The sequence below is a fragment of the Castor canadensis genome, chromosome 11, assembly GCF_047511655.1.
Source record: "Castor canadensis chromosome 11, mCasCan1.hap1v2, whole genome shotgun sequence".
Classification (NCBI taxonomy): domain Eukaryota; kingdom Metazoa; phylum Chordata; class Mammalia; order Rodentia; family Castoridae; genus Castor; species Castor canadensis.
Window position 1 is genome coordinate 59,608,891 of NC_133396.1, and position 118,953 is coordinate 59,727,843.

Below are 118,953 nucleotides of genomic sequence, written 5' to 3' on the forward strand. Positions count from 1 at the left end.
GGGCAAATAGTTCTCGGAAACTCTATCTGGAAAAAACCTGTCACAAAAAAAGGCTGGTGGCTCAAGGTGTAAGCCCTGAGTTCAAACCCCAGTACTTCGTGGGGGAGAAGGAATGGAGAGAGGGTAGAAGATGAGTCCAGAGGTGCAGCTGGTAGGAGGAATAACTTCTAAAGTTCCATAGCATAGTAGGATAATTATGTTGTAGTTTAAGTTTTTCAATTTTATTTTTCATTAGCATATTTTAATTCTATAAAGTAATGGATTTCATTATGACATTTCCAGACATGTATAACACATATGTCAATCACATTCGCCCCTGTATTGATCTATCTACACCCCACCCCTCCTTGCTAGTTCCCTTTTGCTTTCACCTTCCCACTCCCATCAATTCCATGTATGAAAGAAAACAGGCAATACTTATCTTTCTGAGGCTGGCTTATTTCACTTAACAAGCTCACCTCCAGTTCCATCTCCGCTCTCCCCTGGCCTCCTTTTTGTGATACCGGGGATTGAATCAGGGCCTTACATGTGAGGTTACCTTTACCCCAGGCTAGCCTTAAACTCATGATCCTCCTAACACCACACCTGGCCTCAGGTCCATCTTCTTTTTTAACTTTTTTTTTTCTTTTCTTTTCTTCTTTTTTTTTTTTTTTTTGCAAATGATAATTTCATTCTCCTCTGCAGCTGAATAAAACTTCATTGTGTGCATATACCATATTTTCTTCTTTTCTTTCTTTCTTTCTTTTTTTTTTTTTTTGTGGTACTGGAGTTTGAATGCCCCCTTACTCTAACTCTTGTGCCACTCTGCCAGCCCTACCACGTTTTCTTTATCTACACGAAGGCTGGTTCCTTAGCTATTTGTGAGTAGTGCTGTAATAAACATGGGTGTGCAGGTATCTGTTTTTCTGGGGTTTTTGTTTTGTTTTCTCAGTACTGTTGTTTTTTTTTAAGTGACAGCTCAATGCTGACAGAGGGAAGAAACCCTGTGGAGAGGGTTCCCAACAAGAGAGTTGGAGCCCCAGTACTAGGGTTTTGAACTTGGCTTCATGCCTGCTAGGTACCCCTTGAGCCATGCCTCCAACCTTATTTTTCTTTGACACAGGGTCTTCTGTGTAGCCCAGGCTGTTCTGGAACTCATAATCCTCCTGCATTAGCTTCTTGAGGGCTGGGATTACAGGACTATACCACCACAGCTGGCTTGGTATGCATGTGACTCTCCAGGTAGCTGACTTCGATTCTTTTGAGTATACACCCAAAAGTGGTATTGTTGAATCATATAGGAGTTCTATTTTAAATGTCCCCAAAGGCCCTGTGGCACTATTGGGAGGTGGAAGAACCTTTAGGAAATGGGGCCTAGTAGAAGAGGGTTAGGACATTGAAGGGGCTATTCAGACACTAACTTCTCTTCTTTCTTTGCCTCCAGTGGCCTTGAGGTAAGCAGTTTCCCCTGCCAGGAGGTGCTCTGCTATCAAAGGCCCAAGTGAAGGTGAACTGAAACCTTGAAATCATGAGCTTCAATAAACCTCCTTTTAGATTGATCATCTCAGATATTTTGTCACAGCAACAGAAAGCTGATTAACACAGTGGTTGACAACAAGGAATTGACTATTTCAAAGTTCTACTGGAGGACTGGTAGATTAGCTCAAGTGGAGTGCCTACCTACCAAGCATGAAGCCCTGAGTTCAAACTCCAGTACCTCCAAAAAAAAAGCTATAGGCATGTATGAAAATATCATGCTGTACACCATAAATATGTATAATTACTATGTGTAAATTAAAAATAAAAGGATAGGGTTGGAGGTATGGCTCAAATGGTATAGTGCCTGCTGGGTGCTTGTTTGAAGCTAGCTGGGGCAAATAGTTTGAAAATACCTAACACAAAAAAAAAGGCTGGTGGAGTGGCTCAAGGTGTAGGCCTTCAGTTCTAAGCCCTGATACCGAAAAAACAAAAAACATCAGGCCCTGAGTTCAAATCCCAGTACTACTAAAAAGTAAAATAAAACATTTTTTTAAAAGGAAGGAAATTCTGACACACCTTACAATATTGCTAAACCTTGAGCACATTATTTATGCTAAGTAAAACAAGCCAGTCATGAAAAGACAAACACTTCACACCTAATTAGCACAGAGATTAAACAGCCCTGGAGAAAATGGATACACCCTTCGACTATGTCACTTCTGAGGCACCCTCTTTTGGGATCCCACCCCCAACTCTGGGGGCTCAATTCTCCCACTTCACACTTTTCTATCTTAATAAACTCTCCTACTTTACTTGAAAAAAAAAAACAGAAAAGAAAAAGAAAAGACAAATACTGTCTATTTCTACTTATCTGAGGTACCTAGAGTAATCAGATTCATAGAGACAGACAGTAGAATGGGAGCTACCAGGAGCCAGGGTTCCGGGAAATAGGAGCTGTTGTTCAACGCACGGGGTTTCAATTTTGCCAGAGTTCTGGAGACTGCCCAAGGGTGTGGCTCTGCTTACCAGTACTGAGCTGCACACTTGAGTGTAGTTAAGGGAGTAAGTTTCATATTAGGTATTCTTACCACAATTGTAAAAATAAAGACCATTTAACAATAAAAAAATCAGTGGAGAAAAGAAGGAAGGATTAAGTCAATGAAAGTTATTAGACCAACAGAATAACCCATCTGGGGAAAAATATGGATCAATACCTTGTACCAATATTATCTATAGAGCAAAGACTGCAGTGTAAAAAATAAAAGTGTGAAAGTACACAGAAACCTTGGTTTTTTTGTTTTTGTTTTTTTTTCAATGGTACTGGGGTTTGAATTTAGGGCTTTCTCCTTCCTAGACAGATGCTCTACCACTTGAGCCACACCTCTTTCATGCTGAATAATGCAAAAGTAGTGCAAAGTTCCCATGGTATAACCCCTCCACTCAATGTCCCCAAATGGTAACATTTTGCATAGCCACGATATAATGATGGAAACCAGGAAATTGGCATTGATTCCATACTGTTAATGAACCTACAGATTTCATTTGGGCTTTGCCAATATAAAATGTATTTTGGTGGCTGGCACTGGGGTTTGAACTCAGGGCCTCATGCTTGCTAGGCTGGCACTCTTACTACTTGAGTCACTCCACCAGCCCTAAAAGTAAATTTTGACTGAAGAAGATAATTTGTAAGTATGATAACAAAACACAGAAGCCATGAAAAGAAAATACTGATTCATTTAAAGGTATATTATAAATGTAGGAAAGGTGGTATAGCTCAGTGATAGAGCTCATACTTAGTATGCACAAAGCCTGTGTTTGATCCCCAACATACAAAAAAGAAAAAAATTAAAACCGTGCAAACTATGCCTAGTAGGTGGGTATGATGGCACAGACCTGTTATCACAGCACTCAGGAGACTGAAGTGGAAGGATTTTGAGTTTGAGGCCAGCCTGGGCTACATAGTAAGACTCTGTCTTTAAAAAAAAAATCATGAGTAAAAGTTGAAAAATGGTAATCTAGAGAAAATATTTGAATTCATTTTGCAGCAAAAGGGCTAATTTGACACAAAAATCTCCTATTAGGGCTGAACTCATAGCTCAGAGGTAGAGCATTTGCCTGGCATGCCCAAGACCCAGGTTTCAATCCCAGAACCACAAAAGTAAATAAATAAGCTGGGTGCAGGTGGCTCATGCTTGCAATTCTGAGATTAAAGGATTACAGGAGGCTGAGATCTGAAAGATCACAGATCCAAGCTCTCCAACATGACCAGAGCCAAATGGACTGGAGGTGTGGCTCAAGCAGTTGAGGGCCTGCTTTGCAAGCAGGAAACACTGAGTTCCAACCCCAATCCCACAAAGAAATTAAATAAATAAGTAAAAATAAAATAAAGACAAACTTGGCTAACACAGTGAGACCCCTGTCTCAAAAAATTTTTTCTATAAATCTGTAAGAAAAATACCAAAAAGACTGGGCATAGTGGTGTGTGCCAGTATTCCCACGTACACAGGACGTGTAAATAGGAAGGTTGCAGTCCTGGCCCTAGGCCCCATCCAATAAATAGCTAAAGAAAAAGGGCTGGGGGAAAAAGAAAGAGAGAATTAAAAAAAGGGCTGGGGGCATGGCTCAAATGGCAGAGTTCCTGCTTATGAAGGGCAAGTCCCTGAGTTCAAACTCCAGTACCCGCCCCTGCCAAAAAAAAGTTAAGAAAAACATACAAAAAATTTACACAAACAACTATCAAACATGAAAAGATTTGTAGCCTCACTCACTATATGAGAAACACAAATCAAGCTTTGTGTGAGTAACACAAAATTACAACTTAGCATAGTTGTAATTTTATAATGCTGGAGAAGGTGTGAGTAAATAGACCTCCTCCTCTGTTTGTCTATGGTAGTAAAAATTGATAACACAACAGTTTGGTAATTTAACCTTTTTTTTTTTTTTTAACTAGGTTTGAACTCAGGGCCTACACCTTGAGCCTCCACCCTAAAAATAAAGACCTATTACTTTTTTTCTGATGGGTTTTTTGAGATAGGGCCTTATGAACTATTTGCCCAGCAGGCTGGCTTTGAACCATGATCCCCCTGATCTCTGCCTCCTGAGTAGCTAGGATTACAGGCATGAGCCACTGGCACCTGGCTTTTTTTTTTCTTTTTTTATGGTACTGGGGTTTGAACTCAAGCCTTCACGATTAAATGGGCAGGCACCTCTTGAACCATTCCACCAGCCTCAATTTGGTAATTTAGGAACCCCCATCAAAATTACAAGCACCCCTTGACTTAGGATTTTCATGTCTAGGAATTAATCCTATGTTTTTGCACACAGGAGAAATGGGGATGTATAAATTATTCTTTACAGCTTTCTTTGTGTTGGGAAAAGGTCAGAAACAAACCAAATGACCATCTACCTTTGATTTGTCAAATTATGATATATCCATACAACAGAATACTATGCAACCAGAAAAAAAGTGGATTTTCTCACTATATACAATGGAACAATCTCCAAAATATGTTAAATGAGATAAGGAAGATGCAAAACACTGCATGTTGTTTGCTTACAATAGGAAAAAAAAAGTGGCTCATGCCTGGAATCCTGTCTACTCAGGAGGCAGAGATCAAGAGGATTGTGGTTCAAAGCCAGCCTGGGCAAATAGTTCTTGAGACCCTATCTCAAAAAAACCCATAGCCAACAAAAGGGCTGGTGGTGTGGCTCAAGGTGTAGGCCCTGAGTTCAAATCCCAGTTCTGCCAAAAAAAAAAAAAGTGAACAATTTTCAGAATATCTCTGAAAGGAGGCACAGGCAACTGGGAGTTGTGAGGAAAAAGATGGGGTGGCTGGGATAAAGGTAGTTCTCCTTTGAACTACATGTTCTCTTATTAGGCAAGCACTCTACCACTTGAGCCACTTTGCCAGCGAACTTTGGAATTTTGAGCATAAATATTCCTTTTTTTTTTTTTTTTTTGGTGTTGGAGATCAAACTCAGAGTCTTGTGCATGCTATGAAAGCACTCTACCACTGAGCACACTACCAACTCTAAATTAAAAAGAAATACAAGTTAGAACATTTTAATCAAATGTGAGCCTTCAGCTGTTTATGTTACCTGTCTTGGAATGAAGCTAATTCCGAGGCGAGAGGAGCTGAGGATCCTGGCTCAGGGATATCATTTGAGTGCCTGCATCCTGCTGTTTCTAGCTATGTTCCAGTAATGTGAGGCATCAGATTCTCTTTATGGGTTTGTCTGTCTGGCACGTGTTTTGATCATTAAGTCCATCAGAGAAAGGATCATGCTGTGTTTTAATAATGTCTTTTCCTGTGTATTTATTGTAGTTTCTGATGCTAGCACAATGCCTGCCATTGTAGAATGAAAAAGTCTTCATTTGCCAGTTAATCCCAGCACTCTGGAGGCAGAGGCAGGAATATTTCAAGGCCATCTTGGGCTACATAGGGAGATCATGTTTTTTTTTTTAAAAAAAGCCTCATTTAATAAATGAGAAAAATGAGACCCAAGGAGAAAGCGCCAGGACACTACACAGAGTGGGAGATGTGGCACTAGACCCAAGACTCCTGGTTTCCAGGCCAAATCATTTGACTCAACTCACCTAATGCTTGTTGTCCACTTAAAACCTGTGGTTCCGAGCATGACACATAATATGGACTCCCCCCCCCCACATTCACCCAAATAAGAGGAGTGTGTTAAACTCTGTGAATCCCTAATGAATGGATGACTGCAGAATGAGGTTTGGGATCAGGAGGCCTCCCAGGCTTTCAACCCTGGAAGATAATACATACCTCATTGGGTTGATTGACACAGGGAGATAAGGGCACCGTTTGTACAGCAAATTTGGAAACAACCTAAAAGTGTGTCCTTCAGAAAACAATGAAATAAATTGTGGTGACACTTCTGGGTAAACATGGAAAGTCCCAGAGAAAGTCTGTCACCTTGTGACATTTGGGGCTCTCCCATGAAAAGGCTTCCACTGTACCACAGCAAAGTCAATAGTTAAGCAGTGCCTCTCTTCTTTACTCTCTCTGTCTCTCTCCTTCTCCTCTCCTCCCCTCTTTTCTCTTCTCTCTCTCCCTTTCCTCTCTCTCTCTCTCTCCCCCCTTTCTCTCTCTTTCACACACACACACACACACACACACACACACACACACACACAAACACACACTCTCGTACCTTCATACAATGGGCCTCTTGGTGGCTCCCTACTAAATATGAACAGAGACCCCAGGATTAGTGGATGTTTGAAGAAAGCCTCCAAAATGAAAGACAAAGAAAGAAAGAAAGAAAGAAAGAAAAAGGCAGTGGGAGGAATCTACATGAATCAGAGATCTAGGAAGCACAGAAAAGGAAGGAAAAAGAATATAATTGGAACTGGCAGAGTTACTCCAGTGGTAGAGCCCCTGTCTAGCAAGCATGAAGGCCCTGAGTTCAAACCTCAGTACCACCAAAAAATAATATAATGGGAAAATGAAAAATGTAAGGTGTAAATCAATTAATATCATCTGTTAGCATTTGTATTTATAAACAGAAAAAAAAAGAAGTGGGGTGTGGTAGGGTGCATTTGTAACCCAAGAGGCCAGTCTCAATAAATTGTGAGACTCTGTCTCAAAATAAAACACAAACAAACAAACAAAACCAGAGAGAGCTGGGTGCTGGTGGCTCACGCCTATAATCTTAGCTATTCAGGAGGCAGAGATCAGGAGAATCTTGGTTTGAAGTCAGCCAGGGCAAAATAGTTCACAAAACCTTATCTCGAAAAAAACCCATCACCAAAAAGTGCTGGTGGAGTGCTCAAGGTGTAGGCCCTGAGTTCAAACCCCAGGGCAGGGAGGGAGGAGGACAGTAGAGGAGGGAGTCCTATATATATGCTGTGTCTGCATCAACTACCCCGTCAGGATCAGGGAGCTGGAATGGCTTAAACAAGGTTCCCTACCTTTTAGTAACTTTTGAATTTTTCAATATGATTGTGTTACCTATTATTTATTTATTTGCGGTACTTAAGTTTGAACTCAGGACCTCACGCTTGCTAGGCAGGTGCTCTACCATTTGAGTCACTCAGCCAGTCCTGTGTTACATATTTTACATATTTTGGTAGTAGTGGGGCTTCAACTTTGGGGCTTGAACTCAGGTCTCAAGCTTGGGCCTACCTGTTTTTAAATCTAATATTGAATTTTAAAAATAAAATTATCTGAGCTGTTTGCTGGTGGCTCATGGGGTGGTGGTGTGAGACTATCATCTCAACCAATAGCTGTATCTGGTGGCACGTGTCTGACATCCAGCTAAGGTGGTAAATGTAAATAGGATCACAGTCCAGGCCAGCCTGGGCAAAAAGTAAGACACTATCTCCAAAATAACCAGAAATAAAAAAAAAAAAGGGCAGGGGGATAGAGGTCTGGATGGAACAGTGGAGTGCCTGCCTAGCAAGCACGAAGCTGAGTTCAAAACAAATTTGACTGGTCTTGGTGGAATGGCTCAAGTGGTAGAGCACCTGCCTAGCAAGTGTGAGGCCTGAATTCAAACCCCAGTGCTCTCAAAAAACAAAACAAACAAAAACCAAATTTGACTGAACATGTGGCTCAGTTGTAGAGCACATGCAAGTACAAAGCCCTGAGTTGGATCCCCAGCACTGCAGAAACAAAATAAAACAAAATAGAAGAACAAATAAAATATTAGAGATAAGAGAGTTAATGCATTTTGGGGCTGGGGGAATGTCTCAAGTAGTAGTGTGCCTGCCTAGCAAGCCTGAGGCCCCAAGTTCAAACCCCAATTCACCCCCTACCTGCACACCCCCCAAAAAGAGAGAGAAGATAATGCATTCTGGATTGAATCAAATAGTTAAGCGTAACAACAGCAGCAACAACAACAACAAAATAAATCCTTTTTTTCTTTCAAAAAAGAAGAATACATACCATTTCCCAGAAAGTAAAATAAAACAACTTCTGGGGTGGCCAAGGAGACTTCATCTTTTTTTAATGTTTTAATATTTTGTGAGGAGAAGGCAAATTTTGATTAAAAAACAAATTGAGCACTAGTGGCAATCTAGTCAAAAATGTCTGGCACACTGGAGGTCTTTGGTGCTTCTGTTCCTTCCAGGAGACCCTAGGAGCCTTCTTGTCCTCTGCTCTCAGGATTGGAACAGCTGATTGTGATGGTGGCAGGGCTCCAGTCCTAGGCATAATTTGTCTCTCCTAATTAGAGGGCCTTTTCTTTACAAGCTGCATTGAGGAACACACAAGGTCCCTGAAATTAATTACTGGTTCCATCAGGTTTGACTCATGAGGATGGAGCAAGTTAATGAGTCAGTGTGGGAATGGCCCAGCTAGCTTCCATCTAAACTTCTAAAGCAGGAGCTGTTTGAAGAGGAAAAAACAACAGAAGAAAGCCTTTATTAAAGTGTGGTCCTAGTGCCTACCTCAAAACCCAGGAGGTACTTGTCAGAAATGAACCTTAGACCCTTCCCATGTCTTCTATAACAGCTTCAGGGGTGGCACCTAGAAATTCTGCCACCACCACCCCCGAGCAGGTAAATGTGGAAGCCAGCATCTCAGTTATACAAATATTTTATTTTTCTATAGTTCAATTCCCTCTATTTTGGGTCTTCAGTCTACCTGCTTGCAGAAAATTTTCTCTTACTCATTTCCAGGTGAACTCAGTCATCCTACCTTAACTGTCTGTGTGCCTGCCTCCACCATTGATCTAAAATTGGAATTTCTCAGCATCACAGCCTAGGTGGGATGAGGTATGTGTGTACAGGGAGAGTCCTCTCTCTGAGATTAATCCAACTGTATTTCTCATCTCCATGGTTCTCATGTGCCCTCATTTCTGCTCTGCTGTTGCTATCCTCAGGACCCACTGGCAAAAGCCAATGTGCCAGCTTTCCAAGCCACACCCCATGATCTAGGCTCCCTAAATGTATCTGGAGCTCTGTCTCTTCCACATCCCCTGCATTTGACCAGGGAAAATGGGGATCACCCTTAAGCCAATGTCAAATAGCTTCCCTGGTTCTGCAACTAGGTTCCCCCCAGCCAGGAAAGGGTTGGGCCATGTGAGGGCTCTCTACCTGTTTGCATCTGTCTTCTTCCAACCCTCTCTGTTTTATATCCAGATACTGAGGCTTTTGAACTTAAAAGTATGGAATGTGATATCTTTGTTCTCTGACTAGAAAGTGGAGTGGACTCAGGGCCAAAAATCAATTGCCAGCTTCTCATAACATGATCTGAGACCCCCCATGGAAGGGGCTTTTTTCTTCTTTTTCACAAAGGTTGAGCCAGCCCAGACATCCTGTGTCAGTGCACAGGAACCAGGAATGTGGCTGCTCCTGGGAGGAGGAGGGAGCCAAGAGCATCTTAGATTGGGTTGATTCCCCTCACCCAGTTACTCGCTCACCTCCCCCAGACAGCTGGGAAATGACACCTCTGGTGACAGAGCCAGTCTCTAGGCTTCTGCTAGGAGGGGGTAGGGCACTGCAGTAGAGGAGGATCTCACACCCCCAGGCCCTGACGAGCCTGGTTGGGGGGAGGAAGATGGCAGCTCCTGTTTGTCTCAGAGATTAAGGCCACTAGCTTCCCTCCTCCCTTGTAGAGATGTCAGGAGCACTCCCCACCCCTCACTCCAGGACCACTGGGCCTCCCTTAAAATTCCTCCTTCATCCCTGAGGCTCTCTTTGAACACCCCATTAGATAGACAGGTCATTGATCCCACCTCTGGGCTCCTGGATCTGTTTAGAGAACCTAAATGGAGACCAGTCCAGGATGAATCACACCTGGAATAATCTCCTACCATGTTATCCAGATCAAACCATTTAACAAATATATCTATTTAGTGCCTACACATGTAATATATTTGGGGTTTAGAGAGAAGATGGAAAGTGGCAAAGTCATGCCTATGAAGCTAATCCCTATGTAAAGTAGTGCCTACAACGTGAATACTGCAGGTGTGGCTTTTGCCTACTGTCCTCTTTTGGCCCAGGTTATATGCCTGGAGATTGAACCCTCTCCTGCAGGAGTAGCTACCCCAGTCGGGGGCAAGCTAGATTTTGACCAGCCTGCAGCCACCGCGTGAAGCAACCCCACGGGGTAGTCTGTGCCTTCCTCCCTAGAGTCTTTAGCTTGCTTGACCTCAGTCAGGTCTGCTTGAACTTGACCTGCCAAGTACCCCCGGTCTGAATTTCACCTGTGAGGAGGGGTGTCTTTTGTAGCCTGCAGCCTCCCTCTACCCATTTGATTTGTTGATACCCTCGACTCAGCCGCCAGAGACTCCTTCAGACATCCACTTGCCAGGTGATGGGGTGAGGCCAGTTCTCATCACTCCAATCCACCCCAGCAGCAGGGTCCTGGTATTGCCCGGGCACCTGAACTGGTGGCCCCTTCTCATTTTCCACCCCAGCCCATTCCAGGTGCTAAAGGCGGGTCACTAGATGTTGGGACAGTGTGCAGGGTGAGACCTTGGGCTGTGTGGTGTGTGGACTGGTTTATCGGTTTTACCGACGAGGGGGGATGTGGTTTGGGGGCAGGTGCGGGCCCCGGCTGCGGTATGCGGAAAGAGGAAGGTGGCAGAAGTCTTGGGTATGGCTGTGGTCAGACAGGGTGTAGAGGCGGTGGGTTTAGGGGATCCGCAGTAGTCGATGGTAGGGCAGAGCCAATCCCGCGCACCCGCTTGCAAGACCCCAACCCCGCCGCGCCCCGCCCCGCCCCCGCGGGCCTCTCCTGACAAGTCGCCTGCCGCGCCCCGCCCCCGCCTGCAGTGCCCGGATGCGGGTGACGTGCGGCCGCCATCTTCCAGTCCCGGGCAGCCAGCGCCAGTCGGAGCCAGTGCGAGCTGCCGCAGCCGCTGTCACTGCCGCCGCCATCACTGCTACTGCCAAGTCCTCCGCCCGCTGCCCCCGCCATGTGAGTTGGCCGTCAGTCGCCCGCACCGCGCTGTCCCGCGCTGGCCGCCGCCCTGGGAACGGGCCCTGCAATGCTTAGGTCCCGCCCGTGCCCCCAGCGCCCGGGGCAGGCTGGCGCCCGTGACTGCGCGCGGGTGGCAGGGAACCCGCGTCCTGGGCTGGCCCGCACGGGCGATGGCCACGGGAGGGAGCGGATCCAGCATCCGCCCTCCCCGCCCCGCCCCTGTCACCGCGGTCGTCAGTCATTCCAGGTTGAGCCCGGACCGCGTCTGGGAGGTCGCCTTCATTTGACGTGCGGGGAAACTGAGGCCTGGAGTGGGGAAGAGGGCCTCCCTCAAGGTCACGCAGCTCATCTGCGGTGGGGCCGGAGGGAGTCCGGTGCACCCATCGGGTGGCCGTCCTCCCAAAAAGGAGAATCGGAGGGACGATGGATGGACAGGTGGATGGGCGGAGCCCTGGCCGCAGGGCCGGAGGCTCCAAGCCCTGGGTTTTAATCCGTTCCTGCTTCTCAGGTCTGCTACCGCTGCCACCGCCCCCCCTGCCGGCCCGGCCGGGGAGGGTGGCCCCCCTGCACCGCCTCCAAACCTCACCAGTAACAGGAGACTGCAGCAGACCCAGGCCCAGGTGGATGAGGTGAGTGTATGTGTGTGTTGGGGGGAGGGGAGATATCAAAGGTGAAGACAGTAAGCAGAACCTGGGGTTGGCAAACAGGTGTGGGGGCCCATTTGGGTTAGGGATGATGACAGTTAACACCTGTGGGTTTGGTGGTAGAGACATGCCATGCCCCATCTGTTTCCCTGTCAGCACGCACTTGGAAGGGCACTGGGGGGGTTAATCAGTCGTGCCATCTTGGGGTGTGCCAGCCAGCCCTGGGAAGGTGTGCTCTAGTGATGGAGGCTGCCTGCCTGAGGTCTCGCAGATAGAGGGTGTTGTTATGACATCTGAGATGTCTGGCTACCAGCAAACCTCTCACGTGTGCTTCTTGCCTGTCCCATTCTGTCCGTGTCCACCCTCCCATCCCCTCTCCCCACCCCATGCTAGGCATGTTCTGTGTGTGTCCTTGTCATATTAGCCTGGTAGTATCAGGTGCATTTTCCATGTATGGCACAATGGGCACATGTTCAAGGAGTGCTCTCCTTGAGGTGGGCCTTGGCACACTCCCTGACTCCTGGGCCCCTCCCTCAGGTGGTGGATATCATGAGGGTGAATGTGGACAAGGTCCTGGAGCGGGACCAGAAGCTATCGGAGCTGGATGACCGTGCAGATGCACTCCAGGCGGGGGCCTCCCAGTTTGAAACAAGTGCAGCCAAGCTCAAGCGCAAATACTGGTGGAAAAACCTCAAGGTTAGGGGCAGGGAAATGGGAGTGGGTAGGACAGCTGGTGGGTGAATGGGGGTGTTATGTTTGCCTTACTGACCCTCCTTTTCACCCCCAGATGATGATAATCTTGGGAGTGATTTGCGCTATCATCCTCATCATCATCATCGGTGAGTGGGGTAGGAGTGGCCTAGGGCCCTTTTTCTGGAGAGGTTTCCCAAGTAGATTCTGGGTTTTGAAGGTCATTAACCTAGTTTTTATGCTTCAGCACACATTTCAGTGCTAATAACAAATCTGATTCATCTAGAGCCAAAAACCTTCATGTTGTGTAGCCTGGTTCTGGCCAGTTCCTGTTAAGATTTTGGAAACAGGAAAACTGGGTGGATCCTCAGTGCTCCATTGGGCCTAAGAAACCCAGTTTGGGAGCCCTGGAATTGGGGAGTAGAAGACAAGAAAGACCCAGGGGCTTGGTACATGACCAGGAAGTCAACTGTGCGGCTTTTTGAGAGTTTGTGGTCTCACAGGCCCAGAAGATTAGGGGTCTTTGTCCTCATGGGCATATTGTGGAGCTGAAGGGACCTTGGAACCCACAGGTCCAGCACCTTTGTTTTACAGATGGAGAAACAGAGGCCAAGAGGGGAAGGGACACCAGCCAGCTGGGGAGCGGGGAGGCTTGGAACAGGGCCAGGCCTGACACACTGCTTTCTTTCTCTTTCTCTTTCTCTCTCTTCCCTCTCCCTCATCTTTCTTCTCTTACTCTCTCTCCACAGTTTACTTCAGCACTTAAATTCCCGAGGAGTCTGCCCGCCTAGAGAAGGGCCTCTCCCCTCCCCCCAGCCGTTCCTCCACCTCTCAGCCATATCTCTCAGACCCCCTCCCCTGGATCCGTGTGTGTGTCCCCGTGTGCGTGCCCCCTGTAAATAGCCAGCTGTTATTTATACATATATAATATTATATATATTTGGTCTGTTTGTAGTTTTATTACTAGAAGATTTTTCCGGTTGTCCTTAACACCCCTTCCTGAGGTTTCTATCACCTTCTTGCTCTCTCTTTCCCCTGCCTTCCCTTTCCCTCTCTTCCTCATTAGCCTCACGTCCCTTCATTTGCATCTGCTATGCAATAGTCCCTCTCCTCTTCTTCTTCCCTTGGATTTAACTGACCCTTCTTGCCCCTACTTCCCCCATGCAATCCCCTCCAAAACAAAAACACCCATCCAGGCCTCCCTAGGTGCATCTTTGCATCCTTTGGGAGGCTCTGAGACTGGCCCCACTTGGTCCTAAGAATCCCAAGTTCTTCTGGGGGTGTCCAGCATGTTAGCGTATCATTTGCATATAGACATCCCTTTTTGTTTCCTTTTCTGTTACATCACTTTTCTCTTCTCAACCTGTTTTTTACTGAGGAGTTGTAGTCCCCATTGGTCCTCGTGTCACACTTTCATTTGCACGACATTGGGGAGCCTGGGCTTTTGGGGAACCAGGCTGCTCTAGCCTCCAGAATTGCCCCTTCCTAGCCCCTCTAGTCCAGTTTGCCTCCCCTATCCCCATTTTCCAAACCTCTTGTATCCTTCTCTCCCTCCCCCCAGCTGGTATGTAAGTGTCTTGGAGTTTCAGTGTGTTATGATGGACCAATAATTCTGCCCTTTGGGGTCTCTCCCTACATTCCCGCTCCCCAGTTTTCATGTGGGGCACTCAACTGACATTCCCATGGGGTCTCCCTCCCTCCCATCTGCCTGATCTACCCCCTCCTCCTGCAAGGAGAGTTGGGGGTTGGCCACAATCTGATCTCTTTGGGAGGGGTGGCTACCAGTGTATGTGTGTATGGGTCATCACTGCCTTGGGGAGGAGTGGGACAAGGCAGAGAATCCCCCAATTCCTGCCTGAAATCTCTGGCCTCCCCCCTGCTAGAGGTTGGATTGAAAACCTTCCTCTCCAATTTGGGGGATGTTACCCCCATCACTGCCCAACTCCTCTGACTGCCCCCCTGTATTCAGGGTGGAGGTACTAGTCACTGCCAATGTGTGTATGGGACTTGCTGGATGATGGAGATCCTCACCCCTCTCCAGGGCTGTTGAGCCCAGAGAGAGAGCCGGCCCCTCATTGGGTGAAGTGATAGAGGAAGGGTCTGATGTCTTTTTAAATGGCACAGTTTTAGGGGTCTGAGGGTGCAGTCCCTTAACCTACCACTGGAGGGGACCCCTGAACTCTTTCTTCCCCCCACACTCCAGGTTTTTGGTGTGGAGGGGGAGCAGGGAGATTTAAACTGTCTTGTGAAATGGTAGGAGAGATGCTGGGGGTGGGGGTGCTGTGTTCTAGACCCCCCCATATTATCCCAGTGTCCCCTGCCTTCCCTCTAACCCCACCCCATGCCCCCAATTCTGTGGCACATCAGATTGTGAAAATGTACAATAAATGTGTAATGAGTAACCACGTATTGGTGTAAGGTTTTCTTTTCCCCCTGTGGTACTGGGCCTTGAACTTAGGGCCTCCTGCTTGTTAGGCAAGTGCTCTACTACTTGAGCCATACCCTAACTAGTAAGAATTTTTCTTAATCCGTGGTAAGGTATTGTATCTGCAGGTATAATGGGAGGGGTCTGGGCTTTACAGGAGACCCTAACCTTAAGTGTGATTCCCAAAGTGACTATGGCTGGGGGGCAGAGGGAGCATTAGGAGTTGCGAATGGGGAAGTAACACTAGGACCCTTATGTCAACCTGGTGAACTCCACTTCCCCTTTTCTCCCTGTAGATTTAACTTCTGCATAGTCCGCAATTGCTCTTGTGGTCATTCCTCCTAGGCCTGAAGTAGAGGCCATTTCTGTAAAGTATCTTCTTCTCTGTAGCATGTTGCCAACATCTAGAGGTCTTAATAAATAAAATACTTGTTGAAAGACTTGATGGAGTCCCAGCTGAATATGGCATGGAGCTGGCTGTAGATGGCGTAGTACTGTTGTCCTCTGTGTTGTATGACTTGTGACTCTAGACACTACCCTAAACTTGAGGTTCATTTGGTCCCTGATGTGGCACCACAGCATCCCTGTCCCTAGGCACTTCAACAATGAGCAGAGGCTCTTAGTTGACATCTGGAGGTCCAACCTGTCAAGGATGCAGCACTTAGATCCAGCTATACAGAAAACATAGGTTTTCCTAAACCTTTGGGCTCCTCAGAAAATTTATGTATTTATTTATATTTTTAGACAGGGTCTGCGTAGCTTTGGTTGGCCTAGAGTAGTCATCATCCTGCCACAGCCTCCTGAGTACTGGGATTACAGTAGTGCCCTACCATGCCTGGCCCTGGGGGTGCTTGCAGGCCCGTTCCCTGGAGATTCTGATTCAGGGGTTCTGAGGGGCTCAAGTGATCTTGTAATTTATGGAGGGCTTCCTATACGTTGAGATTTTGCGCTTCATCTCCTGAATCCTTTCTAGGTTTAGGGTTTCCATAGGCTTTAGGACACTCCTTAAGGTGTCAGAACCAGACACCTTATTGACTATGGTGTTAGTTCGGATAGGTTATGTAATCTCTCTGAATCTCAGTCCCATTTGTGAGGGGGTGGATAGTATGTGAGCCGGCCTCTTTAGAGAGTTTGCAAAAAACTCCTGACCTGGCCTACAGAAGACAATCAGGAGGCGCATTCCTCCTAACCATCATCGTCAGGATACGGCTCTTGAGATACAATAACTGCTTCACCCTAACGCTCCTTCCAGCTCTGAGTATCATCAGAGACTCAGGGCTGGAGCGCCAGCACCAGGAGCATTCTTGTCACGTCTGGGTCTCCCGCACAGTGTCTCCACCTACGCCATCGCCTCACATTTGCGCCTGCGCTCAGGTCACGCTCGATGCGCCTGCGCAGACTCCGCAGTCTTGGGTAAGTGTCGTCAAGGAAAATCCCCAGCTTCTGGGTAAACAAGTTGCCGCGTGAGAGCGCCTGCACGTGTCCCCTACTTCTCCGGACTTCTCAGCCTATGAAAATGCTGGGGGGGGCAGGATTGGCATTTGTGTCAAGACTCTAGGCAGGTCGGGGTTGTCTCTACAGCCAATAAGAACTTCGGGAGTGGGTAGGGGCGCGGCTTCCGGTCAGACTTCCAATCAACGCACCAGGGCGGCCCCACACTCACGTGGATCTCTCACTACCGGTTGTCATCCTGACCAATGGGAAGATGATGACGGCCGGAGTTGCCAATGGATGCTTTACCGGGGCCGGGCGACTGCACGAGGCGCGGGGCATGGGATGGCATCTCTAAGCCAATAAGCTTGGGGGGCGTGATAGCCCAGGCGGTGGGCGGGCCTGGCTGAGCCTGTGAAGTAAGCTTCTGTACGCCCCAGTTGTGAAGAAATTTGGATTCTGCTTGCACTCCGAGCGGTGAGTGCAGAGGGTGGAGAAATGAGGGGTAGTCAACGCGGTTTTGTTCGGGGTGATGTGTTCAGCCAGAAGGGGTGTTAATGGCATGGGGGGTGGGGAGGGATCATGCAAATGTGTGATCGCCGCCGTGGGGCGCTCTTTTGATAGTTGTAGACAATAAATGTCTCAAACAGCTCTAGAGCACTAGGATGGGAGTTACTGACATCAGATCCCTCATCGTCCTAGAGTGCCGGGACCCAATTGCCGGACGGGGTGTGTGTGTGTGTGACCAGAATCTCTCGGCGATCTGAGGGAGCTGAAGCACCTATTCCCAGGGAGGTATGCAGATGGGACCCCTGAGCGCTGGCGGGGGATGTTTCAGTTTGTAGCTGAGGTTTGAGTAGGTGCCTTAAGAACCTGGAATAGGCAAGAGAAACTCAGGTAGGGCAGGTGGAGGGCACCAAAGGATTGCCATAGTGACTTGAACAGGGGTGCTACCCTTTGCAGCTATGGGTGTCTTTCTCATGTGTAAAGGGTGGAATTGGGCCTCAGCTGTCCTTGAATAGAGAAGGGTTAGCAGTTTTTGGGTTCTATGGAGGAGGATATAGTAAGGGCTTGTGCAGATTGGTGGTGCACGCATCTTCTAGAGCCGAATAATCAGGCCTGTGGTAAAGTGGCCTGGGGATAAGGTGGAAAAGTGAAAAAGTAAGGTTCCTAGGAAATCACTGGGACTGGGGACTGGAGTTTGTGACTATGGGAAAAATAGGCTATGCTCATAAGTGTGTGTGGAGTACAGTGTCTTCAGAACAGGCCCAAGGCGGGAAGGAGGTGGGGGAGTGGAAGGGGGTTGGATGAAGCCTGTGTTCCAGGCATCAAACTTGAACTCAGTTGAATATTTGAGAGGTCCAGGTTTGCCAGTGCTGGAATGCAGCTCAGAGGTTGGGTAACACCGCACAGGTTTCTAAAGGGTAAGAAGCAGAATGAGAAGCCATTATTACAGCTCAGATTTGAACCCTGAGCTCCATTTTTTTAAGAGGCTGAGAACAGTGTTATGAGGCAGATAACTAAGGCAAGTTTAGTAATTTCTGAGACTTAGCTGGCTTCCATGAAATGGGATTAATAGTATCAAAGGTTGTTCTGGGGATTAAATAAGATTGATATATGTAAAGTGATTAGGCCAATGCCTGGCTGCTTCTTTATTTTCTTTTTGGCCCTACTGGCTCAAAGCCTTGTGTTTCCTAGGCTAGTGTTCTATCACTTGAACCATGCCCCCATCCTCATTTTTAAAATATAGCTTAAAAATAGCTATAGGGTAACAAAACAATAGTGACAGAGTGATTTATGTGAATGTTGTGACTGGGAACTAGTTTCACATTCGTATGTTTTTCTGCAAGTTTTGATGACTCCCCATTTCCTTCTTCCTGATTTTTCTGGTCTTCAGGCACCAGTCCAAATTCCTCCCCTCTATCCTTCTTCCAGGATCCAGGCCCCAGACTGGGCTACTTGCTGTGTCCCAGTTTGATTTCTTCATCCTAGGCCCATTCTCCTCCCTGTCCCTCCTCCCTCCCTCACTCTGCTGTCATAGAAACAAGAGATTCAGGCTCTGAAGGGGGCCTCTGGGAAGGAGCAAAGGTGCGTGTTCTCTGGCAGAACTTGGGCCTCCAACATACCCGCCCTGACTCTTTGGTTCTGAGCCAGCAGCTGTGTACAGTTTGGGAAAGGGGAAAAGCCAGTGGCAGGAGAAGTAGGAACAAGCAGAAGGACAGGCAGATGCATGCAAGTCCAGAAAAGAAATCCAGGCGTTGGGACGGAGGGAGTGGGTCCCCTTGCTCCTAACCCTCTCTCCAGGAATCACTGGCTTTGGGACAGGACGGCTGTCGTTGGGCTGGGGGAGGCGCCCAGGCTGAGTGCATGTCCTGGGCCATCAGCCAAGAGAACACGATGTTCCCAAGTGCGCTGGCCGCCGCCCTCAGGGGCTGGCCGGCTCCCAAACCGCGGTCTCTCCAGCCTCCCTGCCCCACATTCCCTGGCAGCCTCGCCCCGCCCCCTTCCTCCGCTTTGACGTCACCGCTGTCTCCCGCCCCCTCTCCTCCATTGACGGCAGCAGAACCTGGTTACTGTGGGGACTGAGACAAGACAACCGGGCCTTGGGAACAGGTGGGGGCTGCTGGAGCGTTAAAGCCTTTTGTCTATCCAAAAGACAGATGTGGAGGTGGAAGTGGGCAAGCAAGGACTGCCTGGGTCAGAGGAGATCACACCTAAGTCCCTGAGGAGATCTGGGGAGGGAGAAAAACTGTTTCCAGAGCAGAGGATCTGAAAAAAAAAAAAAATGAGATTAGGACAGGGCCATAACATGGGGGCGGGGAGGAAGCAGGAATATTTTCAAGGAGAGGAGGATGAGAATACAGTCTCCTGTGTCTTTTTTATGTTTTCCTGCTTCGGTTTTTCTGGGTTATTTTATAACACCTCCGTGTTCCAGCTTTTCCACAGAACCCCCTCCTTCCCCCTTCCCCCTCCTTAGGAAATACCATTGTTAAGGAAGACTTAGGCCACGTGACAGTGAGGGGCGTGCACCCACAGTTGATTATGTCAGCAGCTGTGTGGGGGCCTGTTCACTTGTTACCCACGTTTCCAGGGAGCCCCGAGAGGAGCTACTCATCACAGTCCTGGTTGGAGAGGCTGTGTCACTGCTGCTCTCTTGCACTCAGTCCGGCACTTTATTCTCCAAATCAAGCCCTGTTCTCTTTTTAGGACTCAGTGTTCTTTTAACTTCTTTAAAAAATAATTTGTAACCTCGTCTCCACCTCTGAGGCCTCCTCTCCATACCTATCCTTGTTAAAAACAAATATGTTTATTGATCACCTACCATTGTCAGTCAGGTCCTGTCCTGGGCGCTGGAGAGAAAGTAAATGAGACAGATAAGGTCTCTGTAGGGTCCCTGAATCTTGGCTTTTTCTTTTCCAAGCATGGAGGATATGAAGTCCTTGCCACCCCACCTCTGTCAAGGGCCTCAAGCTGGCTTTTTCTTTTTGTTGTCCCCTTCCTCCCTTTGTAGTCCTGGTTTACCATTCCCCTTTTGGGGCAGCCCTAAGATTGGGTGGTTGCATCCTCTGGAGAGAAGAAACACTAGTCACCAAGTAGGCTTTCTGGAGACCTTTGCTTCACCACCCCCATTGGCTCTGGCTGCCCTTTCCATTATCTGCACCTTCCCAACACCCAATCCCCTCCCAACCACACGTCTACCCTCAAATGCCCTCCTCCTAGGATTTGAAGTGACAGAGGAAGGGGTTGGTTTCCCTATGTATGAAGACAAGGCTGTGAAGAACCCAGGAAAGGCCAAGCCAATTTGTTTTGTTTTTCCCCCTCCGGTCAAGGAGCAGACATTTCATACAGCTTGGTCGGGCTCCCGAGGTCTGGGTTCCTTTTCCCTGGCCAGACTAAGATGTCTCGTTTTGCATGCTGGTCAGTTCACTAAGTAGACATCTCTTGAGCACCCACCGTGGCCAGGTATTTTCTCCGGAGAGGGGCTGTTACCTCTCCTCACTTTGTTTTAATTATTCACTGTGCACGGAATCCTGCGTCCATTGGCTGGGCGTTGTATGAGACCCTTCAGCTCAGCGCCAGCACCCAGGTCCACGTGCGCCCGTGTGTGTGACACAGCCCTGACCTCAGTGGGTGCCCGTAGCCAATCAGGCGCCGGGAAGAGATCCCCAGCCAATCGGGGGCGGGGCCTGCGGCTCCCCGGGCAGGAGGCCAATGAGGGGCAGTGCCTGGCATTATGCAACCCGCCTCTCCGCCTCGAAGAGCTTCTGCTCGGTTGCGGGGTGGAACGGCTGTGGGCAGGCGGCTGGAGGGCGCTCGTACGGCAAGGTAGGAATCTCCACGGCCACCCTAGGGTCGGTCTCCGTCCCCGAGCCGAGCTGCCGCCACTTTGGACTTGATTGGCCACTTTCAGTCCAGGAGCTCAGACAGCACAAAAATTTTACGGTCTTCTTCATCGCTGTCCACCCCCTCCCTGTCTCTGGGGACCTAGGTGATTCTCGCAACCCTGCACCGGGTGTCTGTACTCTCGATTCGTTCGTCTTATCTCCAGCTTTGCTGCCCAGTCCCAGCCCTCCCGGTCCTAGTCACCCCCCCCCACTCGGCCTCACAACAGACCCTCAGCGGGCATGCTCCTACTGTCTTTCTCATCACTGAGGGATCCTCGGGTTTGCCCTGGTACCAGGACCCCTTCAGGCTTTCGACGCTCCCCGCCCTTCCCCTCCAATTCCTGGCCCCGCGCCGGTCGTGATGTCAGTTCTCTTCAGGCTGGAACATCCCGTTCCCGGCGCTAGTTCCTGCTGTTGGCCACAGCCTTTTCTCCTGGCGCTCAGAAAATGCTTGGGGACTGGGGGTGTGGTTGGATAGGGAGTAGGAGAAAAACTATCTGCTGGCTGTTGTGCGTCCCTTGCTCAAAGCTTCGGATGCGGGAGGGGGGAAGAGGGTGGCTAGAAAAGTAGGGGATTGAGAAGAGAGAATTCCTGGGTCTTTGACTGTGGCAGTTACCGGCTTCAGTTCTGGTGGTCGGGAGGGGGACTTGGAGCCACAGAAAGGAAGGTTGTGTGGTATTGACCAGAATGACTGGGTCCCGGAGAGAGCCAGGAAAAGGGACGTTTGCGCGGAGGGCGGAGGCGGTTGTGTTTCGACCTGGGGAGATCAGGACTAGCCCTTGAAATCCCTACAGTCGGCCCTCTTCATTCGGCCACACGGCCGCCAGGGCCTGGGGATATGCTAGGGGTTGGCAACCCCCAGCCAGGCCCACCAGTGTGGCGGTGGGTCGTTCCCCCACTTCCGTGGTGAAATGGGGGAGGGGTCGCGCCTCCCCTCCCGCCCCAGCTCTTGTGGTCCCTCCAGCAACCGCTGAGCTCAGCGGCTGACGTCGGTTTCCCTGGCGACCGCAGCGGCGGCGGAAGCGCGTGCTGGGGGCCGCGCACGTCGGCGCGCATGTGCAGCGGGGGGTGGTGCCGCCCCCGGATAAAATTAGCCCGGAAGCCTAAATATAGGAGGCGATGGGTTCACACCCCTTGCTCCATTGCTTTGGAGTCCCAGGACAAGTGGGGGCTTCATAAGAAACTTGCGAATGGGAACCCTCCACAAGCTTTGGCCCACAGTTATAGTTCTAGTCGACTGTTCAGGCTCCATTTACCCACGCCACGCTGGCAGGGGTTGCGGAGAGAAGTCCCAGAGAGTCCCCCTTGCCATCTACCGCAACCCTACGGGGACGGGAAACAGTGTATCTTGGCTTCCTATGACAGGATCCAGGCCTAGGTCCCAGGAGCATGGGGCAAGCAGGGGAGAGTTTGGGTGAAGCCCGCAGGTGCTGTGGGGTTAACAGCCCAGATTTTACTCTAAGTCCTCTTTCCTGGTCTCCCCCTTCAGGTGTTGACTGTGACCCAACTTCTCAACTCTCAAAGACGGACCTCCCACCTTACTCCCTCATCCAGGCCTCAAGGCCCCCCTTGTGCATCCGAGGTGGCCTCTCCACCTTCCCTGTTCTCTTGTCCTCCTCCCCATGGCCCAGACATGAGCGGTCCCTTAGAAGGGGCTGATGGGGGAGGACATCCTAGGCCTGAGGAATCCTTTTGTCCTGGAGGAGTCCCATCTCCTGGGCCCCCACAGCATCGGCCTTGCCCAGGCCCCAACCTGGCTGATGACACTGATGCCAACAGCAATGGCTCAAGTGGCAATGAGTCCAATGGGCATGAATCCAGGGGGGCATCTCAGCGGAGCTCACATAGCTCCTCCTCGGGAAACGGCAAGGATTCAGCCCTGCTGGAGACCACTGAGAGCAGCAAGAGGTGTGTATGTTGTGTGATGCAGGGTCTGGAAGTGATGGTGTGAGCAAGCACAAGCTCACTTATGTTGCTGGTCACCTGTCCCTTATCTTGGGCTCTTGCTTCTTTCCTAGCACAAACTCTCAGAGCCCATCCCCACCTAGCAGTTCCATTGCCTATAGCCTCCTGAGTGCCAGCTCAGAGCAGGACAACCCTTCTACCAGTGGCTGCAGGTACATGGGGTGAGGGTTTGGGGAGAGGTCTAGGGGTCTGGACCACACTCTGGAGTTAATGTCTCTACCTTTTCCTTCCTTGTGGGCCTTGCAGCAGTGAACAGTCAGCCCGGGCAAGGACCCAGAAGGAACTCATGACGGCACTTCGGGAGCTCAAGCTTCGACTGCCGCCAGAACGTCGAGGGAAGGGCCGCTCTGGGACCCTGGCCACCCTACAGTATGCACTGGCCTGTGTCAAACAGGTGCAGGGTAAGTGGTGCTTCCTGAAAGGAGTGGCCAGGGCCTGGGGTATTGTGGGAGATCTGTCTTCTTACTAAACCTTACCTTGCAGCCAACCAGGAATACTACCAGCAGTGGAGCCTGGAGGAAGGTGAGCCTTGCGCCATGGATATGTCCACATATACCCTGGAGGAGCTGGAGCACATCACATCTGAGTACACGCTTCGCAACCAGGTTTGCTGCAGCCTGGCCCCTGCACCCCAGCACACCCTCATCCCCACTGCTGTAGCTCCTGAACCTGCTCTTGTTCTTGTCCTCTTCCTAGGATACCTTCTCCGTGGCTGTCTCCTTCCTGACAGGCCGAATTGTCTACATTTCGGAGCAGGCAGGAGTCCTGCTGCGTTGCAAGCGCGATGTGTTTCGTGGTGCTCGCTTCTCAGAGCTCCTGGCTCCCCAGGATGTGGGTGTCTTCTATGGCTCCACTGCCCCATCTCGTCTGCCCACCTGGGGCACTGGGGCTTCTGCAGGTGAAGTGCCCATGTGCTTTTGGGGAGGGAGAGCAGCCCCAGTAAATTCCTGCTGTGAGGGACAAGTTTTCCCTTGCTAGGCTCTTCTCAGCCCAGGAAGGGGCAGAGGACTGAGCTCACTGCCTCTCTCATCTGTTGCCAGGTTCAGGTGCCAAGGACTTCACACAGGAGAAGTCTGTATTCTGCCGTATCAGGTAGGTGACCAAGCAGGAATAGATCTCTCCCTTCTGTTCCCTCTTTTCTGTCTTTGCTGGGTGGGCCATGACCTTGAGGCCAGGGGTGTGGTTTCCACTGAACATCCCTAATACTCTTCTCTCCCTTGCTAGAGGAGGTCCTGACCGGGATCCAGGGCCTCGGTACCAGCCATTCCGCTTAACTCCGTATGTGACCAAGATCCGGGTCACAGATGGGGCTCCTTCACAACCATGCTGCCTGCTCATTGCAGAGCGCATCCACTCTGGTTATGAAGGTGGGTGGGCCAGGAGCTGGCCTGGGGGGTGGGGAGAGGAAGGACTTTCCTCAAGACTGGTGGTGAGGTGCAGGATGTGAGTCTGGAAGGCACCAGCCAGGTCCTTACAGTATTTGGAACAGAAGAAGGAATTATAAGGATGAGGTTTCAAACCTGTTTTGGAGTCAGGGTTGGATAAGAATCTTGAGTTGGGGTAGTGCAAAGAAGAATGCTTTGGTGATTCTCAGTGTTGTTCCTGGTATGAGGCACAGGAATGGCCTAGATCTCTTTTATGGACTATAGAGGCCAGGGCTGAACTGGGAGGAAGACTGCCAGGCAGCCTGGGCCCCAGGCGGAAAGTAGGGCTGAAGAGCTGGACTATTCTGGATGAAACCCAATAGCCCCATGTTTTGTGCTGTAGCTCCCCGGATTCCCCCTGACAAGAGGATCTTTACCACAAGGCACACACCCAGCTGCCTCTTCCAGGACGTGGATGAAAGGTGAGGTCAGGACCTGAAGGAAAGGGGATGGCTAGGATTGAGTGAGGCCATGGTCATCCTGATACCCCCTTCCTTGTCAGGGCTGCTCCACTGCTGGGCTACCTGCCCCAGGACCTCCTGGGGGCCCCAGTGCTGCTGTTTCTACATCCTGAGGATAGACCCCTCATGTTGGCCATCCATAAGAAAAGTGAGTTCCCCTCATCCCACTCTCCTTCCAGCTCTCCTTGGGGCTTCTTAGGTGCCCTATGGTGCTGTCTTTTGGTGGCTTGATGTTTGGGATCTCCATGGGTGGCCTGCCACCTTACACATCTCTCCTTCCTGCTGACCCTTGCCTCTTTTCCTGTTCTTATCAGTCCTGCAGCTGGCAGGCCAGCCCTTTGACCACTCCCCTATCCGTTTTTGTGCACGTAATGGGGAGTACGTCACTATGGACACCAGCTGGGCAGGTTTCGTGCACCCCTGGAGCCGAAAAGTGGCTTTCGTGTTGGGTCGCCACAAAGTACGCACGTAAGTCGGTTGTGCCTCTTGCTGGCATTGAGAATGGGGCAGTGTGGGAAGGGGCAAGACTGGGGATGGGGCTGGACTCACGCACTGTTCTCCACCCTGCAGTGCACCCCTAAATGAGGACGTGTTCACTCCCCCAGCCCCCAGCCCACCTCTGTCCCTGGACTCTGATATCCAGGAGCTATCAGAGCAGATCCATCGGTTGCTATTGCAGGTGAGAGTTGAGGGGGAGGGGTTTGGGAGGAGAAGAAATTGTGGAAAGCAGGCTAGAGACAGCTAACCCGTGCCTCTATCGCATGCAGCCTGTGCACAGCTCCAGTCTTACGGGAATCTGTGGAGTTGGTGCTGTGACATCCCCAGGCCCTCTTCACAGCCCTGGCTCTTCCAGTGATAGCAATGGGGGCGATGCTGAAGGGCCTGGGCCTCCTGCTCCCGTGAGTGACCCTCTCCCACTTCATCCCTCTCGTTGCCGGATCTCATCTTCTGGGAATCAGCATGGGCTACCCCAGAGCTTTGCCTTACCCCCCCCTCACCCCCCCCACTCCCCCCCCCTTCCCTTTTCTCCCTGCCTTTTCCTTCTTGTCTTCTTTTCATCCATGCTTTCAGGTCTCCTTACTGGTGTTTATTTTATTGTGCCTATATCCCCAGGCACTGGCCAGGTGCCCCAGTGCTGCCCATTGTTCTTCTGTGTCCTGCAGGTGACTTTCCAGCAGATCTGTAAGGATGTCCATCTGGTGAAGCACCAGGGGCAGCAGCTTTTCATTGAGTCCCGAGCCAGGCCTCTGCCTCGGTCCCGCCTCCCTGGTGAGTGGGTGATGTCCTGGACCTTCAGCCCCAACTCATTTAATTTTTTTTTTTTTTTTTTTTTTGTGGTACTGGGGCTTGAACTCGGGGCCTACACCTTGAGCCACTCCACCAGCCCTTTTTTGTGAATGGTTTTTTCAAGATAGGGTCTCACAAACTATTTGTCCAAGCTGGCTTCAAACTGTGATCTTCCTGATCTCTGCCTCCTGAGTAGCTAAGACTATAGATGTGAGCCACCAGTGCCTTGGCCTATTTAACTTTTTTCCTCCTTGCCCCAGCTACAGGCACGTTCAAGGCCAAGGCCCTTCCTTGCCAGTCCCCAAATTTAGAGCTGGAGGCAGCCTCTGCTCCAATCCAGGCCTCTCTAGCCTTAGCACCTGAGGAGGCCGAGAGGAAAGAAACCTCCAGCTGTTCCTACCAGCAGATCAACTGCCTGGACAGCATCCTCAGGTAAGGCCTGCCTGGTATTTTCTGCCCTGGCCCTGCCTCTGCCCCATCCTAGGCCCTGCCCTTATGCCCTCTGCTCCATTCATTTCCAGGTACCTGGAGAGCTGCAACATCCCCAGCACAACCAAGCGTAAATGTGCCTCCTCCTCCTCCTACACCACCTCCTCAGCCTCTGATGATGACAAGCAGAGGACAGGTCCAGTTCCTGTGGGGGCCAAGAAAGGTAAAGACAGCTCATGCCTGGTTCCCACTGCCCTGTCCTGGTGGCCCTGGGTCTCTATACTTCTGCCTTGGGAGCCCTCACCTTGCTCCGGCCTGCCCTCCTTCCCTGCTTCCTGATCTCCAGACTCCTCCCTATAGTCAGTCCCTCCCCCTCCTTCCTGGGATTCCCTTTCATGGCCTCCCACTGGGGTGGGGGTGGTAACGGTACCATCTCTCCGCACAGATCCATCGTCAGCAGTGCTGTCTGGGGAGGGGGCCACTCCTCGGAAGGAGCCAGTGGTGGGAGGCACCCTGAGCCCGCTCACCCTGGCCAATAAGGCAGAGAGTGTGGTGTCTGTCACCAGTCAGTGTAGCTTCAGCTCCACCATCGTCCATGTAGGAGACAAGAAGCCCCCGGAGTCGGGTATGGGCATGGAGTGAGGTGGGCAGTACCCGGGCCCCACTTGGTCCTCCAGCCAGAGCTCCCTCCTTCCTTTCTTTGCCTTCCCCTTCTAGCACCCAGTGGAGAGGAGGCCTCCCTCTTAGCTTGGGGCTCCTGCTGCTCCCTGACTCTCTACCCTGCCAGCCTCTGAAGGGACTTGCTCCCTTCGCCATTTTGCTTCTTAAATTCTTACTGTCATTTGAAACAAAGTTTGAAGTGTAGGGGGTTCAACCCCAACACCGAGGGTCAGAAGCAAGGGGATGGTAAAGACTCTTAAAAGGGTCTTTGGGTACTGGTATCAAAAAAATGTATAAAGAAAGAGCAAGGGTTGGGCTTGCCTTGCAAAGAGTCTTGTGAAGGTATCCTCCTTGGAGGTTCCTGGCAGGGTAGTGGCCACTGGAGGGGACTGAGTGTCCTCTTTCTTCTTGGACAGTTTTGCATGGAAAGGAGGGTCCAGGGCCAGCTGCTTGGCAGGGAGGTGACCTGGAGACGCATAAGGGGGCTCAAACTTGGCTGGGGGTGAGAGGCCAGGGTTGGTTAGGCTGTTGGACATGGAGGGTGTGGTGTGGATTTGTTGACCCCAGAGATGATTCTGATGACCTTTCCTCTGTTTCACCTTCCTCAGACATCATCATGATGGAGGACCTGCCTGGCCTAGCCCCAGGCCCAGCCCCCAGCCCAGCTCCTAGCCCCACAGTGGCCCCTGACCCAGTCCCAGATGCCTACCGTCCAGTGGGCCTGACCAAGGCTGTGCTGTCCCTGCACACACAGAAGGAAGAACAAGCCTTCCTCAGCCGATTTCGAGACCTTGGCAGGCTGCGTGGACTTCACAGTTCTACCGTGGCTCCCTCAACCCCTGGCGAGCGAGGTAGCCACCTGGGGCTTCCTCGAGCTGCCTTTTGCCTAGTTTAGGGCCGAATCTCAGGGAATGAGTTCTGAGGGAGATGTTCCTGTGCTGGAACCCAGGCTTGTGCTGCTTTTACCACCAAGGACATGCCTAGGGGCAGGGCTCTTGCTAGCCTCTCCCCACTAGTTCTGGGCTGCAGTCAGAAGAGGGCAGCATGGGGGGTTGGCACAGACAGGTGGGTGGAGGTGCTCTCTTCCAGGTAAGCTACTTCAGGACTAGCTTGGGGGCAGGGGCAGGAGGCATGCCCACCTAGAACTCTGAGCTTCAAGGGTGAATGGAAGGCAGCTCCTCTAAGTGCCTGAGGGAGACCCTGTGCAGACAGCTGCAGGACTCAGGACTCAGGCCTGGGCTTTCCTGCCCACCCTTTCACTTGGTTGCAAGCTAGGCAGAGCATGGCCTCGACTGGCAACAGGAATACCCAGGCTGGCAGCATCTGCAGGATTTTGGCAGAGGGACTGAAGCTACCTGCTCCTTCATCTATGGACCCACTCTGCTGCCTCCTATCTACCAGCGTGCCTCTGTCTTTTGTACATCCCCAGCTTGACCCTCATGTAACCTTTCTCTGGCTCCTTTTTCAATAAACCCCCTGTCCCTGGCTCCTGTGATTCTTCTCTGAAAGTGTTCCCACCTCCTGAGTCCCTCTGTTCTGTGCAGGCTGGGAAGCTCTCTCTGGGGCCCTTGCCTGCCCTCCCCTGTCAGAGTGTCAGGGCAGTGGGGGTGGCAGGAGCACTAACCCCCAGGCTGAGGCCCTTGCTAACCCTAGTCTCTTCCCACAGGCTGCCACCATAGCCCGGCACCCCCTGGCCGCCGACACCATTGCCGATCCAAAGCCAAGAGATCACGCCACCACCAGGCCCCCCGCGCAGAAGCTCCCTGCTATGTCTCCCACCCCTCACCTATGCCACCCTCTGTACCCTGGTCCCCACCACCATCCACTGCCCCCTTCCCGGCGGTGGTCCAACCCTACCCACTTCCAGTGTTCTCTCCTCGAGGAGGCCCCCAGCCTCTTCCCTCTGCCCCAACATCTGTGCCCCCTACTGCTTTTCCTTCCCCACTGGTGACGCCAATGGTGGCCTTGGTGCTCCCAAACTATCTATTCCCTACCCCATCTAGCTATCCCTATGGGGTACCCCAGGCCCCCGCTGAGGGACCTCCCACCCCTGCTTCCCACTCGCCTTCCCCATCCCTGCCCCCACTGCCCCCCAGTCCCCCACACCGTCCAGACTCCCCACTATTCAACTCGCGATGCAGCTCCCCACTCCAGCTCAATCTGCTGCAGCTTGAGGAGCCCCCACGCACGGAAGGGGCTGCTGCTGCAGGGGGCCCTGGGAGCAGTGCTGGGCCCCCGCTTCCCAGTGAGGAAGCCACTGAGCCAGAGGCCAGACTGGTGAGCACTGATCCCCTGTGGCCCCCTGCCAGTTCCTCAGTCCTCAGCCCCTGCCCCTCTTTCTCCCAGTGCCACTTCTCCACTGGTGTCTCCTGGGCTGGTGTCTCAGCTTCTTGGAGATGTTGTCATGGGTGGGGGACCCCAGCTGAATTTCTAAGTGAGGCAGAAATCGGCTGCCTCCTCTGTGAAGGGACCATCCTGTCTGACAGGTGTAGAGGACATCCCAGTAACTAACTTCTGAGAGTGCGTCTGCCACTTGGAAAGGGTCCGGCATCACATCCCTACTTGTCAGCTCTCTCCACTCTCAGCTTGGTCCCATGTCATAGAGTCGGGAGCAGAGACCTCTTGGGTTGGGTGTGCCTCCCCTGCCCCCCCCCAGCAGAAGCAGTTGAAGGGAAGCTGGGTGCTGACTCCTTAACCCCTACCTGTCCCCCTCCACTCCCCCTCCTCCAGGTGGAGGTAACTGAGTCCTCCAATCAGGATGCACTTTCTGGCTCCAGTGACCTGCTGGAGCTGCTGCTGCAAGAGGATTCACGCTCTGGCACAGGCTCTGCAGCCTCAGGCTCCCTGGGTTCTGGCTTGGGCTCAGGGTCTGGGTCAGGCTCCCACGAGGGGGGCAGCACCTCAGCTAGCATCACTCGTGAGTGCCCACCCTCCAGCCTCTCTCAGGGTAGGATGGATGGGAAGTTGGGAAGCCAGGTCCCATCTTGGCTTTAGTCACTAAAGGCCTGGACATAAGGCCTTTGAGAGTGGTCTGGCAGTCAGCCTGACTCCATTGGCCTGCCTCTAACTTCACAGGCAGCAGTCAGAGCAGCCACACAAGCAAGTACTTCGGCAGCATTGATTCTTCAGAGGCTGAGGCTGCGGCTGCTCAGGCCAGACCTGAACCCGGAGACCAGGTCATTAAGTATGTGCTCCAGGATCCCATCTGGCTGCTTATGGCCAATGCTGACCAGCGTGTCATGATGACCTACCAAGTGCCCTCCAGGTGAGCAATTTCAGAAGCCTCTGCCTTGCTTTCAGAGTAGTAGGAACGCCACCCTACCTTCACTACCCTAACAGGGTTAGGGCAGCTGGCTAATGGGGAGCTGGCTCTGACCTGGAGGTGCCTATCCTACCCCTGCCCCTGAGAGCCCTATCAGTAGTTTCTCCCAGGATGAGAGCAGGTGTCCTGGTCTTGGATGTCTCCAGGTTCAGGGGAGCAGAAGGCAGTGGTGAGGAAGGACCCTCACCCACAGGTCCTGTCTTTGGGGCTAAGCCTCTGCCTTCCTTACACAGGGACATGGCTTCTGTGCTGAAGCAGGACCGGGAGCGGCTCCGGGCCATGCAGAAACAGCAGCCTAGGTTCTCAGAGGACCAGCGACGGGAGCTGGGTGCCGTGCACTCCTGGGTCCGGAAGGGCCAGCTGCCTCGGGCTCTTGATGTGATGGTGAGAAGAGAGGGGGAAAATGAGTTTTAAGTTCAAGGAATAGAGGTTAAAGACTGCTCTGTGTTCTTGGATCATTCATTCTTGAAGGATGCTAATCCCACTAAGTTTACTTGGGCAGTAGTAAGCCACATGAGTTTTTGTAGAAGTTTTTTGAGCCCATCCTATGGGAACAGACATTGTGATTGTTACATAGCTGGGTCTGGATAGAGGGTATGTACATTTTCCAACCTTGTTGGACCCCGGGTGCATCTGTGTGTATTAGTTTCTTGGGAATCACCATTGGGTTTGAGGTGGGGTTTGAAGCTGGGCTAGCAGATTCCTAGTGAGGACCTTGCCTAACTCACTTACCCATTCTTCCTCCAAGGCCTGTGTGGACTGTGGTAGCAGCACCCAAGACCCTGGCCACTCTGATGACCCACTCTTCTCGGAGCTGGATGGACTGGGGCTGGAGCCCATGGAAGAGGGTGGAGGCGAGGGTGGTGGTGGTGGCAGTGGTGCCCGTGAGGGTGAGGGTAGTGAGGAAGCCCAGGCCCAAGTTGGGGCTAAGGGATCCAGTTCTCAGGACTCTGCCATGGAAGAGGAGGAACAAGGTGGGAGCTCATCCAGTCCAGCCTTACCTGCCACAGAAATGGCACCAGCTAGAGTTCATTTTAGGGCCATTTCCGACAGTTCATGAAAGGCTTCCTTCTCCCATGTTGCACTTGGTAGAACTCAGATGTGGCTGGACCAACCAATAGGAAACTGCCCCAGCTTCTCTCACTGTAGGGGGCAGGACCCCCATCACCAGCCCAGGATCCAGGGGCTACATCTAGCCTCTTAGGGAACAGAGGGTGGGGGGGAAGCTTTCAGCCCAGCCTGGAGGATTGTCATCTCCCACTCTGGTGAGGAGTACTTTCCTTCTCTGGATAAGACTGCTGAAGTGGTCTTTCTAAATCCCAGCTGAGCCTGAGTCCCAGTCTGAAGGTTGGGGCTGCACTTATTTATTGGGGGAGACAGCTTGCTCTCCTGGCCTTCTCCCCAGATGAGAGGAGGGGAGCCTGGGGCCCAAGCAGGACCCAGGGGTTTGAACCCCTAGCTGCTCCAGGTGGGGGAGGTTGGTGGACCATGGAGTCCCTGGTGCTGCCCCTCAGGTGGGACCCAGGCGTTCTCAGCTCTACCCTCTACCAGTGGCATTTGTGTTTTTGATATTGTGTCTGTTCTTTTTTAATACAAAAAGAAAAAAAAAAAACATCTGGACTTTGTGGAATGAAGCTTGGGGTCTGGGTGAAGGGGAGGAGTGTCCCATCTTCCAAGAAGATCATAGTGCAAGTGGGCAGTTCTGTGCCTGAGGAACCCCATTCCGCTCCTCTCTACGTTCTTTCCAGCCAAGGGGTCTGCCTTGCTGAGTTTCCTAAAAATTCCTTTAATTCAGACTCTACTCACACCTCTACCCTTACCTGAGCTAGGTTTATCCAAGAAAGGAGAGCAAGCTCTAGTCATGGGCAGGTGACTGGCAGGTGGAAGCCCGCTCAGCCCCGCGGCGTCCTGATGTAAGATGGTAGTTAGCTGCTTTTTAAGGTTCATAATTAAGGCACACCAAGTCCTGCACCCATTCACGGTCGAGTTAGCCCCCAGAGGTGTTGAAGAAGGGAGGAATGAAGTGTGGATTTTTTGGCTCAGTATCTGAAAGGATAAAAAGGAACTGGGGGAGGGCTGAACCGTTGAAGATCCGCCCCAGCTTTTGGGAATGGTCGTTCATTCGCAGGCACCAATTAACGGCTGATCTAGGCATAGACTCACTACTGGTCCGTCCGGCGCCGTGGCTTAGCTGGTTAAAGCGCCTGTCTAGTAAACAGGAGATCCTGGGTTCGAATCCCAGCGGTGCCTCGGGCGGTGAGAAGGCAGTCTATTATTGCTGCGAAGAGAATAAACCGCAACCATCCCGAAGGGTGTTTCTGCCACACCCCGTCAAAAATTCTTATCGAGCCTTCCCCTTTGGGCCTCTGTTTCTGTGCACTTTTAGTATGCATTTGGAAGCTAAGCTCCATTTCGCTTTCAAGATCCAGGAGGCATCTTATCTCACTGTCCCTAACCGTACGGGGGACTGGACTCGGATGTGGGCTCGTTTTGTTGGGGCTATTCTGTGGCTCCGGGAGGGGTGGGAGCACCGGAACGCTGCCACGGCAACAGGACAGGATAGCTGTTCAGGAAGGTCAGCACGTCGCCGCCGAGCCGAGAGGAACCGTGGCGCATGCGCCCAGGCATCTTTGGGACAACAAAGGCGGGGCTGCAGGAGGCAGGCGCATTGATGGGCAGCAATAGTTGCGCAGGGCCGAGGCCGCACGCGGCTGTGATGGCCGAGTGGTTAAGGCGTTGGACTCGAAATCCAATGGGGTCTCCCCGCGCAGGTTCGAATCCTGCTCACAGCGGCGGTGGTTTTGGTAACGGCTACTGCTTCCTCTGTGGGGGAAGAGCAATTTGTTTTCTAGTCCTTTCTTCCTTTGAAGAAGCCGGCGCGGGAACTCAGCCACCCGCGGCCAGCGCGCCATCGCCCTCTAGTGAGGTTCGAGCACTGCCTACCTGCAAAAAGCCTTTTTATTGCCAGTTTCAATTCATAACAACCGTATTATGTTTCCCTAAGCATTCAGCGTCTCACTATACTTCATTGCTTCTCTCACCTCAGACCACGAATCTCTCCTTCACCTCGCCTCAGCTCTACTCCCTGTATCATTGAGAAAATACAGCTTTCTGGATAGTTTCTCGCAGACATCTACAATCGTGCCTATCTACACACCCACCCGAATCTGTGACCATCGTTCTTTCCCCTCTTTACTGCAGAAGAACGTTTCCACTAAACAATGGTCAACTTTTATATCTACCGGATTTCTTATCCGCTTTGGCCTCCATAAGGACATTGATCTCTTTTCTATACCATATTTTCCTTTATGCTGGAGTATAGTCATTGGCCTACAGACATTGTGATTTCTCCATTTAGAACAAGCAAGACCACAAAAGCTACCTGCTATGGCTTGAATGTGTCCAACTGTTCATGTGTTGGAAACTTAATTCCCCAATTCATATGTTAATTGGAGATAGGGCGGTTGGGCAATAATTGATATTACATAAGATCGTAAGAGTGGGACCCCCTTGATAACGGTAGCTTTAAAAGAAGAGGAAGAGAGACCCCAACAAGTTTGATTGCTCTGTCTGGCTAATGATGTCTTGACCAGTTTGTGCAGCAAGAAGACTTGTCAGCTATACCCCCATCATGCTCGTATACTTCCCAGTTTCCAGAATCATGAGCTAAATAAATCTTATAAATTCTAAAATCGATGATCTAACCAATTGAGGAAAAGGCCAGAAAACAGACCAAGACATTTTTGTGATCCCACACTCCCTACTGTCTCTCTGTTTCTCTGCTGTCCTGTACAAGTACGTATACTCATGGCTCCATCTTTTTATCTCCCTTGAACACTCTGCAACCAGACACCCCTGCTCCCATCAAAGCTGCCCTTGTTAAGGTTAGCAAATGACCATCCACTGCAAATCCATTGACCGCTGGTTAATGCAGCCAGCTCCGTGCTTGCTCTCTTCTTTTCACTTGCCTTCTAGCCCACCACACCCTTCTAATATTCCTCCCACTTTCTTAGCAGCTCACTCACAGACTCCTGACCCCAGGATCTCTAACTGTCAGAGTCTTCCCAAGGCTCAATTTTTCAATTGCCTCTCTTGTACGTGTGCTCTCTACCTTATTGATTGCCAGTCTCAGGGCTTTAAATACCAAGCAGTACATGAAATCATCCGAAATGTTCACCTTCAGCTCTAGAATGCTTTCCCAAATTCATCTTCTTCTATCCTATTGCCCATGTATGGTCTCTACTTGGATATCTACTAGGGATCACCAACTTAAAATATGCAAATCAAACTCCTGGCCTTCCTTCTTTCCCAAAGCTGTTTTACCTATAGTCTTTCCATCTCAGTAAATGGAAATTCCATTCCTTAGTCACAAGGCTAAATACTTTAGAATTATCCCTGATTTTTCTTTTTCTCACACTGCACATTGAATCAGTCAGAAATTTTGTTTTTAAACATGTCAAGCATCTTATTGCTTGTTACTACCTTCACTACTACACCCTGGACCAATCTATCTCTCCTAGATTATTATAGTAGTCCCTAAACTACTTCCCATTCTCTTGGGATGCTGGAAATTGAAGCCAGAGCCTTGTACAGGCTGGCAAGCTATAACTTCAGACTCCTGTCTTCTCTTCCTTACAGGCTACTCTTAACACATTGGGCAGAGAGTGATCCCTTTAAAACATAAATCAGATTATGTCATTTTTCTCTTCAAAATGTGCCAATGGGGGTGTTAATATGAACTTGTGGTTTTAATGTGTATAGGTATCAAAATAAATGTATAGACACACAAAATATACATATAGTATACATATGTATACTATACAGACACATACATGTATGTCTACCTGTGACCACAGATGCTAGAAGAAATGATACACCAGTAGTGATGAGCACAGAGCCCAGACCTTGGCTATTAAATACCATTCTCTACTAAAATGAACCAAAGCTACTTGGAGAAAAAGCTGATTCCAGGACTGGCATTGGGGAGTTATCAGATTATCTTGGAACATTGTGTTGGACTAGAAAATAAGTGATCAAAGAATGTCCGGTAAATAACAAAAAGACAGCAGGGATGGGCTGCAGCCCACAGAAATTCCCATTTACTAAATTTGGGCCAGTTTTAGCACTTAAGTAGATAATGATTGAAATGGATTAAAACTCACAGGGTAACATAAGAATCCAGTTTTTAGCAATATAAATAAATAGATAGGGTCAAGGAAAGGAAAGCTCTTTGAAGGGGTGTGGTTTGAGACAGGGTCTCGCTATATATAGCCTACACTGGCTCTGAACTCCAGGTTCTCCTGCCTTGCCTACCCTTGCCTATCAAGTGCTGGATTACAGGTGCGTACCACTCTGTCTGGTTGGAAAGCTCCTTCTTATAGCAAACTGCCAACTAATTACTATACAAGCAGTGCAGGAGTTAGAAATCAGCAATGGATACCAAACTAGTGAGTGAATTTTCAATGAGCTAAAAATAATGGTTTTAAATATCTTCCCCCAAAGCACACATTAATTACTAAAGAAAAAAATGTAACATTACAGTGGAGCCACATGAATGAGGAAAATATTTGGTGCCAGAATGAACCAACCTGTGTCCTCTGATGCACTAAGAAGGACACTGTCACTTCTGTGGTAGTGTTCCTGCCGAAACTGCATAACCCGAATAACTTGACCCTAACTGTGAAGAAAGCATCAGAGAAACCAAACTAAGGGACATTCCAATCCGGGGATGGTGTTTGTGTCTATAATCCCAGCTACTTTGGGAAGTGGAAGCAGGAGGATCTTGAGTTTGAGGCTAGTCCAAGAAAAGGTATAAAGATGCTGTCTCAAAAACAAACAAACAAAAAAACAAGACAAGACAAAACAAAACAAATGGACATTCTATCAAATAATGGTTCTGAATTCTTTAAAACTGTCAAGGCAAAAGCCACAAAGATTTTTCTAGATTAAATCAGACTGAAGAGATATAAATGATTAAATATAATGTGTGATCCTGGATTGAAAAAAGTAAGGCTATCATGGAACAATTGAGGAGATATGAATGTTGATGGATTCAATGAGAGAACTGCATTGATTTTAACATCCTGGCTTTGTACCATTATGCAACATACTTTTAATGTCCTTGTTGTCAGGAAATACACACTGAGTAACTAGAGGCAAAAGGGTATAAAATTTCCATTTTTACCCTCAAATAGTTTAGAAGACAAATATTTTATATCCATATATTAGTTGGAGAGAAATGGCAAAGCAAATGGAAAAATGCAAACAACTGACAGGGGCCACTGCTTCTGTGATAGAGCTCCAAGCATGGATCCCTGAGCTCAAACCGCAGTACTGCAAAAAAACCCTCCAAAAACCAAAAAAGCCCAAATAAAACAAAACAACCAATGGTCTTGAGAAGAAGAATATATAGACATTCCTTGTACTATTTTTGCAACTTTTCTAAATGGTTGAAATTATATAAAAATTAAAATTCAGAGCAGGGCTTGGTGGTGCACATATGTAATCCCATTGACTGTTTCCTCAACAGACTGCACAACCTAAGGACAGAGAACATTGCCTATTTTTGGGGGGGCCATCTACCCAGAGATTAGAATAGATTTGGTACCACAATGCACCCTGTAAATATGTACTAAGCATGAAGGAGTGTCAGAGTCAGCCTTTTGCATCTGGCAGCTTTATAGTTTCTGAAGTGCTTTCACTGCCTCTTCTATTCTAGGATCTGTGATTCTGCCTCTATTTTCTTTTTTGAGGGGAGATGTAGCTTTGGAGGCACTGTACCACTTGAGCCACTCCACCAGCCCTGACTATTTTTTTAATTTTTGGTACCAAAGGCAACTGAAGGAGGCCAGACCCTAAAAGTTTGCTTTGTGGCCCTAGAAATTGTCCACATGGTTCTTCCCTTGGCTCACGGGCCTGATCCTCCCTCTTCCCCACTCCTAAACTCCCAGAGCCCAACCCTCCAGGAACTCTCTTTTATATATATATATTTTTTATTTAATTTAATTTTTATTTCTCCCCCCTGCCCCCACCCCCTCCCTTACCACCCACTCCACCCCCTCCCTCTCCCCCCCCCAAAACCCAGCAGAAACTAGCCAGGAACTCTCTTATCTAGCACCTAGGAAGTCCCAGGAAGTCAGCCTTCCCTTTGAACAACTGAAGAGGGAGGAGCAGAATGTTGGAACCCAGGACTGGGGAGACATCACACCTGGAGAGGGGAACTTAGGATGCTCCACCAGCTGTGCTAGACTCTGTTCCTTCCTGATACCTGACTCCATGGAGGCACCATTTCCCCTCCCCCATCTCCCAGTGTGACTCACTGTTGAGAGGGCAGCCAGGAAGAGGCTGGAGGTACAGATGCCTATATACATGCCATGAGGCCACTGTGTACAAGGACACAACCACAGCATAACACAGGCCCTTGCTGACACAGAGGCATGCAAAATGCATAGAGACCCCCACCAGCACCCTCAGACACAGGCACACTGGGGACTGCAGTAGGGCTGTCATCACAGCTCACATCTCTACCAGAGCAATTCACTGGAGAAAAATTACCCAGTCTGTCTATCCAATGAGTCTCACTCCAGGGCAACTCTAGGTTTTGAAGGCCTGAAGACTAAATAATCTTTAAGAAAAAATACAAAATTGGGTGCAAAAATAATATTCAAAGTAAAACATAGCACAACAATTTACAAATTTAAAAAGTTCACAGCCAGGTGAGGTGACACATGCTTGTAGTCCAGCTATTAGGGAGGTGGCTGTAAGGAGGATCGAGTGAGACCAGGAGTTCAAGGCCAGCCTGTGCAACATAACAAGACTCTGTCTCAAAATTAATAATGATAATTAATAAATTAATAAAAAATAAAAAGCTGAAAAATGCCACGAAGTCCAGAAAAATAACTTATTTGTTTTAATTAATTGCCTGCATACAGACCGGCTGCTGGCCAGTCTGTGTACTTCAGATCTTGCTGCTCCTATGTCACCCAGATTCTTACAGTGCCAAGAGCTTTCAAATCATGTGTGTCAGAAATTCTGTTCCTGCACCCTCACAGTAAGGCACCAACAAGACTATTCTCTAAGCTATTCCTATGCCAGATGTCTAGGCTAACTTAAGGATATTTGGAAATGACTGACAGCACAGAAACCTATCCCATAAGCCCGAAAATCTTTCCCCACTATCAGAGCTCCCAGATGCCCACTGCCACTCTAACACCATGAAGAGAATGCAACGCAGAAGAGACTGGTCTTTACCCCTTGGGGTTAAACTATCTAATGTTTGCAGAATTGACAGAAGTTCTGGCCCTGTCAGCATCCACATGGGACCCTCCCTTGGGTCTGTCTGTGTGAGCACTCCTGAGCTTTATGGTGAATTGGTCTGTGCACTTGAAATTCTTGGCCTTACATCTCAAATAGGCTCTCAGCCTGCTTACAAAACCTATTCTCTTAACCCAGAAGAATTGTTTTTATTTTCAAAATGAACATTTCACATCTTTCTCCTCAAACCACCTATAGCACTTCTTTTTTTTTTGGTACTGGGGTTTAAACTAAGGGCCTCCTGCTTGCTAGGAGGCCCTCATCCTCAGCCTCTTTTTGCTTTAGTTATTTTTGGGATAGAGTCTGGAGTTTTTGCCCTGTAGCTAGAATGACACCATGCACAGCTATTGGGGCACATTTTATCCCCACTGGCCTAGAAATTTGATCAGCTGATCTCCACCTCCTGAGTAGCTAGGATTACAGGTGTGCACCACCCCAGCAGACAGAGGGTTGGTGTGAGAAGGGTGAGCTCTCTGGTTGCTCTTCTTTCTTGAAGAAGAAGTGGTCTTTATCGCTTCAGTTACTAGGCTAGGAAGACAGGCAGGACACTAAGACCACCTCCAAAGTTTTTGTTTGTTCGTTTTTGTTCTTTGGTGCTGGGGATCAAACCCAGGACCCTGGACAAGCTAGGCAAGCACTCTACCTCTGAGTTGCACCCCCAGCCCCCAAAGAAGTCAGAGAAGACAGTTCTGACGACGTTTCTCCACCTGCTTCCCACTGCATTTAGACTAAACCCAAACTTTTGGGGAGGTTCCAAGGCCATTCTTATCTTTATCTCCATCATTCCCAAATTCTCTCCCGGGTTCATTGACTCTCCCTAACTCCCACTGGCAAAGCCTTTTCCTATCTCAAGTCCTTTGTACTTGCTATTCACTTTGCCTGGATCATAACTGCCCACACTGGGGCACTCGTTACCTCCTCTAGCGACTGTCTGTGAGCACTGGGACTAAAGAAGCACTTCACTCTCAAGTATACTCCATGCGTTGTTCGCCCTCCACTCCCAGTCTTACCTAAAATTATCCCACGCTATTTTCTGCTTTCTTGTGATTTTCTGTCTTTCCCTACTGTCATGTATGTTTTAGGAGAGCACAGAACTCTATGTACCCACAACGCCTAACCTTAGTGGGCACACGGGACCCACAGATCTCGGCGGAGTGAATGGATTACAGCATCTGCGCACACATGCAGATGACAGGGCTGTTCTACGATTTCCTTCTGGGGCTTAGAGCTGAGAAGAGCGCATTGCCTGACATTGACACAATCCAGACGGAGACCCAGCCTCCCGCCCAGATGAAACAGGGTCAAGGAGACATGAGACAGAAGCCAGAGAGAGACCCTGACATAGACTAAGATCTGCAACTACACTGGCGCGAGGGAGACCGGGCCCGCACAAGCCCCGGCAGCAGGGGGACACAGGGGCAGGAGGGGCACCGAGGGAGGCGGAACGCGCCGGAAGAGAGCGGAGAGCCAGCGCAGCGAGTCCTGGTTCACAAGTGACCACAGCAGGTGGCCATGCGCCCGCGGCTCGGCCCGCCAGCTAGACGCGTGCGGGATCAAAGCGGTCGGGAAGGGGCGGGGAGGGGAGGTGTCAGGAACCTGGAGGTGCGAGCGAGCGAGCGAGCTTCCCAGGGGATGGCAAAAGCGTGGGAGCACAGAAAGTTCCGGGAGGCGACCGAGCCCCGGAGAGAGGAAGAGACACCCCGGAGAGACGCAGAGACGGAGAGGCAGCGAGACGGGGACAGGACCAGAGACCCGGGAGACGAGAGACGCAGACTCAGAGGCCGGAGGGACCCAGACAGACTCTGAGCAGAAGTCGCTAAGAGACCTGGAGTCGCCAAGAGGCACTCAGAGACCCGAAAAATGCGAGACAAAAAAAGCGCAGACCCATGGACTTGGGGAAAAAGTGCGCTTCAGAGAACTGAACATGAGAGGGAGAGGAAGAGAAGTGGAAAGAAGAGCAAGGACTTGGGGGTGGGGGGCTCGCCCTCTCCCCGCCGAGGCCGAGAGGACCCCCCGGGGAGGGGATTCGAGCGCTGTGTCCTTTCTCAGGGTCTCGCCTGTGGAGGGGCGGGCCAGGGGCGGAGAGAGGGGTGGGGTGACAACAGCACCCTCAGACTGGGAGGAGGGAAGTGTGAGGACGTGCGGATCAGGGTCTAGATCCGGAGCTTCCAACTCTGTGACAGTCAAAAAGCTACAGTTAAGTGTTTAAAGATGTTCTTTAGGTCAAATTTATCTCTCCTGTGGAAAGTAGGAAGAGGAGAAAAAAAAAAAAAAAAAGGCGAGCTATTGCATTGGCCGGGAATCGAACCCGGGCCTCCCGCGTGGCAGGCGAGAATTCTACCACTGAACCACCAATGCAAGTAAGCACCCTACTTTTGATGAGCCTACCTGAGCTTGTAAAAGGCGGAGCCAACTGGTTAGGCGGATAGGCTCAAGAAAGGGGTGGCCCGGAATGGTTGACGTGGGTGGAGCACCCGCTCATTCCTCCTCCCGCCTAGATCCGGCCACCGGACCATAAAGCTACTCCATATGGCCAGGGGCGGCCCCACACCCGGGTGCGAACAGCCCAGGGCCCCGAGCCTCGCGTGCAGGTGAGAAAAACTCAACCCGAGCCCAGGTTCCCAAGGAGGGGGGCTGTGGGGACTGCTGGAGTCACACATCTGTGATCCCATTTGGCCGAGGTAGTGGGAGGTGGGATGCGCTGGGGGTCCTGATCCCAAATGGGAGCCCCCTCCTCAAAGTCTGGATCCCTCCCGCTAGGGCTTTGGCAAGGCAGCCCTTGAGAAACAAACCCAAAGTGTGGAGGGGCTCTCGAAGGGGTTGGAGGAAGCCCCGCTCTTTTTTTTGACTCCACAACTACCGTGTGTCTCGGTTAGTAACCTTGTCTTTCCGTGTCCTTGTCCCGAGCACTTTTGCTGTCCTATTACATTTCTGATTTATCTTCTCAGGCACTTCCTCCTGAAGTCTCCAAGTGTTCATGCATCCTTCTTCAGAAGGTTATGCTCTTGGTGTGAGGTGGGTGTTGATCCCTTTTTTGTATCCCTTTCTTGTCCCTTTAGGAAAACTCACTCTTTGCTTTCTGGCGCACTATGTGAGGTGCCGCATTAGCCATACTCCTAAATTTTGTTTTAATCGAAATGCTTGTAAGTGGAAAGATCTCTCCACTCCTACGTATGTTCTAAAGACTTAACCCTTCTTCCTAGAACTTCCTTTTCTTGGAGCACCCATTCGACGTTGCTTCTATACTAACTGCTTGATGACATCCTGACCTTTTCACTAGATATGCGGGGATGAGCTAGACTTCTGCATTTCTCTGTATGGACCGTGCAAGCCTAGAGCAGTGCGCAGATATTGGAGGAATCGAGTAAAACGGACTAAATGGGACAGAGCATCTTTGCCATCGCCAAGTAGAGCACCGGTTGAATCAGGCAGATCTGCACAGCCTACTGGGGGTAGCTTCCTATGCCAAGCAGAAGGGGAATTTGGGGGAAAGATAAATAATATTCAGCCTGCAGGCTGAGGGATACTAACTTTTATTTCAGTGCTAGTGGGGGTGCAATACATCTCCAAGGAAGCCGCAATTCTAGGAGAACTCTGAAATTTCACTCCTGAGTTCTGTCTCAAATCACTTAAATTCCCCCTCCCCCTAATAGCCTCCTGCATTCAGCTGGGTCCCGCCTCATTATACAGCCTTATGGTCCTTAAACCAGCGCCATTCCCCCATCATTCCCATACTCCCAGGCCAGTTCCTCTCATTCCCCTCCCCACTTCACCCCTTGTCTTTCCGGGAGCCTCGTGCCGGGGTCCTTGCGCTGCAGCAGGGGGCGGGGCCGTGTCCTATCCCTCCTACCCAGGCGCCGCGGGATATAAGGATCAAGGCAAGCTGGGATCCGGTCCGCGCCAGGGTCCGGAGGAGCAATGGTCACCCGGGATCGAGCTGAGAATAGGGACGGCCCCAAGGTGAGAAGCAGGTGGGGAGGGAGCAGAGGTCCCTAGTTCAGTCCGGAGACCTGGGCTCTGACATTGTGGTTTAGGGGTGAGGCTGGGGACCGAGGGTTGAAAGAGGCGAGGTGCTGAGGGAGGCGGGAGTGGGGGACCCGAGCAGCCAGGATCTGGAGGGGCAACTGCATGTATGTATGTATGAAGAAGGGGACAGGGTCACAGCAGGCCCTGCGTGGGCGGCAGAAGCAGAGGTCTTGGCGCTTGAATAATGGAGGGCTCGGGAAAGGGCTAAAATTTGAATAAAATAAGCAAGAGGAGGACGGAGCCAAGGGAGGAGAGGATGAACACTCGCTGCACGAGGGCTCTGAGCCAGAGTTGCCCCACTGCTGGCTTGCGGAGAAGCCCTAAGCATTGGCTCCAGGAGTCCGAGATCCAGGTCTTTGAAAGCGGTGGGAGATTTAAGAACAACCAGCGGAGAAGGGTGATGGCCTAGACGGCTTTGAGGGAGAAGAGGAGGCACGGTCGCGCTAGGTGTCTCCCTTTCTACACTCAAGGCAGCCAGCTCTGAGCCCTGCACGGTCCCGCCCACTTGCCTGGGCGCAAAGAGGGTCCCCAAAGTTCTCCACCGAGACAGAGACCGCACCAGTCCGAGACATACCAAAAAAACAAACCCCCCCACAAAAACACAAAAAATACCCAGAGAGACAAAGAGAGGGGAGGAGGGAGGACGAGGGAGAGGGAGAGAGGGAGAGAAGAGAGGCGAGGAAGAGAGAGAGAGGGAGAGGAGAGAAGAGGTGAGGAAGTGAGAGATGAGAGAGAGAGAGAGAGAGAGATGGTGAGCTACAGAAACGGTCCCTACGGTGTTGAGCGGAGAGGGATCGAATGGGTCCCCGGCTCTAGACAAATCTGGGGTCTTGGGAAGGGTTACAAGGAGGACGCCGGCGTGGCGGCGCTGAGTCTCGGTCCCATTGGCCGGCTCTCCTTTTCCCGCTGGTCGTAGATGCTGAAGCCGCTTGTAGAGAAGCGGCGCCGGGACCGCATCAACCGTAGTCTGGAAGAGCTGAGGCTGCTGCTACTGGAGCGGACCCGGGACCAGGTCAGTTCTTCCTCCAGCCCCGGACCCCCAAGCTTCCTGTTCTCATGCCCAGGGCTTTCCACTGGGGTGGGGAAATAGGTTGGAGTGGCAACCCAGGCCCCAAGGTGTCCTGACCCGAGCCCGGTCCTTGGAATGCCATCCCAGACCCCCTCTCACTCTCAGAACGCTATCTTCACCTCCTCGCGGGTCTGTAAGTTTCCCGTCTGGCTCTGCAAATTTCGTTCCCAGGGTGGGTCGATCTCACTCGTTGGGTCTCTAAATGTCCCCTCCCCTCCCCCACCCCCCTCATATCAGCCAGCTTCAGTTCTGCCGGTGTTTTTCACTCCCTGGGTTGCTGTTTCAAACACCTTTCTCACACGTCGGCAGTTGGTTCCATCCGGTCGGGTCGGACAGTTTCGTCTCAGGGTGGGACAGGACCATCTTGGTCATCTCACTCCACATTTGCTCGCACGTTCTATGGGCAGCGCGCAAATGCGATCCGGGGGCACCCCCCAGCTCCCGTATCCGCCCCTCCCTTCTTCCCCCTGCCACTTTCCCCCTCTCTCCCCACCCCTTTCTGTCTCTGCGCCCTCCCCTCCCGCCTGTAGAACCTCCGGAACCCGAAGCTGGAGAAAGCAGAGATACTGGAGTTCGCCGTGGGCTACTTGAGGGAGCGAAGCCGGGTGGAGCCCCCGGGTACAGCGCGGGGGTGGGGCAGCGGAGGGAGGGAGGGGGACCCCCGGAGGCTCGGGCCGGGGAAGCTGGGGCGGGCTCTGCGGTGGACGGCGGGCTTGGGGAGTGGCAGGTTCTGCTCCGAGGCGAGGTTAATAACACCCGCGCGTGTCTGTCTCTGTGTCTCCCTCATTTTCCCCTCTATCCATCCATCTGGCTTCCTGCCTCTGTCTGTGCGCCTGTCTGACCTCGGTATCTCTGCGCCCCGTCCCTTCCCTCACCCCTGCTGGGCCCCTGCCCTGCCCGCCTGTCCTCCCGCCGGCCGCACCCACCGCCGCGGCTCCAGGGGTTCCCCGGTCCCCAGCCCAGGACGCCGAGGCGCTCGCCAGCTGCTACTTGTCCGGTTTCCGCGAATGCCTGCTTCGCTTGGCGGCTTTCGCGCACGACGCCAGCCCCGCCGCCCGCGCCCAGCTTTTCTCTGTGCTGCACGGCTACCTGCGCCCCAAACCGCCCCGGCCCGAGCCGATAGATGCGAGGCCTCCAGCGCCACGTCCACCGCTGGACCCCGCCGCACCAACCCTTGGCTCAGCGCTGCATCAGCGCCCCCCAGTGCACCAGGGTCCCCCCAGCCCGCGCTGCGCGTGGTCCCCATCCCACTGCTCCCCACGCTCTGGGGATTCCGGCGCGTCAGCGCCCCTCACCGGACTGCTGCCGCCGCCGCCGCCACCTTACAGACAAGACGGGGCGCCCAAGGCCCCGCCGCTCCCACCGCCCGCTTTCTGGAGACCTTGGCCCTGAGCTTTGGAGGGATGGGAGCAGAGGCTGGGGGTGGGGTAGAGACTCCAGCCTGAGGGCAGCAGAGGGACCCGGGCGTCCGGGCGAGGTGTTGGGGAGGGCGGCGGGGCGCGCGGGCTCAGCGCGCGGGTGAGATGTGGTCTATATTAGAGTATCTATATAAATATATATTTCCCTGGTTCCTGTCCCTTTTCCCTGCCCCACTACCCTGCGTCTAGGATTGTACCCTCTCTGCTCCAGCCCAGTCCTAGTCCCTTCCCAAGTCCCTAGTGCATGGAATAAAGTGGTTATTAAATCCCCGTGTGTCCCCGAGCCAGGGGCCTGCCTTTATCTCGGCGTCCACACCCACTTTCCTTTCCCTTCTGTCTCCCATCCCCAGTCCTGCTCTCCACAGCCCAAGCTCCGGGGCAGACAGGTAAGTAAAGAAGAGAGCAGAGTGGAGCCTGAGGTTGGAACTGAAACCAAGTAAAAAACAGATATAGGGAATGGCGAAGGAGATGAGGGCCTTTAAGTGAAAGCCGAAAAAAGAAAAGAAATAAAACCGACTCTGGTGGGATTCGAACCCACAACCTTTGAATCGCTTTTTCGTCACTAGAAGTCCAATGCGCTATCCATTGCGCCACAGAGCCACCTGGCGGGCGGCGGCGTCTCGCCGCTTACGGGTACTAGCATGGAAAGGGGTGGGGGGGCGGAGGGGAGTGTGCGAGGAAATTGGGCGGGGCGTACCAGGAGCTGGTGATTAAGAGCTCAGAAGCCAGCCGGGAAGTAGCCAGCACAAAGCACGTGAGCCAGGTGTCAGTGAGGGCACGCAGGCAAGCAAAGATCAGGGAGCGAGTGCAACCGAAGTTGAGCTACCGAGCGAGTGCAAAACTCTGGCTGCCCGCTTGGGGAGTGCAACCAGCTCAGGTGTACTCCATTACTAGATGGGGTCTCACCAAATAAACTTGTTTTGTTGTAAATTTCTGTGTACTTGTGCTTCTTCTGTTTGCCATGTTACTTATGCGGTTCAGGGTCTCGATGGTTTCTCGTTCTTGTCTTGAAGGATGTGGGAAAAGGAAGTACAGATTAGTTTGGCATCATCATTTTCCATATCAGCTTCTTACTTCTACTCTCTTAGGAAGACAATAGGGATAAATGGTTTTCACCCAGGTAGCGTGGCCGAGCGGTCTAAGGCGCTGGATTTAGGCTCCAGTCTCTTCGGAGGCGTGGGTTCGAATCCCACCGCTGCCAGGCCGGAGTTTTTTTCTTAATTGGAATGTACAAAGTCTAGTTTTATGAAGATCTCTAGAGTTAGTGGTTTCGAGGACTTTCCTCCTCGATCTTCCAGATTATACCTGTCGTCTGTATCCCAAAGCAAGAGCAGCTTTGAACAACTGAAGTGACTTCATGTCTTCATAAATTATCTCCATTTTAAGCATGTCCACAAATACAATATGATTATATCTTGAAATTAGCGCAACTTCTAATACATCTGAATGACTTCCTGTACCGTCTCTCTGTAACAATCTCCTATTACTGAGTCCAACTATCACACACTGTGAACACGTCAAAGAATAGTATCTTAATTTGTTTTCCTTTGATCAGATCCTCTGGGGTCATAAGAGAAAGTTATAAAACTAACAAATACAATCATGTCTCTACTAAAAACGCTGAAGGTTCCACCGAGATTTGAACTCGGATCGCTGGATTCAGAGTCCAGAGTGCTAACCATTACACCATGGAACCCCCTGTCTTGCTGTGTTTTCGAAGGTTGTACACATTACTGTACATCTTCTTTTGCGCCCCCTCCCCCATCTTGTCATTTACAGAAAACAAATCAACCACCACGGCTGGACATGGTAAGACACCGCTACTGAGCACCTGGAATATGAATAATATGTACGGTTAGCTTCTAAAACTGAAGGCTGAGGGAGAAAGGTTGAAAGAGAAAAATAAAGTCGAAGGCTGTACGATAAAGGTAAATTTCACTAAAATACTGATTTAAAAAATGCTAATTACAAGTTAAGATTCTGAATTATTGGATCAAGTAAAATTATTAAATTCAATTTTGCCTATTACTAAAATTAATTTTTCCTTATTCTTTTTGATGTGGCTACTAGAAAATTTTAATTCGTGTACGTGGCTAGCTTGCCTCAGTACCGCTGTCAAATAGCTCTGCTTTCTCTCTACTGTCATTTTACCTTCTGGGAACTATATTCCCGACCCACTTAGCACAACTTCCTTTTAAAAGAAGACAACTGTATCTTAGTTAATCTTTTCCACTGTTTTGTTCAAAGAAGAATATATTAAGTATACCCAAATTTAAAAGTTTACAAGTTACAGAAGGTTGAAAAAAACACAGACGCCCGAACAGGGACTTGAACCCTGGACCCTCAGATTAAAAGTCTGATGCTCTACCGACTGAGCTATCCGGGCTCGTGCTAGTTGTTTCTTCTTCTATCAAAATGAGGTTTCCACGTGTGCAAGCGCAAGCTCACAGATCTGATAAAGGGTTTATGTGCATCCGCAAAGGTCCGTGACACAGACTCAGGAAGCTTGCGAAGCCTGGTTGCTGCGGATAGCGCTTTCTCGAATTTAGAGCTCCAGCGGAGCTGGGAAGCCGGGTCGCAGCGTCGCGGGGGCCAGAATCGAGCGGTGCCTTGACTGGCCGCGCGGGGCCGCTGCGGGCTATGGATTTCCCTGTCGGAGAAATCCCTCCCTGGCCCCTTTGACCTAGAACTCCAACTTCTCGGGCGTCGGGGCTCCCCGCCCACTCTCCCACAGGCTGAGGAAGGATCCGGAGTGAAAGAATGCCACATAGGGCCTCCAGATGCAGTGCGCCAGGATTCCACTTTGTTCACCTGACTGGTCCTATTCCTACGGAGAAACTGAGGTTGGGAGAACCAGAGGTTGGGGACCGAGAGCGCCGGGCATGGGGAGGGTGTGTGTGTGTGTGTGTGTGGTGGCAAGAGAGCTGCTCCTGACCGGCCTACCGTGTGTGCCGGGATGTGTGTGCGACTCACCTGCATGTGGCTGTGATCACGTGTGATGTGTGACTGATTTCAGCTCATCTGTGTATGGTGAGTGATTCACATGAATGATTCACACGTAGGAATTCAAGTGCTCTGTGCTCAGTTCTGGCTGGGAGACAGGAGGAAAGGGTCTTGGGGACAACTGGAGAGTGGGCAGGCAAGGGACCCTGGGCATCAGTCAGACCTCTGACAAAACAGAGGACAGTGTCTCAATTATACAGGCGTCACCTCCTGTCTGTCTCCATTTGGTCACTCCCTCCCTCCCCAGTGGACCCAGGCTCCTGATATCCATCTGGGTGAGCAAGCCAGAGGGACCGGCTGTGTCAGAGGCAAACAAGTATTAAGAGTGCAAGACTGTGGGCGGGGAAAGGAAGCCCGAGCCACCAGTCGGGAGGTTTGGTGAGAGAGTCTGGGAGCATCCCAGAGAGAGCTGGGCCCTTCCTCAGGCCTACCTTCCCCCAGGCCCTATTCCTCTGCCTTGCAGCTCACACGGTCCGGCCTGTCGCTCATCTCCTCCCAGTCAGCTGCTGCTGTGCCCAGCTTTGCCGGGGTCCCATCATGGCAGTGTATCGCCTGTGTGTGACCACTGGTCCCTACCTGAAGGCCGGCACAATGGACAGCATCTACACCACACTGGTGGGCACATGTGGTGAGAGCCCCAAGCAGCGGCTGGATCGAGTGGGCAGGGACTTCGCCTCTGGATCGGTAAGTGCAAGGAGAGTGCCAGGCGGGACCTGGCACTGTGGGGCAGGACCCATAAGAGACCCTGAAGGAGGAGCGATTCATTCTTGTTGGACTCATCAATCCTGCTAAACTCGGGATGCTGGCCGTGACTTCCGCACCTTGCGTTTCCTGGGATGATAAACCCAAACCCGGCAGGGCTGTGGAGAGGAACGATCCCTGGGCAGGGGCTCCGGGACTTCAGCTAGCTTCCTAGCTCCTCCCATCACTGATGATGGGCGTTGGTCAAGGTGCTTCGGCCAGTGACTGGGTTTCCTCTTCTCCGGAGGGGATCTGCCTGCTTCACCAAGCAGATAGCCTCATGGCCTGTATATACACGGTGCCCTGCGGCCCAGGAGGCTGGGGAACTCCAGCGCCACTCTGCTCACACATTTCTGGTGGTGACAGTTTCTGCATACAAAGGAACCACATGGGTCAGCGGCTGCTCAAGCAGAGGTGTCCATGCACCTTGCATGACCTTGGCCTCTCACCTGCTTGTTTCTTTGGTCGCCCCAGGTACAGAAGTACAAGGTGCGCTGCGCAGCCGAGCTAGGCGAGCTTTTGCTGCTTCGCTTACACAAGGAGCGCTACGCTTTCTTCCGAAAGGACTCCTGGTACTGCAGCCGCATCAGTGTCACTGGCCCAGATGGCACTGTTGTCCACTTTCCCTGCTATCAATGGATTGAGGGCTACTGCACCATCGAACTGCGGCCAGGAACAGGTGGGCCAGAGGCAGGGTGGCGCGGTACTGCAGGGGTGTCTTTTGGGATTTGGAGGTGGAGTCTCACAGGGTGTGGAGAATAGGGGTGGGATTCCAAGTAGATGCTTTCTGAAAAAGTCTGCTAAAGCCTTGAAACACAAGGGCTTTTTGGACATTTATTCCTCTAGAGGCCACACACAGACGGGTACATTCCTATAGACACACACTCATACACTAATGAGTTTGTGAATTCAACCTCCCTTTGCAGTTCTCCAGAGTGAATTCCTCTGAAGCCCATAGGGCAATCAACCCGCAAGCAAGCTAGAGTTCAACAGGTGGAGAGAGCCCTAAATGTTTAGGCAGTTTGACTGGAGTAACCCTATCCTTTGCTTTTCTAGCTTTTCTAATAGGGATTAAGTTCCTGGAAGGTGAGTTAGGCTCTCCTGTTGAATTTTGGGGACCTTTCAAGGATGCTATATGTGAGCACCTCCGGCTTCCAGGTCTGTCTGCTCCACACACACAGCTTTGTGTGTCGAGATGAGTTTCAAGGATGAAAGATGGACATTCTAGGTCAAGGTGAAGCAAGTGAAGTCCATGAAGACAGACTCTACTACCAACCCCCACTTATCTGCCAGATGCTGGGAATACAAATAGTGAATGCAATGTGATTTCCGCCTTTGACTTTATCATATAGAAAGGAGACAAATGATTAGGAAGTTTGTTAGAATTTGGGGGCATGGTTGCCTCAAATCTATGATGAGGATATCATCTGCCGTGTGACTTGCATGGAGGGGGCTATAGTTTGGGCTCAAGAGTTGGGGCCCAGGTGATGTTTACAGGAGGAGACGTTGTTTGAAAAGATATCTACATGAAGACTAATTTCATTCCTTACAGCAAGAACTATTTGTCATGACTCCCTTCCCCTCCTTCTGGATCACAGGAAACGGGAAGTCCAAGCTCGACAAGAATGCTATCGGTGAGGATGGCCTAATTTGACTTATTTCACCTCAGATACTTCCTAACTGTGACCTCAATGCCAACTTTGGGGGCCCATTCTAATAGTGACCCTGAGTCTGAACCCTGAATACCAGTATCAACAGTTATCTAGGGAGCTCAGTGGTAGAGAATTTACCTAGCATGCCCAAGGTCCTCGGTTTGATCCTCAGCACCAAAACAAAACAACAACAACAAAAATCCAACAGTTATCCCAATACTGTCAGTGAACCTATATTCAATCTTCCACCAACCCTGATATAGCCCCATGTCAATATTGGAAATGACCCTAGTATTGACCAATCTCAGTTCATCCTCAAACCCACTGCAGGCGCTCTACTTCTTGAGCCACACCTCCAGCCCACTGCCTTTTTTTTTTGAGACAGGGTCTGGCTATGTAGCCCAAGCTGGTCTTGAACTCTCAATTCTCAGCCTCCTGAGTGCTGGGATTATATACATATGCCACCCCATCACCACCATGATCCAGTGTGGGCATTTATGTTGTCCTCAAATGCTACCCTGGGGACTGATGGTGTAGGCCAGTCTGCCTAAAGCCCTGGATGTGATCCCCAGCACAAAAAACAAAAAACCACCACCAACAACAAAAAAAAACCCTGCCCTGATCTGAAGCCCAGTGCCTGTTTTCATGGAGAAAATTCAATCTTTTTCACCTACCCAGTAAGTGACTGGGTTCTGGAATTTTAATCTGAAGTTGCATTTTAAAAATGTAAGGTTTCTACTTATCCCAAGATTGACCTGTTACTTTTACCTCTTTCCCTGGGCAGCTGGAAGATCTATGCCCCCGGCTTTCCCCGAATGGTGGATGTCAGTAGCTTTGAGGAGATGGAGTCAGATAAGAACTTTGCCTTGACCAAGACGGCACCTTATGTAGACCAGGGTGACAGGTGAGGAACAAGGCTTGGGCAGGAAGTGGAGGGGAATGACAGAGAGGCTCTGTTGGGAGAATGGGGCTCAGCAGCCTGAAAGAAGAGTTGGGGTCTCCAACAAATACAGTTTTATTCAAGTGCCAGGAGCAGAAGGGACCAGTGGGTTGAGGGGCCTAGCAGAGAAGACAAGAGTGAGGAGGTCAGTTCAGGTTTGGAGCAGAAAGGGCAGGGGAGGAGCCAGGAGTGAGGGAGACATTGGGCCTCTAGGGTCAAGACTGAGCGAAGGAATTAAGGGAATGGGGTTCGAGTTCCGCTAACTGGTTTCCACCTGTCTTTCTGTTCCCCTGTCTCCCCAGCCCTGGGAATCGGTACCTGCCTGGCTTCCCCATGAAAATTGACTTACCATCTCTGCTGCACATGGAGCCCAATATTCGCTACTCAGCTACCAAGACGGCCTCGCTGATCTTCAATGCCCTTCCTGCGTGAGACCACTGCTGTCCCTGCACTCCTGCTCACTGTCCTTTCTTCCTGTCCCTTTGAAATACATCCATCTCTGCCCCCAATGCCTCTCCCTGCCCCCAAACTCCCCTCCCATAGACTCTAAGCTCTCTTCCATGTCCCCACAGTCTCCCCTTTCCTTGCCCCTTAGTCTCCCCTGTCTGCCTGCTCTGCCCCTCTCAGAGAATCTACTCTGAGCAGAGCATGATGTTAGGGATGTTGAGTAGGACAGAGAGGCCCCACTTGTAAGTTTTAAGAAGGTAGAGTCTGACCCTCTCAGGTTCAAATCCCAGAACTCATACTTTCTAGCAGCGTGCCCTTGACTTTCACTTAGTCTCTAAACCATGTCCTCACGGATACAATGACTCTCGCATTCATCCTACATCATAGGTTTTGAGGAGAATTAAATGAGATAAAGGCCAGCACAAAATAATGTCTCAATAAACGTTCCTTAGTGGCAATATTCTGAGACAGCGTCTGGTCAGGCAGAATTTGCAGGGTCACTAAGGAGGCAGGGAAGTAGTTAATTAGCTGTCAGCACTCATTATCGGTTTAAGTCAACAGCTGGGGCTTTAAGTTCCATGTGGTTGCAGAGGGTTCAGTTAACCTCCGGGGCCCTGGAGGGGAGAGGGGTCAGCTGGGCCCAGGAGGCGTCTCCTAGGGAGAGAAGCGGGATTGAAGCAGGCCCAAGAGAGAAGAGATGAGAAAAACAAGAACCAAAAACAACAACAATAAAACAAAGCAAGAGAGATGAAGGGACGGTATGTGGGTTCTGTCAAACCCAGGTTAGGGGCAATGAGCCAGTTGCTCTGGCAGGAGCAGGAGACTCAGCTGGTTACCTGAGTAGGGGCTGCATGTGAAGGCCCGGAGGAGACCAGGACAAGAACTAAACTCTCATCTCCTGGATCTCTACGTCCAGGATAATTCTTTCAGGTCAGTGGAAGGGTGTGGAGGTAATGAGTGGTGCTCAGGAGTGTCCGTGACGGATGGGATGTGAGAGCAGCCAAAGGTAGCTCAAGCTTCAAAACAAGAACAGGTTGTGAGGCCCGGGCAGGGTTGTGAGGCCAGAGGAGCATCTAGAAGACAGAGCAAGCCTTTGAGTTGGTTCCCAGATGGATATGCAGATCTAAGCATAGGAGGGCTCCAAAGGGACCACCGTAGCCAGGCTCAGAGAAGGGCAAGAGGGAAGAGGGAAGCTGGCTTTCATTCAGCAGTGGTCCAGGAGTTAATGGCACGTTGAGTGAGGGTGACTGCAGGGTGTCCTGAAGGAAGTTTGTAGCAGACCCTCAGAGGGGAAAAACTTCTTTTTCTTCCTTATTTGCCTTCTCAGTTTCTGCTTTCATGGTTGAGCTCCTGCCCAGGCTTCATGGGAAGGCATTAAAATGTTTGTGTAGTGAGTGAGCAAGCACTTAGCCAGCTCGGGTAACCTTGTCCCTGGATCTACTGGATCACTAATCTCTGCTCCCCCTGTCCTTCCCCAGTTGTCCACACTTTTTAGGGCACATCAGCATCTTTGCACATCTACCTTATTGACTCATTTGCCACAAGTCTACTTATTCTGGGTTCCAGTCCCTTTCTTTTGGGAATAATAAGCATCTGGGGATAATAAAAATGCTCATTATTCCCCAAAGAATCATTATATCAGGGCACACAGAGCTGAGTATCGGTCCTAAGGAGTTCATAGTAGAATGGGGAATGACTTCTGTGCACTGGGTTTACAGTGTAAAGCAGGGAATGGCGAGCGTTTTCTGAAATACCCAAGGAAGGTCAGGCAAGGCATCATAAAGGAATATGCATTTGAGATGTACCTAGAAGAACAGATAGAACTCATAATTGTAGAAGATGGCTTTCTAGGAGAGACCTAGCTTGAACAAATCCCTGGAAGTGGGGGAAAGCCAATATTATTTCAAGGCTTTCTTTTTTTTTCCTGATTGTAAAATGATGCTCACTGTAAAAAATTCAAACAAATAGTATAACCAGGAGCTGATGGCACATGCCTGTAATCCTAGCTACTTAGGAGGCAGAGATCAGAAGGATCACAGTTCAAAGCCAGCCTCAAGCAAATAGTTTGTGAGACTCTCCATCATCTTGAAAAAATTCATCACAAAAAAGTGGTTCAAGGTGTAGGTCCTGAGTCCAAACCCTAGTATTACAAAATAAATAAATAAATAAAACAAAACAAAAAAATGGTGAGACTGGCTTGTCTGCCAGGTCAGGGGCATCACATTCACAGGCACATACAGTTACTTCTCCTGGGATTTGAACCAGGGACTCCCCAGGCAGCAGAACCTCCCCAGGCATTAGCCTTTTCTCCATGTGAATTGTTAGGCATTTTTGCTCTGAGAAACGACCCTGTCAGTTCTCTCCAGGCTGGACTCACAGTGGTACCAACAACCCCCAGCCTTTTCCCTCCCTCTCAGGTCCTTGGGCATGAAGATTCGAGGGCTGCTGGACCGCAAGGGTTCCTGGAAGAAGCTGGATGATATCCGGAACATCTTCTGGTGCCACAAGACCTTCACATCAGGTGTGCAGAGCCAGGCAGGGGTTGCCTAGTTTTCACTCATGTTCGTGTCCCTTCCTCTCCTTCCTAGGTCAGGGTCCTGTCCCAGTCCTCCTCAGAAGACTGCTGGAGTCAAGTGGGAGGGGGAGGGGCTCCTGGTTTCCCTGGTGGCATCTCCCAGATTCCCCTCATCTCCCAGATTCCCCTCAGGAAGCCACGAATGTCCTTGGAGGAGGGGCAGGAACAGGGGTGTGAGGATGGAGACACCCTGTTTACCTGAAATAGGGGCACGGTCACTTAAAGATATCTGATTAGGGTCGTGATTCACTCTTCCCTACTCCTACCACTAGATGTTCTGGGGTTTGGGACTTAAAAAAGACTTAGGTTCAAATCCCTGCACTGCCACTAAAGTGGGCAAGTCACTCCATCTCTCTGGCCCTCAGAATCTAGTTGATGTAGTTACACCTTCCTCATGTTGTGGCTGGGATGGCACAGCATGAGCAAAGAGCTGGACGAAGCCATCATCTAGAGAAGTGGTTCCCAGGCGTCCTTGTCCCCTCTCTTCCCCCCCCACCTCAGAGTATGTCACACAGCACTGGTGTGAGGACAACTTCTTTGGTTACCAGTACCTGAATGGCGTCAATCCTGTCATGCTCCATTGCCTCTCCAGCTTGCCCAACAAGCTGCCTGTCACCAATGACATGGTGGCCCCCTTGCTGGGACCAGGCACCTGCCTACAGACAGAGCTAGAGGTGGGTGAGGACGTCAGCGGTGGGCCTGATAGGAGGGATGTGTGCAGAAGGTAAGGGTGGGATAGCCCAGGCCCATGGGCCTCATCCTCTGGGTGGTCCTGACTCTGAATCTTTCAAGGAAAGCAGATGTGGAGGAGGGCTAGATGGGGCTCGCAATGGTTTGAAGCCTGTTCTGGGGCCTCCAAGATCCCTAGTGCTGAGGCTGAAGAAGCTGCTTTAGGACAGACCAATGGCAGGGTGGCCAGATGTGGCAGGCCCCATCATGGAGGAGCTCTGAGGGTACGGGAGTAAAGAATGACCCCGTCTCTCTGGGACTGCCAAGCTCTCAGGTATTCTCCAGAGGCTGGAGATGTGGTTGGTTAATTCGAATTGTGGGTTGACTGGTTTTGCTGAGTTAGACACTAGGTCAGCTCTCAGAAGAGATTCCATCTGAGTTGAGAGAGTGGGAAGGACTAAGTATGGGAGGGGGAGGAGAGAACGCTGGCCTGTCCAAGCCCAGAGGCCAGGTAAAAGGTTGCGCAACGACAGACTCATCTGGAACTCATTCCGGACATTCTGTGAAGGGTGCGGTACCCAGCGTTGGCCATTAGCACAGGCATCAAGAATTGCTGAGGCTCGGACCAGGGCCCTCAGCTCCTCCTTGCCGCAGAGGACGGAGAGGGAAGCGGAACGTGGGCGGGGAGGGCGCTAAGCCTCTGTGCGCCTTCTACAGAGGGGGAACATATTCCTGGCCGACTACTGGATCCTGGCGGATGCACCTGTCAATTGCCTGAACGGCCGCCAGCAATACGTAGCAGCCCCACTCTGCCTGTTGTGGCTCAACCCGCAGGGGGCGCTGCTGCCCTTGGCCATCCAGGTGAGACTGGGGGCGGAGCCTCGGGGAGCGGGGGTTCAAGATTTGGAGTCTTGAGCCCCTCCTCTTACTACCGTCACGCAGCTCGGCCAGACTCCGGGGCCGGAGAGCCCCATCTTTCTGCCTACTGATTCCGAGTGGGATTGGCTGCTGGCCAAGACGTGGGTGCGCAACTCCGAGTTCTTGGTGCACGAGAACAACACGCACTTTTTGTGCACGCATTTGCTGTGCGAGGCCTTCTCCATGGCCACACTGCGTCAGCTGCCTCTCTGCCATCCTGTCTACAAGGTCTGTGAGACCCTGGGACCGGACCAAAGGGGACGAAGCCCGGATGGCATTCTTCCCTGATCTTCGGCTTACGTGACCTCATTCCACTCACAGCTCCTGCTTCCCCACACTCGCTACACGCTGCAGGTGAACACCATCGCGAGGGCCACGCTGCTCAACCCAGACGGCCTGGTGGACAAGGTGGGGCCTCCTCTCCGCGACCCTTAGGCCCCGCCCCTGAGTTGCTTTGCCCGGTCCACAAGCTCTGTTGGGGTTCCCAAGACCATTCCTCAATCTGTTCTTTCCATAAGCCCCGCCCCCTCCATCAGTTTCCTACTTGCCCAGCCCCTAAGCACCGACTCCCCTCTCTCCCCGGCGCTCCCCGCCAGTCAATCCCCCCTCCCCAGGTCCCGCCCTCTCAAGCCAAGGTTCCATAAACCTGGCAGCACCAGTCCCAGCAATATATATCCTGGGCTGACTCTGCGTCCAGCCAGACTCTTTCCTCCACAGCTTTTTGTGGTTGGTGTTGGAGACAGAGTCTTGCTTTGTAGCCTAGGTTAACCTTGAACTGGAGATCCTTCCGCTTCAGCTTCCCCAAGTGCTGGAATTTACAGGCATGTCCCACTATTCCCAGCACTCAGGTCATTCTTTTAGTTATCAGATATCGCAGGATTTCCTCCTTGCATGTAGCAGGGCTACAACCTGGGCAGCCCACAACAGGCAGGCTCATATGGGTGTTTGATCTAGGGTCATAGACTGCTTGGTAAAACATCTAAGTCCCTTCCTAGGCCAACTCATTAGTCCCAACTGGTCCCCAGGCACTGGGTTGTGGGTGGGTGAGCTCTGGAGCTCAGCTGTGTTATGTCCACAGGTCACGTCCATTGGGAGGCGAGGCCTCATCTACCTCATGAGCACAGGTCTGGCCCACTTCACCTACACCAATTTCTGCCTCCCGGATAGTCTGCGGGCCCGTGGTGTCCTGACCATTCCCAATTACCATTACCGAGATGATGGCCTGAAGATCTGGGCAGCCATTGAAAGGTGCTAGGTGGACCCTAAGCCCCTCCAGCCCACCAGACCTCCTGGACTCAGGGCAGTTTGGGCCCTTGTGCATATTGAAAGTTGGGGTCCTTGGGTTGGGGATTCCAGGTGTTCTCAGACTGCAGCTTAGGGAATTCCCATGGATAGGAATTGGAGTTGGGGTCCTCTGTGAACTGGCAGGTGGCTGTGAGCTAAAGAGAGGCTGGATATACTGAATACAGCAAAGGAAGGGAAGGGGAGTGACCAGAGGAGTCATAAGACCAGGACTTGTCTAACAACTCAGGATGACTGGGGCCTCCAGGTAGGCAGGGTTCCCTCTTCCTGGGTGCTGTATGGGGAGGGGACAGAACATGAGGTAGACTCTCTTCTGTTCCTTGTCCCCCAGGTTCGTAGGCAGGCAGGAAGGAAGCCCAGAGCCTCCTTGACTCAAGCAGGGGACAGGACTTAAGGGAAGCCTGGGCACTCTGTTCCAATTGGATCTAGGGGGTCCCCACTGCCTGCTTACCCATCCCCCAAATTCTCAGTGGACTCTAGCCATCTGCCTCTCCTCAGCCTGAGTGGCAGTCTGGCCAGACCTGGGCCCAAGGTTACTCCAGGGACACTGCGTCTCTTTCCTGCAGCTTTGTCTCAGCAATCGTGGGTTACTATTATCCCAGTGATGCATCGGTACAGGAGGACTCTGAGCTGCAGGCCTGGGTCAGCGAAATTTTTACTCAGGCGTTCCTAGGCCGGGAAAGCTCAGGTATCCCATCTCTGTTCTCACCCCAATCCCATAGTCTCTGAATAATACACTTCTTGCTCTGGCCTCACCCCCTTCCTTCATCAATCAATTCTTATTTTGAAGTCCACACTATTATTGTTGTACTTGGCATATAAAGAACGAGGCACACAGAAGGCTGAGGGGAGGAATTCCAGCCCAGTTTTCACTGTTCCCAAAGCCCTTGCTTCTCCACTGTGCCTCTTTTGTCCCTCCATCTTTACACACATTCATCTGTTCACTCAACTTTCAGCAAGCTCTGGCAATGTGCAGTATGTGGTAGGAGCCATCTCTGACTTCAAAGGATTCTAGAACCTTCTCTCATGCCCTCTTGTGCCTACCTTGCCAGGTAGTCTCTTTAGCCACCAATCTCTCTTCACTTCCTGTGCCACAGACCTCTGCATAGAGTGAGTTGGTCCTGCCACCACCTGACTCCTGATTTACACTTGTCAACTAACCTTAGCTGTCCTGTCTTCTGATGCTGCTTAGAGGCCTCTGAGAACTACCAATAGCAGCTTCTGTTCCTTAATTTCAGTGCCAGGCACATACCTTAGGCCACCCTCCTTTCTTCGATCTTCCTTTAGCTTCTAGGAGAACATGACCTTCTGAAACTCCTGTTCTTTCCTGGTCCCAGCCAACTCTCCATCCCTCTACCCATCCCTAAACAATAGGCTTTCTGCTGTTTCTCCTCTGCAGCTGATTTCCAAGTTCAGAAATCCCACATTCCCCCCACCTCTAGGACTTTTCTTTTTGGCATCTCACTGTCATCCTTAAGACCAGTACATGAAAATTACAAGGCACCCCTTTAAGAGTGACTGCTGGTCTTGCTCAGGTGAAAGTGTCTCAAATGTCATCTTCCAGTTCCCCTAGTCCTGGCCTGGGTTTCTGTCAGCAGGTATATGACTTTAAGCTGACTCAGTACTTCTGGTGGCCAGGGGAGACATAGGAGGTGTGGTTTCCTCAGGTCACCTCCAAACAAAGAGAACAGCTGTTACGGTTCTACCTGTGATAGGACCAGAGTTTTCTTTACTTTTAAGAAAAACTTTGAAGCGTACAGGACAGTATAGTAATGAACACTCAATTGCCTGCTTACCAGATTCGACAATGGCCAATATTTTGCAATATTTGATTAATCTGTTGCTTTTGTTTATTGCTAAAGTCTTTTACAGCAAATGACCCTCATCCTACTTCACCTCTCATCAAAGTGGCTCTTAAAAATGACATTTTCTATACAACCACAGCACTTAGCTTTTCTTTTCTTTTGCTTTTTGCTCTTTTTTCTTTTCTTCTCCTCCTTCTTCTCTTTCTCGTGCTGGGTATCAAACCCAGAGCCACACACTTCAAGTGCTCTACCTCTGACCTATACCCTCAACTTTCTCTTTTTAATTAATTGATTAATTAATATTTCTGGAGCTCTAACTCAGGACCTCCCATATGCTAGGCACGTGCTCTGTGCCACTGAGCTACATCCTTAGCCCTAACTTAACGAAACTCCAGTGACAGTCATCTCCAATGTCATCCTCATCTCTAGTCCATACTCCAGTTTCCCCACTTGCCCTCCCCCCACCCCAACTGATCCTATTGATTCAGGCAAATCGAGGACCATGTGGTATATTTTGGTTCTTTGTTTCAACTCTAAAGTCTCTTTTAACTTAGAACAAGCATCCCTTCCCCCCCCTTGCTTCTTTAAATCATATGACGTGGACTTATAGCAGAGACCAAACTCGTTCTGTAGAATATTTCCCCTTTGGAATTTATCTAATTGCTTTCTTACATTTTCATTCGTCTTGTTCCTGTCTCCTGTGCTTTTTGTAAACGAGAAGGAATATCTAGAGATTGAACTTTTTTTTGACACTGGGGTTTGAACTCAGGACCTAAACCTTGAGTCACTCCACCAGTCCTTTTTTGTGATGGATTTTTTTCAAGATAGGGTCTTGAGAACTATTTGCCCAGGCTGGCTTTGAACCTCGATATTCCAGATCTCTGCCTACTGAGTAGCTAGGATTATAGGTGTGAGCCACCGGCGCCAGGCGAGGTTGAACATTTTTGCAAGACTAGTTCTCAGGTGATGCATGTCCTCTGGGTTGCATCACACTGGGAGGCAGCTGATGTCAGGTCGTCTCACTGTTAATGGTGCCTAGAGTGATTTCTAGGCTAAGGTGGTGACAGCCAGATCTCTCTTGGATTTTTGAAAGGGTGACCTTTCCTTGTGTTTTGCAAAACCATGGTTAGTCCTGAGTAGACCTGACCCTTGGTCATTTGTTTCCTGTTTAGGACCTAGACTGGGAGAGTTGGTGCAACTCTCCTGTCTTATTTTATTAAACTTATCTCTGATCTCATACATGAGAACATTCTTTAGACTGAAATAGTTCTTCCAACTTATTCTAGATTCATTTATGTAAAAGTAAGGCACAACATTAACCTGTCAGTCTGACTTTAACTTCCATAAAATAAACAATATGAACTATGGAAAAATTCCCATGGATAGGGTGACCACTGCTTTACTCTTTTATTCCCAGTCTCCAAGTTTAGACAATGGACCATGCACAGGACATTCAGAAAAATCCCACCCACTCCCAGGCAAACACTCCATTCTTCCTCCCCACCTGTCTGTTTCTGCTCAGCCTGGCTCCAGACCTTGCATTCTTCTAACTCATGTTCTCCTGTCCTCCTAAACCCAGTCGGGTGCTTAATTTCTATTGTTCCCATTATTTCCTATTATCACCACCCTAGTTCTAGTCCTCACAGTGCTCCTGCCTTGTCCAACTGCTTCTCAACCAGTTCCCCATCTCCTGGCCTCTTGCTGCTCACTCACTAGGCCTGCTGGACAGCTGCCCTGCTAATCCTCAGAAATACCAGAAATCACAGGCTCCCGCACACCCCTGCAGCCTCTGGTTAGGTCCCCTCACCTTGCTTATGCCCCATGCTTTCTGCTTCTCACACACTCACTTCACTCTATCAACAATTACTGAGCTCTTAATATTTATAAGTATTGTTATTGATGTTGGGGCTTAGCAGTGAACAAACAGACAAGAATCCTGGCCTTACTGGAGTTTAACATTCTTTTGGGGCAACACAGAAAACTAGTAAACAAACATGTCAGATGACTGTGAATGCTAGGAAGAAAAATGAATCAGCGTTAGGGGGATTATTTGAGCTAATCCAAGGCAGGCCTTTCTAAGGAGCTAATGCTCAAATAGCTGAAGGAAGTGAGGGAGCTAATTCCGTGGATTATTGGGGTAAGAGTATGCAGGCAGAGGTATAGTAAGTGCAAAGGCCCTGAGGTTTGAGGGATATCATGAAGGCCTGTGTGGCTTAAGTGGAGTAAGCAAAGGGAAGAAAAGTTAGGAAGGAATTGAGAAGGGTCCAGAGTCAGATCAGACAGGGCCATGGTACGGTGAGTAAGGGGGGGAAGTTCTTAGAAGGTTCTAGTGAAAGGTGACTTAATCTGAGTTCAGGAGTCCAGGCACAACCAGTGATATGAATTTGGGAGCTGTTGGTAAGAGGGATGAGGTCAGTCTAGTACAGAGAGAGGAGGACTGAGGGCTGAGCTCTTCTTCCCTGAGCTCTCTGTCATTTAAAACAATTAGTTTTGCTGGGCTCTGGTGGCAACAGCCTGTAATCCTAGCTACTCAGGAGGATTACAATTTGAAGCCACACCAGGCAAATAGTTCATGAGACTCTATCTTGAAAAAAACCCATCATAAAAAAAGGGAGGGGTCTGGTGGACTGGTTTAAGGTGTAGACCCTGAGTTCAAGCCCCAGTATGGCAAAAAAAAAAAAAAATTCCTCTCCAACTCTTCCTCCTCCTCTTCCTCCTCCTCCTCTTTCTTCTTCTTCTTGTGGTATTTGGGGTTGAACTCAGGACCTCCTGCTTCCTAGGCAGGTGCTGTACCACTTGAGTTTCACCCCCAGCCCAATTCTTCTATTATATTTTATTTCTTTGAGTCAGGGTATTCAAGACCCAGTTGGCCTTGAAGTCCTGGGCTCAAGCAGTTCTCCTGCATTGGCCTTTCCAAGGAGCTAGGACTTACAGGCACATACCACTGAACCCAGCTTCTGTTGTCACCTATCCCTCAACTTGGGGAGGCCCCTTCTCTTTCCCCAGGAAGGTCTCCGTGCTGGTCCCGGTGACATTTCTCCCTACCTGCCTTCTCTGGCCAACCTCTGACCTTAGATGCTTCTTTCCACTTTCCTTGCTGTGCACTTCTTAGTAACACACTCTGGTCACCTGTCTCTGCCACTAAACCCAGCAGGGGGTGATCTGCTACTGTGTGCTTGCATAGATTTTGGTAAAAATGAGTAGAATTAAATCATTAAGTGCTAATATGGGCTGCAGATAGAAGTGCTTTGGAGGTCAGGGAGAGGCAGCTTGGTGCTCAGCTGGAACCTGGCTCCATTATGAGCTCTGCCAATTGGACATCAGCTGGTCCCATCCCAGCACCCAGCTCCTATCCTGATCCCCTGTAGAGACCACAGCCTTTGCTGATGGTCATCCTTAACTCCATCTCAGTCCTAATCATAGTCTAAAGACAGTCCAGCCCTTACTCTCTCAGTCTCCCCTGCAGTGAGCCCATCCCTGAGCTGCCTCTAGGAATCCAATGCCTTCCATCCACACCCTCTTCTTTCTTCCCACACCCAGGCTTCCCAAGCCGGCTGTGCACCCCAGGAGAGCTGGTGAAGTATCTCACTGCAATCATCTTTAACTGTTCCGCCCAGCACGCTGCTGTCAATAGTGGGCAGGTGAGGCTGTAGAGGGCTGGCCTGGGGGCATTGGGCCACCAAAGGTGTGTTAAGATCAGCAATGGACTTGAGGTCAGAGTTCTGTGTGAGAGGATGGGTGGGTCAGGTTTGAAGAGGGTTTATGAGCAGGGTTGGGGAGAGAGTGGCAACTGCCAAAGGGCCAATGTCAGTGTTGAATGATGGCTGGTTCCAAGGTGACAATGGTGACTCAAGTTGGATTTATGCTGGGATTAGAATTTGTGGGCTCCTGTCTTGGTTAGGATCTGGCCAGATTATCAGGTGAGACATACCAGTCCAAGGCCCCAAAAATACTAGGATGACTTCTTCTCTGGGTCCTCCTCCTCCCTTCCTGATGACTCATTCCACCCAGTCCTGGAACATTGGGTGGGGAATGACAAGGGGTGAGCTGGGCTCCTGCTCCACTTCTGGGACTTTTCAAGGATCCCTCATTTCCCAACTTTGAGACCTAGGATGGTGGAGGTGGGATTGGGAATGATGAAGAGGGAACTGGTCCTTCCCTTCTGGCCAGCTAATCCCACTGGGGTGGGGGTCTCCACAGCATGACTTTGGGGCCTGGATGCCTAATGCCCCATCATCTATGAGGCAGCCCCCTCCTCAGACCAAGGGGACCACCACCCTGAAGAGTTACCTAGACACCCTTCCAGAAGTGAATGTCACCTGTAACAACCTTCTCCTCTTCTGGTTGGTCAGCCAAGAGCCCAAGGACCAGGTGTGTATAGAGGGTGTGCATAGAGGGTAGGTTTCAAAGGGCCTAGGACATGGGAGGTGGTGGTGGTTGTTCCAGGTGAACTTGGGGACTGACTGTTGGAATTCATGCCCACTGCTGAGCTGCCCTGGATCTTTAGCTTTCTCAGAAAATGATACCTGATTCCCAAAGACATACATTGAAGCAAATACCAACTTAGTGGCTGGGTTGCAACTTCCACCAAGTTACCAACCCATCCATTCATCCATCTATTCATCCATCCATCCATCCACCTATCCAATCATTCACTCCTCCCTCAACCACTCATGCATCCATCCAAACATTAAACAAACATTTTTGGGTACCTCCATGTGTCAGCACAGCACTGGGTTGAGTGAGACCTTCCTGCTTTCAAGAATTGTTTTGGTCTTGCTGGGGAGACATACAAGTAAATGATGAAGGGCAGCACCATGTTGTAAAAAGTACTCATATATTGATTCTTCCATCCAACATGACTTCCTGAACATTTGGGCTGTGTTGAACACTGGTGGGAAGCCATGAAACTTGTGTAGTGCTTATAGTCTAGGGACAGAGTCCTGTGGAACTGAAATGGGTATGGGGAAACCCAAGAAGGCTTCTCAGAGGAAATGACATTTAAGCTGAAATCTGTAGGACAAGTAGGAGTTTTACAAAAGAGGGGCGGGGTTGGTTTCTAGGCAGAGGGAAGGACACAAACAAGGAGCTGAGGGGAGAGTTCACTGCTGTGTCTGTGGCATCACCATGGGTCAGTGCAGTGAAATGGCAGGGTAGGATGAAGAGGAAGATGGGACTTTGTCTCACACTATTGTTCAGAGGACAATGGGACCACTCAAAAGTTTTAAGCCAGAGGTGATATGGTAGGGCAGGGGATGTGGTTCAGGTGGTAGAGTGACTGCCTAGCAAGTGTGAAGTCCTGAGTTCAAACTCCAGTACCACCAGAGGTGCCATGAGTTAGTTTATTTCAGCAAGGGTGTTTCGGGTGGCTGTGTGATGGGTAAGGGGGTCAGTCTGGGAGATGGAGAGGCGGCAGTTAAACCAAATAGCTTGGGCCAAGGTGGGCAGTCATTTATTTATTTATTTTGGGTGTAATGGAGTTTATTAAAAGTTAGGGAGGATAATTATAAAAGGGACCATGATGGCACCGGGTGGAAGCTGCAAGGAGAGAGAGAGAGAGACTTTCTTTTTTCCAGGTGCTTTTAAAACTTATGCTAAGCTATGGGAAGGGAAGAATTTGATGATTCCCAACCAATAATTGATGAGTGGGTGAATGGGGAGGGTATGGGTGGTCCTAGGCCAGGTGAGGGTGGTTTGAGCTGTCCCCGGCTAGGGTGTGAATAACCTACACACGTTTGCAATTGAAAACAAGGCTTAAGAAAGAGGAATGTTCAATCTGAAATACAATATCAAGTCATATATGTTCTAAGAGTCCCAAACATTCCCTAATTGTTGCCTGCCTCAACTTCCCCCTGAGAGACAAGATCCTGAAAAAAATCTTTTTGAGGTTGCTGAAGGGGTGGTGTTCTCTTCTGAATTTGTTAAAAGAAATTTTGCAGTACTGTGTGGGTTTGAACTAGGTACTGGGGTTTGAACTAGGTAGGTGCACTACCACTTGAGCCACTCCACCAGCCTATGAGCAGCTCTTTAATCACCAGTTACCGTCATGGCCACTTATACTTGCATTATCTATCATGCCAATCTGGTTTCTTGGACTTGCTCATAAGTCAAGTTCATGTCACATGTGAACATATTGACTCTGGTGCTAGAAAAATTGCAAATGTTTTATCTTCCTAGTTTTTTTTTTTTTTTGGGTGCAAAGGGGTCTCTCTATGTTGCCCAGGCTTGCCTTGAACTCCTGGGCACATAGGGAGACTTCTTTTCATTCTTCTCCTTCAGTTTCCAGAGTAGCTGGGATTATAGGTATGTACTGCAGTGCCCAGCTCAGAACAGATTTTTATTTTATTTTATTTTTGCAGTGCTGGAGATTGAGTCCAGGTCCTCAAGCATGCTAAGCCTCACCCCTTGCCATTCCTAGCAAATTTTGACTTATGATCTTATATCCTGGAAAGGCCAGGAAAAGCCCTGCCTCTTTCTGTTCCCAGGATGATAAGTAGGAGTTTGTGTTTATAACAATAACAGTAGCAGTGGTCACTTCTGAGGATCATGTCTCAGTTACTGAATCAGGTACTTTATCTTAAAACACACAAAAAAGTAGTTATATTTAAAATGCCTTGCATATTACTAGCATATAAATGTTCAATAAAATGGTAGTTCTATTTACAGGGGAGAAAACTGAGGTTCAGAGAGATTTATTTATTCAGCATTTTATATACAATTTATTTAGCATTACATAGCTAAGAAGTATGGAATGGCTTTGAATACAGGCTGTCAGATTCCTGTGTTCTATTCTTCATGATTATACTATAGTTTTAGAAATTACCAGTCTTGTAAATAAAGCATAAAGCTGGTTCTTTGAGCTGGACATGGTGGTGCATGCTTATAATTCCAGCACTCAGGAAGCTGAGGCAAGAAGATTGTGAGTTCAAGGCCAGTCTGGGCAATGTCTTGAAACCCTGTTTCAAAAATAAATAAATAAATAAATAAAATTGGTTCTTCGAAAAGATCAAAAATATAAAGAAATTAGTGACAATTCTCATCAAGAAAAAATAGAGAAAGAGAACATAAACACACAATATTAGGAACAGGAAAGTGCACACAGCTACAAGTAGGGAAGTTTTCAAGATCATAAGGACATACTTCTTACAATTTTATGCAGACAAAATTGGAAATCTTGGTGAAATAATGATTTTCTAGGAAAACATAAGCGGTCAAAACTTCAGAAAAGTTAAAAATAGTACATAAGAGGGTGTGACTCAAGTGGTAGAGCACCTGCCCAGAAAGCTGAAGGCCAGAGTTCAATCCCCAGAACTGAGAAAAAAGTAACAAAAAGAAAGGAAACCATACATAAACGTAGAAGGCTGTAAAAGGCCTATCCCTTGAAACCTTCAAGGAACAAGTAATTCCTAAGTCATTCAAATTGCTTGGAACCATAGGAAAGGCAGAAATTTGCCGAATTGTTTTACTAGATTATATAATTGATTCTAGGACTGGCAAACCCAGGGTGTTGCACATGCTGCACGAGTGCTCTCCCAGGGAGGTAAGGCCCCAGCCAGGGCAGTAATCTTTAAGAAGGGAAGTGGGTCTCAGCAGATGGCTCCAGTCCCAGATCCACCAACTATGTAACCTTGGCTATGTAATTTGGCCTCTCTAAGCCTCAATTTCCTTATCTGTAAGGTAGGAATGATAAAAGAATCTGGCTTAAGAATTGTTACATGGTGGTGATAGTTCATGTAAGGTGCTGAAATGTTAGCTGTTATTAAGAAAATGAAATTACAAACTCCTTCCACTTACCTACAACAATCTTAAAATTATATCAGCCAATAAAGACAATAGTGTATAATAAAATAATAATGTGCCACGATGAGGTGTAGTTTATTCTGGGAATGAAAGGTTGGTTTAGCCTTATGAATCTAACAATATAATTTGTTGCATCAATAAAGAAGCACACCCTATAATCGTGTCAACATACTTTGAGGCATTTGATCAGTGTGAACAGCCATTACTAATAAAAACTCAGTGTGAAGTGAAACCCCCTGAAGGAGTTTTGAAAGTATATTTAAGAAAACACTGTACTTATGGTGAAGTAATACAGGTCTCCTCATTAAAATCAGAAACAAGAAAATGATATCCATGATTACTGCTATTTTTTTATATCCATCTAAAGGGCTATGCCAATGCAATAAAACAAGAAAAAGAAATTTTAAAACATCAGTAGTATTGACACAGTTATATTATATGTGGGTTATATCAGATGGGAAATGTGTGTTGATTAGGAGGCTGGGCCCATGCATTGTGATGGTGACCTAGTGGTGTGATGTGATTCTGAGAGGAGGGATCATCCTGTACACAGAACAGCATTGACTAAAGTGTATTGTTGTGACATTTCTTGATTGTGGCTGGTCATGCTGCAAAGTGTGACAGTGTTATGGTGATGGTAATTGTGTTGGCAAAATTTCCACTTATGTAGGTAGAATGTGAAGATGCCTCAGAACCAGGATGCTGGTTGTCCTCAGAGGTTGAATTTGGTGAAATTGTGAGGTAACCCGTGTATATTCTTGGGCCTATTTGCTGGAGTGTATCTATGTTAACCCTTGTTGTGTGATGAATATGGTTGTGTTCTTTTAGTTCAAAGAGTGGAACACACTCTGGAAGGGACCTTTGAAGATTTTTTTGGTCAATCCATCCACTTTCAGATGCAGGAATTGAGTTTCGAAGAGTTGAAGAGTAACATGCAAAGGGCTGCCAATAGAGGGAGCACAGAAACTGGGTTGGCTGACTCCCAAGTTGTGTTCTGTCCTACCCCGTGTGGGCTTTGGATGTTAGGAAGCTGTTCTGTGCCAGGCTGTAGTGGAGCAGTGGTTTGGCATTGTGATTTAAAGGACTGTGTGCACAATGGCTATAGGTACCTTTAGAAGCCACTTTGGCTGTATTTGTTAACAGCCTGACCTTCCACCTGGTTTTCTCCCAGAGACCCCTGGGCACCTACCCAGATGAACACTTCACAGAGGAGGTTCCAAAGCAGAGCATTGCAGTCTTCCAAAGCTGCCTGGCCCAGATCTCGAGGGACATCAGGGAGCGGAACCAGAGCCTGGCACTCCCCTATGCCTACCTGGATCCTCCCCTCATCGAGAACAGCGTCTCCATCTAACCCCTGCCTCAGACCACCCCAAAGGAGAAAGGTCCAAGCATGAGAAAGGCCACTTTCCCATGGTCTTTGAGATCTTTCCATCCTCCCTATTCTCAGCCTGAAACTTCACTGCATGTGGAGACCAAGATGGCTGCAGCATCCTATGAATAGGCCTTGAGCTGTGATGGACATATATTGCACTCTCCAGGGTGAAAGCCGCTGAATACAGTCAAAAGCACAAGAGAACCCTTGAAAAGAAGGATCCCCTGCACCCCTTCCTGATTTGGGGCAGCCTCTGTTCCAACCTCTTGTGGGAATCTTCCTCCTTCTTTGGGAGGCCCAGCTTGTGTTTCTGACCTCTCCTTCCCAACCTTCCCCATCCCCAAACTCTCCTACTATGCCTCCATGCCAGGGTCAATCACCCAAGCTTCCTTCTCTGCAGAAGCCTGGAAACTGGGAACGAAGGGACATGTGGTTGGATCTGTCATGTGGTCCTCTTAGCCCCAGTGCCTTTAAGGAGAGGGGAAGAATCTGAGACCAGCTTACCTGGATGTTTAGTCTAGCTGTGGTTCTCAGGACAGATACCCTAGCCCGGATGTGTCTATGGGATCCAGGCTCTCATCCTACCCACTCTTATTCCATTATTTCTTTTTGTCTTTGAGCCCAGAGATGTCAATAAAATCTAATATATTTGGATCCCATTTCATCTTTATGTTTTAATGATAATGATGATTGAGTTGTGGGATGTGCAGTGTGTGTGTGTGGAAATGCCCAGGTAGGGGGGACAGCAGGGAAACTATGGATCATCTGTTCTGGAGACAGGATGACTCCCAGCTCCACCGAGCACCCAGCTGGACCTTGTATTCCTTCTTTCACCTTCCAGAGAGTGCCATTAAGAGGGGAAGGAATATCTGGATTCAGGGACTGATAGGAAAAAATTAAGCATTTTGCAAAGCCTCAAAATCCAGCTTCTGAGGGTGGTAGTTGTTATGGATGTCACTGAAATTCAGTTCTACTCCTGGACACACGTAATACTCACTCCTGGCCCTCTTGTGCAAAGTCATGAGATGAGTTTGGGCTGAGTTGCATGCAGAAGCAGTATGGTTGTCTCCAGGTTGGCATGGATACCCTCCAGCGTTCTCTTTGCCTCTCCGGTTAGGAAGCACGTGTGGTGACTACACTTATATCAGCCTGTGTATCTGAAGGACACGAGCAGAGATCCTGTTGACTGAGCTGGACGTGGAATTGAATGAGAAATAAAATTTTTGTTGGATGAAACTTTGGGATTATCTGTTATTGTTGTATAACCTAGTTCCCTCCCACCCCCGACTTAAACAGGTGAATCTGGAAGTCTGATTTTTCTTTTTTCCAGCCATGCAGCCCTTAAAAATAGCAACTGGTGCAGCCCTTAGTCAGCCTTCACACGTCTCTCCACAACTGCCATCATCTTCTGACTTCCTGCTTCCCCAGACCTCAGATCCAGCCTACCTTACCTCCTTTGCTACCTGAATAAGATTTTGTGTCTGACCAAACTCTGGTCATGGTCTCTTTCTGGCCAAATCACAGTGTCTGTGGACAATGACAGGGTGGCTGTTCCTCCAGCCCTGTGGAACTAGTGGCAGAAGAAACAGATGACTTTAGGGTCAGAATTACATTCCTCCTTGCTCCAATCAGAGCCTCAGGTAGCTGAGGTCTTTGGTAGACTGTGTAGAGCCTCTCTACCCCACTCCAGACCTCGTCAGTGTTCCTTCTGCCAGTCACTGGAGTCCACCAGCTTCTTGGCTTGGGCTGCCAGCATCTAAGAAAGCACAAAGTGCTCATTGTATAAGCCCAGCTCCGTGAAAAGCTCCAGATCTGACTAAATTGCTATTCCAGAGCCACTTGTCCACAAACGCAGGAAAACACACTTCCTGCTTCCTTTCCCCAATCCCTGGCAGCCCCAGAAATCTTCTCCCTACTCAACCAACCCCCTTCTCCCTCTGGAGCAAGTGTGAGTGAGAGTGTGTGAGTGAGAGAGAGAGAGAGAGAGAGAGTGTGTGTGTGTGTGTGTGTGTGAGAGAGAGAGAGAGAGAGAGAGAGAGAGAGGCAATCTTTGGCTATGCCAAAGGTTGGATTGTCTCTTCCCACATCTGTGACTCTGGAAGAGGGGAATCCTCTCACAGTTGTTCTTGAAGATGTGTATTTGGGATATCCTGTGTATCCCAACTTAAGAGTTTAGCTCAAATCACCAGGTTTTGTTTACTTTAGATCAAACCCAAAGGACTAAGAAATACCTAAAGGCGCCCTCTTGTGCCCAGCTAAGGTGTGGCGGAGGCTGGAAGTGTGGACGCCTTTAACCCTGGCCTTGACCAGCAAACTACTCAGGCAGCCTGTTCTCCCCAGAGGATGGGCACTCCTGCTTGGCACAAAGGTTCCATTAGAAGTCCTGCTGGTTCTGAAAAATGCTCCCAAGCCGGAGAGGGAGGAGCCAGGGCGGATCACCAGATTCTGGTTTCCCAGAAAGCCACCTTTGAGAGTTTCGTTGGGAAGACACACTGGGCCACAGATAGGACTTCTACCCTGACTTTGGGACAAGATGTGGGGAAGGGGCACATGTCAGGCTGCTGGAGCCCTATCAGATAAAAGGCTTCTTCTAACACACACTCCGGACCCCTCCATGCTTTTTGATCAGTCTGGAAGGCTGACCCCTTTCCCCAGCTCGCCTTGATCAAGTTCCTCCATCTCAGCGGCCTAAATCTGTTAGGTAAATGGGATGGATGAGAACACCTGGAAAGTCCCTTCCTGCTCTGACATTCTAGGATCTGCTTGAGTCATGGTTTCTGTTTCCCTACCACTGTTCTTGATTTGGGGGAAGTAGCTGTGACTCCCTAGGTTCAACCCATTTCCACCAGCTTCTAAGTGGTAGAAAGACAGACAAAAAGAAAAAAAAAAAGCATTCCCATAAACATCTCAACAGGAAAGTCCTTTCAGAGGGCAGCAAGTACAGCCAGGGAATACAACCAAACTGCCATCTGCTGGGGTGCCTGGGTGGTGTGGTAGTCAGGAAAGATTTCTCTGAGGAGGTAACACTGGAGTTGAGACCAGGGTGACAAGAACAAAGCACTTTTGAAACAGCTTGATGAGGGGAAGTATTACAAATCAGAACAAGGCAAGAGCAAGGGCACACCTTTGAGCAACAGAGAGAAGGCAGGGGGCTGGAAAAAGGTGTCAGGACATGCATGGCCCTTCAGTCTATGGTAGGTCTTTGGATGTAATTCTAAGGATATTATTTTAAGCTCTGGTGTATTTTAAGCAAGAGAGTGCCCTGATTTGATTTTTTTTTCCCTCTGTGTGCTAGGGAATCCCAGGGATTGCTTCCTGCTTTGCAGGGCTTGGGGTGGAGCAAGGTAGGGGGTGCCTCTGCAGTGAGGACTTAGTTTCCAGTGTGGGTGGGCACTGAAAGCCAGTCCTGTGAGTGCGCATCTGACCCAGGGCCTCTCATCCTCTCCAGGTCCCACCCCTGGTCCAGGAGAACCAGTTCTTTGGTAAGCACCTACCCAAAGTTATGTGTCCATGTTTGGGTCACAGCTGGGGAGTGCCTGGTCCACATCCATATGCCAAATTCCATCCATATCCCCAGCTCCAGCCCTGGCCTTGCTCGCATCCCCACCACACCCACCTCTACCTCTGTTTCTCTCAGAAACCTAAGGCTCACTCCAGGCTTGAACCCTAATCAAATCCAGAACTGCTATTTTGGCTTTTTGGGAAAAGGGGTTAGCTTGAAGAAGACCTACTGCTAGTGGGAGGCAGGTTTTTTTTGGGGGGGGATAGATTTCCCCACTTGTGTTCACCCCATCATTTCTTTTTTTCTCTTTTTGGTGGGACTGGAGCTTGAATTGGGCACTGTGCTCGCAAAGCAATGAGTGCTTAAGCCGCACTCTGGTTATTTTGGAGATGGGGTTTCTCAAACTACTTGCCCTGAGTAGCTTTGAACTTCAGTCCTCCTGATCTCAGCCTCCCAAGTAGCTAGGATTACAGACATGAACCACGGGTGCCAGGCTGTCCTCCCATCCTATTTTGAATTAGAAGGTTATGATTGCGCCTCTCACCCCAAATGCCCCAGGACACTGCATCCCCGAGGGGCCTGACAGTGCTGTTTCCCAAGTTCTTACACCTTAATTTGCCTCCTCCATCACCCTGTTCCTCACTACGCCTGCCTTAGCAGCCCCCTGGGGCAGTCTCCAGGGCAGGGGAGTGGCTAGAAAGCCAGAAGCTGGAGGTTTTGAATAAAATTTGCATATTGAAATGATAATTTGCATATCCAGGCTCCCAATATCCTGTAAGAGTCATCAGGGTGGCTGAGCAGAGCCTTGGAGGGCGGGCCTGGCCGGCTTGACAGCTCCTGTCCTTACGCCAGGAGGGCATTGTGCCCAGGGGGATGAGACATCCTGCCAGTCACCCAGAATTTAGGCATGACTCTCATCCTTAGGTTCTCTCCTCTCCTACCTCCATCCTTTAATCCATCTTCCTGCCTCACATCACTCACTCCCTTTAGCCCAACCAAGCTCTCTTCTCTGAATGTTCACCAAGTCCCAACCCTGACCTCGTTCTTATCACTAACCTACCCAAGTAGTAAGAATCATTCTTCTTTTTTTTTTTTTTTTTTTGCAGTACTAGGGCTTGAACTCAGGGCCTGAACTTTGAGCCACTCTACCAGTCCATTTTTGTGAAGGGATTTTGTTCCAAGATAGGGTCTCTTGAACTATTTGCCCAGTCTGGCTTTGAACCTTGATCCTCCTGATCTCTGCCTCCTGAGTAGCTAGGATTATAGGCATGAGCCACCGGTGCCTGGCTAAGAATCAATAAATCATTAAATGATTCTTTCTCTTTCTCTTTCTCTCTTCCTCCCTCCCTCCCTTTCTTTTTCTTTTTTTCTTTCTTTCCCTCTTTCTTTTTCTTTCTCTCTCCTTCCTTCTTTCTTTTTTCTTCCCTTTCTTTCTCTCTCTCTCTCTCTTTCTCCCTTCCTTCCTTCCTTTCTTTCTCTCTTTTTGGTACTGGAGCTTGAACCTAGGACAAGCACTCAACCACTTGAACTACAACCCCAGCCCCAAGGATCATGTTTCCCATCCAGGTACCATGGCTGGGCCATGGGGAGAAAAACAAATCAATTTATGAACAGTCAAACCTGGTAGGGCAAATGGACATCAATCAAAGATGTTAGCAATAGTGCTAAGACAGCCATTAATGGTTAAATTTGGCCTTTCTTAAAAAAGCAATTTTTTTTTCTTGGCAGTACTGGGGTTTGAACTCAGGACCTTGCACTTGCTAGGAGGAGCTCTACCACTTGAGTCACTCCACCAGCCTGCGATCTTTTTGTTTGCATTGCTAGGAATTCAACCCAGGGCTTCACACATGCCAGGCAAACTGAAAAAGCAATTGTTGAGCTAAAATCCAAAAGAAGAGGACGCATTATCATGTCCAAGAAGTAGATGTGCAAATGCCCTGGTGTGGGAAGGAGCTGGCCTCATTTCCTTCTGTTCCTGACCCCAAAATCCCTTTATCAAAGTGCTCTTCTTCAGATGCTCTGTATCCAATATTTGCTCCCCTCCCCGCTGTTTTTGGTGCTGAGGATCAAACTCAGGCCCTCACACATAGTAAGGCGAGCTGTGACCACTGGGCTATGCCCAGACTTTCCCCTATACTTCCTATTCTCCTCTGCTTTATTTTTTCTCTCCCGCACTCATCACTATTAAGTTTATCTGGCTACTAAACAATGTCAACTGTTTCCCGCACTAGAATGTAAGCTCTGAGTGCAGGACTTTATTTGGGTTGCATTGTAGTCCCTGGACCTAACACAATGCTGGGCACACAGTGCAGGCTGATGAATGAGGAAATGCAAATAACATTATCCCAGAAGCAAGGAAGAGCCACTGTGGGTTTGATTAGGCTTGGTGGAATGTAGGGGTTGACATGAGCAAATGTGGATCTTGAAAAGGTCATTTTGGTCCCTAGAGCCCACCATATTCCCATCCCTCTTCCAACTCCACACCTATGGAACCGTCTCTCCATCTCAGAATCCCAGGTCCCTTTGGCCCTAACTTGGTGCTGGCACTGAGTGTCCTACCTTCAATGACGACAGGAGGGTGTTAGGGCTGGTGCTTCCTGGTTGGTAGGCACTGCCCCTGGGTGGAAGGAAAGAGGGCAGATCCGGAAGAAGGGGGCAGGAACATTACTCTCTCCTCACTCTCTCTGGGTCCCTCTCTCATCACTGCTCCTCATCTTAGTCCTGTCGCCAACTCCCTATCCCAGCGCTGACTCCCATTCCAGTACTCATGGCTCTGGCTGCCATGATTCTATCAGAAACTAGTTCCCAGTCTCGGGGGTGGGTAGGGTGGGGATTGAGTTTATTTTCTTTAGAGCACTCACTATCCAAAATGATAGCAAACAAATTGTTTACTGTTCCTTGGTCCTTCTTTACCAGCTATTCAGCGAATTCCACATATATTTTATTTCTTCCTTGTCTTTGCAATGCCTAGAACAGTGTACATTGTGATCAAGATACATCTGTAGAGGGAAGGAAGGGAGTGAGGGAGGGAGAGAGGAACGGAAGGAGGGCCTGACTCCTGACAAACTCAATTCCACTGGAGTCCAACACTCATTCCAGCCTTCTTCCTAGCTTCATTTTTTTTTTCTTGGTAAAGGTGTGTCCTTTATAAAATCAAAGTATAGCACAGATATAGTAAAATGTGTCCAGATCAAGAGAGAAAACAGGTCCAGCTCGCACGGCCTCCACAATCCAGAGGTACTCACTAGTCTGACTTGTGTAAAATGTCTTTAGTTTTGTCTGTTCTGGAACTTGGAATAAGAAAGCAGGTCCTCTATAATGTCTGAATGTCTTTCACTCCACATAATTTTTGTAGGAATCATCCACAATGTAGCTTAATTCTTTTTTTTTTTTTTTTTTTTTTTTGAGTTGAGACATCTCACTGTAGCCCAGTCTGGCTTCAAATTTATAATCTTCCTTCCTTGGCCTCCTAAGTAGCTGGGATTACAGATGTACATTACTGTACTCTGCTGTTTAGCTTAATTCTTTTGGGGTGCTAGGGATTGAACCAGGGCCTCACACATACTTAGTAAGTGCTTTACCACAGAGCTAAATCCTCAGTCCTTTAGCTTAATTCTGTGCCCCAAATTTCACTCCAACTATCTTCTAGTTGTGTATTCAACCCCAGTCCTTCCTCAGCTCATCTTGGCCCAGAAGGAACAACAGAAACCCCTTCCCTGGCCCTTATTCAGTTCTCCCTGTAGCATCTCTAGAACCTTTCTGCACCCATGTGGTCCCTGAGCCCTGACTTCAACACCAATCCAGTCACAGACTGTGGGCCTTGGGACAGAAGGATGGGCCCATTTCTGGAGCAGGCCAGCAGGACAACAGGTTTGTACCATTCCCCCTGCCCTCTGATGCAGGTCACCCCTGCCCATGGCCCTGCTCATCAGGGATGCTTGGTTCTGCAGCCAATAGAGGTGAACAGGAGGAAGGAGCTTATTAAGATGATAAAGATCTGAAGGCCCTGCCCAGCCCTCTCCCCCAATTTCCCTGGGGCCCTAGCTCAGGCTGGACTGGCTCCCACACCCTGAAGGCTCCTTCAGCCACCCATCCACCCTCTTAGAGGCAGACCCAGAGCCCTGCCTGTGGTTCCTCCCCACCAGCTCCCACAACTCCAGCCCAGACGCCTGCTCAGCCCCGCCCAGCATGCCCAGCTCACATCCCGCCCGCCAGCCCGCCAAGGGCAGCAGCTACTCTCCAGGCTCCAGCACCAACAGGCCAAGTGTTTCCCGCCGTCTGGACTCCACTGCAGAAGTTGGCTCTGCCAATTCCTCTCTGTGCCTGGCTTCCCTTGCCTGCCTTGGCCCCCCCTGTGTGACGCCCACACAGTGTCTGGGCTTGAGCCCCCTCTTGCCTCCTGAATAGCAGCCATGGCCACCTACAAAGTTAAGGTGGCCACAGGCACCGACCTCTTGTCTGGAACGCTGGACTGCATCTCACTGACCATCGTGGGAACGCAAGGAGAAAGCCATAAGCAACGGCTGGACCACTTTGGGAGAGACTTTGCCACTGGGGCGGTGAGTGAGAGTGTGTGTGAGAGTGTGAGTGTGTTTCTCAGGGGATGGAGGTGTGCGGGAGAGGGAGACAGAGACAAAGCTTGACCGGGAGAATCTGGACAGCCAAGGGACAGCTCTGAAGTTTGTGGGCTCCCAGGTAGCTGGATGCCTCACTCACACCTGGCTCCCTACCTTTTCCCTTCCTTTTTCTCACCTCTTCTCTTTCATTTCCCTCAACCCTCTTCCTCCTTCTCCACTTACTCCTCTCAATCCTCTTCCACCACTTCTAATCCCCTTCCTTCTCATCCTTTTCCATTGCCTCTCTCCCCATCTTCATCCTTCTCTCTTCCATTCTCATTCACTCTTCCAAAGAAAAGTTGCTTCATAACTGATTTAAATTTGCACTGGATTCTCAATGACTTAAAATGACATCAGACCAGCCTGTCCAGTGGGGACCTGCTCACCCTATGATGGAAGCCCTTGGACTTGATTTTGATTTTGACAGCCACCCGCTGCTATGTGACCTGAATAGATTCCTCCATCTATGTGGCCATTTCTAAATTTCTATATCTTCGTTGAGAATCGGGAGAAAGGCTGGCTGGGCCACCCCTCCCCTTGCTAGGACTGTAGGTGGCTTGGGAAGTCCTGGCCTCTCTTGTGCTTCTTTGTACACCAGCTTCATGGTTCCTGCAGCCTCACGTGACTTGGGTAGGAGGTGGGAGAGGATAGGACCTCAGGAGTTGAGGGGGATGGAGGGGTTGGGTTTCTCCAGCAGAGGACATCCAAATTGGAAGGGTTTGGAGAGGAGCCAAGTAATCAGGTCTGTGCCTAACCTCTCTGCCCACCAGCCTAGTTGAGCATCATCCAGCATGAGCAGGGCCTAGGTAAGGGGTAACCCAGTGGGAGGCTTGAGTTGCTGGGGTCAGGCCCAGCTGCTCAGCCACCCGGGTCCTGCCCAGGTGGACGAGTACACTGTGCGGTGCCAGCAGGACCTGGGGGAGCTCATCATCATCCGCCTGCACAAGGGGCGCTACTCTTTCTTCCCCAAGAACCCCTGGTATTGCAACTACGTGCAGATTTGTGCCCCCAATGGCCGTGTGTACCACTTTCCTGCCTACCAGTGGATGGATGGCTATGAAACCCTGGCACTCCGGGAGGCCACAGGTGAGCCACACCACCCTCGTCCCTGATGTAAGTTCTCTCACTCCAGCCAGACCACTCTAGTGTGGTCACCCTGGCTCCCATCAAGCCAACCAGGTACTAGGGACTCCTGGGGTCTCCTGTCACTGTCACATGTTACTCTCAAATCACTGTTGTTGCTCCGGGCACAGCTTAGAGTTGTACATTGGAGGAACCCAGATGCATGAGGCCTGGGCCGGGGCACCTCAGCATCCCAGAGTCTGGCATTCCCAGATCATGTTTCTCTTACTGCTTCAGTCTGTCCTTGGACTCCTACAGGACGTCTGGCTGCTCTACCTTTGCTACTCTGGGTCCAGGCCTTGGCACTCTGGTAGGATGCCTTGTTTTTTATGCCAAAGAGCATGTCATGCAGCACCAAAAAGCCTCCCTGTTGTTCCAATAGAATTCTGTTATTACAACAGGATGCCCTTGCTGGGTGCCAGTGGCTCACGCCTGTAATCCTAGCTGTTCGAAGCCAGCCTGGGCAAATAGTTTGCAAAACCATATCTCCAAAAACCCTTCACACACACACACACACAAAAAAAAAAGTAGGTTTGGTGGAATGGTTCAAGGTGTAGGCTCTGAGTTCAAGCCTCAGTACTGGGGACAAAAAAACCCCAACAAAACCAGGATGCCCCATTGTTCCAGCTGGAGCCTTGTGGGATTTGGAAGCTCTTAGTTCAATAGCTCTCCAGGGCACCATGGCCTTGTACGTGATCACAATACTATAGTTTTATGATTTTCTTTCTTTTTTGCAGTGCTGGAGGTTTTAACCCTGAGCCCTGCACATATTAAACAAGGGCTGTACCACTGGGCTATAACCCCAGGCCCCCTTCATCCAGTAAGAGTATGTCCTGCTCCCATAGGAGGTCCTGTTACTCATGCAGACCAACAGACTTCTCCTGGTATTGAGTCAAGGCTACCCACTGTTTTCCGGGTTGCATGGTTGACCTGTGGAAGGGACAGGATCTGAGTGTCTGAGCTCTATGTGTCTGCCTTTGCCAGAGCCCTCTGTCTGGCTGCTTATGTCATCTTCCACAGGCTGCTCCGTGGGAACTGGCGGCCTATACTCTGCTATCTCTTAGCTCCACCCCTCAACATCTCTGGCTTTCCTGGAGGTGGGTGGGAGAGGAGGGTAGAACCTAGGATCCCCCGGGGCCTGGATTCTCATCCTTCCTGCAGCAGACTACCCTCTTCTGTTTCTCATTTCCCTGTGCTGGAATCTTCCGGAAGACAAGCTGGGGTCAAGAGAGACAGGCACAAAGGGAATCAGACCTGGGGCAGGGTGGGATTCCCAGGGGAGGGTCTCACTGGGGATACAGAGTGCCTTCCCACAGTGACAGCTCTGTGTGACATGGAAGCAGAGGAAGGGTAGGGTGACACTGGCTGGCTGGGCAGGAATGGGGTTGGGTGAGGTGGCTGCCATGCAACCAGGGCAGGGAGACTTGAGTCACCTGCTGGCCCTCAAAGGTGTGAGGCTTCTGCCCTAGGAATGAAGCCAAGTTGGGGCTCTATGTTTCACAACTCCAAGGGGCACTGTTCATCCAGAACGCAGCAGGAGCTGAGGCAGAGGGAGTGGGGAGAGGGTCATGAAGAGAGGGCCTTGCAGGAAAATGATGGGGGCTGAGTGACAGGCATAAGTCAGCCTGGGGACAACCAGTCAGGAGACTGGAGAAAGATGGGCCTGAATTTGGATCTCAACCTCCCTTTCATCATTTGTTCTCTGGACATCCGAACACATTTCTACCTTCTTCCAAGCTTTGATACCTTTGTCTGTAATATGGAGCTAACAACAGACCCTACTTCATAGGGTTGCTGTGGACATCCAATGACCTAACTCCTAAAAGGAATTTCAAAAAGGCTTAACAATGGTCATGGTTGCTACTAGGTGGAGGTCCAGTACAGCCTACCTTGGATCAAATCCCAGCTTGGCTGCTTTGTACCTACGTAATAGTCTTTTCTCCTTGTGAAATAGGCATAGCAGTACAGCCCTTTAGCTGACGCTGTTGGGGTCAGGGGTATTTTGAAATTTGGATTTTTCTCTGGAAGGTATGTTTATACATGTATATGTTCATACGTGTGAACATATATGAGTATATACTATGCACAGGTATGCATATCTATCTTTATCTAGCTCTCTATATACATGTTGAGTATCCCTTATGTGAAATGCTTGGGACCAAAAATGTTAGGTTTGGGATTTTTTTTTAAATTTTGGAGTATTTGCATACATGTGAGATATCTTGGGGAAGGGTCCCAAGTCTAAACATGGAAATTATTTATGTTTCATATATGTCTTATATATATATAGCCTGAAGGTCATTTTAATTTTAAATTTTTTTTGGCTGCACTGAGGTTTGAACTCAGGGCCTCACACTTGCTAGGTAAGCGCTCTGCCAGACTTCATTTTAATATTTTTAGGGCACCTGCATTCTGACTGCGACCCATCAACAGAGGTCAGGTGTGGAATTTTCCACTTGTGAAACCGTGTTGGCACTCAAAAAGTTTCAGATTTTGAAACGTTTTGAATTTGGGCACTAGGAATGGTCAACCTGTCTCAAACATGCACACAAAGACACATAACACCTTGTATTGTGTGATACATTTGCCACTAGGCCATCCCTAAACCAATGCACTACGACGTCTCATCAAAATTATGAATAATTATACCAGGTGAGTTAAATAAAGACGACATGTAGATTTAGGTAAATTTAGAACAGGTCTTTTGCTAACCAATGAATTTGCTGTGAAACATTTAATTCCCACACCTCTTATGCTTTGGAATTGTGGAAATGGATTGTTGATTTACAATAGTCACTTGTCTCATAGGTTATTCTCGTGTGGCTTAAATGATTAATATAAATACAGCGTTTAGGAAGTGCCTAGTAAGTCCTCTGGAACAGCCAGTTACTAATATTTCAGTGACTGTAAGGCAGACATCCCCCAGCAGCAGAGCCCAGCTTGAGAGGTAGAGCAGGGACGCATGGAGAGGAGGGCAGGTCCACAATCCTTCCATCTGAGATTCTGGCAGGGAACCCAGCCTTTCTCTCCCAGGGGAGGGGGGGGTTCCCATTCTTAAACATGCCCCCCAGAGTCATCCTAGGGGCCAGAAGCTGAACTCCTGATCTCTGAAGTGGGAAGGGTTAGGCAGGGGTGGGGGCCAACTTTGAGCTTTCTCCTTGGTCTCCCTACAGGAAAGACAGCAGCAGATGATACGCTCCCCATCCTTCTGCAGCACAGACAAGAGGAGATCAGAGCTAAGCAGGACTTCTACCAGTGAGGGCAGCAGAGTCTGGGGGCCTACAGGGGGTTAGGAGACCCAACCTGGGGTGGCATCTGATTCAGTAGACACTGACTCAGCTTCTCTTTGCAGCTGGAGAGTCTTCGTTCCTGGCCTGCCCAACTACGTGCACATTCCCAGTTATCACCCTCCTGTCCGGAGGTGCCGCAACCCCAACCGGCCAGAGTAAGGACCTGAGGCTGAGCTGCGCTCCTCTCACATCTGACACCTAGGTTGCAGCTTCCTCCCCAGCCCCCCCGCCCAGGTGCCAGGTCCCAGCACCATGCTTCTCCCACAGGTGGAATGGCTACATCCCCGGATTCCCCATTCTTATCAACATTAAGGCCACCAAGTTCCTAAACTCGAATCTCCGCTTCTCCTTCATCAAGACAGCCTCCTTTTTCTCCCGCCTGGGGCCCATGTAAGTGCGAGAGAGTGCAGGCTTCTGCAGAGACTGCCCCCCCCACAAGGCTCTCCTCCAGGGCTGGTTCAGAGACTGGATTGGCCAGGAAGGCGAGGGAGCTGCAATGACAGAGTACAAAGCCTGATCCTTGACACCCAATGATCTACAGACACCAGGACCTTGGGTGGTGGGACCTAGAGACATTGAGACCCCGATACCTCACTGGGTGGGTGGCCCTGCCACTTGTCCCAGCACACCTGGAAGTCTCTGTCTTGCCTCGCATCTCACTTTCTAGGGCACTGGCACTCAAACTCCGTGGCCTATTGGACTGCAAACGTTCATGGAAGAGACTAAAGGACATTAGGAATATTTTTCCTGCCAACAAGACTGTCATCTCTGGTATGGGGTAGGGCATCCCAAATAGAACATGGGGCAGTTCATGATGTGAGAGGGAGCAAGGGAGGGAGTGTTCAAGACCCAGGTGTGTGCACCCTCTGGGGCTTCCTAGAAAACATCAAGGCAAAGCTGGGGGCTTCGTTTTCCTCGAGTCCTCTTGGTGCCCATTATCTTCTTCTGTCCCATGCCTCTCCATCCCCGAGAGGGACTGGATGTCACTGTGATACACCTGCACCATTCTCCCCAGAGTATGTGGCTGAGCACTGGATGGAGGACACTTTCTTTGGGTACCAGTACCTCAATGGCATTAACCCAAGTGTAATCAGGCGCTGCACAAGGATCCCAGACAAATTTCCTGTCACAGATGACATGGTGGCCCCATTCCTGGGTGAGGGAACGTGCCTGCAAGCAGAGTTGGAGGTAAGACCCTCTCTGGTGGAGACCCTGGCCAGCCTCCTGCCTCCACCTGGGACATCCTTATGTCTTCTCACTTCCCAGGCCTACCTGAGTTCCACTTATGCCCACATCTCCCACTGCCCCATCCCTGTCCACCCACTGAGCCCTGTCCACCCACTGAGCCCTGGGGCCAGTGTATTCTGCATGCAAGTCATGGGTCCTGTTGGTGCCTATCTGTTTGCCCATTGTGGCTCCCCTCCAGAAGGGGAACATTTACTTGGCAGACTACCACATCCTGGAGGGCATCCCCACTGTGGAGCTCAACGGTCACAAGCAGCACCACTGTGCCCCCATCTGCCTGCTGCACTTTGGCCCTGAGGGTAACATGATGCCCATCGCTATCCAGGTGCCTGGGACACGGGAGGGACTCTGAGTGAGCGCGTTATCAGTGCTGAGTTCATGTGTGTGAATGGTCCTGTGTGCGTGTGTGTGTGTGTGCATCTGTGTGAGCATTCATGTCTGTGTGTAGCCTCCTTGTATGCCCCTGTGTGTGCCTCTGAGAGCACACCTATGTGTATGCAACATCCCAACCTGTGTGTGAGGCTGTGAGGAGGCTGGGAAGAAACCTGTATGTCTCTACATGGCACATCTGGGAGCTCCCATGGTCAGTATGTGTGTTCATGCCTGAACTTGGGTCCTGTGGTGCACCTGTGTGTAAGACCCTGTGTGTTGAGTGTTATGCTGCGAGTATATGCACCAAGGTGACTAGATGGGAATGTATTTGGTGACTTCAGCTTGTCTCTTTGACTTCATCCATCCATCCTCTTGAAAAAGAACCTCTGCTGTAGGCCAGGCCTCTCCTGGAGTACTGAGCTAATTAGACATAGCCACTGCCCACCAGTCTGGTCTGACAGGAAGAGGAACTAAGGTATTCCCTTCTCAAAGGTCCCCACAAAAGTCATGTGCAAGTTAGAGAAAGGGACCCTTCTAGGGGTATCAGTTAAGTCTTGCTCCTGGCTCCTTAGTGCAGGCTGGATTTCAGTGATGGCTCCCCCAGCACCCCAGAGGTTAGCACCCTTGCCCTTGAACAGTGTACAACCTGCCCACCTGGAGGTGGTGGCCACGGGTTGAGGTGGGGAAGGCTTCTCAGAAGAGGCAGCTTGTGAGTGCCTCTTAAAGAATGAGATGAGAGGGAACTGCCAGACAGAGACAGGGACAGGGGGAGATACTTTAGGCAGACAGCAAAGTAAGAACAAATGTGGGAAGAGAGGATGCTGAGGGGATGAGAGGAATGGAACAGAAGAGCTTAACTTTCTAGAACTTCCTTCTCTTTCCTCCTGCAGTGGAGGCTATTTTGTGTGTAGGGGTCTTTGTCCTCACTAACTCTCCCTCTTTTCCCAACCCCAGCTCAGTCAGACCCCAGGGCCTGACTGCCCCATCTTCCTGCCTAGCGATTCTGAGTGGGACTGGCTGCTTGCCAAGACGTGGGTGCGCTACGCAGAGTTCTACTGCCATGAGGGCATCGCGCACCTGCTGGAAAGCCACCTCATCGGGGAGGCCTTCTGCCTGTCCCTGCTAAGGCAACTACCCATGTGCCACCCCCTGTACAAGGTATGGGCTTGGGGGTAAGGGGACCCCAGAAAGCTGCCTGGCCATCTCAGGAGTCCAGTGAGCTCTGGGAGGCATCAGGGGACCCTACAGAGAAAGCTTGGGATGGGGACTTCCCAGAATGAGGAGGTCTGACGTTGAGATGCTGAGGTCTTTGGGGAGCAACCTCAGCCCTCTGTCATTGTCCTCCTTCCTTCCTGCCCAGCTCCTTGTCCCCCACACCCGATATACTGTCCAGATCAACAGCATCGGGCGGGCCCTTCTCCTCAATGAAGGGGGTCTTTCTGCCAGGGTAAGTCTTCTGCTGCACTTGCTTTCCTCTAGCCTTTGTAGTTACACTAAAAGCAGGACCTCCACTTGCCTTTGGATACTGGAGGTTCAGGGAGGGAGGGACAGGCTAGAGTGGGTGCTGTGTCTATGATACAGAGGCCTGGACTGTAAGGGCTCCTGGTGGTGTTGGGGGGAGGCTGGGCCTAGGGTGAGAGGTACTCTTGCTGAGTCCTGGAGGGCCTGCAGTCAGTGAGGTCCTTGGAGAACAGGTCTTGCAGGGATGCCCATCCAGCTCCAGGCGTGGTCTTGTTCCTCACAGGGCATGTCCCTGGGCCTGGAGGGCTTTGCAGAGGTGATGGTACGTGCGCTGTCAGAGCTCACCTATGACAGCCTCTGCATCCCCAACGACTTTGTGGAGCGTGGGGTCCAGGACTTGCCTGGGTATTATTACCGTGATGACAGCTTGGCAGTGTGGTATGCCATGGAGAGGTGAGATGGGGACAGCAGTGGGTGGCACTTGGGGTAGATGCACTTGGATGTTGGAACTTTTAAGGACCTGAGCTTTTGTGTCTCCCTAGGGCTTAGGCTTGGGATAGAGTCTGGGCCATCTGCTCCCTAGGCCCGAGAAGCCGCCACCTTGCTTCAGCCCATAGCCCAGCTCTGCTGTGCTGGCTGGACCCCTTCTGGTCTCTGAGTTGCTCGGGGATCTCCCCTGACCTACACTGGGGATAGCTCTGAGTAGCTTCTGGCCTTACCCAACACCCTTCCCACCTCTCCCCCACAGGCCTTGCCTACCACAGGCCTGATGCAGCTCTGGGGCCAGCCAAGGCCAGGGTAACCTGGGGAAGGTGGGAGAAACATGGTTACAAAGGGAGAAGGGAAGCTCCAAACTGAGGCCTTGTCCCCTGGTCAGGTATGTGACAGAGGTCATCACATATTATTACCCGAATGACGCAGCTGTGGAGGGTGACTCAGAATTGCAGTGCTGGGTGCAGGAGATATTCAAGGAGTGCCTCCTAGGGCGTGAGAGCTCAGGTAAGGGCTTGAGGGCTCAGGGGGACCTGGGGCTGAGGGGTGGTTCCTAGGCAAGCCACGAGGACCCTACCAGTCTGGGCCAGAGAATATCTTCTTGTGTGCTGAAAGAGGCCAAAGCCCAGCCCTTGGATCTTCACAGGGCTTTGCCCTGCTGAGAGCAGCAGCATCTCAGAGAGGGCAGGGGGAAGAAAACATGGCTGACCACACTGTCTGAGAGCAAACGCTATGGGTCATCTCTGCAGATACCTAGAGGGGTCCTAGTCCCTTATCCTAGAAATAAGTCTTTGTGGACTGAGAAATTGGGTGTGAGCTCCAACAAGAAAGGACAGTGTGCTGGAGGCTGGGGAGCTGAGGGAAGTGGCAGGCTCCAGAAGAGTGGAGTGGGAAGTGTCTTAAGTTTCTACCATGTGGGCACACATTCAGCAAATATTTACCAAGCTACTAAGATGTGATGCTGGGCTGGTTATTGAAGGAGCAAAAGGGGTTGAGACAGGCAAAGGTGCTGCCCTCAATGCTTGCACATCCTGAAATAAGGGGCTGCATTCAGTGAGTGGGTAGTTTCACTGTGGCAGTTTGGGGAAGTTTAGGGAAGCCTAAGGAGGAAAAGAGGGGACTAGAGGAATTCACGGAAGGCACTTAATTCAGCTAAGGTCAGGATGGTGAAGACAGAGTGGGATTGGAAAGCAGTAAGCTAAGGTCTAGCTGAGACTGGACCTTCCAGGGCTGAGGGTAGGGTGAACAGCTCTCAGCCATGAGCAGGTGCCAGGCTGCACAGTCTGCTTAAGGAGTTTGAAATTCCCTGAGGTGCCAGAGGGGCCATGGAGAGGTTTACAAGGAGATCAGAGTCATATGGTAGAGTAGCAGGCTGCACTGGTGATCAGGAGAGTTTGGGACATTGGTGTCCAGGAGGGAGGTGACTGGGACTTGACTAGGATGAGGGCTGGTGGATGCAGAGAATTCCAGAGCTAGTTGGGAGCTACAAATGACAGGACTTAGTCCCAGTATGGATTGGGAGTGATGGGGCTGTGACCAGGTACAGCGTCTTGAAGTACTGCCAAGACAGCATATCAGCGACTGGAAGCACACGCTCTTCTGAGTGGCCAGTCCTAGGGCGGGACTGACATAGCCTGATCCCTTTCCCACCTGTCAGGATTTCCCACATGCCTTCGAACAGTACCTGAGCTGATACGATATGTCACCGTCATCATGTACACTTGCTCTGCCCGGCACGCAGCTGTCAACACAGGCCAGGTACCTGTGCTCCCCAATTCTAGTTCCTGCCCCAGTCCCAGACCTCCTAAACTTAGCCTCTGTCCCAACTTCAAATCTAACTTCAGTCATCATCCCTGGTCCAGCCCCAGCTTGTCTCAACCAAATCTGGTTTCAACCTGTCTCTATGAAAACCCTGGACCCAGCCTCTCAGCTTCAGCTCAATGCCACCCCAACTGTAGCTGCAAATCCAGCCCCAACACTATCCATCTAAACCAACCAGCCCACCCTTAGCCCACTGGACAGCAGTCCAAGTCAACTATGGGAGAGAGGGTAGCCAGAGCCTAGTGGGTGGGAACTCCTGGGATGCTCTCTGACTCAGAACTCCTGGTCTACCCCACTTCCAGCTGGAGTTCACCTGCTGGATGCCTAATTTCCCATCATCCATGAGGAACCCGCCCATGCAGGCCAAGGGGCTGACCACTTTGGAGACCTTCATGGATACGTTGCCCGATGTGAAGACGACGTGTATTGTGCTCTTGGTGCTCTGGACTCTCTGTCGCGAACCTGATGACAGGGTGGGGGATTCTGCACATAGGCAGGGACTGGGGGCTGGGGGTGGTGGAGGGCAAGGATAGTTTAAGGGTGTCAAAGGCAGGGAGTAGGGAGTGGGAGGCTGCGGAAAGGAGTCCTGAAAAGTGGACAGGGGTTGGTGGGCCTGGCTTCATCCCAGCACTTGGTTCTGTGCCTGCAGCGGCCCCTCGGCCACTTCCCGGACATCCACTTCGTGGAGGAGGTCCCGCGGAGAAGCATGGAGGCCTTCCGCCAGCACCTGGCTCAGATCTCACACAGCATCCGCCAGCGCAACAAGTGCCTCCCCATCCCCTACTACTACCTGGACCCGGTGCTGATTGAGAACAGCATTTCGATCTAGGACTGCCCCTCCTCTCCCCGCCCTGCTATTTTCCAATAAAATCACTTCAAACGGCTCACCCTGAGACCGAGCATGCACGCGGCAGTTCCCTGGGGGGCGCGGGCGGGGTTTCCGCAGATCACAGCCAGGGGCTCTGGAAAGCAGCAGTGCTCCTCGGGTAGGTCCTCATTCCCAGGCGGCATTGGGAATATTGAGCAGGAAGAACGGTTCCATCTCATAAGCCATGATTCTGGTCCATCTTCAGTCCCCTCCGTCTGGGGACTTAGTCCACTCAAACTTTGCCCATCTAGGGGGGACAGAGCACTTGAGATCAGTCTGAAACATAAACGCCCACCTACCTGCGCTAAACAGCACCAGCCCACAAGAAATCCAGCCCACCCCAAGCCAGCTCACGCTGAACCCCAGACCAATCTAAGCTCCACCTACTAGGAACCCACCCCACCCTAAACCACACACTCCAAGCTCTGCCCACCCAGGATCTCAGCCTGCTTTTTTTCTGCTTGCTGGTTCTGTAGGCATTGGAGTTCCTGCCTTTTTGAGCCAGATTAAGCCACAGGGAAGAATTAGACACTGGGCTGGCTGACTGGATTCCCAAAGGGCCATCTATTCCTAGCCAGAGAAGGGATCAGGAAGGGTGTGTGGAGCCACTGCTAAGGCAGGTGTTGGCACAGGCAGCTCCTGTCGGGTTGTTCATACAGGGACTCCTGGAGGACTTCAAGGGGGAGGTGGGCCATAAGCCAAGCTTGATGCAAGGCAGCATTCGAATGAGAAAGAAGAAATTAGGGAGCCTCACCTCCCTATACTTGGTATGTGCTGAGGAGGAAGAATGGAAAGGGAAGGGAAGTTCCAGGGGGGACTAAGATGCTGCAGAACACATCATTCTGTGAGGCAAAAACCGGAGAGCCATGGAAGGCTCATGAGGGAGGTCATTATGTAGACTAATGGCAGGAGGTGGGGACCCAAAGGAGTGTCATGAGGACCTAATGATCCAGAGTGGAGGCCAGAGAAGTATGTATCCCAAGGAGACCTCCTGGGGGAAGATTTAGAAGGAAAAACTGGAGAAACAATGACTGTCGATGAACAAATAACAGTATTAGTAGCTAATGCTCAGAGAGCACATCCTATTTGCTGAGGTTTTTTCTTAGGGTTTTTCATTTAATCCTAATAATAACTTATGAGGTAGGTGCTGTTATTACCCACTTTGTCCCAAGATGCCCCAGGTCACATAGCTGGGAAGAAGGTGAGGAGGAAATCACTGGGAGACAGTGGGTGTTTGGGCAGAAGGTGGGGGATGCTGATGAATGAATCAAACAGCGGTGTAGCAGAGGGAGAGAGGCTCAGAGCCTGCAGGCCCCAGGGTAGTATCCCCTCTGTATGGAGGCCCAGATGTGGTGTGTGTTGTCTCTGGTCATAAGGGAGGTCCTGGACCTTACAGTCAGCCAGCTGGTAGGGAAGGCAGAAGTGATGGCCACAGCCCTTTGGCAATCAGCTCCAGGCACCGGTGTTGACTGTAATGAGCAGAGAACCCATAGCTGCCAGGGATAGGGTCTCTGGACTTAACCTCATCTCTGCCTTGCCCCCTCTGCCCAATACCAGGATCCTAGGCCTTCAGGCCTCCTGGGCCCTGACCTGGCTGAGGAGCTTTCCTGGCACAAAGAGCCCAATGAGACCTTGGATGGTGAAGTGAAAAGCATACCAGAAATGAGGAAGAACAGTTGCTAAGAGCCAAAGCCAGACATTAGGTAAGGTATCCCAGGTCTCTTACCACTCTCAGCACTGTGACAAGGGGTCCTCTATACCTTGAAGATGGGGTGGACAAGGGCAGCATGGACAAGCCAAAGGTCTTTGCCATAAAGTGGGATCAAAGCCGATAGATGGCCAACTGGTGTACCTCAAATTCTGAGTGGTGAACCCAGGCCTCAGCCAGGAGCCAGTGCTCAGTTGGGTCAGATGGGAATGTTGAGTGTCTGAGTGAGCTAGAGTAAGGTGACAAGAGAAGCATCAGATAGAAACTGGGGAAGTGTATCCAGGTACCATGGCCATAGGCCAAAGCACTTGGTGCTCTCCCTGATAGCTATATGTCCTTGGGAGAGTTAATTAACTCCTCTATAAGTTAACTTCCTCCTTGGCAAAACAAATTTGGTTTTAATAATCTCTCCAAGAGATAAAGGGACCCAAGGCCACTTCCTGTGTGCCAGTCCCAAGTCATGCAGTATTCAGTGGTGTGAGGCAGAGACAGAAAGGATGGGAAGGGATGGTGTAGAGACACCTCCCAGAAGGGGTTATGTTTTAACTGCCTGAGTCATGGTGGTTCCACCAAAGATGCATGTTTCAGTAGAGTCAGTGTTGATGCCCATTTCAGCTTGTTTTCTGACATGATCATAACCTAAACTTTGCATCAAGAAAGAGAATAAAATAGAAAAAGAGAGGGGAAATAATCCAGGGAGAAGCAGGGTAGGATCAGAGATTTCAGCACTGGGAACTGTAGAACTGGGAGCAGACCTGAGGGTGGGATATGATCCCAACCAGGTTCCCAGCCTTGTGCCTTCAACTGGAGCCTTCCGTTAATGATGCTGGGGAAGAGACCAAGAAGATGGTGGCCCACAAGGTACAGAGAGCTTCTCTAAGGGAGGGAAGGAGGAAGGAGGAGGAGGGTTAAGGGAGGGGACAGCCCCATGTAGTTCTGAGAAGCTTGGGGAAAGAAGTTACTCAGAAGCCCAAAGTATGTCCATTAATGTCTGGAGTCAGTAGCCCCATCACTGGATTCCAACCCAGTGACATCCTCTGGTTCCAACAAAGAGATTTCTTGCCTGAGTATGGGATATGCCTCTTCTGTAGCCAGGCCCATGCATTAATGACAGGCAGTGAGAGACATGAACCATGAGTTCTGCTGGCAGTAGGGGGCAGGGGCACTTTCCTGGATTTGGGGCACATATCGTCCCATAGCCCAGATTGGAGAGAGATGGCAGCTCTGGGGAGAGCGCTTAGCTGACTTGCTATTGGGCATCCTCAGTAACCATGACAACCAACTCATTGATGTGATTTCTGAGCTGTGGGGTCCTGCCAATACACAGAGTCTGGCACAGTACCAAGAGAGGGCGTCAACACTCAGCCCTGGCCAACTCCTCCCATGCTAAATGGGAATGGCTGAGAATGAGGAAGCTTGACTGGAGTGGGGAGGAGTGAAGGCAGCCACAGCTGAGTGGAAGACATAGGACCTGAGGCCTAGGAACCTGGGATTGTGGGCTTCTATAGGCACTGAATCCAGCTGGGCCTGCAGACTAGTACTGGTGCCCAGCACCAGGGCCACCGTGGCAGTGGAGACTGGGAAGTTTAGTGACAATGATGGCTCAGGATGGGGTTGAAGCCATTCTGGAACTGGGAGGAACAGGTGTTCTGCCAGTGCTCACACATACCCTGCAAGGGGTGTACATGGGAGTGTCACTCTGGTCCATTGCTTTCAGCCTTGTCACTGCTCTCAGATTCATCCCCAGCTTCCCAGCATGGTCACTTCCTGATGATAGTTGGTTGAGCTGGATTCTCCTTCTCCCTCCCTAATGGTGGATGACTTCCTAGTGAGTGGTTCCTCAGAAAACTCCCTTGTAAGTGGCTTGGGCTCGGCTTGAAGGGTCCCTTGAACACTTTTGGCCTCACTTATATTGAAGGGAAGCCTAAGGTGTTTTGTGGTGGGCACTGAGACGCTGGTAGGAGGAGAGCAAAATCTGGGAAAATCAGAGGTCTGAAAAATGCTGGTACCAGCCCAGCCCATCCTTCCTGGGCTCCCACACCAAAGGGTCCCTCCTATTCCATGTCAAAAGTCAGCAATCCTTAATTTCAGCTACTTGGGATGTGAAGATTGGAGGGAACAAGGTTTCAGTCAGCTAGGCAAAAAGTTAGTGATACCCCATCTCAATTAATAAGCTAAGTAAGTGGCTCACACCTACAATCCTAGCTATGAAGGAGGCAATTAGTTGGAGAATCGCAGTTGGAAGCTGATTTGGGCCCTGAGTTCAAATCCCAATACCACCAAAAAAAAAAAAAAAAAAGGAAGCTGATTTGGGGCAAAAGTGCAAGACCCCATCCTAAAAATAATCAAAGCAATAAAAGGGGAGTGACTCAAATGGTAGACTACCTGTCTAGCAAGTGCAAGGCCCTGAGATCAAATCCTAGTACCAAAACAAAACAAAACAAAACAAAACAAAAAGTCACTAGTTCTGTGGCCCATACCATGTTAAACCAGAGTGATTGTTCAAAAAGCGTTTGCATCCCTTTGGATGTGTTGATAGTGCCAGGGATGTTGAACCAAAGGTTCAACGTGAATAGTTTGAACCTGCAGAGCACCCAAGGAGACAGGCTATTGGCAAGTGGACATGCCTGAATGCTGTGACAGTTTGCTTACCGAGATTCCAATCAAGTAGGTACAATTTTGAAAGGAATCTTTTTGCTTCAGATTTTTTGTTTTTCCTCTCATTTGCAGGAGGTACTCATGGGACAACTTTTTTTCAGTTGGTCAGTGATGGGGACAGTTTGAAGAAGTGTGTATGAAGTTGAGGGAGGGAGCTTTTGCCTTAAGGAGGAGTGGAGTTGTGAGAAACTAGTTTCTGTCCATCCTTTTGGAAGCCCTGCCAGGTGATAATGGCTGAATGAATCACAAGGGAGGAGATTTGGGTGGGGTATCCTTCAGGGTCTCTCAGCCCTGACACCCATCTTTCCCACACAGAGGCCAACCTGGCCATCAGCCACTCCAGTGACAGGGAGTGCACTTTCTTGGGACAGAAATGAGGCGCTGTGCAGGGCAGGAAAAGGAACTGGTGGCAGCTCAGGATGAGTCCTGACTTCCAGAATGTTCCAGTTCTATCTCTCTGGTTCTCAGTCCCACAATTTGGTCTTCCCACAGCCTCCTCACCCTCCCTTACACAGCAGATGTGACACTGGGGACTTGGCAAAGATGAAGGTTGGATTTTGTTCAGGCTTCTCCAGGGTCACTAACTGTTCAGAAGTCCCTTCAGCTTCAGCACAAAGTGTCCCTGCAGAAAGACAAGTGGCACAGGCTGGGAGGGCACCCAGGTGCAGTGAGGGAGATGTGAGGGGGCCTGGGCAGGAACTTCTGGTCCTCTTCGTTGGTGATGAAATAGTGCAGGTTGGGGTGGACCTCCTTGAGATTTTCAGCATCCAGGCACTGGTAGCCCTGGGAAAATCTTACTCCACCTGGACGGGGGCTGACAGCTGGACCTCACCCTTCAGAGACTGGGAAGGGTTGGGGTGGGGAGGTTGAGACCCTGAGCCTGGTTGTGTAGGGAGCACTTTAGGACCTACAGCCCATGAGGGGCACATGCCAGGACCTGGGATGTGCTGTTCTTGGTCAGATATCTGAGACTCAGCTGACCTGAGAGGGCAAGAGCAAGGGAGTCTGTTCCCAGAAAACTGAGCAGACAGGTGTAACAGCTGGGGACTCCAGGGACCACCAACCCTTAGTCCTGGAGCTGCTGCCAATATTTCTGCTTTCTCTGGAAGAAATGAAAGGAGGGCTGTTCCCATCCCTCAGCATCCCAGGTCCTCCCCCATCTTTCCTCAGGCGGGTGTCAGAGGCATCTTGAAACTAGAACTTCCACCAGTCACTGCCTCTTGGTCCGTTTACCTCTTCCTCCAGAAATGGAGAAGCCACCTGCCCTCTCCCTCCTTCCCTCTAAGGCCAACCTGCCTCTGCAGCTGGTGTTTGCCTCCTGCCATTCATTGTTTCCAACTCAATAGCTAAGGCCCCCAGGAACAAAGAGCAGAGCGGTTGGGAAGAGAGAGGAGGGTCATAACCACAGTCACCTTCCAGGTCCCAGCGCCGCTGTCCCTCACTCTGCTTCAGCATCCTTTTTCCACCAGCCCCTCCCTCCTCCCTATTGCTCCTCCCCACTCCCCCACCTGAGCTCGGATCAGAACCTGTCCTTCCTCCCGCAGTGGCCCTGCACCAGCCACATCCCAAGTGCGTTCCGCCTTCCCCACTTGCCTCACCAGCCCATCAGTGCCTCTCCTTGACCCGTGGCCACACTGGCCTCCCTCGTCTGCTCTTGTGCCCTTCCTGCAGCCCGGATCTACCCGCTGTCCCCTCATCTGCCCACCTCCCGCAGCAACAGGTCCGCCCCCCCTCTCTAGGGAAGTGGAGCGCGACCCCGCCAGTGGCTCCAGCTGGAACCCGCTGCAGATCCTGGCGTCCGGGGCAGCGCACGCGACGTCTTGTGCTCCTGCTGGAGCGTCATCTTGAAGTCGGTGGGGTCGGTGGCCGGTGTGGGTGCAGGATGGTGGCAAGCGAGGAGGCTCCCAGTTGAAGTCCTTCCCAGAGTTATCCAGCCGCAGGGCAGGGCTTTCTCCAGCAGGTCCTATCAGGGTCACTGACGGCTGGTCCCAGGTCCCCGAACTCAGCAAGGAGCAGGTGGCCATTCGCACCCTGACCGACGTCGAAGGGGTGGGGAAGGGTCAGGAGTGGGGGCTGGGGCGGGTCTGACTGGGCTTGAGGCTCTGGCTGCGAGGGGGATTAAGAGTATTTGGGGCGGTAGGGCCGGCTCTTCTGGGGAGACCTGCGCGCCTGGCTCTGATTCTGTCCTCAAGAGGTGTCACCGCCCAGAGGCGTCCAGCCCGGCCTCTTCCCAAATCCTAACCTGGCTCCTGGGAGCAGCGGAGCATGGTGAGGACCCAGGGGTCCAACATGTCCCACATGGGCTGAGGGAAGGGAGAACTCCAAACCCTCGTTAATCTCAGCTCCTTTCGCTGTCACCTTGGCCTTTGGTGCTTGCCTTCACCCCTCTGGACCTTGGGGGTCTGGGTCTCTTTCTGGCTCTGAGGATACTTCCTGTCCCCTCCTCCAGATGGCTCCAGTTGTTTCCACACTAATAGAACTGGGGCCTCCTCCTCTGCGTTTCTACCTTGTTCATCCCCAGTCCTGTAGGGGGTGTAGCTCTGTAAGCCACTAGGAGTAGCAGACACAGTCCTCCCTTGTCCTTATACTACCCACCCTTTCCCTTTCCCCGTGACAGTGGGGGACAGAGCTGGGAAAGGCTTGTTCCCTATCTCCTGGGATAGTGAATAAAGGCATTGAGAAGACCAATATGGATTGGTATGGGGCTGTGCCTTGCTGCAGGGCACAAAGGCAGGGAGGGGCTGGAAGATGACCCAGAAATGAGGGAAGGGGGATTGGGCTCTAGGCCCTTGTCTGGGTTGTACAGGACCCCTTCCTTCAACCTGTCAAAGTATAATTTTTTAAAAAAAATTAAAAACAAAAATCATACAAATCAGAATAACACAAATCAAATATTTTATTCAACTCAAGAATAATCAAAGTCTGGCTGGTGATATAATAGTCCATAGCAGTGTAATAAAGGCATTGTTGGGTTCTGTTCAAAGCTAATTAATGTCCTAGAGGACAGCAAACTGTAATCTTTGATGTCATCTTTTTTTGCTGAACAGAAATCACTTACATTTCTACTGGATTCAAGTTACATGAACTAACAGAGCCTAAGGCCTTTGTTAATAATATATAGCGAAGTCAAAAATGGTACAATTTCCTAGAAAACCAAATATCCTTAACAGGATGAGTTGTCATCCTCTTGATTTTATTTATCAGTTTTAGATAATTGTTTCTTTTTTCCTTTTAAAAAATATTCCTTCTTTCCTTCCTTCCTTCTTCCTTCCTTCCTTCCTTCCTCCCTCTTTCCCTTCTTTCCTTCTTCCCTCCTTCCCTCCCTTCTGTCCCTCCTTTCTTTTTTTTTTTCCGGAACAAAGCTATTCCCTGTGAGTGTATCAAGCAATCAAATAGAAGTCTTTTTCTGGGTTTCCTTTCTTTTTTTTTTTTTTCTCTCTCTCTCAATTTAAGGTTCTACTCTTCTCACTTCCCATGTGGCCCTGCTGTGCAGCCCACTCCCTTTCACAACAACAGGTTAGCATGCATTCTTCCTTCCAGACTTTTCCCTTTGAATTTGACTTGATTTAAATACTTAGCTTTTTTTTAACCATAAAAAGGAAGCCTCTGCTTCTCATGTGTGACTTGTTTTTTCCTTATATGGCAAGGCATCATAGATTTGCATTATCTATGTCAGTAATTATGGATAAACTTTGTTTAACAGCTACATTTTTTTCACGGTAGAACTGTTTCCTAACATATTTAACATCTCCTTCCTGGATATTTAGATCTCTAAAAGATTTTTCTGTTATAAATAATATTTTACAGAGCATCATTATAAACACATCTTTGTATAAATAATATGGTAGTTTTCAGCAAGATATCTTCTTATAAATAGTTTGGTTAAACTTTTTTGTTATTATTATTTTGAGACAGAGACTTGCTATGTTGCCCAGGCTAGTCTTGAACTCCTGGGCTTAAGTGATTCTCCTGACTCAGTTTCCCAAGTAGCTGGGAGTGTGTGTCACTGCTGTCCCTTAGCTTTCAAGGAGTTATCAAGATTGATTCACTTCATGCTCTTTTTTTTTTTTTTAACGGTCCTGGGGTTTGAACTCAGGGTCTACACCTTGAGCCATTCCACCAGCCCTTTTTTTGTGATGGGGTTTTTTGAGATAGGGTCTCAAGAATTATTTGCCTGGGCTGCCTTCAAACCACGATCCTCCTGATCTCTGCCTCCTAAGTTGCTAGAATTACAGATATGAGACACCTTCTGCCCAGCCTACTTCACACTCTTAACAGATCTGAATATATTTTCCTAATAGCCAGTGAAGTTAAATATTTCTTCACATGTGCATTCAACATTTAGGGTTATCTTATGAATGACCTTTTGGGAATTTCCTATTATATTCTTTCCTCTTCCTCCTCTTTCTTCTTCTCCTCCTCCTCCTCCTCCTCCACCTCCTTCTCTCTCTCTCTCTCTCTGTTTCTTTTCCTGGGGGCGGGGTGAACTTAGGGTATTGCATGTGCTAGGCAGGCAAAAGCAGGCATACTATCACTTGAGCCACTCCTCCAGCCCTTTTTGCCTGGGTTGCAGTCCTCCTATTTGAACTTCCCTGTGTAGCTGGAATGGTAAAAGTAAGCTGCCATGCTCAGGCATTGGTTGAAATGGGGGTTTCTTGAACTTTTTGCCCAGTCTGGCTGGAACTTTGATCCTCCCAATCTCCACCTCTCTAGTAGCTAGGATTAAGGGCCTGAACCACTACACCAGCCTTTTCTTTTCCTTTTCTGCTTTTATATTTTTAGTGCTGGGAATTAGACTCAGCCTTGTGTATACAGGCACACCATTTACTACTGAGCTCCACTCCCAAGGCCCTCAGCCCTTCCTGCTATGTTATTAATTTGTAGCTTTTCTTCATATATTTCAGACATTTACTATGTGTTGCAAATAGTTTCTCTCACTGGTTGTGTGCTTTTCATTTTTGTGTATGGTGACCCTTGCCTCTACATCGTCTCATCAAAGTTTTGTTATTGAACCCAGGTCCAGAAGCTCATCCCATGAAAAAAACCAATGTCTGAGAGATGAGTGTTGGGGAGAATGAAGGGCTTTATTCAGTGGCTAAAGAATGGAGAAGTGGGAATTTTGCTCACAAAGCAACTTCTCCACTCTTAGGAGTTGAGAAATCACAGACATAACAATAATGAGAGACACAGAGATAAGGTAATAAAGGTAAGAACATTCACATCTTGAAATGGTTAAAAGACTTAGCCAGAGGGAAGCCATTAATCAGGTGTCCAGAGGGAAGCCATTAATCAGGTGCCATGTTAGCTTCAAAGCTGAAGGAGGTTCATGAGGGGGTCTGGTTCCCATAAAATTAGAAGAACAGAAAGAACCAAACTAGGATACGGTCAAATGATTGTGTAGATTGTGTTCACTCATGCCTATAGATAGCAGCCATTGTCTCATTTCTGTACCTTAGCTAAGAGCTATTGTCTTGCTTCTGTACCTAGGCTAGCTTGCTTCACAAAGATTGCCAGACAGGATGTAGTTTTTGCCTTTATAAATGCTGCAAAAGGTTAGAGAGGGGCTGCTCTGAGATCCAACGACCTGTTGGTCAGGGCAGTCGCCAGCTGGCTAATAAAGACTCTCCTTTAAAGTCTTTCTTGGGTAGTCGCATCTCATTCCGACTCATAACAATCTTTTCTGGGAATAGGTGATTACCTCATTTCACTCCTTTTATGGTCTGGTGGCGGCTGGGAGGTGTTTTCAGTCTTGAAGTAGAGGGAGATTAGGTAAGTGTAGGTTAAGTTAACCGTGGACTATAGTTCTGGACAAAACATTTCTCCTGTTCATCTCTCTCTCTTTTTTTTTTTTTAGCGATACTGGGGTTTGAACTCAGGGCCTTGTGCTTGCTAGGCTGGCACTCTACCTCTTGAGCCTCTCCACCAGCCTTGGACAAAATGTTTCTCAAATGACCAACGTGTCTACATGCAGACTTGAGTAGAATCTGACCCAAAGGTTAAGTCAGCAAAGGAGACAGACACAAAATGAAGACAGAGCTGCCAAGACTTTTTGTCCTGCTCTGGTCACCCACTGGACGTATATAGGCCCAAGTAAAGAGAGAGTGCTTTTAGCAAAAGCAGACTTTGAGTCCTAGCAAAGTAATCCATAACCCATATGTCAGAGGTGCTGCTTACAGCAAAGCTGGTGGGAGACTGATAGTGTATTGCCCAGCTGTCTGTAAAATTAGTAAAATGTTTTTGTTTTGGCAGTGTTAGTGTTGAACTCCAGGCCTTATTCTTACTAGGCAGACACTCTACCACCTGAGTCACTCTACCAGCCCCATTTTATGTTGGGTATTTTTGAGATAGGGTCTCACAAACTATTTGACCGGGCTGGCTTTGCACCTGGATCCTCCTGATCTCTGACTCCTGAGTAGCTGGAGTTATAAGTGTGAGCAAGTGACACTAGAAGGTTTATTTAGGGCTTTCTTTTCTTTTTTTTTTGGTAACAACTGGCCTCATAGGCTCACAGGGCCTTGGCACTGGAGGTGATAGTGGTAGCTTCTCCAAGCTAGGGTAGGGACTGACAATTTGGATTCCCACTGCTGAGCTGTAGATTCTCCACTTTTTCCAGGAGGTGATAGTTGAGCTCAAAAATACACACTGAAACAGACACCAGTTTGCCCTCCTGCTCACCTATTCATCTATGCATACATCTATCTATTTAATCATTCTTCCTTTCACCCAACATTAAACACACACAGGTTGGGTATCTCTCATACATCTGCACAGTGCAGGGCATGAGAAATATAAAGTTGGGCTGGGTGCTGGTGGCTCACGCCTGTAATCCTAGCTACTCAGGAGGCAGAGGTCAGGAGGATCGAAGTTTGAAGGAAGCCTGGGCAAATAGTCTGTAAGACCCTATCTTGGAAAAAAAAAATTACAAAAAAAGGACTAGTGGGGTGGCTCAAGGTGTAAGCCCCGAGTTCAAACCCCAGTACTGGAAAAAAAAAAAAAACAGAAGAAAGAAATATAAGGTTGAATGAGACCTAGCTCACACCCTCAAGATGCTTACGGTGTAGTTGGGAGACATAGGTTAAAAGAGGGGAAGCACCACAGAGTTTTAGGAATCATTTATGTATCAATTCCTCCATCCAACACAAACTTATTGAGAATCTACACAATGCTGGCATGGTGGCAGATAGCCACGAGCCTTGTCCTCCTGAGTTTATAGTCCAGTGCTGGAGGTAAGGATGGGTGGGGCTCATGTCACCTAGAACATACCTGCAAGGTACCTTGGCAAGCCAGTAGAAGGCTGGAAGAGGCACATCAGCTCGCAACTGCTCCATCTTGGAAGTGACAGACATCACTTTTCCTTCCACTGGCCAGAATTGGTCACATGTCCCTATCCTTACTAAAAGTCACCTGGGAAATGATGGCACATACATGAGCCCAAACTATCTATGGCAAGCAGTGGTCTTGGCACCCAGGATCTGTCGAACAGCCTCTCCCTTGTGGAGTTTGACTAATGAGAGAAATAAGTCAAGAAAAGGAAACAGTAGGAGCTTAATTATTTCCACAGCAGTGCCTGAGAGAGTGTGTGTTGATTCTTATACCCCAGTCACCTGGATTCCCTTTAGATTACTGGTCTTTCCTTATACTACAGAGTTTAACTCTTTAGTTCTCAAAAAAAGCCACACAGTTTTGCTCTCATAAACTCCTTTATTGGCATAAGTGAACAGGAATTGTTTATTGATTGAAATCAAAGAAGTTTAAAGAGACAAAGGTCTAAATCACTTTTGACACACTGAGCCTCAGTGAGGAATTAACAGTTCAAGTGCTGCTTGCGAATCCACACTGCCCTTTCTGAAGCATAGGTCTATTGAGTTCAATAGTGTTCATGCAAATAGCATGTATATATTGCATTTTGTCTATTCTTTAAAAAAAAAAAAAACTAGTGATACCTGCAATAAGAGACAGATGAAAATCATGAGTGAATTCAAAAGAACTCTTTTGTTACTTTAATGAGTATACACTGAGTCTGAGCCATAAAAAGAAAAATGGAATTAAAGAATGTACATGAAATGTTGGGATCCATGATTGAAGATGGAATCTTCAATTACTATGATTAGTGATATGTTAATTTTTTTTAATTCTGTGGAAATGGCACCTGCTTTATAATTCACTTTGAGGGAAGATTGGAGAAAACAGAGGTGGGCACTGCCTGCACTGGCCATTGACACAGTGGCCATTTCTTGCCATTCTGTTCATTGAAAAGTTTGGACAGTAGGTCAAGATCAACTTCTTGGGCTGCTTTTATGCTGGACCACTTCTTGTGTTTCTGAGCAGCCTGTGTGATATCTGCCATTAAGTCAGGTAACCATGACATTTCTTCAGCTGGGTCAGTGATCCAGGATTATGTGCTCCCCTGACAGTCCATGGTGACATAATGCAGAACCAAAACAAACTGACAAAATCCTAAGTGGGCCATAGGTTCTTTGAGGCTTGCGACTCCAAAAGTCTTCATGGTCCTGTCTCATGACATTCTGTTCTCTGTGGGCTTTTTGGTTTTGTTTCTCTATTGTGTGTACGAATGGGGAGTAAGGTCTATGGGATTGGTTGTTCCAGGAGAGGCACATGGGGGCCTGTTTTTTGGAAGAGTCCTTTTCTCTGGGTGACAGCCTAGAAGATGTGGTCAAAGGGATCTATGTCACATGGGGTGGTGTTCTCTAGAGATTTAGATGGAGACACTGTTCTCGATGAGGGGAGGGTCAAGGTAGGTATAGGGCAGTGCCAGGATCTGGTTTCGCTCCTCAATGTCCCTTGAGATCTGGGCCAGGTGGTTCTGGAAGGAAGCGATGCTCTGCTTCGGGGCCTCCTCCGTGAAGTGTTCATCTGGGTAAGTGCCCAGGGGTCTCTGAGGACCAACCAGAAGATTGGGTAAGTTGGGTGCTGAGATCTTCTGAGCAGCTGCCACCTATTTTAGCCAGCTCTGGCCCCATCCCCTTTCCTGTAGACCTGAAGCAGCCTCCAACTGAGCCTCACCCTGCTCCTCCCCCTAAACTCATCTTCTCCTAGTAAAGATTATCTGCAGAAAGCTCTTGGGAACTTTTAATTTAGAATTTTAAAGGCACACGATTCCATGTTGCCTTTGTAGCTAAGAGCAACTTCCTCTTCATCTCATTGTGAGATGTCCAAGGGTCATGTGTCCCACTGGAAGGTTCAGTGGGGGCAGAGACCTGATGGCAAGGTCAAGAATGGGCCAGGAAGGGAGAAAAATACAGTCTCTCCTGTCCCCACTGGGTTTCACACTCACTCGGTCTCCAGGCTCCTTGCTTAGTAACCAGAGGGCAATGATGACATCACATGTGGCATTGACTGGCGGAAGGGTGGCTATGAAACCCTCAGGCCTTGCCTGGCCTTTGGTAGTGGGTGGTGGCAGCTGCATGGTGGGTGGCAGGTTGGGCATCCAAACACAGGAATCAAACTGAAAGCCAGGAGGGCAGAGTGAGGCCAAGGAGTTGGTCCCTCTGTTCTGCCACCCCCAACACTGACCTTCCCTCACCTGGCTTAAACTGACAGCTGTGTGCTTGGCTGAGCAAGTGAATATCACCATGGTAACAAACTGCACCAGGGCTTTCTGGGTGTCCAATGAGGAAGGCATACCTGCAGGGAGAGCTGAGCTGGGGCCAAGGCTGTATGGGTCCTGAGGACCTTGCAACACTTACCAGAGGGTGAGGCCCAAGGGCAGAGGTCTCCATACCTGAGCTTTCCTGGCCTAAGAAGCCATTGGAAAAGATCTCCTTCACCCAGGCCTGGAGTTCTTGATCATTTTGAACAGACACATTGCTTGGGTAGTAGATGCTGACCATTTCAGAGACAAAGCTGCAAGGTGCACCTGGGTTTAGTTCCCGCCTCCAAACCTGACCCTCTTAGAGACATATCCCAGCCCAGTGTCATTCATGGTGCAGCCCTCCTCCTTGACGTATGGGTGGGGCCCCCCCACTCCTCCTTCCCAGTCTTTTGCCTCCTCTGAGCCCCCGGCTTCCTGGGGATGGTCCCCTTACCGCTCCACTGCCTCCCAAATTTTCATCCCATCATCGCGGAAGTAGTAGCCTGGAATGTCTTCAACTCCTCGGGCCTGGATGTCTTCAGGAAAACACAGGTTAGAATAGTTCAGTTGCTTCATGTTCCTCTTTATCAGCTCAGAGAATCCTTCAATGCCAATGCCTGTGGACTAGAGGACAAGACTGCTGGGTACTAGGATCTTGTTCTAGAAGCAGGAGATAGCTCTGGTGTGGAGGAGATGGAGTCACTTCCACCCCAGTACCCCAAATTCCTCCAACTGAAGAAATGATGCACACTGTCCTTAAGGCAGCTCTTACCCTGTCCACCACCTGCCCAGGGGCGATGAGCAGCTCACGGGCGAGCGTGTTAATATGCAGGGTGTACCGCATGTGTGGAATCAGCAGCTGTAAGGGACAGGAGATGGCAGATCTGGGGAGGCCCACACATGGTCTCACAGAGGCACTCGCACTGTAAGTCACTCAGAAAGAGGCAACAGGGACAAGGGGGGCAGCTGGAGATGGGTCAATACTCCAGGCCCAATGGGGCTGAGTTCCCAGCATCTCATTCTGCATCCTCAGGCAGGTCCCTCCCTCTCTGTGGGCACCAGATTGCTTTGTTAAATGAAGGTGCTGATCCAGATGAATGCTGTGATCTTCTGATTGCTACATCCTGTGATTTCCCATTCCTGAGGCAGGTAGAGCACCATGAAAACCAGGGCCTGCAGGCTTGGCAACATGGAGCCGTCCCCCAGAGCCCACCTCTGAGTGCCAGGCACGAGAGCTGTGGGTGGTCAGAAACAATTAGCCTGACTAAAGAGCACATAGCACAGCCTGCGTCTGGCAGCCCCAGGAGGGAAATCCTGCCCTTCTCACCGGAGATGCCTCAAGTCCATGGGGGGAAATGAATGTGTCATCCAAAGACTTGGCAGGGCCCAGGTGACATACAGAGCCCAACCTAGAGCACTTGGGTCTCCCAGTAAGGGCTCCCCCGCCCTGAAAACGTTTGGGTCCCTCAAAGACATATTCCCTCTTTGGCTTCTGCCAGCCTCCCATCTCTCCTGTCCTAGGACTTGGGCTTCTGTGGTGGTGGCCAATGCCATCTGATCTGCTCTAAGAAGGAAGCCTCTCTGGGGCACAGTGTCCACTTCCTCAAGCTTGGGGCCTGCTAAGAAGCCAGCTCCCAGGGGAGTACACAGGGAGATGCTGCAGCTGCAGTTTGGGGGGTCTTCATCCTAGCCTGGAAGGACAAGGCCACCTGGGGAAAAGCCACTCAGAAGAGGCACTCTATAGGCTCAGAGCAGAGTCTGGGCCACCTAACTGAGCCACTGACCTTGAAAAGTGGGTGGCAGTGGGGCAGCTGGCGCAGTGTGGCCAGGGTGAAGACCTCAGGCAGCAGGTGTGCATGCAGCAGGTGAGTGAGGGCCTCATGGACAGAGAATTCAGCATTGCGTACCCAGGTCTTGGCCAGAAGCCAGTCCCACTTGTCATCGCTGGGCAGGAAGATGGGGCTGTTGGGCCCTGGTGTCTGGCTGAGCTGGTGGGGGACAGCAGTGGCGAGGGAGGGTATTGCGAGTGTCAACCATTTTGTGGGTTTCTCCCCACCTATGTCCTGCCCCTGTCCCCTACCCAACTACAGACCTGGATGGCAAGGGGCAGCAGGGGCCCACGCCCTGGGCGCTGGTATAAGAGGGTCATTGGTGCCGCAGAGAACTGAGGCCTCCCATTGATGATATTGGTATGGATGTCAGAGAGAATGCCATGATCCACCAAGAACAGGGAGCCCCTCTGCAGGAGAAAGAGGGAATCTGGGGCTATCACCTGGCTTTCTAAAGGATGAGGGGCAGGTACAGGGAGAGGACTCAGGCCTGGGACAGGCATGTGATTTGGAAGATGGAGTTCTTAGAATATAGCACAAAGTAGGTCCCTCACAAAAGTGAGTGTACCCCTCTCTCTCCAGCAGGGAATGGGCCTGAAGAAAGCATAGCTTAGAGCCTTGCCCCACCTCCAGCTCAGCCTGCAGACTGGTCCCGGGGCCTAGCACTGGGGCCACCATGGCATCGGTGACTGGGAAATTCTTTGGGAGGGAGCGACAGCGATGGATCATGACAGGATTGAGGCCATTCAGGAACTGGGAGGCGAAGAAGGCATCCTCCTGCCAATGCTTAAACACGTAATCTGCAGAAAGGCAGGGGACATGGGAAACAGTCACCTCAGCTCCAATCAGTCTCTTCCTGACCTTCATGATGGAGTTACCTTCTGGGTCCATCCTGGGTACCCTATACCTTTCTCAGGGTGATCTCTCTTGGCCGCTTGGCTTCAGTCACTGTCCATTTATCAAACAGCAAATCTTAGTCCATAGCCCATCATTCCATACTGTCAACCCCCCTGGATGACCCAATAGCCTCAAATGCAACAGAACAAAGAGCAAGTGTGGGCTCTCCCTCTAGCTCAGGTCCCTCTCACTACCTGGCACCCCAGGGAAAAGCAACTTCATCCATCCCCTTGTCCATGCAGAGTCTGGATTTCTTTTGGTAGCCTCCTCCCATTAAGTCCCATGGATTCCCCATCCTCACTGCCTCCTGGTCCACCCATCCATTCCATTCCTACAGCCACTGGTTTCCTGAGGCAACCATCCTTTGCTGACCACAACCACAGCCTCATGGCTAATCTTCCTGCTTCTATTCTTGCCCCTAATCCCCACAGAGAACGTCTGGCCATATTATTCCCCAGCTGGAATAGCTTCACATTGTGCTAAGTCCTATCATAGCCCACACAGTGCTGTACCACACCCTTAGCGCATCTCCTGCTTCCTTTCTGCCTTTCTTCCCCATTCAATCCTTTTTGGTCACAGCAGTGTTCTTTCTCTCCCCCAAAGGTATGTGATCTTTCCATATCTTTTCTGTCCCCTGAACTTGAAACATTCTCTGTCCTATACCCCATCCTATATTAACAGGCTGTTAAGACCTGTTCGGCCCCCTGTTCGGCCCCCTTGGGAGAGCTTTCCAGGGCTCCCTTCCAGGAAAGAGCCAATGAGCACATCTCACAGGGACACTAATGATCTGATTTTTTTTTTTCCCCAGCACTGGGGATTGAACCTAGGGCCTTGCACATGCTAGGCAAGAGCTCTACTACCAAGCTACATTCTCAGCCCAACTTAATGATCTGATTTTAAGTCTAATTAATAAGCACTAGCCTGATCCACTGTGAGCCTTGTGAGCACAAGGACTGGGTACACAGTCCCAACACAGTATCTGATGGGTAGAAGCTCAAGAAAATGTCTGTTGGATTAGGAGGTCAGGGTTCCCCTCAGTCTACATTCTCTTTTGTCTCTGTAGGGAATGTAAGGCTTAGAAAGGGACAGGAGCCTACCAAGGGTCACACAGTGAACTGGTACTTGACTTTCTCAGACTCCTGACAGCCCTTGGAACTGACACCCTAGGGCAGAGGTCAGGAACCCCAGCCCAAGCTCCTCACCTGATGCCGGAGTCCTGTGGAAGTTGAACATCCTTCTCATCTCCCTCAGACTCCTCCAGAGCCCTTTGCGGTCCAGCAGCCCTTTGAGTTTTAGTTCTATAAACCTGACAGGGGATGTAAGGAGTGGGGAGAGGGCAAGAGGCCCTGGAGACCTTCCCCTCTCAGCCAGCCTTATCCCTCCTGGGGTCCTAAGCCAGATTCCAGGGCCTGATGTAGTCACGATCACTAAGATAGCCAGTGCCCTGCAGGAATTGGTAATGGACTGGAGGCTGTGCCTTGGGTAGGGCTGTGTAAGCCGTATCACTGATGATGAGGGAGGGCAGAAGGCCGGGATGGGAGGTGTCTGAGTCCCAGGGGTAGGACAGGGCAGGCATCCTCACGCAGATCTGACTTTGAGGTGGAATTTGGCATTCTTGACTGCGGAGTATTTGATGTTGAGGTCTAGGTCTTTCACGGTCACCTGGTCGAGGCAGTGAGGCCAACCTTGGATGTAAGTCTTCCATCTGGAAAGCAGAACAGATGATCAACAAGAGGCCTCAGGGAGACTAGAGCAGAGGAGCCTTCTTGGGGACACTGGACAGAGCCAGTCCCCTCGGCCAGCAACCACCTTCCTGGGATCTATCTGCCTTTCCCCTCTACCCACAAGGTTACAAGGGAGCTGCATGTTCCCACAGGGAGACTTCTTGTTCATAACTGATTGGATCAGGATTGAGCTGGGCCGATCAGAGTACTTCCTAGGGAATTTGAGGCTGTGGCTAAGCCAGGCAGGTCCAGGCTTTCTCTGGATATCTGAATTATAGCATGTGAACACAGAGATAAGTTCAATAGCTGTAGCAATTTTCCACTGTGTGGACTGGGAATGCTGATCACAGAAAGAACGAGGGAGAGGGAGAGAAAGAGAGAATGAGAGAGAGAGAGAAAGAGAGAGAGAGAGAGAGAGGAGTGAAGCAGGAGAGAGAAGCACTTGGGAGAGACTCATCTTTGTGTCTGGCCTGAGATCCCAATAAACTTTCTCCCTGTACTTCTGTAAGTACTTGAGTGTCCTGCTGGCAAATTCCCTTTTTATCTGTCTGCTAGTTGGAATGAGTTTTTGGTCATGCAATCATATAATTCCTGACTAACACAGATGCATCTTGCAGAGGAGAAGCAGTCTTGAAGCTGGCGCTACCTCTAAGGTTTTGTTGCTTTGGCAGACATCCCATAGAGAGGCACTCCAGCTTCCTTCCACAGCTTGGGAGAGCTGCAGCAATTTCCTCTCTAAATCCCATAATCCAGCAAGCCACCCAGACAAAGACCTTTGGGTGAAATGGCAAAATTATGTCCCAGCAAGCTGAGGATCCCTAGTTAGTCCTCCTCTCATGTATTCATTCTTTGACTCATTCAAAAATTGCTCCAAGAACTTCAAAGGACAATTTGCAATTAAACCACACTGCCACCAGGTGGTAGCCAAGCCCTATTTCTCAAACTTCAGGGTTTTGGTAAAATGCAGATTCTGATTTAGTAGCTCTGGTGTGGGCTCAAGGGCCTACATTTTCTAACAAGTTCCCAGGTGAGGCTGGTTCCGTGAATCGGAGACCTCATTTTAAGTACTAAGGGCAAGACAGTGAGAACAGAGACTGGAACAACAATCATAGCACACATTCATACAGGGCTTGGTAATTGATTCGTTGCATTCTTAACCATTTTCTCCTTTGTTCTATCTAATAACTCAGATAAGATTGATATCTTTTTTCCTTAGAAAAAAACAAGGATCAAAGAGATCAAATGGCTTGGCTAAGATCTCCCAGCTCCTTTAGACAGGCTCCAGACTGTTCCTGGGTCTCCATCAGCACAGTAGACCTCAACATTTGCTCCCTCTCCTAGTGCTGTTGCTGTGAAATTTTAGCTCAACAGTTTTCTTGGGGGTATAATTCATGACACATGTAGAGTCACCAGAAACTAAATGAGCTTGTGACTGCCTTGTCTCCAGAGGAGTATGCAGCCCAGGCTTTGATAACAGCCAAGATCAAGATCTTTGAAAATCTGCATGTGAATATAGTTCCTGGTTTTCTGCCTCTGGAATCTTCTCCAGTGTCCCTCCCATCACCCCACCCCCTCCCCCATCCCCCTCTCCCCCTTCTGTTTCTACCCTCTGCCAGTGTGGCCTTGTACCAGACCAGCTCTCTCCTCTAACCCCAAATGCTGAGCCCAGAACAAAGAAAGTGTCCCTATCTCACCTTTGTCTTCCCTGGAGGGTGTTTCCTAGGGCTAAGTGGTTTATTTCTGGTTCTGCTCATATTTCTGGGAGGATGCAGCAAGCCCAAGGGCAAGGAAGAAACCCACAAGACATGGCATGTGGAACAGTGGTTTTCAAACTTCAGTGGGTACCAGAGTCATCCAAAAGACTTGTTAAGATAAAACTGTTCACCCCACTCCCACCTCCCCCAAGGTGGAAGTCAGTAGTTGGGAGGGACCTGAGAATCTGCATTTCTAACAGGTGCTTTCTGATGCCAATACTGTGGACTCTCTGTCCGCAGTATTTAGAATCAACTAAAGTTAGGTCTTTTCTGTCAAAGGAGTTAACGCATAGATGCCAGCTAACCTCCCCGAATTGCTGCCTTCGAGCTTTGTGACTCATTGCTTGACCCTGCAAGGTTCTTGCGGTCAAAGAGCTGTTTATCACCAGACAGATGCCCTAATCTCAAACTGCTTGATGAGTAAAAAAAATGTTAGCCCCCCCCATCTTCAGGGACCTTGAGAAATCACTTTTGCACTGAGTTGTAAAAATGTCACTGCATCAAAAAACCTTGCCCTTGCCCCAAACAATAGCTAGTCAACCTGGAAGATTGTGAACCCAAATCTGTCCATCGGTGTGAGGGGCAGAGGGAGATAAAAACTGAGCTGACTCCCCGTTCAGTGTGTTCTGCCTATCAGACTATGGTCAGTGGCTGCCCTTCTGCAGAAATATAACTTTTCTTTGGCCTTGTTGAGCGACTTCCAAGTGTTTCTTTGGTCATCATTTGGGAATGGCATTACTAACACATTAGAGCACATGCAGGAGAGGATCAGGCAGGCGCTTTAGTCCATCATCACCAGCAGCCCCAAGTTGTTCTCATCCCTTAAGGGTCTCCTACCCCAACAGAAGCCCCTCCTCACTTGTACTTCTCCTGTTTGGCCTGCAGTTCCTCTTGGCGCTGCTGCAGGAGTGTGGGGTGGTGGTCTGCCCAGGACACCTTGGCTGTAGGAAGAGAAGGGAAAAAGAGAAAGGAAAAAGAGAAGGGAAATAGAGCAAGGAAAAAGAGAAGGGAAAAAGAGAAAGGGAAAAGGAGATTCCCCTCTCCCCCAGACCTCTGGCCCCAGCTACTCTCCTATTACTGCCACCCCTTTCCAGGCCCCCTTGGAAGAAACCATTACTGGCTGCCACCTTCTCTGCCCATTGCACCACCAGCTGCTCTCCTTTGCCCCCACTTCATGGCCACACCAGATCACCTCCCCACTCCCCTTCTCTTGCTCTTGTGTTCGCCTTGCAATCCCTGTGCTGTCCCCTCACCTGCCCCTTCCCGCAGCACCAGGTCTCCCGCCCCTTCCAGCCACTGGTAGCAGGGGAAGTGGAGCGGGGTGCCCCGCGGTGGCACGAGCTGGAACCAGCGGCAGAACCAGGCGTCCGGGGCCCGGAGCCCGAGCCGGGGAGGCAGGTCTGGCGGCGCCTTGCGCACGCGAAGCAGTAGCACCTGGCCCACATCTTGAGGGAGCGTCACCTCGAAGTCCTCCTCCTAGGGAGTGGGAGTTAGTACTGGACAGGGTCGTCCCTCTGCTCCCTGTCACTAACCCTGCCCACTCTCCCGCGCACTCACAGCACCCGCAGTGAACTCCTTGCCGAGGTGGTCCAGGGGCAGCAAGGGGCTCTCTCCCTTGGTCCCTACGATGCTGACAGACACTTTGTCCCACGTACCAGCCCCGCAGGCCTCTCCTGTGGACACTCTCACCCTGAACTTGGCCATGGTGCCAACCAGAATCTGGCTCTCTACTGGGAGCTGGACTGCAGCGCCGGGAAGCTCATACTCAGGAATGCTCCGCCCCACCCTGGCCAAGCCCCTTTCAGGCAAAACGAGTGATTGCCATTGACTGCCACAGACTCTGAGTTCCCAAAACCCCAGCCCTATTGCCTCCCGGAAGAGTATGCCTGCATTTAGGGCAGGGAGGGGCTGAGTGGAGAGACTGGAAGGTAGGGAGGGCGGTGATCAGTGATCAGTGCTGCGGTGTCCTGAGGAGGGATTGAGACCTAGTGGAATGGGGCTGGGGAGTACGATTAAAACCCTCCTTGGGGTCTGGTGGAGTAGCTCAAGTGGTAGGTGTGCTTGCTTAGCAAGCATGAGTTCCTGAGTTCAAGCCCCATTACTTCCAAAAAAAAAAGACCCTCCTTGTTTATGATGCAATGTCTTACTCTTAAAAGCCTATGCAGAACCACCTTCCTGCTCCTACAACTCCTCTTGGAATAGTGCATTATTGGGTTTTCTTCAATGATGAATTGTGAGCACCAACTTTGTGTCAGGGGCTGTTGGATACTGTGAATGCAGGGCCAAGCAAGACCCAATCTTTACCATCATGCAGCTTAAGACCTAAGCATGAGAAAAACATAAGTATTTAAATACTGTACATGCTAGAATTTCAGATAATGATGAGTGTTGAGAAGAAACTCAAATGAGCCTATTTGTGAGGACATGAGAAGTTGGGGTGGGGAAGAAGATCCTTTGAGGCTCAGAGGAGGTGACATGTGAGCTGAGGTCTGAGAAAGGGTAATCTAGGGAAGAGAGTTTGTGTCCATGTAAAGGCCCTGAAGTTAGGAAGAGCCTGGCTCCTTGGAGGAGGGAAAGGCAGAGATGAGGTATACTAGTATGCTTAAGCCACGGCCAAGCAAAGTTGGAGGAAAGAAGAGGATACAAGCTGTGTGTCCTGAGGTCCTCTGAAATCCAAAAGCTTTGCAAAGGAGACAAACAACTATGATCATAACTAAGATTGGTAATATCAAACGCCCAGGATAATCACCTTATAAAGGGAAAAGGTTTTTTGTCATCTCACAGTTCTGGAGGTGAGTCTTTGATCTATTGGCTCCATTGCTTTTTAAGCCATTATGACAGAGCAAAATTGCTCACCTCATGGCCAGGGAGCCAAAAAAAAAGGCAAGACATTGGCTGGAATTCCACAATGGCACATTGTCTTCAAGAGTGTACCCTCAATGATCTAAAGACATTCCTCTCAGCCCCACTTCTCAAAGATTTCACCCCCTTCCAATAGCAACTCCATGAAGACCAAGCCTCCAACATGTGAGCCCCTGGGGGCCCTTTAAGGTCAAAATTTAAGCAGTGAAGTAGGAGAGCCAAGAAAGGGTGGCTCATGAAAGCCGAGAAGAGATTGGGCAATTGTGTTACGTGTTGCTGCGAGGGTGAGCAAGAGGAAGAGGGAGAAATGATTACTGAATCTGTTAACAAGGAAATATGGGAATCTGGGTCACCAATTTATGAGAAGAAATCAGTTGAAGAAATCAACCCATTTCTGAGCAACCCAGCCCAGCCCAGGACAGAATCTCACTGTGGGTCTGGACCAGTTGCCCAGAGCAGTGTGAGGGGCGTGAGGAGGTTGAAGCCAGATTGGAGTGGGTTGAAGGGTTACTCAAGATAGAATCTCTCATTCTCTCTCTCTCTCTCTCTCTCTCTCTCTTTCTCTCTCTCTCTCTCTCATATACACATACACACTTTACCTCTGAAACTCCACTAAGGTACCTAAAAGGACAAGAAAATGAGTATGGTGATTATAATGACAAATTTAAAAGACATGAGAAAGATGAAAGTCCAGAAATAGGTCAACTTGCACCTCAAGACCCCTCGAAGTTTTAGGAATTGGAAGACAGTCACCCCTGAGGGTGGTGTGTAGGTGATGCTGAAAACAAGATGTTATCACATGAAAAGTTTTACTGAATGCAGTCAGGACCTCTTCCCACACCCCATCCCTACCTCCATCCCCTCCTGTACCTCTCACAGCCACAACCTCACAAACAATGGAAGATTTATTTTCTCCAGAATTGAACTAGAATGAGTCTCAACTTGGGGACACTAGCCGGACCAGAGGGTGGGATCTGAAACAAAATCAGAGAGTGAGGTGAGAGTTTGCATGTTGAATGGTGAGAGCTCCTACCAAATCCCTACCTTGTATGGACTCTGTTCAAACCCAATCCCTGCAATTCTTTGTGGTATACAGTGGACACTTGGTATCCACAGGTTTATGGTTCCAACCAGCCTGTCTTGCAGAAGAACTTCAATGTTCAGGATGCAGAGTTCAGCACTGTCCTATGGATGCTTGATTTATTTTTTCCCCATCACACTGCCCCACTTCCATTAAAAACATCACTTTTCAATAAATCTCAGATTTTCACTTTATCACTTTCACTAAGCCCTATTGCCTGAATCCCACACTTTGTTCTTTCTTGGCTATTTTATGAGCTTGTCCTTCCAGGGTAAAAGGGAGAAGTTAAGACTTTGTATATCAGGAAACATCTATAACCTACCTATATGCTTGGAACAATAGCTTGGAAATTTGTTCAGAATTTTGAAAGTGCTGCTCCATTGGAAAATCAGGGTTGCCACAAGGAAGCCTGAAATGATCTGTGTTCCTCATTCTTTCTGTTATGTGTCATTGTGAAATGTTGTGGGCTGGTGTTGAGGGTTCTTGCCCTCACAGGCCAGAGAACTGGCTCATGAGGCAGCTAAATGATGAACCAAAACCGGTACACAAAGTAGGATTTATTAGAGAGAAAGGAAAGGCTACAGCTAGAGCAGTGCAGCAGAGCCCGGAAACCAGTAACTCCCTGCTCAGGTGAAGGCTGGGGGTTTTTATGGATGCTTTAGCTCTGGGTTAGGGTAAGGGTTACATGGGTTCTTTCCATTGGCCATGGATTCATGTGCATGGATCCTCTTCAATGAACTGGTCTGTTTGCCCCTTATGGGGGGAACAACCTTGAGAGCATTTTGTTCATCAGCCCTGTGGCAGATTTATGAGACCCTGTATCTCCTCCTCAGAGTGCAGGGCTCATAGTTGCTATCCATGGGGGATGGGCTACTTACTCATCTGTCCTGTAGTTTCCCAGACCAATAAGTCCCCCTTCTGAGACAAGTACCTAACTGCTGTTGGGGAGAGAGGCAATGACTCATCTAGCTGCTTTGTGCTGGCAGTGGGGCAGAGAGTAGGTGTGGTGGTACTTGTCTCAGGGGTTGACCTGTGTAGTCTCCAGATAGAACTGGATGGAGGGCTCATGTGTAAGCATAGGTGAATATTCCTTGACTAAGAGCTAGAATATGATCCGTTGGACCTGTTGAGATATGAATCTGGAGAGAACATATATTATACAAGCCCCAAACAGGAGTATTAGAAGGAGCATAAAAAGGGGGCCAGCCAGAGGTAGTGCCCAAGGAGCCCAGCTCCATATGTTGTTTCAGAAGGACCATGAATTGGCTAGCTCACTGCTGTGAAGGGTTAGTGGGGTCTTCAAAGGCAAACAGAGGCTGACCGTCAGGGTGTAGAGGAATGCAAAAGAAAGTGTCCTTTAAGTCTAGTAGAGAGTAATATTGGGCTTTTGAGGGTATTTGAGCCAATAGAATATAGGGATTGGGAACAATTGGGTGGAGGGGAATGACTGCTTCATTAATGAGCTGGAGGTCTTGAACAAGTTTTTATTTATCCGGTCCTTTTTAGACAACAAGAATAGGAGAATTGTAGGGGCTGGAGCAACTGATTAGTAGCCCTTATTTTATTAAGGAATTTATGATAAGTAAGAGGCCTCATCATCCCTCAGGCTTGAGGGATACTGTTTTTGATGTGGAAACTGTGAGGGATCTTTGAGTTTTATTTGAATCAGGAGGGCCATTTTGGCTCACCCTACAGTCATTCCATCAGTCCACACTGTGGGATCTATTTGTTCCTGAAGAAGGGGGGCAACAGAGATAGTCCCCTGTGGGGAGCAGAATTTGAGCCTTTAGTTGAGATAGTAAATCTCATCCCAGCAGGGGCACTGGAGTTTCAGGAACTATGAGAAAAGAGTGACAGAAGTGGAGGTATCCCCAAGAGCAGACCGGAGGGCAAGTAAAATAGCACTCTAGGGGTTGGCCAGATAGGCCCCGAATGATAAACTTGTCATTGGACCAAGGACCAGGAGAGAAAGGTAAGACAAAGAAATGGGCTTCACTGTCTAGGAGGAAGATGACCTTTCACTTGTCTACTATTATGGTTACCCGAGGCTCCTCAACATTGATGTTAAGAAGTGGAGTTGGATAGGAGGCCCTAGGACCCATCAATCCATAGGAGGTGGCACCCTGCCTTCCATCTAGAGACGGGGGCACTTAGACCTCTAATGGTTACTTTTGGAGAGGGTGCAAGGTCCCGGTGAGGGCCAGGGCTGTCTCCCAGGCTGTCCCCCTTTTGGGTATTCCCTATGGAAGTGCCCCTCCTGTTCACAATGGTAGCAAACTCAGGATGTAGGTCCCTGTCAGGTGGGGCACTTCCTGAGGAGCTGCAATTAGGTCATGAGGTTTTTTATCCTTTTCTCTTTTTTTAGTGATGTCCCGGTTATAGTATATAGACATGGCTAGTTGTATAAGTTGATCCAATGATTTTTCCTCTTCAGCCACAGACTTTTGGAATTTTCTATGGATATCTGGGGTTGACTGAGTTAGAAATTTATCTTTGAGGAGAACCTCTCCCACCTGTGACTCGGGGTCCACTGTGGTATGCTTTCATATAGCATCCTTAAGATGTTAAAGATCCCTTAAGTGGTTTTTATCAAGGCTTTGTTGTACTACGGTCACCTGGGAATAGTTTAGAGATTTAACTTTGGCCCTTTTTAGCCCTTCTATTATAAGATGGATGAAGTGATGTTGATGCCACTTATGCACCTCATCATTTTGATCCCAATGTGGATCTGCCAAGGGGACTGCCTGTGCCCCCAGGAGCATAGGCATATTTATTCCCTCATTGCCAGGTGCCATTGGTATTTGGGCTCCGAGTGGTCTGGGCCAGGAGCCACTGTCTTTCTAATGAGGAAAGAGTCTGCTCCAGAAGAAGCATGATGTCCTTCCATGCCAGTTCAAAGGTTTGGATCACAGAAATAAAGGCCTGGATATATTGGTATGGGACATCAGTATAGCTACCCAGATCCTTTTTAATCTCCCTTAGATCTGATAACTGGAAGGAGACATAGACTCACCCTCTTCCTACCACTGCCTGTTGAAGGGGGAAACACCCAGTAGGAGGTTCTGGATATTGGGGTGGCTTAGAAGGTAGGGCAGAGGGTGAAGCAGTAGGGACAGGGGCCTTGTCATTGGTAAGGGGTCATTGGTAAGGGGTCATTGGTAAGGGGCTTTTCCAGTCCTCCTTCCCTGTGTTTATCCTGTGGCTTACAAAGAACAGCCAGTGTTTGAGTATCTAGATAGCAATTATGGAGCCATTCTGGGTAGTCCTGAAGATAAAAGAAAAGCTGTATATAGAGGACCTCAGTCTACTTTTCCTCCCTTTTACAGGAAAGGTCTAATTGGAGCATGGTATTATAATTTAAAGAGCACACTAAAGGCCACTTCCCTTGGTCACCCAAGGGATATTGAGGCCAGGCCTCAGTACAAAGAAAGATGAGGGTTTTTTTTTTTTTTTCTTGAGATTAATAGGGTCAAGATCCTTCCAACATTTCAGTGGACAGGCCAGCAGAGACTGCTTGGTTACTGAGGCCAGAAGACTGGAGGGGGCAGGTCCCATCTAGAAGAAGAACAACAACAACAAAAACTGGTTCTGTTCCTCTCTTGTCGGTGTCCTGACAGGGGACTGACCTGACGAGAGCAGGCATCCCTGTCTTATGATTTCCTTCCACTGTCTGTCCTTGTCTCGTGATTTCCTTCTGCTGTCCATGGCCAAGACTGGAGGAAATGAAGTGACTGGTTGGGTTGGGCCACCATGCCAACACAGTGAGAAAAACTCTAGGATTCTGCCTTTTAGCCTTATATTACCAAAAGCAAGCAGCCTCTTTAACAAAGGCTACCTCTTTAACAAAGGGATGCATCACCTGGAGAAGTGCTTGTAGAGTTAGAGAAGGGCACTCAGAGGGAGTGATATTTGTGATATACTCTTATTTTTGTCATCTATCACTGAAAAATAAATCACCAGGTCAGAGCAGGTTAAAACACAAAGATTGTTTATTTGATGATGATTTTGCAATTTGGTCAGGGCTCCATAAATTGTCAGCTGGAGTGCCCAAACAGCTACTACCACCCAGCGACAGACTGGCATAGGCATATCTGAAATGACTTCACTCCCTTGTCTGGAATGGCTGGGAGCTGGATGGGCCTTCGCTACACGGTCTCTCGTCATTCTCTACATGGCTCCTAGATCCAGGAGGCCAGGAGCTGGCAGAGTTACTTCCTTTGCATTGTATGGGCCAAAGTCAGTCACAGCTCAGTGCAGAGTCCATGTGAGAGAGAAAACGGACTCAGTCTCTTGATGAAAGAGAAGGGGAAAAAAAATCTGTGACTGAATCTAACCAATCACAACATCATTTAAAAAAAAGTCCCTTTATTGCCATCTTAGTGGAGCTTGGGGTGGGGAACAAAAGTCCATGTTTATGTTAAATCTTCTAGTTTTAACACAAAAAGATCAACCTGTTGTATTTCCCCATCTCTAATTCCCCACCACTTCCAGTAGCCCTGTCCTCTCACTTCTATTATTTTCTTTTTTTGCATGTGAGTAAAGTTCCCATTTCTATTGTTTATTGAGATAGAAGAGCAGCAGATTAAGCTTCCAGAGCTGAGAGGGGTCCCAAGACAGGGTGCCCCCTTTTATTATTTTCTGTGTACAACCATCCCCCATACATGTGGTTAGTATACCCTTAGATTCAACCAACCTGGAAATGTGAACCATGTAATTAGGTCTGTACTGAATATGTACAAACTACTTTTTCTTTTTTTCCAGTAACAATTACAATGAGACAATTGTTTACACAGCATCGACATTGTATTAGGCATTGTAAACAATCTGAAGATGACACAAAATATGGTGGAGGCTGTGTGTAGGTGAGGTGCAAATACTATGCCATTATAAATAAGGGACTTGAACAACTGTAGGTTTTGGTGTTTGCAGGGGTCCTGGAACCAATTCCCCAGCGATATCAAGAGACAGTTCTCTTTATGTTGAATCAGAGAGTACCTTGAAAGATATAAAAGTTAAGTTCTCTAGGCTAAATTTTGTGAAGAGTTATAAGAAGGTTACTGCTAAGTAAAAAGAGGTGCATTCTGGGAAAATGTTTGCTTTCACTTTTATTTTTTTCACATCCATCTTATTTATTTATTATTTATTTTTGCAGTACTTTTGACCCTGGGGAACTCTTCACTTGCTAGGCAGGTGTTCTACCACTTGAGCCACACCCCAGCCCTTTTTTACTTTTGTTATTTTTTCAGGTAGGGTCTCACATTTTTGCCAGGGGCTGGCCTCAGATGGAGATCCTTCTACTTATGTCTTCCACATAGCTGAAATGACAGGCACGCGTATGTCAACTTGAAAGGAAGAAAGGTTTATTTTGGCTCATGGTTTCAGACCGTGGTCACCTGACCCTGTTACTTTAGGCCTGTGGTGACACAATATATTACAGTGGGAATATGTGGTGGAGGAAGCCGGCTCACCTCATGATGGTCAGGAAGCAGAAAGAGACAGAAAGGAGAAGTGAGGAAATGACAGGGATAGGACTCAGAGCCCAAGTAGGAGCACTGGCAACAATTAGGACATAACAAGTTTAAGCTGCAGAAAATTCCAACCCAAACTGATTTTCACAATACAGTTGTCTGTTGCAAACCAAGCATCGGAGATAGGGCGTGGGGCAGACCCAGCCTATCTCCCATCTGATATCCGTTCCTCCTCTGCCTTCCTCGTAGAACCAAATTTTGGTTCAGGGCAGGAAGATGGCCAGTCCAGCCCCTGTTGCTGAGTCATGATGCCTAAGCTGAGTGTGACCATTCTATTCTCAGCCTCCCCAGTCCCATAGTCACAGCATGGCTGCCCCAGAGAGGACCAAAGGCCTGAAGGCTTTGCCCATTTTCTCTCCACCATCAGCAGAGTTAGCCTCACTTCTCGGCTGTTGTTCTGGGGCTGTTCCAGATCTCACATCCTTAAACCACATCCATCAGGAAAACAGGGAGTTTTTCCTGTAGCACTTGTGGAAGAGTTTGGTGCTCCACTTTTCCAGAACTGTGGCAAATGACTTCTCACCTCCTTTTTAATTGCTCAGTGTGGGCTACAAACCAAGCAGTGTGGTCAGGAGAATGGAATACACTGGGTGGTATAAGTGAACTGTAGTGCGCCTCTGGAAATGGGGTGAGTCAGTCCTACACAACCCACTGGGCTGACAATGAGAATGGGTAAAAGTTTCATAAGTGAACTTCGAGGGTGGGGATTGTTCCCTGGCTGAGGTCTGGGTAGCTCACTCCTTCAAAGCCAATACCCTGGAGATCAGAGTTGGTAAGAAGGAATCATGCTTATCTAAGGGCCAGGACTTTGAAAGATGGAGCAGGCTGTCATCCTCAAAGCTCTAGCAGGCAGGAAGGCGATGTGCTACGCAGATTTGTCATCCGTCTTTCTTCTCTGGCCAGAATAGCACAGTGGACTTTGGCTCCCTGGGGTGAGTTTCTGTAGTTCTTTAGACAGATTGATTTTCTGCCAGTGAGACCGAACAGTAATTTACATGCTTGGTGGTAGTTGAGGCACAGAACTAAAGACTAAGGAGGTGTGTTACAAAGGTCACCAGATTTCTATAACTCTTAAAGAAAGATTGTATTAAAAATTAACTTAACCATTTAGGAGGGCTTTTCTTTAGAATTAGAATTAGAATGCTGGGCAAGGATAGGGGACAGAATCCTTGCAAAGGACTCGGGTGGAGAAATAAGCTTTGGGAAGGGATAAGGGAGAAGCAAAATAACTCTGCCAAGGAAAATTCCCAGAGGAGCAGCCCTGTTATTACAGCATCAGGAGGAGGGCACACTCGCTGGGCAGAAAACCCCACTCACAAAAGAGCAAGGACATGGCTTGCATGGTAGCAGACAGGAGGTTAGGACAGCCGAGCACAGTCACAGAAGGTCTGTAGTCTGGGGACAGGGATGATGTGAGAGGGCCTTCTCCGTCATTTTACTTTGTCAGTGAGACGTGGACAAGGTCATCACTCTTCTGTGTGATGTCCTGTGTTAGGTACTCAGGACAAAGGATAAACTGCTCTTCAGCAGCTCTTGATTTGATGGGAAAAACCCACAGCCCAAGGAAGCATAAATGAGTGTTTGCAAATGCAGCACCCAAACTTCTTATTGAACTCAGGGCCTCAAACGTGCTAGCCAAGTGCTCTTTGCCACTGAGCTACATCTCCAGTCCTTAGATGGCCTTCAGGTCCTAAGTATCAGCATGGAGATTTTTGCTGTTATTCTTCAAATCATTATTTTTAAAACCTTTCATTTCTTAGGTATTGCTAATCCAATGAGCTATCAGCAAGCCTTGAAGCTGCTGCTGGCTATTTCTGTCACCATTTTGGGAAAGCCCACCTGGGAACAAAAGCAACATGGAGACAAGCATTGTTGAGTAGTACATAGAGACACCTCTTATATGCACCTGGATGCAACCATGACTCAAGTGAGCCCTACTCTTGGTCTTTTTGGTTACATGAGTCCGAAGTTTCCTTTAAAAGAAAATGGAATCCCTAACAATCGGAA

The 118,953-nt window shown here is 49.7% G+C and overlaps 6 protein-coding genes and 7 non-coding genes across 25 annotated transcripts; 8 read left to right on the plus strand and 5 right to left on the minus strand.

The window, feature by feature from the left end:
• The first annotated feature begins 11,203 nt into the window (after positions 1-11,203).
• On the plus strand, positions 11,204-15,092 carry Vamp2 (vesicle associated membrane protein 2). The gene is made up of 5 exons (XM_020175549.2): positions 11,204-11,348; positions 11,860-11,980; positions 12,533-12,691; positions 12,783-12,834; positions 13,435-15,092. Coding segments are annotated over exons 1-5 (351 nt in total). The 5' UTR covers positions 11,204-11,346; the 3' UTR covers positions 13,452-15,092.
• Positions 15,093-16,864: 1,772 nt separating this feature from the next.
• On the plus strand, positions 16,865-32,567 carry Per1 (period circadian regulator 1). 7 transcript variants are annotated; one of them, XM_074046919.1, is made up of 24 exons: positions 16,972-17,018; positions 17,244-17,336; positions 22,416-22,834; positions 22,945-23,043; positions 23,138-23,292; positions 23,375-23,496; positions 23,588-23,789; positions 23,932-23,983; positions 24,116-24,258; positions 24,659-24,737; positions 24,818-24,924; positions 25,091-25,244; positions 25,347-25,455; positions 25,544-25,675; positions 25,940-26,045; positions 26,324-26,495; positions 26,585-26,715; positions 26,938-27,117; positions 27,761-28,003; positions 28,819-29,429; positions 29,883-30,099; positions 30,228-30,417; positions 30,708-30,858; positions 31,223-32,566. In XM_074046919.1, the coding sequence occupies exons 3-24, from the start codon at positions 22,560-22,562 to the stop codon at positions 31,532-31,534; spliced, it is 3,942 nt and encodes a 1,313-aa protein (XP_073903020.1). In that variant the 5' UTR covers positions 16,972-17,018; positions 17,244-17,336; positions 22,416-22,559; the 3' UTR covers positions 31,535-32,566. The 7 variants fall into 7 exon arrangements, with proteins under 7 accessions (XP_073903017.1, XP_073903020.1, XP_073903015.1 ...); XM_074046916.1 differs by lacking the exon at positions 17,244-17,336 and having other exon boundaries at positions 16,865-17,018; XM_074046914.1 differs by lacking the exons at positions 16,972-17,018; positions 17,244-17,336 and adding an exon at positions 17,343-20,867.
• Positions 32,568-32,650: 83 nt separating this feature from the next.
• Trnat-agu (transfer RNA threonine (anticodon AGU)) lies at positions 32,651-32,724 on the plus strand. The gene has a single exon. It is a non-coding gene; the product is annotated as a tRNA-Thr (tRNA).
• Positions 32,725-33,184: 460 nt separating this feature from the next.
• Positions 33,185-33,266, plus strand: Trnas-cga (transfer RNA serine (anticodon CGA)). Its single transcript has one exon. It is a non-coding gene; the product is annotated as a tRNA-Ser (tRNA).
• A 7,808-nt stretch (positions 33,267-41,074) lies between these two features.
• Positions 41,075-41,145, minus strand: Trnag-gcc (transfer RNA glycine (anticodon GCC)). Its single transcript has one exon. It is a non-coding gene; the product is annotated as a tRNA-Gly (tRNA).
• A 135-nt stretch (positions 41,146-41,280) lies between these two features.
• Hes7 (hes family bHLH transcription factor 7) lies at positions 41,281-45,274 on the plus strand. Of its 2 annotated transcripts, XM_074048940.1 has the most exons (6): positions 41,281-41,378; positions 41,736-41,802; positions 42,068-42,747; positions 43,730-43,825; positions 44,413-44,500; positions 44,808-45,274. In XM_074048940.1, the coding sequence occupies exons 3-6, from the start codon at positions 42,706-42,708 to the stop codon at positions 45,272-45,274; spliced, it is 693 nt and encodes a 230-aa protein (XP_073905041.1). In that variant the 5' UTR covers positions 41,281-41,378; positions 41,736-41,802; positions 42,068-42,705. The 2 variants fall into 2 exon arrangements, with proteins under 2 accessions (XP_073905041.1, XP_020031143.1); XM_020175554.2 differs by lacking the exons at positions 41,281-41,378; positions 41,736-41,802 and having other exon boundaries at positions 42,026-42,747.
• Positions 45,275-45,813: 539 nt separating this feature from the next.
• Trnar-ucu (transfer RNA arginine (anticodon UCU)) lies at positions 45,814-45,900 on the minus strand. Its single transcript is given in 2 exon segments — positions 45,814-45,849; positions 45,864-45,900. It is a non-coding gene; the product is annotated as a tRNA-Arg (tRNA).
• Positions 45,901-46,419: 519 nt separating this feature from the next.
• Positions 46,420-46,501, plus strand: Trnal-uag (transfer RNA leucine (anticodon UAG)). Its single transcript has one exon. It is a non-coding gene; the product is annotated as a tRNA-Leu (tRNA).
• Positions 46,502-46,924: 423 nt separating this feature from the next.
• Positions 46,925-46,996, minus strand: Trnaq-cug (transfer RNA glutamine (anticodon CUG)). Its single transcript has one exon. It is a non-coding gene; the product is annotated as a tRNA-Gln (tRNA).
• A 617-nt stretch (positions 46,997-47,613) lies between these two features.
• Trnak-uuu (transfer RNA lysine (anticodon UUU)) lies at positions 47,614-47,686 on the minus strand. Its single transcript has one exon. It is a non-coding gene; the product is annotated as a tRNA-Lys (tRNA).
• A 299-nt stretch (positions 47,687-47,985) lies between these two features.
• Positions 47,986-69,764, plus strand: Aloxe3 (arachidonate epidermal lipoxygenase 3). Of its 5 annotated transcripts, XM_074046922.1 has the most exons (18): positions 47,986-48,143; positions 48,504-48,578; positions 48,767-48,987; positions 49,519-49,723; positions 50,597-50,678; positions 51,481-51,600; positions 51,939-52,064; positions 54,501-54,604; positions 55,160-55,332; positions 56,045-56,188; positions 56,270-56,473; positions 56,567-56,653; positions 57,324-57,493; positions 58,114-58,235; positions 62,893-62,993; positions 63,553-63,723; positions 67,823-67,893; positions 68,324-69,178. In XM_074046922.1, the coding sequence occupies exons 3-18, from the start codon at positions 48,841-48,843 to the stop codon at positions 68,544-68,546; spliced, it is 2,250 nt and encodes a 749-aa protein (XP_073903023.1). In that variant the 5' UTR covers positions 47,986-48,143; positions 48,504-48,578; positions 48,767-48,840; the 3' UTR covers positions 68,547-69,178. The 5 variants fall into 5 exon arrangements, with proteins under 5 accessions (XP_073903023.1, XP_073903022.1, XP_073903024.1 ...); XM_074046921.1 differs by lacking the exon at positions 48,504-48,578 and having other exon boundaries at positions 47,987-48,143; XM_074046923.1 differs by lacking the exons at positions 47,986-48,143; positions 48,504-48,578; positions 67,823-67,893; positions 68,324-69,178 and adding an exon at positions 69,642-69,764 and having other exon boundaries at positions 48,607-48,987.
• Positions 69,765-76,151: 6,387 nt separating this feature from the next.
• Alox12b (arachidonate 12-lipoxygenase, 12R type) lies at positions 76,152-87,332 on the plus strand. The gene is made up of 15 exons (XM_020175552.2): positions 76,152-76,585; positions 77,524-77,728; positions 80,938-81,019; positions 81,117-81,209; positions 81,322-81,444; positions 81,722-81,825; positions 82,070-82,242; positions 82,481-82,624; positions 83,626-83,829; positions 84,032-84,118; positions 84,416-84,585; positions 85,010-85,131; positions 86,282-86,382; positions 86,748-86,918; positions 87,095-87,332. The coding sequence occupies exons 1-15, from the start codon at positions 76,439-76,441 to the stop codon at positions 87,272-87,274; spliced, it is 2,106 nt and encodes a 701-aa protein (XP_020031141.1). The 5' UTR covers positions 76,152-76,438; the 3' UTR covers positions 87,275-87,332.
• Positions 87,333-99,360: 12,028 nt separating this feature from the next.
• Alox15b (arachidonate 15-lipoxygenase type B) lies at positions 99,361-109,284 on the minus strand. 2 transcript variants are annotated; one of them, XM_074046925.1, is made up of 14 exons: positions 109,165-109,284; positions 108,729-108,951; positions 108,335-108,416; positions 105,580-105,702; positions 105,200-105,303; positions 103,728-103,900; positions 103,364-103,510; positions 103,056-103,259; positions 102,044-102,130; positions 101,726-101,895; positions 101,422-101,543; positions 101,224-101,324; positions 100,975-101,145; positions 99,361-100,575 (listed from the first exon to the last, which is right to left on the minus strand). In XM_074046925.1, exons 1-14 carry the CDS (start codon positions 109,177-109,179, stop codon positions 100,396-100,398), a joined length of 1,902 nt encoding a protein of 633 aa, XP_073903026.1. In that variant the 5' UTR covers positions 109,180-109,284; the 3' UTR covers positions 99,361-100,395. The 2 variants fall into 2 exon arrangements, with proteins under 2 accessions (XP_073903026.1, XP_020031128.1); XM_020175539.2 differs by having other exon boundaries at positions 109,033-109,280.
• Positions 109,285-118,953: the final 9,669 nt, after the last annotated feature.

Coding starts and splice junctions, on each gene's coding strand:
- Vamp2 (XM_020175549.2), top strand. Junction 11,981..12,532: donor CCCAGGCCCAGGTGGATGAG/GTGAGTGTATGT, acceptor CCCCTCCCTCAG/GTGGTGGATATCATGAGGGT. Junction 12,692..12,782: donor ACTGGTGGAAAAACCTCAAG/GTTAGGGGCAGG, acceptor TTTCACCCCCAG/ATGATGATAATCTTGGGAGT.
- Per1 (XM_074046914.1), top strand. CDS start 20,754: ATGAGGGGCAGTGCCTGGCATTATGCAACCCGCCTCTCCGCCTCGAAG. Junction 22,835..22,944: donor ACCACTGAGAGCAGCAAGAG/GTGTGTATGTTG, acceptor CTTCTTTCCTAG/CACAAACTCTCAGAGCCCAT. Junction 30,859..31,222: donor CTCGGGCTCTTGATGTGATG/GTGAGAAGAGAG, acceptor TCTTCCTCCAAG/GCCTGTGTGGACTGTGGTAG.
- Hes7 (XM_074048940.1), top strand. CDS start 42,706: ATGGTCACCCGGGATCGAGCTGAGAATAGGGACGGCCCCAAG. Junction 42,748..43,729: donor AGAATAGGGACGGCCCCAAG/GTGAGAAGCAGG, acceptor CGCTGGTCGTAG/ATGCTGAAGCCGCTTGTAGA. Junction 43,826..44,412: donor TGGAGCGGACCCGGGACCAG/GTCAGTTCTTCC, acceptor TCCCGCCTGTAG/AACCTCCGGAACCCGAAGCT.
- Aloxe3 (XM_074046922.1), top strand. CDS start 48,841: ATGGCAGTGTATCGCCTGTGTGTGACCACTGGTCCCTACCTGAAGGCC. Junction 56,474..56,566: donor TCTGCCATCCTGTCTACAAG/GTCTGTGAGACC, acceptor TTCCACTCACAG/CTCCTGCTTCCCCACACTCG. Junction 63,724..67,822: donor GCCAAGAGCCCAAGGACCAG/GTGTGTATAGAG, acceptor CCACTTATGTAG/GTAGAATGTGAAGATGCCTC.
- Alox12b (XM_020175552.2), top strand. CDS start 76,439: ATGGCCACCTACAAAGTTAAGGTGGCCACAGGCACCGACCTCTTGTCT. Junction 81,210..81,321: donor CGCAACCCCAACCGGCCAGA/GTAAGGACCTGA, acceptor CTTCTCCCACAG/GTGGAATGGCTACATCCCCG. Junction 81,826..82,069: donor CAACAAGACTGTCATCTCTG/GTATGGGGTAGG, acceptor CATTCTCCCCAG/AGTATGTGGCTGAGCACTGG.
- Alox15b (XM_020175539.2), bottom strand. CDS start 109,179: ATGGCCAAGTTCAGGGTGAGAGTGTCCACAGGAGAGGCCTGCGGGGCT. Junction 102,131..103,055: donor ACTGCCACCCACTTTTCAAG/GTCAGTGGCTCA, acceptor TGTCCCTTACAG/CTGCTGATTCCACACATGCG. Junction 101,146..101,223: donor CAGCTGTCAGTTTAAGCCAG/GTGAGGGAAGGT, acceptor CCTGGCTTTCAG/TTTGATTCCTGTGTTTGGAT.